General features: G+C 42.3%; 9 protein-coding genes across 20 annotated transcripts; 3 read left to right on the top strand and 6 right to left on the bottom strand.

Annotated features, from left to right (window-relative positions):
• Positions 1-21,028: 21,028 nt before the first annotated feature.
• On the bottom strand, positions 21,029-21,973 carry LOC100517176 (olfactory receptor 52K1-like). The gene has a single exon (XM_003129581.3). The coding sequence runs from the start codon at positions 21,971-21,973 to the stop codon at positions 21,029-21,031; it is 945 nt and encodes a 314-aa protein (XP_003129629.2).
• Positions 21,974-35,493: 13,520 nt separating this feature from the next.
• LOC100518442 (olfactory receptor 52P1-like) lies at positions 35,494-36,441 on the top strand. The gene has a single exon (XM_003129586.3). It carries the CDS (start codon positions 35,494-35,496, stop codon positions 36,439-36,441), a length of 948 nt encoding a protein of 315 aa, XP_003129634.3.
• Positions 36,442-49,250: 12,809 nt separating this feature from the next.
• On the bottom strand, positions 49,251-74,591 carry LOC100518622 (olfactory receptor 51G2-like). Of its 5 annotated transcripts, none has more exons than XM_084975080.1 (3): positions 60,003-60,366; positions 59,427-59,558; positions 49,251-51,502 (listed from the first exon to the last, which is right to left on the bottom strand). In XM_084975080.1, the coding sequence occupies exons 2-3, from the start codon at positions 59,427-59,429 to the stop codon at positions 50,522-50,524; spliced, it is 984 nt and encodes a 327-aa protein (XP_084831206.1). In that variant the 5' UTR covers positions 59,430-59,558; positions 60,003-60,366; the 3' UTR covers positions 49,251-50,521. The 5 variants fall into 5 exon arrangements, 4 of the variants coding, with proteins under 4 accessions (XP_084831206.1, XP_084831205.1, XP_084831204.1 ...); XM_084975079.1 differs by lacking the exon at positions 60,003-60,366 and adding an exon at positions 59,796-59,944; XM_084975078.1 differs by lacking the exon at positions 60,003-60,366 and adding an exon at positions 59,796-59,944 and having other exon boundaries at positions 59,427-59,633.
• TRIM21 (tripartite motif containing 21) lies at positions 68,533-76,893 on the top strand. Of its 8 annotated transcripts, none has more exons than XM_084974124.1 (7): positions 68,533-68,970; positions 69,586-70,039; positions 70,543-70,638; positions 71,758-71,988; positions 74,381-74,403; positions 75,239-75,339; positions 75,603-76,893. In XM_084974124.1, the coding sequence occupies exons 2-7, from the start codon at positions 69,632-69,634 to the stop codon at positions 76,151-76,153; spliced, it is 1,410 nt and encodes a 469-aa protein (XP_084830250.1). In that variant the 5' UTR covers positions 68,533-68,970; positions 69,586-69,631; the 3' UTR covers positions 76,154-76,893.
• A 2,686-nt stretch (positions 76,894-79,579) lies between these two features.
• LOC100518798 (olfactory receptor 52B4-like) lies at positions 79,580-95,376 on the bottom strand. The gene is made up of 2 exons (XM_084975100.1): positions 95,257-95,376; positions 79,580-80,771 (listed from the first exon to the last, which is right to left on the bottom strand). The coding sequence occupies exon 2, from the start codon at positions 80,655-80,657 to the stop codon at positions 79,707-79,709; it is 951 nt and encodes a 316-aa protein (XP_084831226.1). The 5' UTR covers positions 80,658-80,771; positions 95,257-95,376; the 3' UTR covers positions 79,580-79,706.
• On the bottom strand, positions 88,092-95,376 carry LOC146399689 (olfactory receptor 52B4-like). The gene is made up of 2 exons (XM_084975110.1): positions 95,257-95,376; positions 88,092-91,608 (listed from the first exon to the last, which is right to left on the bottom strand). Exon 2 carries the CDS (start codon positions 91,567-91,569, stop codon positions 90,625-90,627), a length of 945 nt encoding a protein of 314 aa, XP_084831236.1. The 5' UTR covers positions 91,570-91,608; positions 95,257-95,376; the 3' UTR covers positions 88,092-90,624.
• Positions 95,377-111,665: 16,289 nt separating this feature from the next.
• Positions 111,666-112,610, bottom strand: LOC100517357 (olfactory receptor 52B4-like). The gene has a single exon (XM_003129582.3). The coding sequence runs from the start codon at positions 112,608-112,610 to the stop codon at positions 111,666-111,668; it is 945 nt and encodes a 314-aa protein (XP_003129630.3).
• Positions 112,611-120,968: 8,358 nt separating this feature from the next.
• Positions 120,969-121,922, top strand: LOC110255388 (olfactory receptor 52B4-like). Its single transcript, XM_084978230.1, has one exon. It carries the CDS (start codon positions 120,978-120,980, stop codon positions 121,920-121,922), a length of 945 nt encoding a protein of 314 aa, XP_084834356.1. The 5' UTR covers positions 120,969-120,977.
• Positions 121,923-136,020: 14,098 nt separating this feature from the next.
• On the bottom strand, positions 136,021-140,577 carry LOC100517545 (olfactory receptor 52B4-like). The gene has a single exon (XM_084978318.1). The coding sequence runs from the start codon at positions 137,226-137,228 to the stop codon at positions 136,284-136,286; it is 945 nt and encodes a 314-aa protein (XP_084834444.1). The 5' UTR covers positions 137,229-140,577; the 3' UTR covers positions 136,021-136,283.
• Positions 140,578-144,179: the final 3,602 nt, after the last annotated feature.

The following is a 144,179-nucleotide window of genomic DNA, read 5'->3' on the forward strand; positions in this document are numbered from 1 at the left end:
GCTGAGGAGGGTCCCTCCAATAAAGCCAATCACTCACTCACTCCCCAGACCTGTCCCAAGGTTCTATTCAGATCTAGGGCTTACTAATTGAAGAGGTGGTGCTGGGATCCCTAAGTGGAAGAACTATCTGAAACCATGTATATTATATGCCATGATGATTTCCCTAAGACCATCCTTAAAGGTAACTCTGGCAATTTTATACTGAAATGGGAATACCAAGACATTGAAAATGATCAGAGTTTAAGTCAACATTGAAACCCAAATATCAAAAGCCTAGTCACTGTCCCTCTGTGAGAGCTGGGGTTCCACCCTAGGTGGCAGAGTTCGGTCAGTAAATGGAGGCTGGAGAAGGTCAGTTCTCAGTGACTTAATGCATAATTAGATTTACTATCCTTGGACCTAGGGTCAATTCACCTATGACAAAGGAGGCAAGAACATACAATGGAGAAAAGACAGTCTCTTCAACAAGCGGTGCCAGGAAAACTGGACAGCCACATGTAAAAGAATGAAATTAGAACACTCCCTAATGCCATACACAAAAATAAACCCCAAATGGATTAAAGACCTAAATATAAGACTGGATACTATAAAACTCTTGAAGGAAAACATAGGCTGAACACTTCTGACATAAACTGCAGCAGTATCTTCTTAGATCCACCTCCTAGAGTAATGACTATAAAAACAAAAATAAACAAATGGGACCTAATTAAACTTAAAAGTTTCTGCACTTCAAAGGAAACCCTAAACAAAACAAAAAGACAACCCAAAGAATGAGAGAAAACATTTGCAAATGAAGCAACTGACAAGGGATTAATCTCCAAAATATATAAACACCTCCTACAGGTCAATATCAAAAAAAAAAAAAACCCTCCAAAAATGGGCAAAGGATCTAAATAGACATTTCTCTGAAGACATAGAGGTGACCAAAAAACACATGAAAAAATACCCAACATCACTAATTATTAGAGAAATGTAAATCAAAACTGCCATGAGGTATCATCTTATACCAGCCAGAAAGGCCATCAAAAAATCTACAAACAATAAATGCTGGAGAGGGTGTGGCGAAAAGGGAACCCTCCTACACTGTTGGTGGGAATGTACATTGGTATAACCACTGTGGAAAACAGTGTAAAGTGTTCTCAAAAAACTAAAATTAGAACTACCAAACAATCCAGCAATCCCACTCCTGAGCATCTGTCCAGAGAAAATCACAATTTGAAAAGATACATGCACCCCAAGGTTCACTATTTACCATAGCTAAGACATGGAAACAATCTAAATGTCCATTAACAGAGGAATGGATGAAGAAGATGTGATACATACATGTGATATAATATTATTCAGCCATAAAAAAGAATGAAATAATGCCATTTACGGCAACATGGATGGACAAAAAAACTATCATACTAAGTGAAGTTAGACAATGAAATACAAACATCTTATGATATCAACTGTATGCGGAATCTAAAAAAACAAAGGATACAAATGAAGTTACAAAGGATGCAAAACAGAAACAGACTCAGACTTTGAAAACCTTATGGTTGCCAAAGGGGACAGGTGAGGGGGTGGGAGGGATGGACCAGGGGTTTGGGATGGGCGTACGCACAGGGAAGTATATGGAATGACCGGCCAGTGGGGACCTGCTGTAGAGCACAGGGAACTCTACCCAGTATTCTCTGATGATCTATGTGGGAAAAGAGTCTGAGGGAGAATGGATATGTGCATATGTATGACGGAGTCACTTTGTTGTACAGCAGAAATGATCACAGCCTTATAAATTAACTATGTATCAATATAACTTTTAAAAATACTTTAAAAAAGAATTACTATACTTGGTAACTGAAGTAATGGCCACGTGTTGTACCCAACCTATGAGGTAAGAAATCAAAGAATGGGGGAGGCTAAATAACCTCTCACACTTCTCTCCACCAAGACAGTAAGACATTTTCCCCAGGTGCATGGTAGAGAATTTGGCAAATGCATGGTTTTCCACTTAGTTATAAAAGAAGGTCAGAAAGAGTCTCCATTAACAGGGGATGGGCAACAGTTCTCACACACAGTATGCCTCTGGGGCATGTTAACCCTTTCCCTATGCCATCATACAGGCATGCCACAGACCACCAAAATGATACATAAACGCCATCATGTTTACTGGGAAAAATGAGCCAGAGATGTTTAGGACAACAGAAGCCTTAGGAAGACATATGCTCCAGAGGGTAGGAGACAACTCCTAAGAATATTCAGGGACCTAGAGCTTCTGGGACTTTTAGGTCCAACGGTAAAGAAACACAACCAAAGGTAAAGATCTTCATCTCACATCTTCTACCGGAAAGAACGCACGAGGCCACCCTGGGTTCCGAGGAGCACACATTCCTCCCTTAGGAATCCTGCTTTGGTCAAAATCCCAAAAGACGTGGGAGGAGTAAGCCTAGAGCAGAAAAAGACCGCATCAGATCCAGACTCTGGTTCAAGCATCACCGCCCCTGAGGCCTTTTAACCTGGCAACAGCAGCAGCAAAGGAGACTACGTTTGGCCCCAGCCCCATGTAGATGTCCACTGATGGAGGTTGATGAAGCTACTGCTGCCTCTAAATGCCTGTCAGCAACAGAGATCAATGCCGAAACCCAGGTGCAACAGGATCACTCTTCAAGGAGGCCACAGGGTGGCATGTCAAGCATTCTGACCTCTTTCATCCCAAGAACGATGCGGTGTGCACTGCCCATGAGACACGCTTATTCTGGGTGTGGATTTGCCTTTCTTGCCCCAGGGCCTTGGCCAGCACTTCTCTTTGAGGGATTCCTGAATGACACAGAACTGAAAGACTAGACATTCTTCTGAGAAGGAGATGCAGGATGCAGCTCATGACCATGGGGTCCATGACGGTATTATATTACCTCACCAACCAGAAGCAGCTGGCTCACAGAATGCAGAGCCATCGTCTGAGAAAACAGCTACAAAGCAGTTCAAAGGCGACACTTCCCAGATGTGGAGTGCTGTCTTTGCACGCAGTCCATGAACAGAACTAGACCCCTGAACGGTGCTAACTCCCCAACAGGAAGAATATGGGGGTCCAGGAATGAAGGAGTAGAAGCAGGAATGTTCCATGTGTCATTTTCAATGATCCGCAAGGGGATTTTTGCTTCCAATTTCTGCAAATCTTCGTCCTCTAGGATTGGAAATCCTAGTCCTCAAAGGGGATCCACTCTTGCCCAAGAGCCCAGTGAGGGTCCCATTGAACCACAAGTTACGGCTATCGCCAGGCTCCTCTGGACCTCTGTGCCCACAAACAAACAAGAAGAGGAGTTAACCATAGTGACAGAGTAACGGACTCCGAATCGAAAAGACAGGGCTTCTCTTATACACGGACACAGGGAAGAATTTGTAAATATGTGCAGGAGTGAGGTCATCCACTTGGGCATTTGGGGGCCCCCTTCCTTCATTATAACCATGAGTGTGTATGTGCAACAATCTTGAAATGAAGAGTATGACTGTGAAGATTTCAGCTCCCTCCAGAATGAAGGTGTGGGTCACTCCACAGACAAGCAAGATCCCTGGTGCTGAGAGATGAGGGTGAAGCTAATTCCAAGTAGAAGGAGAAGATGAGTAACAAGCTGTGGCTCTGAGATCAATTTCACAGATTGGGGCTGTAGAGTTTTTCTACTAGCCTTCTTGCATTAATTTTGCCATTAGCAAGATAAGCCCATGCCAGCTATGAAGGAGCTACTCCTAAAATCTGTTTGCAGGAGACCTGTGCAATACAAGAATGGATTGTGGTGGCCATAAGAAATACGCTTCTCAGATTTGACCGCAGGGAGCATCTATGATCAAGAGCTTCAGTCCTTGTGCTTTGTTGTTTACAGCATTGCCGAGGCTCTACTGATGGGGTAGAACACAGCACTAATAAGGCAGGTCTATTCTTGTGGAGAGACTGGATTCCTCATGGGTTCCTTTGGCTCAAGGGCTACCTACAACCTTGCCAAAGCATTCTTAGAAATACACTGACATCTAAAATCTTCCTTCTGTCCTATCCCTCTCAGATCAGATCTGCACTGTGATTTCACAGCTCTTCCACCTCAGGATCCCTCTTTATCTTCCTTCTTGAGCACTTCCCTCTGCATACCTCTGATAAATCTGATTTCATGCTGGCCCCTGTTCCTCAGAAAGCCCATTCTTTTTTCTTTTTTAAAAAACTTTTACTAAAGTATAAATGGCTTATATTTCTGCTGCACAGCAAAGTGACACAGTCATACATATATATTTTTTTTCACACTATCTTCCATCATGTTCTAACCCAAGAGCTTGGACATAGTTCCCTGTGCTCTACAGTAGGACCCGACTGCTTATCCATTCTAAGTGTAACTAATGCAATAACGGTAACTCCCATTAAAAAATCTTCATCTCGTGTGCAAAGTCAGTCCTTTGGGGAAAGCTAATACCTCATGACACAAATCTGATGGAGAAAATGTTCACCTACTGAGATATGGGGAAGTCATTCTGGCTTAAACATGGTTTAGCTTGAACTCTGTGTGGACTAAACAGCAATATTCATGGCACAGTAAACACACAGCACATCTGCTTTAACGATTAAGGTATAAGAATGTCCATTTCAAAGATAAGGATACGTAATTCCCTATGGTGTCCATGTTAACATGCCATCAAAGACAAGGTTCCCTTCCCAGACACCAGGGTCCTGCTGTCTAAATTTGTCTCTTGAAACTTTGATGGAAAACATGCCTGTATGTTTATGTTCCTTGTTCTGATAAGGTCTAAGATAACTATGCTTAACCATGCATCAACTGAGCAATTTCTCAGAGTTCTCTGAGAGGCTGTCTCCTGGGCTACAGTCCTCAGTTTGCCTCAAAAAAACCTTTGCTATCATAGGTTATTTATTAATTATTTCTATCAACAGGACCCTATGAGACCGCTTTTCAAAGACGGCTCTCAGACCTTTGAGAATGAAAGCCGTGTGACTGTCACAACCTTCAACATGCAGCTTAGCAGTGCTTTCTTTTCCTTACCCTGGAACAGAATATGAGGGAAGTTCTAGCACAGATAAATCTCAAAGACTTGTCCTTGAGCAACTGAGTTCAAGGTGCAGCTACCTTGAAGCTAACAGCCATTTTCACAATTCATGATGCCTTGTGGGGAGGGAGACACAGCTCCAAGAAGAGCTGAGGCTGCTCTAGACCAGCAGATTGAGGAAACTGGGTTACGACAATGACAGCTTTCCCTGAAGTAGCTTGTGTTTGATGACAACTTAAGTGTTTGGTTACCACTTTTTTGTTGGGTTTTCGTTTGCTTGAATTACCACTTTTTTTGTTGTTGTTGGGGTTTTGTTTGTTTGTTTGAATTACCACTTTTTTAAGCTTTCATTCTCAAGTGCCCTGCCTCCCTCCTAACTGTTGTACTCAGAACACTCGGGAAGAGGATATAAGGGACACATCACCAACTGCTGGCTCTTGCGAGGACAAAACTTGTGAACAGTTCTGGGTTTTTAAGAGTAAGCAACTAAAATACTCGGGGAGGTGCCTCAGCATCTCACTCACTCTGAAGTTTTAGTTGTGTGGACTACCACTCTGAATTGTTCGGACCTTCTTCCTACATGGAGGTCCCTTTCTGCCTCTGCTCCCTGAGGTTGCTCTCTACTGAGCCCACTCTTGGAGAGTGTTCATTACTTATTTAACAGCTATTACCTAAAGGGACCTTCTTAGCCCCAAACTACAGCTTTGCTATCAGAACATTCATAGCTTATAGCTAATGGTCTTTGCCCATTTTGGTTCACAACTAACCTCAGGCAATAGCATCCCCAGCCTCCTTCCACTCTTAGGACAAATTACCCAGGGACGTTTCTTTCCAGGCTAGGAGTCAAATCAGAGCTGTTGCTGCTGACCTACACCACAGCCACAGCAACGCCAGACCCTTAACCCACTGAGTGAGACCGGGGATCGAACCTGAGACCTTATGGATACTAGTCGGCTTCGTTACCACTGAGCCACGACAGGAACTCTCCCAAGGACATTCCTACCATTAAATCTGCTTCTCCCTAGTGGACATAGGCTCTTTCTCTTGTTTTAAGGGAGGATGGCTTTAGCTCAAAGTATTCATGGGTGCACTTTTAATAGCAAAGTCCTAGAAATCCAAACGAGCATCAGTAAGAACATGCACGCACTTAAATATATATTCACACAACGAAATGTCGGAGAGGTCAAGGTGAACTTCAGCAACACACAGAGGAAAGCTTCAAATCAACTATGTGAAGGGATGACACAGAACAGTGGATCAAAGTAAAAAAATGACTAAGTTCCAATTCAGTACGTACACTATAGAAATAAAAACATGAGTTTTTGCTCTACAGTTAAGTCAGAGCTCAATTTATTTGAGCTTCTTAAAAACAGATTACGTCTTGGAGTTTTCGTTGTGGCTCAGTGGAAACGAACCCAGCTAGTATTCATAAGGGTGCGGGTTCAATCCCTAGCTTGGCTCAGTGGGTTAAGGATCCAGTGGTGCTACGAGCTCTGGTGTAAGTTGAGGACATGGCTCCGATATGGCGTTGCTGTGGCTGTAGTGTTGGCTGGCAGCTGTAGCTCTATTTGGACCCCTAGTCTGCAAACTCCCATGTGTCATGGGTGTGGCTCTAAAACAAACAAACAAACAAACAAAAAACAAAACAAAAAAACCAACAGATTAAGTCTTGAAAAGTGTATCAACTTGGAAGTACCAAGTCTCTTTCTATAGGCATCTCATCCCCACTGCTCTCCCTGGCTTCCTAAGCCATCTAAAATTAAATTACACTAGTCTATCTCCAAGTTTCCGTGGCAAGAGAGTAGGAGTCTAGCTTCAGCCAATGCTTGGCTTCAAACTGCAAACCTACCTCCCATTAAGATGTGGGAGATTTTTCCTTTGAGGTCAATAAATACATCTGTGGGAGTCACACAGTAAGAAGATTGTGTAAAGACTTACACCCTCTAGTGTCTAAGCTCTGATGTTTCCCCAAATAAGACTAAAATAGAGCCACCCTCTCTGGTTTATGATCTGATGCACTTTTTTGGGGGGTGATCTCTAGGTACCTGTTTTTCTGTAAAAGGCTCTGTGTTAAATAGGAAATTGCTGACAAATGCACAGAGAAGGAAGAGCATCTCTTGCACTTGGCCTTCACACTTACACATGCTCTGAGCACGATGCAGACGAGGGGCTGAATTCCACTCAGTGTCATTTTCTATCAGGTGCTCGATACTCAGGAGAAACAGAATCATGATAAAAAATATTGGAGATGCCTAACTTGGTGAGGTTTTGGGCTTAGATAAAGATGTTTGGGGTTAGAAATTACTTTGTGACATTTCATCTCCATGCTTCCAAAGAAATCTGCTGACTCTTAAAAAGGATCACAGTCCAGCTGTCACCTATTTTAAAGTTACAGACCTTAAGTGATCACGTCCCACAAGTTCAAGTCTAGAAAATTAGGTATCTAGTGATCATGCTGCTACAGCAGGTGGGTAGTTAGGTTTGAGCAGAGAAGGGGGGCCATGGGACCAGATGGCAGGAAACCACACATCATGTCAACAGCAAGGTCCATGGACAAAGAAAAGCGAGAACCTCTAGGCTGACAGGAAACCACACATTTTGGGGAGATAAGTGCCTGGAGGCAGATGAAGAAAGGAGGAAAAGGGTTCAAATCTCCAACATTAACCTGTAACCTGTTGCTCATTATGCCCTTATTATAATAAAATTAGCCTTGGAGATAAGAAGTTCCCATCCTGCACCAAGGTCTTGACACTTCTAAACAAAGGACAAAAATCCCTCCTCCCTTTGGGAAGGTGGAGCTGGAATGATAATCAGGGAGTGAGACCCCCAAACCCTTCCCTCCCATGAATATTCTGCCCTTTCAATTGTGTGCCCCTCGCAACCCACCTGCCAAAGAAACACAGGGCAGCTGCTCGTCTCTCTGCCCGCCTCTCTATAGAGAAGTATTTCTCAAATAAATCCTTACTTCACTTTCTCAATTTCCGTCTTGTTTCCGCATTTCTTCTGTAATGAGAGAGACAAAAACTTTCCATGGGATAAATCCTTCAAGTCATGTTAAACACTTATCAGGTAAAGATTGTCAGGTGAAAACTGACAAAATTTTTAATTCCTACAGAAGCGTAAGTGCTGTAAGTGCTTTCAAAAAAAAAAAAAATAGAATTGATCGTAAGTACATCAATGGAACTATGTGACACCCAGGGTTACCACTGTTCCAGCTGTTTCTTTCGAAGTCTAAACACTGAGCTTTCAGCCAAGTGATCTATGCTTTTACATTTTGAAATCAAATTAGGTTTACTAATAAGTAGACAGCCTTTCTTAATAACTGAGGTTAGAAATTGAGCCAGACTAAAGACAGGAGTTCTTAGAACACAGGTCGTGAGGAAAAGGCAGGAATCAGGAATTCTGATCAAGGACTCAGCAGAAGACTTTGTGGCTTCATTTTCTTCTTAGGTACACATGACAGTATGTGTGCAGGAGAGTAGGTGGAATTTCATTAGCAAGTGGGTAGCAGAGGTTAAGGGGGCGAGAAATAAATCTCAGGAATCTAAAACACTGTACTGGGGCCTAGCTTTGGAGGGAGAATGATAATTAGAATGTCTGTTCCTCTTGGGACAAAATCTCATCTCCATGAAAAAGGGGCCATCCATTTCCCAAGCTCTTCTTCATGAAGACCTTGAGCTGGAGCAGACCCGAAGCCATGCCACACGGGAGACTAGGGATGGAGTGGTTCCATGATGCATAGGACCAAGTATCTTCCAGTCTAAGATGCCCATTGTAAACATAGTATCTAAATTTGGCAACAAGTTTATGTGTGTTCTTTTCCTTAAGAAGAAAGTATCTTTAGGGGATATAGGCTTCAGAACTGGTCTTTAAGCTACCTGCTTATTGCTTCTCCCCAAGAGAAGGGGCCACAGATAAATGGTTTGATGAAAAATGAATGGGAACATCCCAGTGTTAATAAATCCTTGGGCTGGTGGAGAAGCTTCCGACTGAGAACACCAGTTCCTGAAGACTCTCCTAAGCTTTAGGCTGAGAAGTAACATATTGGCTGCCCTATCAGTACACAAAGGATGTCAGACTTATCATAATTGCAGCTACCCCCAGCTGGTGAGCCCTGAGGAAACTCAGGAAGGAAACAAAGAATGCTTGCTGTCTAACAGCTACCAGACGGCAGCCCCTCCCCACGGAGCGCACCGTGAGGAAGCTCATGATGTGAAAACAGGATACCGGCCCCAGACAGCTGAGGTGCACATCAAAGGAATGGTTTCAGGGAGCCCAAACCATACATCTTTCCATACATAGGAAAGCACTCAGTTCCTTAGCTTGAGGTATCTCATTGTCTGTTCAGGGCTCTTTTATTTCCACTACCTGCCCTTGGTTGCTAAACTCCTCCATGTCCTAGCTGCCCCCTCGCCTCCTCAGAGAGGTTTTCTCAGCATTCCTTGAGCTGCTACCTCTGGGGCTTAAGCTCTCATTTTGTCCAAAATAAGATTTAACTCTCAACTTTTCAGTTGTGCATATATTTGTTCAGTCAGCAACACCATGTTACTGAAATATACAAGTCAGCACTGAGCACCCTGTAGCTTATGAAAAATGCACTTGGATTAGTTCAATGGGGAAAGCAATTCTGCCCTTGGATAGAAGCACAGTTAGACGTGGGCAAAGATGTTCATTTCCTTGCCATGCAAAGGACTTCAGTTATAGCCTGAAACATCCTTCATTCATGCCATTTCGGAAGGCAAGACCCAGCTTCCATACTTTCAGGGTCCATCTAGACAATGCTTTTTTCACTTAGACCCAGAAACAAGGTATGAGATGGAAAATCCCCCAGGAGATTAAGCCAAGTCCTCAACCTGAGGGTTTGGTGTTTTTCCACTAGCCCATGAGGCAGAGGCTTACGTCCCATTAAAAGACCTGCTCAAACTGGCTTAGGGTACCTGGGATAACAGGAAATCACTGGTAGGCATGCCTCAGTTTGCTGACCCTTCAGATAAGCTAAATACCTATAGACTAGCATTGAAGCAAATCCTTAAGGGATGCTCATCGATTGCCTGAGGAGACGAAGGGAGGGGGACTGACCTTCTGCTTCAGACGTCTCACCTTCTGTTTCTGTTACCAAGGGGACACGAATGAGGCTTCATGTCAGAGACTGAAAGGAGCACTGGGAGAAAGTCGGGTGGGGGATGGCTGGGTTCTGAGAGCGACAGAAATGGGGGCGTCCCCACTCTCCTCGCCTGAGTCTCTCCGTGGCCCTCCTGGCCTCAGTGCTCCTGAAACACCACCTGCCTGTGGCCATTCCCTTTTCTCTCTTCAGCTGATCTGAGGATGCAGGAGAGAAGGGGCAGGAGAGGTCAGGCAGGGAGGGGCCCTTTTATGGATAAGGAAGGAGGACCTTCCACAGGCCAAGGAGTCCACTACATCAGGAGTAAGGAATCTGGCAACCCCCACATGGAGGCCCCTTTGAGAAACTTTACAGAGCCCCACCACCACCCAAAACACCAAAGTCAAGGCCACTAGCTTGGTTAAATTTAGTGTTACTACTTGTCTTGACTCAAAGAATATCATGGAGATTTAGTATCCATTCCCAACCACATAAACAAGGATTGATCTATTTTCATTAGAATTGATTCTGGAAAAAAAAAAAAAATCAATTAGCCTTCAATGATTCCTGAAGTGACCTATGTAGAATTCTGAATAGGCTGAATTCAAGAGGCTTAAGAAGCTTCCAGGTTTCCCTTGGTCAGGTGTAGCAGACAACGAGGTGCCACCGAGACCTCCCTCCAGGGAAGCCCTTGCTGCCCCAGCTATTGTTCCCAAGCAGCCTGTCCTTGTTGGCCTTTCTAGTGATCGTCTCGGCCTCAGAAATCTCAAGGTCACACGTTTTATAAGGCAGTCCCAATGTTATGGTTAATGTGTCCTCAACTCGGAAGAAAGCTGAAAGGTCATTCTAGAAACAGAGCTCCTGTAATCAGCCAAGACTACCACTGGATCCATACCATAGTCTGCTTCTCCACCCACTTTTCACAGTATTCATTTTGAATTTGGTACATTTAGTAAAAGAGTCTCCATTCCTTCTTATGTTAATTCTCGGCCTTGTCTGAGCAGCCAAGCAGAGATTATCCTCTCACTTTCCAGCTAAGTTCCCTCACACCCAAGCAGCAGGACACTCACACTCTCTCAAAGCTGGCAGAAACAGAAAAACCGAGAGAAACAGACTCTGGCAGTAAAGACGAACTAAATTGATAACTCACGATCTCGCTCCACCTACTACTCAGTCAGGGTCAGTCCCCGCATTGCTTCAATCAGCAGCAAAGGCTGGGAAGCTGTGGAAGTCCCACTTATACAGAAGGGGAGAGAACCTAATTGGTCAGAGCCAGAGGCCAGACATGATTGGTCAGGCTGCAGCCAATGAGCTTCCTGAATTTATTAAACCCAATGCTGCAGCTGAGGACTGGTTCTTCCTTTTTTTTTTTTTTTTTTTTTTTTTTTAATTGGGAGAACTACGAGCATATCCACCAGTACATAGAGTATGATAACTCAGTCTCCAACAAGAAAAAAAAGTTGCAACTGTCCAAAATGGTCTAGAATCTTAAATTTTATAGTAAAGAAAATAAACACAATAAATACGGATATTACATCATTCCACATGAAAAAGGATAAGTAATTTTTCCCTAATTATTTTAGAAGAGGATACAAGTCATATCACTCACCTGGGTAAGGAAAAAACCTCTTCCTACAGGCCTTCCCCTCATCCTCCAGAAACATGTTTGGATCAAATAGGACTGTGGCCCTCAGTCACTCCATGGTCTCACACTGGCCCTCTAGACAGCTGCACTTGATATCAAAACCACTTTTCGGGTCTTAGAGTTGTTCTCATCAATACAACCTCACCCTCAGTTTGAGCTTAGGGAAGTTTCTGAAATCTCCAATGGGGATAGCTGGAATGCAATTACTAGTTCTACTCTGACATTTTAGTAGAAGAGCACAGCCACAAGATTCATGAGTTTATGAAGCTTCCCTCCAGCAGTTGCACCAGCAGCATCACCTGAGATGCATTAGAAATGAAAGTTCTTAATCTCCTGTATCAGAAACTCTTGGGATAGCCCTCAGCAACCTGTGGTTTAACAAGCCCTCCTGGTGATTCCAACGCCTGCCGAAGCTGGAGGACCACCGCCTTCTGCCAATTCAGTCAGAACCTCAGGCATTGTGTGGCTTTTCTAAATACCCCGTGTAGCTTTTGTAAAGTTCCCTGGGTGATTTCCATGTGCAGCTAAGGCGTTTGACCACTGCCTTCAATAGTCACAAATTCAGTTACCATCTCAGTGCAATCTGAAGGTGATACCAAATCATTAACTCTGGTCCAGACCTTCCTCACCACCCTCAGGCCAATATATCCAAGCTGACCTTCTGGAAAACTAATTGTATGTAAGACCAGGTGCTAAGCGCTTTACAATTTACCATTGTATTTAATCCCTGTGAGGTAGCTATTTCCATACCTCTTTTATATTGCAAAAACTGAGGCTTTTAGATATTAAATAACCTACCCCAAAATAAACATTTAATAAGTAGCCAAGCCCAGACTCAGGAACAAGACTTGCTTGTTGATTGCGACACTCTGTTACCACCTGCGCTACCTCCCAGGGGTTCAGCACTAAACAGCATCAGCTCAGAATAATGATTTTTTCCATTATAGCTGGCTTACAGTGTTCTGTCAATTTTCCACTGTTCAGCTTTGGAGCTTTCTGGAAATTATGGAGGAGCTAGGATTCACACAGAGTGTAGCAAATCCTGAAAGGAGGGTGTTATAGAACAGGAGCATAACTCTAGGTTCGGGGGACCAAGTTAAGGCATTTCTTTGACATGTCACGAAAAGCCCTTCTCCTCTAGGAAGGGCTTCACTTTCCCTGGCTACACAGCAAAGTTTTTAAACTACATTTATCCTAAGGTTACCTACTAGCACTGTTTTATTTTTTCAGATTATCTACTAAAAGGAGCGGGCAAGCAATTTCACAGCAGCTTTGCAGAAATGCTAGTTCAATGACTTATTAATAAATAAGTGGGTAACTCAAGTATCTCATATGGGAATTCCCATCATGGCTCAGCAGTTAATGAACCTGACTAGTATCCATAAGGATGTGGGTTCAATCCCTGGCCTCAATCGGTGGGTTAAGGATCAGCTTTGCCATGAGCTATTTATGGGGAAGGAGTTAATTGCTATGGAAAAACCTTTGTGGAAATCTGTCACGAGACATGTTTCTACACTATTTTCTTAGCCTCTTTGCTGAAAACTCCATCTTGTCCTGCTTTGCTTTATCCCATCTTCCTGCTTTACTTTACCCCACCTTCCTGCGTGAAAAAACTGAAAAACAGTCGCAGTGCTGCTAAGTGACTTAAGCTTAAGAACAAAGACCTAAAGGCATAAGCTATTCATAGGGTCAGCTGAATGAGGACATAATGCGTTGGTCTAGGCACATCGTTTGCAAAAGCATGATACATTCTCTAAGGAATAAAAGAAAGAGGGACCCCATGGCCAAGTGGTTTATGATCAGTTGTTAGCAGAATATGCATCAGCAAAGAGAACCAAGGTGCAAACAGGCATGCCGCGGAAGCACAGTGAGGATTCTCTGGAATGCTCTGCATAGATAACTCAAATCCTAATGATTGTTATGTGCCTAAAGGTCAGAGTAAAAGCTTAACCTTTTACCAGCTAAGGGGCTTTTAAAATAGTAAAAGAACTTATAAAATAGTAAACAAAACCTATATCCTCCACCCATAGCCCCTCCTCACTTGATCTCATCCTAAAGAGCACAGTAAAAGCAATGTGGTTTCTTGAGGCGGCGCTCTTGGTCCCTGAGACCTTGAGACCCCCGGTTCCCACCTTTACTTAAGATAAATGTCTCTGTGTCTTGTTTTATGTTAACTATTTTTCCTTAAGTTTCATAGCACCCGTTCTTCAGCCCCATCCTGCTGAGCTGGTCTCGGTAGAAATCCAAGTGGGGGCCTATTGTGCAAGAGGTTAAATATAGAAAGTTTCACAATTCATTTTATGGAAGTCACATCACCCTGAAATCAAATTAGAATGACAATACTATAGAAACAAACAAAATTATACACAATTCACTTTGAGAAAGCATACAAATATGTAGGAGAAAATGTCCCAATAAAATGTAGAAAGGAGAGACCCCAGACATGATGACTAAGCAAAGTCTAGCCAACTGCCCCAACCAGTCCTCCCCCATGCATCTGCTTCTGCATCTACTACCCTGCCTGACGTCACTCCGTCCAACTAGCCAAGCTTGGACCCGGAAGACGTAGCCTTGTGAAACCCTTCTTCTGGGCTCAGACTCTGGAGAGCGATCTCCTCTGAGCCCGCCGGCGTAATAAACCTGAGTTCTCCAACTCTCCAAGTGCTCGCTTGGTTTCTCGCCAGGTAAAAGAGCTGATCCACTGCAGCCACAAAGCTGCCGGAGCTGGTACGCTACAGCCACGGGGCTGTCACCAGAGCTGATACGCTGCAGCGCAGGGCTGCTGGGTATCTGCCGTAACAAATATCCCAAAAAATTAAAAATCAGCAAATCTAAACAAAAGGTGTGTTATGATAGTATATGAATAACCAAGAGATTCTAATTAATGCTATTCATTTTTCAAAGCATTACTGACAGGTCACAGGTTAGAGAAAAAAAGAGATCTCGTATGTGCTTATTATAAAGTTATTTTAAATCCATAATTTTTCCCGAGATACAGAAACTTAGAGGTTGGGCATCATCCAGAGAAGCAGGTTAGGCAGGCTCATAAGAAGAACTGCACTGGAGGCAGATGGCGGGTGTGTCCCAGACGCTAGGGACACTAGATTAACTCTGGATTTGGAAACTCAGAACTTGTTGCACCTGACCTTTTAGATTGGGAAATTAGGTCACCACTCAAGAAAAATCAAGAAAGCAACAAACACTAATTTTGTGAATCCTTAAAGGCAATGTTTACAGACATTGGGTCCTCTGGCTTCTTGAAGTAAATTCAATGTCAAAAATGCAACATGTTGGAGTTCCCCTTGTGGTTCAGCGAGTTAAGAACCCCACATAGAGTCTGTGAGGATGCAAATTCGGTCCCTCGCTTAGTGGGTTAAGGATCCGGCAGTTGCCTCAAGCTGCTGTGTAGTTCACAGATGCGACTGGGATCCTGTGGTGCTGTGGCCGGGCACAGGCCACCAGTTGCTGCTCCAATTTGACCCCTGGCCTGGGAACTTCCATGTGCTGCAGGTGTAGCCATTTGAAAAAAAAAAAAAAAGCAGCATTTTCATTCAAAGCTAGAAAGCAGAGTTAGTATCCACGGATCTTTTTACTTTTTAACTTTAAAAATTTTTATTAGGGCATAGTTTATTTACAGTGTTGTATTAGCCTCATGTTTGCAGCAAAGTGGATCCGTTTGGTGGATGTGTGTGTGTGTGTGTGTGTGTGTGTGTGTCTTCACTCTCCCCGCCTCCGTAAGTTAGGACAGAACATTGAGTAAACTTCCCTGCACTACGCAGTACTTCCTTGTTGTTACCTTTTTTTTTTTTTTTTTTTTTTTGCCATTTCTAGGGCTGCTCCAGTGGCATATGGAGGTTCCCAGGCTAGGGGTTGAAACAGAGCTGTAGCTGCCAGCCTACACCACAGCCACAGCAACGCAGGATACGAGCCGCATCTGCAACTTACACCACAGCTCATGGCAACGCCGGATCCTTAACCCACTGAGCGAGGCCAGGGATCGAACCCGCAACCTCATGGCTCCTAGTCAGATTCATTTCCCTGCACCAGGACGGGCACGCCTATTTCATATGGAATAGTGTGAGTATGTTAAATGCCATTTATCCTTCTCCCACCGTGGTTTCCCCCTTGGTAATTCTAAATTTAATTTTTATCTTTGAGTATGTTTCTGTTTTATAAATAAGTTCTTTTGTATCAGGCAGTTCCTGTTGCGGCACAGAGGAAACAAATCCGACTAGGAAACATGAAGTTGTGGGTTTGATCCCAGGCCTCGATCAGTGGGATAAAGGATCTGGCGTTGCCGTGAGCTGTGGTGTAGGTCGCAGACAAGACTGGGATCTGGTAGTGCTGTGGCTCTGGCGTAGGCTGGGGGCAACAGCTCTGATTAGACCCGTAGCCTGGGAACCTCCATATGCCTCAGGTGTGGCCCCAAAAAGACAAAAAAAAAAGTTCTTTTGTATCATTTTTATTAGATTCCACATATAAGTGATATCATATGATATTGTCTGTCTGGCTTACTTCACTTAACATGTAATTTCTATGTTCATCCGTGTTGCTGAAAATGGCACCATGTCATCATTTTTATGGCTGAGTAATATTCCATTCCATCTTCTTAATCCAGTCATCTGTTTATGGACATCCAGGTCATTTCCATATCTTGGCTATCATAAATAGTGCTACAGTGAATACTGGGATGCATGGATCTTTTTGAATTACACTTTTCCCCAGATATGTGCCCAGGAGTGGGCTTACTGGATCTTATCGTAGTTGTATATTTAATTTTCTAAGGAGCCTCCATACTGTTTTCCACAGTGTCTCTACCAATCTACATTCCCACCAATAGTGTAGGAGAGTTGCCTTTTCTCAACACCCTCTCCAGCATTTATTGCTTGTAGACTTTTCGATGATGGCCATTCTAACTGGTGTGAGGTCATATCTCATTGCATCTTTGATTTGTAGTTCTCTAAAAATGAGTGGTGTTGAGCATCTTTTCACATGTATTTTGACCTTCTGTCTTATCCTCTTTAAAGAAATTTCTATTTCTATATTCTACCCATTTTTTTTGATTGGGCTGTTTGTTTTGACATAAAGCTATGTAAGATTTTGTATATTTTGGAGATCGCTTTCTTGGTTGCTTTTTTTGCAAAGATTTTCTCCCATTCTGTGGGTTGTCTTTTCATTCTGTTTATGGCTTCCTTTGCTGTGCAGAACCTTTTAAGTTTAATTAGGTCTCATTTGTTTATTTTGGTTTTTATTTTCATTGGGAGGTGAATCAAAAAATGCTGCTGCAATTTATGTCAAAAAGCATTCCACCTATGTCTTCCCCAAGGAGCTTAACAGTATCCAGCCTTATGTTTAGGTCCTTGATCCATTGAGAGTTTATTTTTGTGTATATTAGAGAATGTTCTGATTTCATTTTTTTAAATGTAGCTGTCCAGTTTTCCCAACACCACTTATTAAAGAGACTGTCTTTTTTCTACCGTATATTCTTGCCTCCTTTGTCATAGATCAGTTGATCATAGGTGCATGGGTTTATCTCTGGGCTTTCTATCCTGTTGCACTGATTTATATTTCTGTGTTTTATACTATTTCAACCTGGGATCTGACCTTGACCTAAAGTAGCAAAAGTTGGTGTCAAAAGCAAATGCAAGCAAGAGGGAAAACTCAGCTTTGGGTTGAGGGAAAGCTCAAGAAGGAACAGAGGACATATGCTGAGTTAGACATGTTATGCTTGTAGGAAACAGGGATCCAGGCTGTGGCCAGGGAGGCTGCAGTCATACTGGGTAATTGGGTGACAATAGCTTAGAGTCCTAACACCCCAACAGGAGCCAGATAAAGTAATCAGAGTTTTAGGGAACAGAGACCCTCTCATTGTCCCTTGTCTCCAGCCTGATGTCATGGGAACAGGGATGAAAATCACGTGACATGGGGGTGACCGTGGCTCAGATAACTGTGCAGAAATAACACTTTGGCTCGATCCCATTTGCATCTTCCTGCCTTTTGCTTTGTGCCGTCAAATACTCATCTACATTCATCCACTTACTTAACTTTCCTAGTGCTCTTCATTCTCTCCTGCAACTCCGTTTCTATCTGGATCCTTTTCCTTCTGCCCAAAGAACTACTTTTAGTTTTGTTTTTAGTGCAGGCCTAACGTGACACACTCCATCAATTTTTGTTAGTAAGATTCATTCAATCATCTTCATTGTTGAAGGGTAATTTCACAAGTATAAAATTCTGGAGGAGTAGGTCTTATCTATTTCTTTTTTTTTCTCTCTCCTTTCTTTTTTAGAGCTGCACCTGCGGCATGTGTATGTTCCCAGGCTAGGGGCTGAATCAGAGCTGCAGCCACTGGCCTACACCACAGCTACAGCAATGCCAGATCCTTAACCAGCTGAGCCAGGCCAGGGATTGAATGCTCATCCTCATGGATACTAGTTGGATTCTTAACCCTCTGAGCCACAATGGGAACTCCTAATTCTCATCTATTTCAAGATACAATTCCATGGCATTCTGTCTCCCATTGATTATGCTGAAGTCAAATGTCAGTGTAATTGCTGATCCCTTCACACTAATATACCCTACCTACCCCTACCCAGGCAGCTCTTAAAACTGTCCCTAATTTTCTGCACTTTTGTAATGTGTCTAGTATGATTTTATTTATATTATCCTTCTTGTGGTGACCAGAGCTTCTTGATCACACAGGGCCCTGTATTATAAGGACCACTGTATAAACTTTAAGGTTCTACCTCTCTCTCAGAATAAAAACCAGAGTCTTAATTAAAGACATAACATACTGGACACATGTTTGTTAGAGTTTTCTCTGGCGTCTATGATGAGAATAGTAGAGAGGGTGGAGGGGAGAAATGAGGAAATGACTCGAGAGGTGCTACAGTATCCAGAGGAGAGAAATAATGTCTCACGACCAAGGTGGAGGCCTGTATGTGCTGAGAAGTGTTCGGATTTCTTTGCTCTCACACCCTATATCTTATCTCTTTACTTACAAATGGGTGAGAGAGAAATCGATTCATAGATAATAAGACCTCTGAGTAGCAGGAAGGAAGGAGCAATGGGATGGCTAAGCAGAACTAGGTCCCACACTCAAGCTCCATTCCTGCTGTGTCATAGATGAGAGGCAGCTCTCCAGCCTCCTTTAGGACGTTGGGAAGTCCTCGCAGGTGACTGCAAATATTGTCACTAGGCCCAGACTACTGCACCAGGCTTCTTTTCTGCAATCTCTCATTTCTTGTGTGATGGTGAAATTTTACATGCCTATAGCAGCTCATATTCTTGTTCATTCTTTGTGTGCCAAACTCAAATGTGTGAATACATAAAATAACTTTCCTTTGACTACTCTTGACTAATCTTGGTTGCTCTGGTGTTAGAGGTATTACCTGACTGTGGGAATACAATCCTGTTGCACTTATACTGGAAACTAAGCCATTCTCTGTCCACTGGTGATGTGTATAACCTACAGGCTGGTGACGTTTCTTGTATAAGGATGAGGATAAGCAGATCTCTGCTTTGGAAACAGCTTCTCTTAAGGCACGCGACAACACTATCTATGTGTTGTTAGTTTCCGATGTTATTCTTAAGCTTTCCACACATCCCAATTATGCTAAGAAAAACAAGCAAGAATCTTCTTCTTCTTTTTTTTTTTTTTTTTTTTTTGGTCTTTTTAGGGCTACACCCATGGCACATGGAAGTTCCCAGGCTAGGGGTTGAATCAGAGCTGTAGTCACTGGCCTACGCCACAGCCACAGCCATGCCAGATTCAAGCTGTGTCTGCAACCTACACCACAGCTTACAGAAATGCTGGATCTTCAACCCACTGAAGGAGGCCAGGGATCAAACCCGCATCCTCGTGGATATTAGTCAGGTTCATTAACCACTGAGCCATGACGGGGACTCCAAGCAAGAATTTTTAAACTAAAGGTAGGACATCATTTCCATGTCCTACCTGGGAACCCTGAGAGGGAACCATGAGAGCAGATACGGGAAATGAGCACAAGGCAGTTTCTACTCTCCAGCTACACTCTCCCCACCTTGACAACTTTCCACCATCTGACATGGGCTTAGAGGTCCTCCTTCAAAGCTTATAATATGAATGGACAGATATATAGAAATAGAGATAGAACCAGAGACAGATAGAAAGATATAATCCCTAAAGAGTAGTCACTGAGAAACAAAGAAGTCACAAGATCAAAGTATAAAATGTATATGTGAACAACTGTGTGTGAGGGCGGTGCGACCCCACAAATTCTGGTTGTCAGGATTAATCTTAAGAGAATTCTCTAGCATATAGATTTGTGTTGGATAGAGAAAAAGAGAAAAAACACAGGTCATATCCCCATCCCCCATCTGCTTTGCCCACCTCCTTATTCCACGATCCTGGGCCTTGTGATGGGAGTTCTGAGAGCACGACTATTCTACCTAACATTTCCTTCTCTCGGGACAGACACTTACATACAGCATCCCTGCCATAACGACCCATGAGTTCCCAACCTGGAGCCCAGACTCGGTACTCAGTAATATTTTGTGAACGGATTAGTAAACAAATGAGGAATTCACACTCTTGCTGAAAACAAAATACATCTCTGTGCAATGGAAGAGGTGCATGATACAGAGAGAAGTGTCAAAAACAAAAAACAAAAAACAAAAACAAAAACAAAAAAAAACTTGTCTTCATAAAAGTATTCAGTGGGAGGGATTGCCCATGAGGTTGAAGAAGTCAAAGAATGCATAAGCCAACTCAGTTGAAGAAAGAAATTTTAACAAGCAAAGCTCTCTGTGGTGGAACCTATACCCCTAGAAGATCATGAGCTCCCCAAACTGGTAATATTTAGGTGGAGACTGGGCACAAACTGTCAGACTAAAGGACATTCCTGCCTCAGATGAAATGTGGCGCCTCCCCAGGTCCTGAGTGGAGAGTTCACTAAATCCACTCCGTAGGTCAACTTGAAAGCATCCTTGTGGTTTTGGGTGATGCTGCCAAAAGGAGAACCTGTTACCTGTCATAGAAGAGTCGGTCTTTGAGGAGACAGCAAAGTCAGCAGTTTGAGGCCAGACACTCCCGAAAGTCACAGTCCCTTGTGTCCTGATCATACTGGTTACTCTGCATTTCAGAATACCAGTTAGTTTGTTCATTTTACCAGGAAGGACCTAAACAAGGAGACCCTGGCTGCCCTCTGCTTCCTATTAGATCCCCACCCCCCTCCAGCATCCAACCTGTATCCCTCTATTCCCACCTGCCCCTCACTGTCCATTTACACGTCCTTTCTTAGGAATAGTCCTAAGACTCGTTCACGAATCTGCTTGGTCCTGACACCATAGATGATGGGGTTGACCATGGGTGGGAAGAGCAGATAGAAATTGGCAAAGAGTATGTGGACGTGAGGGGCAGCCCGGCGAGCCACACGGTGCATGACCGAGGAGATGACCACAGGTGTGTAGAAGGCTAAAATGGCACCTATGTGGGACACACATGTCCCAAAGGCCTTGTAGCGAGCCTCCTGAGAGGCAAGCTTCAAAACTGCTCGAAGGATGAAGATATATGACAGGATAACAAAAAGCAGGTCCAACACCACTATAAACATGGCCACTGCAATGCCATAGATATTGTTGAAGCGAGTGTCCCCACAGGCCAGCCTGACCACGGCCATGTGCTCACAGTAGCAGTGGGCAATCACTGGGCCTCGGCAGTAGTGGAAGCGTCTGAGCAGACAGGGGAGCGGGGTCATCAGTGTCACAGCCCGTGTCACAGCGGCCAAGCCAATCTTGGTGATAAGGGGCCCAGTGAGGACTGTGGTGTAGTGCAGTGGCCTGCAGATGGCCACATAGCGGTCAAAGGCCATGGCCAGCAGCAGTGCCGACTCCATGATCGAGAAGGAGTGGAGAAAGAACATCTGGACCAGACAAGTATAGAAGTTGATCGCTCGATCCCTGAACCAGAATATGGCCAGCATTTTGGGCACTGTGGTGGAAGACAGGACCAGATCAATGGCTGCCAGCATGGCCAGGAAGAGGTACATGGGCTCGTGAAGGGTTGCATCAGCCTGAATGATGAAGAGGAGGCTGCAGTTGCCAAGCAGGGCCAGTGTGTAGGCTGAGCAGAAGGGAATAGAGATCCAGATATGTAGGTGCTCCAGGCCAGGGATCCCCATCAGCAAGAAGACTGCTGGATGAGTTGAGGTGATATTGGAGGCTGACATGGCCAACGGAGAGTCCCTTTCTCTTGTCTACCTCCACAGGTGCTTCCAGGGAATACCCAATGTCAGCAGAAGTAGTGTTCAAGTTCACACTCTGATCATTGACACGAGAGGATGAGACCTTGATCCTATTTCTGGACCTTAGAAGAAATTAGAAAATAATCCTAATATGCATTGCAGAACATTATATATCATCTCTGCCCTCAAGATGCTTATGAAACTCTTGGGTGATCAGGACATTCAATAGCAATAGAGCTGGAAGGCAGCCTTCATACAGGAACTGAGTGGATGAAGAGCTTTTGTGGCCTTTGCATGGCCAAGGACAGCTTTATAAAGGATACGCTTACCTGGTTAATTCAAATTTGACCCCAAATATTCACTGTCTTTCTTTTGCCTCCCACTCCTAACTATGAAAGGGGAGTCTCCTGAAATTTCAAGCTAGAGTATATAAAAAGTAATTAAGCCTGGAATCTTCCAATAATTCACTTCTGTCCAAGGATTATGGCTTTTCTCTAAGAGAGGTTCCATAGGTCCTCATTTGACACTCAGAAATCGCCCATAAAACCCCACCTCTAGCTAAGTTGAGAGTGTGAGAAGTCCTCTTGCTCTCCTTCGCCTAACTTTAACTTTCACCTCTACATACTTCTCTCCTCACCTGCTTTCCTTTCTAGCACTCATGACATTCGGAGGAAAACATGCTCCACTTTCGCCTTTTTGCAGGAATGACCTCTGAGTGGCTTGAAATTTCATACCGTTCCTTTTCCTTCTGGGATCCTTTACCTCCGTTTTTCCCATTTATCATCATTTACTTTGAAAATGCATAATCAGGAGTCCCCACTGAGGTGCAATGGGATTGGCAGCGTCTTGGAAGCCCAGGGACGCAGGTTCAATCCCTGGCCTGGCATAATGGGTTAAGGATCTGGCATTGCCATAGCTGCAGCATGGCTCAAATCTGATCCCTGGCCTGCAAACTCCACATGCTGTGGAGCAGCCAAAAAAAAAAAAAAAAATAAGCGCAATTATTTACTCCCCAAAATTTTGAACCATGTCCCTTCTCTTTTTTCTCAGTTCTACATCGAAAGTTCCTTCTGAGGATTAATTCAACACTAACACTTACCACCATGGATGAATGAACAAAGAAAACATGATATATCATGCACAATGAAATACTATTCTGCCATAAAAAAAGAAGAAAATCCTGCCATTTGTGACAACACAAAGAGATGCTGAGGGCACTGTGCTAAGTGAAACGAGTCAGACAGATAAAAAATATATTGTATGATCTCACTTATACATGGAACCTAAAAACTGAACTCATAAAAACAAAGATTGATGGTTGCAGAGGCAGGGGGTGGGAGAAGATGTCAAAAGGTACACATTTCCAGGTATAAGATAAATAGGTTCTGGGAACGTAAAGTACAGCATGGTGACTGTAGCTAACAATACCGTACTGGGTATTTGAAAGTTGCTAAGAGTAGATCTTAAAGTTCTCATCACCTGAAGAAAAATCGTAACTATGTGAGGAGATAGATGTTAACGAGTGGAAATCATTTTGCAATATATACGTGTATCAAATCATTGTGTTGTACACCTTAAACGAATACTGTATCATTGTCAATTATATCTCAGTAAAATAAAAAATTAATTTAAAAAAGCAGCTCAAATCCAAAACATTAAAAAGTGCTCAGGAAATATAAGCATTTTTCTGAATTGATAAAACTAAAGGTTAAATTACTCACTGACAATCACATGGCTGGTCAATGTCAAAGACTGAATTTGAACTTGGAGAATTCCAGCTTCCTGCCTTCAAATTCCGTGTCTTAAATCACTATACTCTTAGGCGTTCGCCTTGCTATTCCACAAACAGCTCAAATCCAGCCATGATGAAGTTAAATAAATAAAACGCTAATTTATTACCACAGTAAAGGGAAAAGCTTTAGAACCTAAAGACTTGGCCCCATGTAATGCCATCGGTGTGTCAGCAGGAACTGATGTTAATCACTGATATTTCTTAAGTTTTAACTTCCTCACCGATAAATAAGGGCAATAACTGTACGTCCCACTACCATCTTACTGAGTTTTACTGCGAGGAAAGATGAAATGACACAGGAGAATAGACCTTGAAAACTGCAAAGCTATCTGTCATTATTATTGCCATGCACGAGTGCTTTTGGTACCAGGACTGTGACGTCTTCGTCTCTTTGTTCACACACTCCACCGAATACAGTTGGGGCTCAATAAGGGCTTTTGAAATAAATGCATGAATGACTCCCTTCCCGGAGAAACATCCTTCTTTCTGCTGTTGGATACCGCCATCTGATCCAAACTGAGACTCTCTGGCTGTCTCTCCATTTCAAGCACCTCTGCGGATGCAAATTCTATGAAACCTCCCGTCAGTTTTGGTTAATGAGATCAGGATAAAAGTCCTCTTCTGATTAGAAACTCCTCGTCCAAGTCTAATGTGTATCTGCCTTGTCTCTAACACTCAGCAAAGGGATAGACAGCATGGAAGCCCCGTGCCAGCAGGGCTGTTTTTTATATTTACTGCCAACTATATCCATGACATGGATATAAGAACGTGCTAAATATCTCTTGAACGAATGAAAGAATATCCTTTGAAACATATTTTCACCCTCATCCTAAGTAAAAATGCTTCTCCAATTCCAAACAGGTCTCTTCTCCCTGAGTTCACATTTCCCTTCCACCCTGTGGGCTCCTGCTGACCATCACTGGCCTCCAGTTTCTATGTCCACACAACCTCCATCTCACAGCTCATTGACTCTGTTTAAAGTGCCCAATAATCCACCAATTGCCAAAATCTCCCTCTTTCCAAATTCAACAAAAGCGTACGTGTAGTTTCGTTCACAATGACACTCTCTTTTATGCGGTCTCCTCTCTCCCCAACGCCCTTGAACCCACTTGGCATGAGCACTGTGTCCACTCCTTACCTGTCCCCATCCTTGGTTTCCTGCCTCCACAGCCACGATGCCAGCAGCTGACAAAAGAAAGCCTGTGTCATTTATCTCTTTGTCTCCCCCCACGTGTACATGGCTCCACATGCAGAGACTCTCTGGTCACGGCTGTAAGTGCTTTAGTAGGCTGTACCTTTCACTCAGGGAACCTTAGAAAGATGTATCTAGAAAACTGAGTCCCCACATAATCATGGAGAACCAAGGAACAGATAAAGAACTAAGTTCCTTCTCATCTGACACCTGCCGACATTCTATCTGCAGGACTACACTGAAAAGGTCCAGCTAGCTGTTGCTGGAACCTTTAATAAGCAGGTCACCACTGACCTGTCCTGTCCATCTCCTTTGAGATGCCCCTTTCCCCCCCCCTAGACTATTATAGCAGCTGTGACTAAGATGGGGCCAGACTGTGAAGGAGGAGGAGGGGCAGGTGGCACCAGCAGGAGGAATGTGACTAGCCTGGCCGGGGTTCCTCAGCGAAGGTCTTCTGAGATGGTCCCTAACACACGATCCAGGAGCACTGGCCTGGAAGGCTGAAAAGAGTTTCTTCTCATAACAGGGATGGAAGGATCTGAGGCTGGAGGAGAGAAAGGATATGAGGAGGCATCGAGGTCTCCTGTTAGAGAGACTCTGACACGCAAGGACGAGAAGGATGGAAGACAGTACAGTCAGGAGGTTAGGAAAATGCCACAGGGGAGGGCAAGGCGTTTGGGCATGAGCGGTCCGTGAGAGGTGGACTCTGCCCCATGCGCCCCGGCCTTGGGTAGCCCCTTTAGTGATTACTGTTTTCTGTCTGATTTCTGCTGTTATCCTGGTTACTCTCGTTTTCTCTGCTGGTCCCAACTGCCACGGCCGCTTTCCTAGACCTGAGCCCCAGGCGCCCTGCTCTAGCCCTCTGGGCACCAGGTGATCCCAGCATCCGTGCCCCTCCCTGGTCTACTTGCCTCTCATCCCTTCTGCGCCACCTCCTCACTGTGCCCTGTGTATCCCTGGGCTGCCCCCACCAGCCCAGGCCTCACATGTCCCTGCCCCTCCGCACGAGGCTCAGTTCATTTTCTCCAGGGCTCAGGACAAAGTGATGCAGCTCTCCTCACTCGAAAGGGAAGGGCGGGGAAGAGGGGGTTAGGAAGAGGTCTGGCTGCCTCCTCCTAATCAGGTGCTCTTTCCACTAATGAAAAAGGAAGCAGCAGGCCCTGTCCCTGAGGCACATCCCCAAAGGGACCCGTGATGGGCCTGGTGTCTTCTCTGGGGTGACTCTGGGGAACGTCTCTGTCCCAGGCTCCCGTCTCCAGGGGTCCTGCCCTGGCCCCCCACACCTTTCTCTCGCATCCACCTGGTCTCCCTGGAGGCAGCATGTAGTCTGGTTTCCGTCACCACTGTGCCAGCTCCACCCTCACCTTCCCTCCCTGCAGTGCCTGCTAGAAACAGCCTCCTTGGAATATGCAAACAGCTGCCCGTTGCAGGTGCTTGCTTGCTTGCTTTTTTTTGGCCGCTCGCACATCATGCAGAAGTTCACAGGCCAGGAACTGAACCCTTACCACAGCCGTGACCAGAGCCACTAGCAGTAATGACACGGGATCCTTAACTGCTGAACCAGCAGGGAACTCCTGGGGGTGCTTGCTGACTGTGACTTCTAAACGTGGGGTTCAGGCATGACTAAGTCCAGGTTTTCTATTCCTTGCTTGTTTGATTTGGTTTGGCGTTTTTATTTTGTTGTGTATTATTGACAGAGCTCTGAGCCAATGTGGTGAGTGAGAAATTAGGTTGGAGTCCCAATTTGTGACTTTGATGAAGCATTTAACTTCTCTATTGTGTCCTTATCTGTTATGTGGAGACAATAACCCCAGACCTGCCCCACCTCTTAATTCGGGGAGGATCTGAGATCCCTGAGGAATAATTACCAATGTCGTTTTAATTAATTAATTGAACATTAATAACACCAAAGGTGATATGCTCCTCCTGTGACTGGTCTCAGGATCCCCTATTCTGCCATGGCCCTGAGAGGGGATTTTCGCAAGGGCAACCTCTGTCTTGTAACCCAAGCCAACTCTCCGGGAGACATCCATCCCATCAGCTCTACTGAGACTGCCCCCTGCTGGCTTCCCTGACTCTTCCCACAGAGACATCCAGACCCTGCATTAGATGTCCCAACGTTAGTCCTGCAGGGACAAGGACTCACCTATCTCTCCTGGAGTCTCCAGAACACTCCGGGTTGAGGTGGGCCTTCCCCACAGCGCCTGTGTGGTTAAAGTCTGAGTTAGGCTGAGGAGACATGGTCCTGGCTTGAGGTTCACACGCTGATGCTGGAAACAGTCTGGAAGATACCCAGGTTGAATTACAAAAAGATTGTGGTAACTCTACATTTAATTTTTAGAGAAACTGCCACGCTATTTTCCACAGCGGCACGACAGCGGCTGCACCATTTTGCATTCCCACCAACAGTGTGCGGGGTTCCAATTTCAACACCTCCTCATAACACTCATTACTGTTTTTCTTTTTCTTTCTTTCTTTTTTTTTTCTAAGGGCCTTGCCCATGGCACATGTAAGTTCCCAGGCTAGGGATCCAATCAGAGCTACAGTTGCTGGCCTGCACTACAGCCACAGCAACACGGGATCTGAGCCATGTCTGCAACCTACACCACAGCTCGCGGCAACGCCAGATCCTTAACCCACTGAGCAAGGCCAGGGATGGAACCCGAAACCTCATGGTTCCTTGTCAGATTCATTTCCGCTGCATCGCAACGGGAAATCCCTGTCGGTTTTTTGATAGCAGTCATCTTTTTTTTTTTTTTTTTTTGTCTTTTTGTCTTTTTAGGGCTGTACCCACAGCATATGGAGGTGCCCAGGCTAGGGGGTCACATCAGAGCTACAATGTAAAATGGTACCCCATTGTGCTTTGATTTGCTCGTCCCTAATAATTAGTGATGCTGAGCATCTTGCGTTTATTGGCCATTTGTATATCTTTGGAGAAATGTCTGTTTTGCCCATTTTGAACTGCATTGTTTGTTTTGCTGTAGGAGTTTTTTACATGTTCTAGATTTTTTTTTTTTTGGTCTTTTTTTGCTATTTCTTTGGGCCGCTCCCGCGGCATATGGAGGTTCCCAGGCAAGGGGTTGAATTGGAGCTGTAGCCGCCAGCCTACGCCGGAGCCACAGCAACGCAGGATCTGAGCCGTGTCTGCAACCTACACCACAGCTCACGGCAACGCCAGATCCTTAACCCATTGAGCAAGGGCAGGGACCAAACCCACAACCTCATGGTTCCTAGTCAGATTCGTTAACCACTGCGCCATGACGGGAACTCCTCATGTTCTAGATATTAATCTCTTATCAGATATCTGTGATGTTCAAATACTTTATCCCACACTCTTGAGTTACTTTTTCAATTTCTTAATAGTGTCCCTTGATGAACAAAAGTTTTTAATCTTCATGAAGCTCAATGTATCTGGTTTTCTTTTGTTGCCTCTACTTTGGATGTGGCAATGATTTCTTGGATATGACCCCCAGTGTTGTGAAACTTTTCATCTATGTTTTCTTCTGAGTTTTATAATTTTAGATCTTCTGTTTAGGTCTTTGGTCCATTTGAGTTAATTTTTGTATATGGTGTAAGATGAGAGTGAAGGTCCAAATTTGTTATTTTGCATGTGGATTTGTGGTTTTTCCAGCACAGTTTATTGAAACACCGGTAATCAATTCTTCCATCTTTATTGAGGTACAGTTGACAAGTGAAACTTGTGTGTATTTGCAGTCTACAACTTGATGTTTTGATAAACGTCCATATTTTGAAATAGTCACCACAATCAAGCTGGGTAATATCTATTACTATTTTCTTTTCTTTTTTTTCTTTTTCCTATGGTAAGACCACTGAAGATCTATCATCTTAGCAAATGTCAGGTATATGATGCAGTATTGCTAATTATCAATAGTCAATTCTTAAACCTCATCTCACTCAACTCTCTGGCAGCATTTGGCAGAGACAAATAGTCCCTACTTCCTAGTTTCCTAAATAACCCTCCCTGAAAGTTTTCTTCCTACCCCATTATGTCTTCTTCTAAGTATCTTTTTTTTTTTTTTTTTTGTCTTTTTGTCTTTTTAGGGCTGTACCCACAGCATATGGAGGTGCCCAGGCTAGGGGGTCACATCAGAGCTACAGCTGCCAGCCTACACCACAGCTACAGCAATGCCAGATCCAAGGTGCATCTGCGACCTACACCACAGCTCATGGCAATGCTGGATCCTTAACTCACTGAGTGAGGCCAGGGAGAAAGCCTGCATCCTCATGGATACTACTCAGATTCATTAACCACTGAGCCACAGCGGGAACTCCCTGAGTACGCTTCATTGTCTAGTTCTTCTCCTCCCAGCCTCTTATGTGGGAGTCTCTCCTCTTTATCTATACTCGTTTTTAGGTGCTTTACTCATTTCTCACGGCTCTATCTAGTCTTTGCTGGTTCCCAGATGTAGATCTTCAACTCAGATGTCTTTCCTGAACTTCAAATTAGACAGTAAAACTTGCTTACCTAATATATATTCTTTCCTAACACTTTTAATCATAGTTGATTTACAATGTTTACAATTTCTGCTGTAAAGCAAAGTGGCCCAGTCATATACACACACACACACATACATTCCTTTTCAAGTATCATCTTCCATCACGGTCCATCTCAAGAGATTGGATCTAATTTCTTGTGCTATAGAGCAGGATGTTTTTATCCATTCTAAATGTAGTAGTGTGCCCTAATATCTATTCTTGAATGTCTAATATATATATTTCTAAGCTCACATGTCCAAAACAAGACTCTGATTCTTTTCTTCCTCCACCATTGTAAACCTACTTTAATCTCAGTGTTTCCCCTTGCACTAAAGCCCTGGCATTCACCCAGCTGCTCAGGCTAGAACGCTCCACCCTAAAATTCATCATAATCTCATAACCCTACATTCATCAGCAAACCTATCTGCTGCATCCTCAAAGGTATTCCAAGTGTAATCACTTTTCATTGCCTCTACCACAGCTACCATCATTTTGCTCTTTGACTGTAACAACGTTACTTTTATGGCACTAATTTGTTTTATTCAACATACAGTTGAGCACCAACCATGGGACACGCAGTAAGGGATATAACAGTGATGAAAAGAAACCCGTCCATACACTCCTAGAGCTTACAATCTAGTTGAAGAAACACTGGTCGTGAAAAGCCATTCTGGTAGTATCTGGTAATCATTTCCCTCTATTTTTTATAAGACAGAATTTGTAAAACTAACTATGAATAAAGTACTAACATAGACAAGGTCTGCTTAGGTTTTTATTGTGTTCTTATAAAACACTTTTGGACAAATATTGACTGGGTTTCTGTTACTACAAGAATTTTGGAAGCTTATTCTCTCTCTAAAATATAGTGAAGCCCTAAGGCATGGCATCCAATCACAATTAACACAATTACAGCAAAGAAATCAAGCCACATTTGTTGCTTCTCACTCGATAAGACAAGTTTCTTTCTTTTTTCTTTTTTAGGGCCACATCCACGGCATATGGAAATTCCCAGGCTAGGGATCGAATCAGAGCTACAGCTACTTGCCTACACCACAGCCACAGCAATGTAGGATCCGAGCTCTGTCTGCAACCTACACCATGGCTTGTGGCAATGCCGGATCCTTAACCCACTGAGCAAGGACAGGGGTTGAACCCACATCCTCATGGATCCTAGTCAGGTTCCTTAACTGCTGAGCCGTGAAGGGAACTCCTAAGACAATTTTTTTTTATTTCAGTGACTCTTGGATTTGATGTGCATCAAAATCTCCTGGGAATGCGTTAAAAAGACAAATTCTGAGGCAAGACCCTGATACAACATAAGAATCTCTATAGATAGGGCACAGGAATCTATGTCTTTAGATTTTGAAACTATCACATACTTGGAAAAACAGTATAAGTACAGTGGAGAACATTTTTATTTCTGGTTGATTTCAGAATAAGTTGGTGACCAGATGCACCATCACCTCTGAATAATTCAGTGTGTATTTCCTATAAACGAAGACATTCACCTATAATCCTAATACAATAATCAAAATCAGAGCATCCCCAGCCCTGTTAAAAGTTTCTCCAAGTGGCTCGATGATGTCCTTGATGGCAGAGGATCCAGTTTGGAATCTCATGATCCACTGTGGGAATATCCAGTGCCAGGATATTTCAGTCTCCTTCAACCAAGACCAGTCCCTTAGTCTTTCCTTGAGTATCAAGATCTTGAGTCTTTTGAAGATTTTAAGATTATAGAACTAACTCCTTCTAAATGAACCTGTGTCTTTTTATGTCTCCCCCACCCCCTGTATATATTCATATATATATTTGAATTGTAACTTTTAGAAGTCTGCCTTCTCCAAACCAGGCTCTGATGTCCTTGAGAACAAGGGCACGATCCTTCAGCTCTCTGCCCTAACACCTAACACGGTGCTGTGCATATAATAAATGCTCCATCAGTGATCATTGAATTGGATAAAGTAATTTTTTAAAAAAACCCTCTTTTTTACTAAGTGTTTCGCATAAACCAGGCAAAATGGTATATGCACTGCATCTACCAGTTTATGTAATATTAGTTGCCTCCCCATTTTATAAAGAAATGACATTCAGAGAAGGGAAGTAGCTAGCCCCCAAGACACACTGAGAAGCAAATATGTGGGACAGATGGAAGGGACCAGGAGGAAAAGCAAAATTAGTAAACTATCCTAAAAGGTGTTCCTATGCTAAAAAGCCTTCAGGATTATCTGTGCTCAGGGGTCTTTCCGCTTCCCCCCCCATCCTACCCACGCTGAGTTTTCAGAGTAGATCTTCTCTGCCATCCTGTCCTTAAACCCTGTACCATCAAAGCTTAAATTTCCTAGCTTCAGCTTTCTGCCTCTTGCCAGCATCCCAGAGGTCATTTTAGTGCCTTCATCCCCAGGGAATTTTACTCTCTGTTAGGGCTCTAATAACAGGATAAATACTCTAGCTGTTTTACTCCCCACACGGTAAGCCCTGCAGGACCTGAGACTCCACTGTCTCTCCCACCCTAGACCTGGTAAGTCTGTGTTTTGAACCCTGCAATAGGCACACTATGAGCAGACCAAACACCTCACTGCCACTAAGACAATTTTCTCACAGAGTTGGTCTCCACTTCAGACAAAAAGGACTTATAAATGAATCACACATCTTGAGCATTGCTTCATGCTGTGTACTGCTATTGCTCTTCAGATAATTGCCCCCCCCCCCGCAATGATACCTTGTAGTGGTCTCTGGTGTAGGAACCACCTCTCTCCAGGTCGCAGAAGAGGAAGCAGGCTGAGAGAGGTTAGGCGACTTCACTGAGACCACCCAGGAGGTGAATTCTTGGTAGGGAGCGACCAGAGGCTCATGAGCACCTCCAGTGACAAAGAATTTGCTCTTTTCTTTATGAGATAGCCTTGCTCCTGGTACTTTTCATATTCGTATTTTTTTTTCCTTTTTTTTTTTTTTTTTTTAATGGCCACACCTGCAGCACATGGAAGTTCCCAGGCTAGGGGTCAAATCAGAGCTACAGCTGCTGGCCTACACCAGAGCCACAGCAAGGCGGGATCTGAGCTGTGTCTGCGACCCACACCACAGCTCACAGCAATGCTGGAATCTTAATCCACTGAGCGAAGCCAGGGATTGAACCCACGTCCTCATGGATACTAGTCAGGTTCACAACCTGCTGAGCCACAACAGGAAATCCCTATTGTTACATATTTTTACATAAAGACTTTCATGTACAAAATGCTAAGGTAATTCAGAACACAGAGGTGAGGGAGGGGCGTAAGGCAGAGTTATTCCGGGTGGGCCACCTCGAAAAGGCTGTTTCTCCTTGCCATCTCCAGAGATAGATGAATCAAAGAAAATAGCAGTAAATAGCAGAAGAGGGTTCGAAGGCAGAGAGAATAAAGCTGCAACAGTCCCTAGCCACTCACCTTTGCCATGGAGAGGGTTGTAGCCATGCCACCCCCTCCCAGCCCACAGCCTGGAGATCCCTGAGTCAGAGAGTAGTGGCAAGGGCTTCTTTGAAAGCCCTCCTGCCTTGCATCATTTCCCAGTGTCCTGCCGTCTTTGCATCTTGGGCATTTTGCATGAGATCTAACTCACATATTAGTGAGAAAGCCAGAAAGTGAGGATCCCAAAATCTTCACCTCACCTTGACCTCGTTACTGGAATCTGGGGACATTGTGCTTGACATAAAACATTCCAACTACATTTTCCTCATCTGTGCAAATGGGGCTGAGGCAAGGAGAGCTTTGTGGTCATTGTGCTGTGGAGCTATGAGGATAGAGGAAAATGTCTTTGACTGGTAGTTTAGAGGCTGAGGCAACTTGATTCGATCATTAAAAGACAGTGGAAAGAGAAAAGAAGGGAGAGGAAGAAGCCAAGTCTGTCCCAAGTATAATTAGATTATTTAGCTGTCAATTTTCTCCACACCAAAGAAAGGGCCTGAAGCGTGGACACTCCGAAAGCAAAGCTTTCCCCAGATGGATGAACCTGTGAGTTCTGAGTTCAGCCTTGCACGTGCATTTTGCAAGCCACATAAACAGACCCACACGATCACCTGCTCAGCCAAACACCCAGGGCGCTCATGCAGGGAGTGGATCTGTTTGACGTTATTTCACAAGGTCCCCTGCCGCAGATACTTCTCTGTCCCTGACACTTCAGCCACCACAAAAACTAAATCCCCTCTGGATATGCTTGGGTCCAAGCTAGATGGTGGAAACTCAGGGAGGGAGACAGCACAGAAGAGAAAGTATGAAGCGTGGGGAGGAAAGGAAGATGGGGCAGAAAGAGGCAGAGTGATTTGTTCAGTGTCCCAGGGACCACCAGTTGGCACTGGGATGGAAAATCTGGCACCCTGGCCCAGGGTTCCTTCCCCCAGATCATGTTAGACGACCCTACCTTTTCCCTTCCTGCCTCTTCCTTTCTGAGTTGGGACAACCGATGCACGGCATTGCGAGGGATGCTGCAGATGACACTTAGGGGCACAAAGGAGCCATCTCCAGAGGATTCGATTATCTCCGTCCCAACCAGCAACCAGAACACAATCACGTCCTATTATCTTAGAAACCAGCATGAGAAAGGTAGCTTTCTCTCCCTTGCTCCTTTCTACATGGTCCATGTCTATTTCTGATTCTTGTTTTCAACCTTCTAGCCTTTTCATCCTCATCTCCTCTCTCTCTGTCTCCTTCCTGAATGTTTAAATTTAATCTCCCTTCTTTCTCAAATTCGCCATTACCAGCTGGCTATTGGATAAGAGAAAAGCTAGAAGGCCCTTATAGGAGAAGGAAGATCAGGGGATCTAGAGAGTGTGAATAGGGGACAAAGACCTGGAGAGTGTGGGTAAGGGACAAAGACCTGGAGAGTGTGGGTAGGGGACAAAGACCTGGAGAGTTTGGATAGAAGACAAAGACCTGGAGAGTGTGGGTAGGGGACAAAGACCTGGAGAGTTTGGATAGAAGACAAAGACCTGGAGAGTGTGGGTAGGGGACAAAGATCTGGAGAGTGTGGGTAGGGGACAAAGACCTGGAGAGTGTGGGTAGGGGACAAAGAGATGGGTGGAGATGTGTAGAAGCCCAGGACTAGGCTTTGACCAAACTTGGCCTCTGTATTTGCTTCCTGTGAATGATTCTGCGTGTCCAATGATTAAAATTCACTTTTCATTCTCTCTTCTTCTCATGTGCCTTTGATTTTTCCGAGAGACTATGGTTTGAAAGCAAGTATATCTCTGTAACTGTACCAGATCGCACTGTGGCCAAACCAGCCTGACGCCTCCCACTGGCCAATTCTGCACAACTTCGCCTGCTTTCTAGCAGCATCCATGCAGGACACCCAGGGTACGTACCGGGTCCTCGTACTAATATCACTCAGGCAAGGTTGTGGCTGTAACAGTCTACAGGAAACAGCCCTGCAACATGTGCTTTGTTGTTCCTGGTCTGAACCCAGGTTTTGAGCCTCATCTGAGAGTAATCACAGGCTCAATGGTTTGAAAAACCCATCCCCCATCTCCCTGATTTCCCTTCTCTTCCCCTCGGTCCTGATCTTCCCATCCTGAAAAGTAACCTCATCTGATTCATTTGATCATGACATTACGCTGATACTGTCACTCGGGCAGATGATTCAGAAGAACTTAATGGTAGAAAACAGGCATGAGATGATTCACAGGCAGAAAGAAAAAGAAAGCGGTAGGAGTGTCTAGGCACTCATTTCACCATGGAGAGAGCTCTGCAGCCATGCCAGTCACCCTACACCCACCCCTGCCTAGACACGGTTGATCAGACCACAAGTGGAAGGGGCTCCTTTGAACCCTGATAATGAGACCCTCACCTCCTGCCTTGCGTCATTTCCCAGTGCTCTATGATCTTCTCACCCTGGATGCTTTTCGTGAGCTCTAACTCAACTGCTTCCTGCTGCCATGTCAGTTTGAGCCACAGCATAAGGATGCATCCCAACTGCTTCATCTCTCACAGTTACTGCCTAGAGTGCAGATCAAGGCAGTAAGCTCTTCTCTACCAACCCCACCTTGACCAAGCCATGCACTTCACAAACCACAGCCATCAGAACCCAACCTCCTTCCTGCTCATGGGAATTCCTGGCCTGGAGGCATCCCACTTTTGGATTGCCTTTCCCTTCTGCTCCATGTATGCCCTGGCAGTGCTCGGAAACACGGCAGTGCTGCTGGTGGTGCGTTCGGAGCCTGCCCTGCACCAGCCCATGTACCTGTTCCTGTGCATGCTATCTCTCATCGACCTGGTGCTCTGCACATCCACTGTGCCCAAAATCCTTGCCCTCTTTTGGGCTAATGCTGCTGAGATCGCCTTTGGGGCCTGTGCTGCCCAGATGTTCTTTATCCATGGCTTCTCAGCAGTAGAATCTGGAATCCTGCTGGCCATGGCCTTTGACCGCTACTTGGCCATCTGTCGGCCACTGCACTATGGGTCCCTGCTGCCCCCAGAGGCTGTGGGCAAGCTGGGGGCTGCTGCTGTGTTTCGTGGCTTAGGACTCATGACCCCACTCACCTGCTTACTGGCAAGACTGAGCTACTGTAGCCGGGTGGTGGCCCACTCCTACTGCGAGCACATGGCTGTGGTAAAGCTAGCTTGCGGGGGCACACAGCCGAACAACATCTACGGCATCACTGCTGCCACCCTGGTGGTGGGCACTGACTCCATCTGCATTGCTGTCTCCTACGCACTCATCCTCCGGGCTGTGTTAGGCTTGTCCTCCAAGGAGGCAAGGGCTAAGACCTTTGGCACGTGTGGCTCCCACCTGGGTGTCATCCTTCTCTTCTACACACCGGGGCTCTTCTCCTTCTACACCCAGCGCTTTGGCCATCACGTACCCCGTCACATCCACATCCTCTTGGCCGACCTCTACCTCGTCATGCCACCCATGCTCAACCCCATCATCTATGGCATGAAGACCAAGCAGATCCGGGATGGGGCTCTCCGACTGCTGAAGCGGGGCTTTGTTCATTCCTAAGTCTTCAGCCCCACCAACGGGCCCTCTCCTATTCTCCCCTTAGCCCTTGGGCAATGCTTAAGACACCGGTGGCTCCCAGCACAATGTGGAGACAGAAACCCATACTCAGTGGGTCTCCTGACTTTGATAAGGAGGCTTAGCACCAGTGGGAAGGGAGAAGAACCATCCAGGTGGCTCCCACTTGGGATGAGATATGGTTACAAAGCTCAGGGATCCTCTGTCCAATGGGAAACCTGGGTACCAAGCAGACAATGGCTTCTAGGGAATCCCACTCTGCTCTTGTGACCTGGCTCCTACTTTCTAGGACCTGATAAAATGAAAAAGATATGACTAGTGGTCTGACAAAGAGAAATAACCCTCATCCACAGTCAGGAGTTCCTTCTCTGGTAGGGTAGAGAGAAACCTCCCTCAGTGAGCTCGAAGTCCAATAGGAGAAACACACAGAGGATGAGAGAGACAGAGCAGTCAGCAACAGGCCAGAGGGACAACAACAACCACCAATAAGAATCATGGGCAAACTCTCTGCTGTACAGAGGATTAAACAACAATATTATTGCCAGTCAAGGAAGGTTCTCTGGAAGGTGAATGCTTTTATTTTTTTTCCCCTGAGCATGGACTGTAGGCCAAAAATTTTTTGCTAAAATCTAGAGGTATCAACTTAATTAGGTCAAACGTCCTTCTCTCATGATGACTGCTCACTGTTAGAGGAAACACAGGCATAAGGAGAGAGCAGCTTAACCAAATTAACTATATGATGATGGTACCCATAGGGACTAAGAGAGGGCACCTTGCTTGCTCAAGGAGGACGAAGTCCTAGGGTCCCCCTCATCTCTCCCCACCTCCGCGTGGACAGGAAAGGCCACTTCTTCAGAAGCCTTCCGCCATGCTGGGTATAAGGTGTGGGAACAAATTCTCAGGCTGGGTGACATCAAGTCTGAGCATCCTCAGTATTTCTGTCTGCTCCCTGTGATTGGCCCTATAGCACTGTCACTAAGCTTCATAGTTTAAGGAAGAGACCAGGCCTCTTGTTTGGAGAGACAACAGAAGAGGCAGTCCAATGGGCCCCCCTGAGCAGGTGTACAAACATGAAAGTGGTGGCTGCAACTGGAAGGCTCCTTAGGCTCCAGAGTTCTCGGGGGCTCTGTTCCACCTCCTTGCTCAGGATCAGCAGGCAGACTGATGGGTATCTGACTTCCTGGGCAAGCATATCAATAAGCTAGGAAAGAGCTTACACAGGAGAAAGCCTCTAGCAGGACTGGGATGAGCTACCCCACCAGAACTTCACCCAGCAGCAGCGATGGCTGCGGTGCACCGAGAAGATGTGCACAGTCCTGCTGTGGTCTCCTAACCATCTGATAAGAACGTGAAATTAACACACCCCCACTTTATGAAGCCGGGATGGAAGCTTAGGAAGGTAGTAACATGCCCAAGAAAGTCAGTAAATATCAAGCTAGAATTCAAACTCAGATCTTTCTAATTCTAAATTACATGTCTTTTACTCTTTGCCAGGTGAGTGCTTATCATCTAGGCCTCGTGGCCAAGAATCCAATGAGGTGTAATCTAGGAGTCAGGAGATAATTCTTTCCCTAAATCACTGATATTTCTGAGGACATGCCACATGCCAAACACTATTCTAGGGGCTTAGAGATGTTAACGGTGATTCAGGAAGAGGAAGCTCTGACAACTCAAATATGAGACCTGAGCAAACTCTCCCTTGCACTCTCAGGGACTCTCATCTCACTGTAATAAAATTCCTCCTTCATGCCAAAACTCAGCACACATGAAATTAGTAGTTTCAATTTGCTTACAGACAACCCAGGTTGCCAGACAGACTGGCCAGTAAATTCTAATCTCCAGAATATTTAATTCAAACTATGGGGTAAGTAAAAAAAAAAAAAATCAGGTATATTCAATTTGGGACTACATTGGATTTATTTCCCCCCAAACCACGCCTTTTTTAATGAGGCATGATTTACCTAAATGAAGTACATATAGTAAGTGTATAGTTTGATGATTTCTGACAAATGGATACATCAGTATAACCATCACCGTAATTAAGATACAGAATATCTTTATAGTCCCAGAAAGTTCCCTTAGGCACCTTCCTGGCTACACCCTTGCTCCAACACGGAGACGACTACTGTTTTATTTTGATTAACTTGGATCAAACTAATCACTCTAGAAGTCCATATAAGTGGAGTTATATATATTCTTGGTTGAACATGTTTTTGAGATTCATTTGTGGTGTTGTTAATTCCTTTTTATTGCTGATAAATATTCCATTGTATGACTATATCAAAGTTCAGCTGCTTGTTTTTGGACATCTGGGTGATATGCTAATTTGGGCTATTATGAATAAAGCTGCTATGACTATTTCTTCAGGTAAGAGGGGAAATTCTGGGTTAAAAGTAGGTATATGGAAGGGGCAAGATAGGGATATGGGATTAAGAGTACAAACGGCTATGTATGAAATGAATAAGCAACAAGGTGATTTTGTACAGGACAGGGAAATAGAGACATTATTTTGCAATAACTTTCCATGGAGTATAAACCTGTAAAAATATTGAATCACCATGTTGTACACCTGAGACAATTATACTATTGTAAATCAACAAGAAACAAAGGTACGTGCAGGTTTAATAAAACCTGCCAAATGACTTTCCAAAGTAACTGTCCCATGTCACACTCTCACCAGTGGTATGTGACAGCCCCTAGTGGTTCCACATCCTGGTTGACCTTTGACACTGTCACTCTTGTTTTTATTTTAGACAATACTTGTAAGGCAGAAAGTTGTGGTTTTAACTTGCATTCTTCTGATGCCTAATAATGTTGAGCAACTTTTTGTGTGTTTACTGTTGATGCCTATACCGTCTGTGAAATGTTTGTAAAAGTCTTTTGTCCATTTTCGTCAAATTTTTTGCTTTGTTATTGATTTGTATTAGCTGTTTATGTACTCTGAATGCAAGTCATTTGTCATATATCTAGTAAAAGTATTTTGTTCAATTTTATGTTTTGCCTTTTGATTTTCTTACAGGTCTCTTGATAAAAAGAAAGTTTTAATTATGGCAAAGTCAAAACAATCAATTTTGTGCATGGTTAGTGCTTTGTTTTATAGATTTAGCTTTAAATGGTCTATGTCTCAACACAAATAATAATTAGGTACAGCATGAAGTAGAAATCAAGATTTATTTTCTTACAAGTGGATATCCAACTGAACTATCTGTTGAAAAGACATTCTTTTCCAAATTGAATTCGCTTGGCAACTTTGTCAAAAATCCATCAGCTCTTTATGTGTGGATGAATTTCTGTATTTTACTTCATTAATCAAAAATTATATCAATACTATATTGTTTTATTAATGATAACTTTATCTTTTTTTTTTGTCTTTTTATGGCTACACCCAAGGCATATGGAATTTCCCAGGCTAGAGTCAAATCAGAGCTACAACTTCCAGCCTACACCACAGCCACAGCAATGCCAGATCAAAGCCACGTCTGCTACCTACACCACAGTTCACAGCAAAGCCAGATCCCCAACACACTGAGCAAGGTCAGGGATGGAACTTACATCCTCATGGATACTAGTTGGGCTCATCAACCACTGAGCCATGACGGGAACTGCTATTAATGATAACTTTATAATGAGTGTCAAAATGAATTAGTATGAGCCCTTCAACACTGTACTGCCACATTGACTCTGGTTGGTCTATGTACTCTGCATTCCTATATATATTTTAGAATCAATTTTCTAATTTCTATAAAAAATATTGCTAGGGTTTTTTTTGTTTGTTTTTTTTTTTTTGCTATTTCTTTGGGCCGCTTCCGCAGCATATGGAGGTTCCCAGGCTAGGGGTCCAATCGGAGCTGTAGCCACCGGCCCACGCCAGAGCCACAGCAACGCAGGATCCGAGCCGCGTCTGCAACCTACACCACAGCTCACGGCCATGCCGGATCCTTAACCCACTGAGCAAGGGCAGGGACCGAACCCGCAACCTCATGGTTCCTAGTCGGATTCCTTAACCACTGCGCCATGACGGGAACTCCTAGGGTTTTGATTATATGATCTTTATTTCTTTCTCTGATCTTGATGTACTGGCTAGGACCTCCAACGCAGTGGTCAATAGTATTAATAAGTCAAACATCTGTGCTTTGTTTCTGATGTTAGGAGGAAAGCTTTCAATCCTTCATCATTAACTATGGTATTGACTATAGGTTTATCATAGTAGCCTTTACCAGTTTTGAAGGGTTTTATCCAGATGGTGCTGAGTCTGCCCTATTCACTTTCTTTATAAAGTTGGTTAATCACATAATTTTTCTCCTTTATTCTGTTAATGGTGTATACTATATTGACTTATTTGTAAATGTGAAACTACTTTGCATTCCTGGAATAAACCCCACTTTGGTCATGTTGTATTATCCCATTTGATCATTTTCTATAGATTTGATTGCTATTAATACCTAATTTAATTCCACTGTGGTTAGAATCATACATTTTTAATTCAGTCTTTAAAAACGTACTCAGGCTCGCTGTATGGTCCTGACACTGTCTATTTTGGTAAATAGTCCATGTGCACTTCAAATTCATGTGTTTCTACAAGTTTGAGGTATGTTATGATTATCAGGCCAAGTTGGTAAGTGATGTTATTCAACTTTGTCTTCACAGAGTTTTTAAATCTGGCTCTTCTATCGATTACTGACAGAATGGTTAAAATCTCTAACTGTAGTTGTGGATTCGCCTGTTTTTCCTTTTACTTCTATCAATTTCTGCTTTGTATAATTTAAAGTTCTATTATTAAGGGCACATACATTTAGAATTTTTATATATTCCTGATGAATTGACACTTTTAACATTATAAAATGGTCCTTTTTATTCTGGGTAATGGTCTGCTTTTTAAGTCAATTTTGTCTAATGTTATTATAACTACAGTCAACTTTATTCTGGTTAAACTTGCATAGTACATCTTTTCATATTTAAGCCATCTGGCTTTATTTTTAGTTATTTGCAGACAGCAAAGAGTTGGGCCTTGCTTATGTGTCTAGTATGACAAATTTTGATAATCAGTTGGAGCATTTAGTTCACTTACATTTAATGTTATACTTGGGTTTAAGTCTAGCTTTTTATTTATTTTGTATTTGTCTCCTTTGTCTTTTATTCCTTTATTTCTCCTGTATTGCATTTTTGGGGTTAATTGAAATGCCATTCTAGCCCCTCTACTTGTCTTTAGCTATACTTTATATTTGTTTTGGAAGCTCTAGTGTTTATCCTATATAATCTTAATTCATTGCACTCTTCCTTGAATTAATGTTATACCACTTCATGTAAAATATAAGGGTATTCTAACAGTTCAGTTCCATTTACTCTCTGTCCTTTGTGCTATTTTTACATATATTTTACATAAAATATACACATATATTTATATGTATTTCATATACTTTATGAAGTTTATAAACTTCAAAAGTTTTATCTAAACTGGAGTTCCCATTGTGGCTCAGAGGGAATGAATCTGACTAGTATCCACGAGGACACAGGATGGATCCCTGGCTTTGTTCAGTGGGTTAAAGATTCAGCATTGCCATGAGCTGTGGTGTAGGTTGCAGAGGCAGCTCGGATCCCACATTGCTGTGGCTGTGGCATAGGCCAGTAGCTAGAGCTCTGATTCAACCCCTAGCCTGGAAACCTCCACATGCCTTGGGTGCTGCCAAAAAAAAAAAAAAAAAAGACAAAAAAAGTTTTAAACTATTTAAAATAATTTAATAAGAAAAATAGTCTATTATTTTATGCAGTGTTTACTTTTTACAGCACTCTTCTTCCTATATATCCAAATTTCCACACAGCATTTCTAATCCACATGAAGAGTTTCCTCTAGCATTCTTGTAGTATAGGTTTGTTGGAAAGAAGTTCTCTCAGCTTTTAACTGGAAATTCTTTATTTGATTTTTATTTTGGGGAATCCCCCTGACTAGTGTCCATGAAGATGCAGGTTGGACCACTAACCTTGCTCAGCAGGTTAAGGACCCAGTGTTACCACAAGCTGTGGCATAGGTCACAGATGTGGCTTGGATCTGGCATCACTGGGGCTGCGGTGTAGGCTGGCAGCTGCAGCTCCAATTTGACCCCTAGCCTGGGAACTTCCATATGCCACAGGTGGGGCCATAAAAATAAAATAAACTAATTAATTTTGATAGACTTTTGTAGGCTATAGAATTCTAGCTGGACAAGTTTATTTTTCCTTTTAGCACTTTAAATGTGCTGTTCCTTCAGTTTTTTATCTCATTTTTATGCAAGTCAGTATCATTTTTATCATTGTTCCCATATTTGTAGTGCATTTTTTTAAGGCTTCTGTTACTTTTTTTTTCTTCATCTTTGGTTCTCATCCATTTGATTTGATTGTGTCAATGTGAAATTTTCTTTGTATTTATTTTGCTTGGGGCTCACTGAATTTCCTGGGTCTATGGGTTAACTTCATAATTTTGTAAATTTGAAAAATATTTTCAATTAGTTCAGCAAGTGTTTTTCTGCCCCATTATCTTTCTACACCTCTGGGACTTCAATCACATATATGTCAGGCTGCTTGAGAAAGACTCACATGTTACTGTATCCATTTATTTGAACTCTCTTATCTCTCCACTTCTACTAACTGGTAAGTAAACTATTGGATAATTTATATTGACCTGTCTTCAGGTTCACTGCATTGTCCAGTCTGATGTTATTCCCAACCATGATATTTTTCCTTCATATCTTATATTTTCACATCTAGAATTTTCATTTGATCCTTTTATACAGTTTCTAAATTCCTCCTGAAATCCCCATATTATCACCCACTTATCCATCTTTTCCCATTAGTTATATTAAAATATTTGTCAGCTATTTATAAAATGTGGGTTATCAAAAGTCTCTTTCTGTTGACTTTTTCTCTTGATTATGCTTTTTTCTTATGCTTAGTAATTTTTCCACATATACTGGACATTGTAAATGGTGTATTGAAAAGTATCTAGATCCTGTTATGTTCAGGGTGTTTTTAGTTTTTGTCTAGGAGGCATAGTTAACTTATTAATAGGTCAATGATGTTGATCCTACGAAATTTAACTTCAGGCTTTGTTGAGACAAGGCTATCTCATTTTTAATCTTCTCCCAAGATCCCAGTTCTTAGTACGTGATGTACTTGACCTTGGCCTTTCTGTGGTTTTAACCAGAGACTGAGATGTTACCAAGTCCTCCCGACTTAGGGAAACTTAGGTGTTAAATTCTGTCTTCCCAATGTCAGGAAATTCTCAAAAACAGGGACACTACTCTAAATAAACACGCCGGTCAGTGACTCTTAGCTGCAAAGTCCATGACCTTGTTATACAGGAAGACCACATCGGGGTCCAGCATCACAGCGCTCTCTCCTTTCATTCTTGTTCAGCTGATCTGTCGTAACATGTACTGCTCTGTTGTCTCACCTTCTTCTCATGCCTAACAGTTTCCTTCAACTGAGGGTCATTTTTCTAGCCCTCCTTGGACCCTTTGTCCTTTCTGACACCCACTGTTTAAACATTCTACCAGCAGGCTTAGCAGTTCAAGACTTCCTCATCACACCACTTTTCTCTATTTTATAAAAATACAGAAAGAAGAGAAGAAACTGATTAAATAAAATGTTTTATGGGGAAGAGAGATGAGGATAATGGAACAGAGGGACATGGAGCTCACCTCGTCTCACTAATACATCAAAAATACATCTACATGTGGGAAAATTCTCACAGAACACCTACTGAACACTGGCAGAAGGTCTCATACAACAAAAGCTACAAGAAAGATCACCACATAATTGGACAGGATGAAAGAAAAAAAAGGAATGGGGATGGTGCCTGCATGCCCGGGAAGGAAGCTGTTAAAGAGGAAAGGTTCCCTCATCCTTGGAACTCCCTTCACTGGCTGAGAGATCATCTAGGCAAGAAAAGGAGTTTCAGAGGCTCAGAAAGGAGTATAGCAACTGGCTTGCAGCAGAAAGAACAGAGAGAGACCAGTACAAATGGTTGTGGCCACCTCACTGAACTGCCCAGCCTAAGATGCACATTTGCTGGTGCACAGGAGGGCTATGTGCTGAAACTCAGGCTTCAGCAGACAGACCCAGGGAAAGGGCTGGGTTTGGCTGCACAGTGACAACACGAAAAGGTAGAGTGTGGTCTGGGCTGCAACTAGGGGTGTGAGCAGGATGGAGCCCTTATCCACTATAGAAGCCGCATTGTTAACTTGCACCTAAAGAGACAGGCGTGGCCTCACAATAGCAGCCCTATTCTCCCCAACCTTACAGCAGGATGGCTCCACATATACTAGTGCTAGGAACTCACAAGCGCAAGCAAGTTACTCACACACAGAGGCAAGGCTGAAATCTGAGCTGATATCAGGGGCCATGTGACTTCAGAAGCACAGCTAAAATATGAGCCATGTCCCCATGGCTGTGCAACTTTGGCAGATTTACACTACTGTCACCTTTGTAAGCACTGCACCTGTGGGACATCCAGGACGATCACTGGTGCCCCTGAGGCTGAAGCAGGTCTGGCATTAGCAGCTGGAGGCTTTGTAGGCACATGCACGCAGAGGAGGGGCTGGGACCTGAGCTGACGCTATAGCTCCAAGATGTGTGACTACACAGGTGCCAGTGCCTTACTTCAGCAGATGTGCATGGTGCATATGCACTACTAATTTTGTGAGCACAGAGCCTAAGGGACATCCAGGCTGACTGACAGCATTCCCATGGCTGAAGTAGGGCTGAGAGCAGTGCCCAAAACAGTGTATATTGTGAGCACACAACACAGGTGCCAAGGGACCCTACCCAGCACACCTCCAGGTACACAGCTGCTACAGAGGAATACTCAGTGGAACCTCTATAAGCAGAAGTGCTGGAGTCCCTCTGACTTCATACCATAGTTCAGAAATGGATCTAGGGAGACTCCAGTCCAACAACTAGGGAGAAGACCCTGCCTCCAACAGGGCTGTGACAACCACAGAGCAAAGAGGAAGCACTACTCAACTCCAGAGCAGAGAGTTCCTATTGTGGCTCAGCAGAAAGGAATTGGACTAGTATCCATGAGGACGCAGGTTCAATCCCTGGCCTCACTCAGTGGGTTAAGGATCCAGCACTGCTGTGAGCTGTGGTGTAGGTCCCAAACACAGCTCAGATCCCTCATTGCTATGGTTGTAGTATAGACCAGCAGCTATAGCTCTGATTCAACCCCTAGCCTGGGAACTTCCATATGCTGTGGTTGTAGCCCTAAAAAAAAAAGTTGTAACTCTGTTCACAGCAATTACATGCCCATCAAGGCGATAAGAGCCAGCACACACTGAGATAGGTGTGGCAGGTATGCATACTACAAACAGCCCTCAAATGAAAAAGATTAGCCTAACTAAGGCTACACAGGGACAATCTCAAATTTAAAAAGCCCTTCAAGACTGCAGTAGATAAGTGCTTCTCCTAAATTCATGGAGTCAGTGAAATATAAGTAAAATAAAGAAACAGAGGAATCACTCCCAATTAAAACAACAAGAGAAATACCCTGAAAGAGCAATGAAATAGACCTCTCCAGCCTACTAGATCCTGAGTTGGAAAAGGAGATGATTAAAATACCGAAGGGACTTTAAAAGGCTATTGATAGAAATGTTGATCACTGTAAGAAGGAACTAGAAACTATAAAGGAAAGACAATTAATATGAGAAAACTCATTTGCCAAGATGAAATCCAAGCTAAATGCAATAAATAGGAAACTAAATAATGTGGAGAAGACTATGTTATCTGGAAGATAGAATGGAAATCACCCAATCAAAACAGTAAACAAAAGGCAAATGAAAAAAAATTAAAGCAATATATGAGATATATGGGATAATATAAAGGGAGCCAATCTATACATGATGGGGATCCTAGAAGAAGAAGAAAGAGAAAAGGGAATCAAAAATGTGTTTGATGGAGTTCCTGTTGTGGCTCAGTTGGTTAAGAACCCGACGTAGTGTTTGTGAGCATGAAGGTTCAATCTCTGAAGTCAAAGAGCATGTTTCCTCTAGCTCTGTTTGTTTTTGTTTTTTCTCAAGCCCTAAAAAGACCAAAAAAATGTATCTCAATATAATAAAAGCTATATATGGCAAAGCCATCCCTAAGATCATACTCAATGGTGAAAAGCTGAAAACATTCCCTCTAAAATCAAGAACAAGGTAAGTATTCCCACTCTTGCCATTTTTATCCAACATAATTTTAGAAGTCCTAGCCATAGCAATCATGGAATAAAAACAAATAAAATGGATTCAAGTTACTCCAAGACATTGATGAAAGAAATTGAACACAACATAAACAGATGGAAAGATATACCATATTCTTGGATTGGAAGAATCAATACTGTTTAAATGACCACATTACCCAATGCAATCTAGAGATTCAATGCAATCCATAGATTCAATGCAATCCATATCAAATTACCAATGGCATTTTCACAGAACTAGAAAAAAAATTAAATTTGTATGGAAACATAAAAGACACCAAATAGCCAACACAATCTTGAGAAAAAACAGAGCTAGAGGAAACATGTTCCCTGACTTCAGACTATACTACAAACCTACAGTGATCAAAACAGTGTGGTACTGACACACAAAAAAAGACACATGGATTAATGGAATAGGATAGAAAGCACAAAAATAAGCCCACACGCTTACGGGCAATTAATCTATGACAAAGGAGGCAAGAAATTCAATAGAGAAAAGACAGTCTCTTTAATAATTGATGCTGGGAAAACTGGACAGCTACATGTAAAAGAATGAAATTAGAAATTCTCTAATACCATATACAAAAATAAAATTATATGTACTACTCGGCCATAAAAAAGAACAAAATAATGCCATTTGCAGCAACATGGATGCAACTAGAGACTCTCATACCAAGTGAAGTAAGTCAGAAAGAGAAAGACAAATACCATATATCAGTTATATCTGGAATCTAATATACGGTACAAATGAACCTTTCCACAGAAAAGGAAATAATGGACTTGGAGAACAGATTCGTGGTTGCCAAGGGTGAAGGGGAGGGAGTGGGATGGACTGGGAATTTGGGGTTAATAGATGCAAACTACTGCAACTGGAGTGGATAAGCAATGAGATCCTGCTGCATAGCACAGGGATCTATATCTAGTCACTTGTGATGGAACATGATGGAGGATAATATGAGAAAAAGAATGTGTATATATATATGTGTGTGTGAGTGGGTTACTTTGCTGTACAGTAGAAATTGACAGAACACTGTAAACCAACTATAATGGAAAAAATAAAAATCATTATAAAAAATAAGTATTTTTTAATATTTAAATAAATAAATAAAATTATATGGATTAAAGACCTAAATGGAAAAGTGGATACTATAAAACTCTTGAGGAAAACATAGGCAGAACACTCTTCGACATGAATCACAGCAATATTTTTTTAGATCCATCACCTAGAGTAATGCAAACAAATGCAAAAATAAACAAATGGGACCTAATTAAACTTAAAAGTTTTTTCATAGCAAAGGAAACCGTAAACAAACTGAAAAGACAACATATAGAATGGGAGAAAATATTTGCAAACAATGAAATCAACAAGGGCTTAATTTCCAAAATACACAAACAGTTCATACAGCTCCATATGAAAAAACAAGCAACCCAATCAAAAAAAAAGGTCACAAGATCTAAATAGACATTTGTCCAATGAAGATATACAGATGGCCAATAGGCACATGGAAAGATTCTTAACATCACTAATTATTAGAGAAATGCAAATCAAAACCATGAGGTATCACCTCACACTGATCAGAATAGACATCATAAAAAATTCTATAAATAATAAATGCTGGAGAGGGTGTGGAAAAAAGGGAATCCTCCTACACGGTTGGTGCGAATGTAAATTGGTGCAGGCACTGTGGAAAACAGTGTGGTGATATCTTAAAAAATTAAAAACAGGGTTCCCACATGATCCAGAAATCCCACTCCTGGGCATATATCCAGAGGAAACTCTAATTCAAAAAGATACATGCATCTCATTGTACACGTCAGCACTATTTACAATAGCCAAGACTTGGAAGCAACCTAAATGGCCATCAACAACGGATAAAGAAGATGTGGTACATATAGGGATATATACATACACGCACACAATGGAATACTGCTTAGCCATAAAAAAGAACAGAAATAATGCCATTTGCAACAACATGGGCAGACCTAGAAACTATCATGCTAAGTTGGTAAGTCAGACAGAGAAAGGCAATTATCATGTGCTATCACTTATATGTGAAATCTAAAAATATAATACAAATGAATTTATATACAAAACAGAAATAGACTCCCAAACATAGAAAGCAAACTTACGGTTACCAAACGGGAAAGGGCGGTGGGGTGAGGATAAATTAGGATTTGGGGATTAACATATACACATCACTACATATAAGTAATAAGCAAAAAAGACCTTACTATACAATAGCACTGGGAACTATATTAAAAATCTTATAATGAACTATAATGGAAAAGAACTTGAAAAATTATATATATATGAATCACTTTGCTGTACACCTGAACCTAACCCAGCACTGTAAACCAACCAAACACATTTTAATTTTTAAAATAAAATAAATGCAAATGGCTAGCATGGACATTCATTGCTGTAAACCTACCCAACCTCTGGTGATATAAGCATTCAATCAGATTAATAGGGTTCACATCTCAAAAATATCAAGTAGGTGACACCAATAAAATTAAGGGATCTATTAAACCATCACCCTCATTTATGCCATAAACACATCCATCACCTCCAAAAGTTCCCTTTTGCTTTTTTATTTATTTTTATTTTTCTGTTCTGGTAAGAACACTTAAAATCTATCCTCTTGGAAAAATTTTAAGGTGCAATACAGAACTGTTAACTATGCTGTACAGTAGATCTATCTCCAAACTCATCAAGTTGTAGACATTAAATATGCACAGTTTTATACGTCAATCATACTTCAAAACAGTGGTATTTTTTAAAAAAATGAATTATAAAAAGAACTACCCCGAGGAAAGAAGGAAAAAAAAAAATAAAGACCCGAAAGATGGGAGTTGTTAATGCTGCAGGGATGCCTTTCACTGTCTCATGCATGGACATTGCCCACCCATCATTCAGTTACTAAGTAGTGACATCAGAATACATGTGAAAATTAATATTTACATCTTTTCAAATCATACTTGGTGGAATTGGCAGTCGTAGAGATACAGAGAATTAGTAAACCCTGAGAGAAATGCCTTCTTAAAAGACAAAATCATGGAATCTAGCACCAAATGTGGGCTTTTCCCTCCTGTGGGCGCTAATGCAGGCTTAGAAAGTGCGTATTATCATGATGCTAAATACTTAATCATAAGGAAATCTAAATAGTCCTTGAGCAGCTTTCAGGGGCCTGGCATTGCCAACATTTCTCTCTATGTCAAAGCAGAGACCCACGTTAAAAGAACCCAGAGAACAGCACCACTCTCTAAGATGTCAATACACGCTAGATGAACTTAGCATGTATGGTTTTATCCTACGTGATCCATTTCTTGGTATATGAGCTGGTTCATGTTCAATGTGGGAGAACAGGACCAATTTTAAGGTGACTATAGCTTTCTTAATAATATACCTAAGTATATAATACTACATAATATTCTTAGTGTACATAATATAATAGGAATATACTTCTTCCTTTGGCTTGAAAGGAAATGGGGACAAAAATCCAGTGGGGAAGAGGATAGAAGTGCCCGCCCAAAGAGCTAAGCACACACATCCTCTCAGCGAGCTTGGTGAAGTCCCCTAGGCAAGGAGGTGCTGCAGTACCTATGAGTCTGAAATAGCTCAGCTCTGATCGGAGCAATGAGAGGATCATCAAGATGACTCCTCTATATGCTTTTCAGTGGTCTCAGTCCCCCAAAACTGCAACTGCAGAAGCTGATGGCGCCCCCACAAAAGGCTCAAGAGTAAGAATGAACCATTCAGACACCCCAAAACTTTACTCTCCACCAGGATCCTCTCCCATCCCAAGATCCAGGCTGACCCACGGAGGTTGTGTGCCACTGTGTCCGGCTCTTCTATGCGACATCAACCCTCTTCTGCTGGAAGCGCCTCAGGAGGCCCTGACGGATCTGCTTAGACTTGATGCAGTAGACGATGGGGTTCATGAAGGGCGGAACCAAGAAGTGCAGGTTGGCCATGAGCACTGCCAGAGCCGGGTAGCTGTGCTTCTCCACTCGGTGCAACACAGACAGCCCCAGTTTGGGCAAGTAAAAGATGAGAACGATGCAAAGGTGTGAGACACAGGTGTTGAGTGCCTTTAGTCGTTCCCCAGGTGATGCGATGCTCAGCACAGTCCGCAGGATCAGGCCGTAGGACAGCAGGATGAGGGAGGAGTCAAAGCCCAGCGAGAGGAGGATGGAGACCAGGCCAACCAGGCTGTTGACCTGAGTGTCGGAGCAGGCCAGTCCCACAAGGTCGCAGTGCAGGCAGTAGCAGTGAGAGAGGACGCTGATCTGGGGAAAGAGCAGACGCCGCAGGAGGATGGGTCCTGGGAGATTGAGCAGCACCGCCCTCCCCAGGATGGCAGCCCCCACTTTGGCCATGGCAGAGTGGGTGAGAATCGAGGCATAGTGCAGAGGGTCCCGGATGGCAACAAAGCGATCAAAGGCCATGGCCAGGAGGACGCCAGATTCCACGTAGGTGAAGCCGTGGATGAAGAACATCTGTGCTGCGCAGAGATCAAAGGGCAGCTCCCGAGCACTCAGCCAGAAGAGCCGCACCATGGTGGGGAAGGTGGAGGCACAGAGGCCCAGGTCAGAGGCCGCCAGCATGGACAGCAGGATGTACATGGGTTCGTGGAGGGCTGGGTCTGTGCGGATCAGGAAGAGGACGAAACTGTTACCCAGGATGGAAACCACACAGAGGAGGTTGATGGGGAGGGAAACCCAATGATGAGCCGCTTCCAGGCCTGGAAAGCCGGTGAGGAGGAAGGTAGGATGGCCAGAAATGCTGCTGTTGCAGGAGAGCGTAGTGACTCCAGGAGAGCGTTGTCCATCCTGTAAGTGAGAGGCACTCATTCAACTGATCATCACTTACAAAGTCCCTACCGAGTACTAAGGACTGGACACGAAGAGCTGCCCCACAACACTTTCTCAGGCCACGAGAGAAACCCCATTCCTCCGAGGCGCTCCATTCCTCTCCATTCTCTAGATAATTTCATCTTCCCCGTGAATAAAGTGATAGTGAATAAATTTCATGAGCTCATCTCCGCTTACTGCTTCAGCCACTCAGCCTCTATCCTTGCTCTGGCCCAAACAGCCTCCGTTGTTACTTTAGCTATGTCCAAGACCTATCCCCAGAGTGTCTTCTCAGACTAAGTAATGAAGAAAGGAGAATTGTCTTCTGTTTAAATTTCATGTTTAGACTCCATTCTATTTATTCTTGGAGGCGGGTTTTCCACAGGCTGACCCGTCTATTAACAAATGCACCAGAAAGGACACACTCAAACAAAAGATGTATTTCCAAAACCATCCTCTGAAAAGGCTGCTTGTTTGTTCCTCTGGTGCTATGACAGAATCAACATTTTCTATATTTCTTTTCTGGAAAATCCTTTGGGGCCTGAAGATTCTTTCCCATGGGCTCAATGGTAGCAAATTTCTCTCTGGTGAAGGCGGATTGGCTTGGAGGATGTATCCAAGAGTTCACCAAAGCTACATCTGGTAAACACGATGGGAACTGAGATGAACTGCCTTTTTTAAAAAATTTTTTGTGCCACCCCACAGCGTATGGAGTTCCTGGGCCAGGGATCAGATCTGAGCCGCAGTTGTGACCTATGCCACATCTGTGGCCATGCTGGATCCTTTAACCCACTGTGCCAGGCCAAGGACCAAACTTGCATCCTGGTGCCGCAGAGACACTGCCGATCCTGTTGCACCACAGCGGGAACTCATGAATTCTCTTTGTTAAGCTCCTTCCTTCCAACCCCACCTCCACCTCACTGGCTGCTGAGACTTGCACGTTTTCTTTGGACCCTGGCTTGGAGACAGTCCAGTGGCCGTGAATTTAATTAGAAGACATTTTTCTCTTACGTGTCTTTTTTTAGGCTTCTTATCATAAAAGCAGTTATGATAGGACCAAGTGCTTTGAAGGTCTCCAGAGGTGGGGGGCTGAAGGGTGGAGCTGACAGGTCCTAAGGGACCCCACCTAAAGAGCCAGGCGGAGAAGCTTGAGCTTCCAGAACCCCAGGCTTCTCAACATTAAGCAGGGAGCCAGAGCATAGTGTGTAAGCTCGTCTATTCCCATCATTCACATAACACTTTTGGGCTACGCGGCCTCCCAAACCTCTTTCCTCCGCAGTAGGATGGCATCTCCCTTTGTCTATTGAGCATCTTCATGTTGGTTGCATTGTAGACCCAATGTCCTGAGGAACCTACAAACTGTAATTCCCCTTTCTCCCAGAGCGCACCCTCTAGGACCTGTTGGGCCTGCCTGCCTTTCCTGTTATCCGTGAAATCTCAAAACAAAACAAAACAAAACAAAAAACCTAGTATCTCTTCTCACTCTGTAATATACTCCCCAAATCAACTATCTGTGAACTATCTCTTCCTTTCAGATCCCATTGAAAATAATCCACCTGAAATCACATTATTTCCCCAGATATTATAACAGCCTCCTAACTACCCCACGTTGTTCAGTCGTTCTGTATTCTGGTTGGCCTTCCACGTTGCCTTTAGAATCATGATCAGAATGCTGAGGAAAAGACTAGCATGAACATTTAAGTGCGTGTGGGTCTGGGGAGGAAGCACAGCCATCAGACTTGTTTCGGGGAGGTGTCTCCTAACAGGACTTGTTTCATGATGCTCACTGGTCCCTGAAGTCACAGGATCAGATCGAAGCAAGATCTTTGTGGAGGGTCCAGAGCAGGAAGGACCTTGCTCATCCTTGCTCTGTCGCCTCCTAAGTCACCTCTCCCCTAAGCACTAAAAATGCTGCTCATATCTTTCTACGCACAAATATACCATATTCAATATCCTTAAAATGTGCTTTTAGTTGAAATATAAAATGTGCATAGAAACACCTACATCGCCTAAATGTAACACCTGAGAAACTGCCTCAAAGGGCACATACCCACGTACCAAGCCCCCAGGTCAAGAACCAGTACTGCCAGCCTCCCCATGAACCCATGACCCCTTCCAGCCCCTCCAACCTCTCGGTGACAACCACTGTCCTGAATTCTAACACCACAAATTAGTTTTTCCTGTAAGAATCATGAAGTATATACTCTTCCCATCTGCTTCCCTTTGTTTAAGCTTCTGTCTATTTGTTGAAGGATGGTTTGGTTTATGTTTTGTCTTTTTTTTTTTTTTTTTTTTTGTTGTTGTTGTTGTTGCTATTTCTTGGGCCGCTCCTGCGGCATATGGAGGTTCCCAGGCTAGGGGTCCAATCGGAGCTGTAGCCACCAGCCTACGCCAGAGGCACAGCAACGCGGGATCCGAGCCACGTCTGCAACCTACACCACAGCTCACGGCAACGCCGGATCGTTAACCCACTGAGCAAGGGCAGGGACCGAACCCGCAACCTCATGGTTCCTAGTCGGATTCGTTAACCACTGCGCCACGATGGGAACTCCTGGTTTATGTTTTGTAATTGCTGTCTTGCTCAACGGACTTTCCATCATGTGTCAAGCACTGTGTCAGGAAACGGCATATACAAAGGAACGCCCACGGAAGGCAGGAGACCCTAAAGGAACGTGCGTATTTGTTCCAATGTGAGCAGGTGTGATTCCACCAGTTTCCCATGATGATTCTCCGTAAGGACAGGAAGAGCACCTGTCATCATCTGTTACCCGACAGCTGCACACTGAGTATGGTGTTACCTCCCGTCGCCACAGTAAGGGGCTGAGTCTCAGGCAGAATACCGTGCTCCAGGCTGAACAATCCTGATCCCAGATCAGCCCTGATTCTCCAAGCCGTGCCCTAGCAGAAACCTTAGGACACGTCTCCCAAACTGCCAGGCAAGACTGGAAGGCCGGAAACCAAATCGGAGGCTTTTCCTCTGGATACAACTTAGTCCGTATACAGGAGCCCACCTGTGAGCAATGGTTTCACAGACTATCATCCCATACGGCATCAGATGGTTTGCACAAAGCTTCTGTCCACAGTGGAGTGAAAGGACAACCACCTGCCCACAGTCCCATCAGAGAAAGAGAACGTGCTCAAGCCCTTGGACAGCCCCTTTTTCTGAAGTCCCTGGAGATCCCTGCATTACTGCGCTGGAGTTAAATCCACTTTGCCTTATGCTTTTTTACCTTTTTTTTTTTTTTTTTTTCCCTTTTTGCCACGTCCCTTGCTTTCTGACACGTCTTCAGGGTCCTAAGTTTATTTTCTTACTCAGTAACAGTAAGAGTTACACCATAACACATTTGTCTTTTATGAATGCTTCCTACACATATGCTTACTAAATCCCCTAACCATGGGGGATATTTTTCATTTTCTGATGAAGAAATTCGGGCCAAGACGAGCAAAGTAACTTTCCCAAGGTCATGATGTTGGATGATGGATCCAGGATTTAAGTCCAGGCTGGGCAAAAGAAAAAGGCTATTTGCCTAATTGCTCCATATAAGAAAAGGCATCTTGGCACTTCGTGGTTATTAGATCCTTCGTCCTCAGGATAATTTCAAGGCCAGTTTTTCTGTCCCCCTCCCTCCAACCCCATCTCTCTTTAAAGCAGATGCAGAGGTTTGAGCCAGGAGTGAAGTCACCTGCTAAGAGAAGTGATCTTCAAATCAGTGCAGCCAGCTTCTTTGCTTCCATCACTCCCAGCTTTTCCAACCTTTCCACACAGGATGCAATCGCCAAGTTGCCTGCAGCAGCCCGCCCGCACCCAAGACCCAAGAATCCAGTAGTCAGTTTGTGATAGAAGACAAAGCTGTGTCTCCTCTCCCTGTTCTGCTGCAGGGGTAACAGGGGGTTCACCAAAACATTGCACACCTATCATGTAAAAAAACAAACAGGAGTTCCTGTCATGGCTCAGTGGAAACGAATCTGACCAGCATCCATGAGGATGCAGGTTCGATCCCTGGCCTTGCTCAGTGGGTTAAGGGTCTGGCGTTGCCGTGAGCTGTGGTGTAGGTCGCAGACGTGGCTTGGATCTGGCATTGCTGTGGCTGTGGTGTAGACCAGCGGCTACAGCTCTGATTTGAGCCCTAGCCTGGGACCCTCCATATGCTTCAGGTGTGGCCCTAAAAAGATTTTTTAAAAAAGTTTAGATTTAAATCTTGACTCATCCACTTTCTTCAGGATCTTAGGAAGTTGAGTGCCTCAGTTTTCCTATATACAAAATGGGAATGAAAGTTAACACCTGCCTCATATGGCAGTAAATACTTGATAAATACTCGTCATAATTTTTTAAAGTGCTTATGTGTTAGGCACTGTGCTAAGTGCTTTGCATGTAGTCTCAATTTAATATCTATTTTGATCTTAAGAGTCAAATATTATTTTCACAGATTTTAGTGATGAGAGTGCTCGGGAATGGACAGATGCCTACACCACAGCTCATGACAATGCCGTATCCTTAACCCACGGAGTGAGTCCAGGGATTGAACCCACATCATCATGGATACTAGTCAGGTTCATTACTGATGAGCCACAGCGGGAACTCCCAGAGACCATATTCTGAAGCCCTGGGTTATACTGCCTTTGTCAGCTGGCTATGATGGTTATTAATATTAGGAGAGCTGTAAACTGCCATCCCCAAAGTAGATGAAATACGACTACAGATTTATGAAATCTCCTCATTTACTGCCCCTAACTCCTCCCTGACTGCTCATATGCATCAATCCTTGAAGTTCCCAGTAGAAGAGTTCTAAGATTATAAAGGGCCCATGCACTTACTGACAACTTCTGTGTTGACCACTGTGTGAGTTTAATTATAGCTCACGGCTTAGAAAGAACTTCCTCCTGAGAGAGCAAAGGAGCAACGTAATAAAACCATATGTGCAAAAATAAACAGCGAGAGAAAGAAAGAGCAGGAGAGACAGAGAAAGAATTTGCAGAGCAAACCCTTTCAAGGGCAAGAGGAAAAAATTAAACTACCCTCTTTGCCCTTCTACCATCTTACTCATCAGGTTCCAAAAGACCATGAACAGTGCCAAGACTCTATTTCCTAAGCAGGGAAGTCTGCCCCTAAGTGGTTCGTGGCCAAACTATGAGCCACCAAAAAGAAGCGACCCAGTTGAGAGAGAGAGGGTTGGAGACCCTCTTCCTACAAGAAGGTTTCTATGGCAACAGATGCCCAAGGGGATGTAAGGCTTTAAGCCTCTGGATTTGCCAGCTGAGTCCTGGGGCCAAAAGGGAGGTTATGGACCATGAAGCTCTGGCACTGCAGCCCCAGCTTAACAAAGGCCATCGGGAGCTGGGGACCCACATTTTCGCCATGCTCAGGATGCTGTTGTGCTTTAGCCAAGCTGAGCACCAATACTGCTTTACTCAGGAAGACACCTAGCATGAACCTGTCTGGGGCAGGCACCTGTAACTGGACAGTCACAACCCTTCTGCAGTGTCTCCAGCTCCCCAGAAACAGCTCAGATCCCCTCTACCTCCTACAGCTTTCCAGCAGTTTGAACCTTTATTCTGTTCTAGGGATGTGTGGGGACATGTCCTTCCCCCACTGCATGCAAACCAAGAAATGCTCAGGAGCCACTGCTTTAACACAAGACTTAAATCCTGAAAACTAGCAACGAAACTGCAGTGAAATATGAGTTGAGGCATAAAGCTGGAGTTCCTTAAAAGGCTTTAGTTTGTTTATAGATTTGGGATTCATACAGGAAAAAAAATCGTGATTATTAGATAAATCTGATCCCATCAGTCTTTTGAAAATTCCTTCCTTAAGCTCTTTATTTTTTTATCATTTATTTATATTTTTTTTTCTACTGTACAGCATGGTGACCCAGTTACACCTACATGTGTACATTATTTTTCTCACATTACATGTTCCATCATAAGTGACTAGACAGAGTTCCCAGTGCTACACAGCAGGATCCCATTGCTAATCCATCCCAAAGGCAACATTCTGCATCTATTTACCCCAAACTCCCAGTCCCTCCCACTCCCTCCCCTTCCCCCTTGGCAACCACAAGTCTATCCTTCCTTAATCTCTTTAAATGTGTTTATGCGATAGATCCCCTTCAGATCCCACCTTCAAAGTGCTGCCTCATTTAAAAGCTGGCAACCAAATCTTTGATTAGATATTAACTAGGGAAGCCTGGCAATACATGAAGAGATGCCAGCGTCTGGAATGGATCAAGAATGTCTCTAAGTATTGAGTGATATTTAATTTTAAATAAGTAATAGAGCAGGTAGGTACTTAGGTAGGTAGATAGTATCAATCTGGCTTCAGACTTCTTTGTTATCAATCATGGGTACCTGTGAATATGCTGTAACCCAGCTTCTGTGCCTTTCCCTCCTGGATTAACACAGATAAATCTGCTAAGGAGCTGAGACATCTGCAAATGTGGTACCTTCCTTGAATGTCTGAAAAGCACCAGGAGTGGATGTTCCATTAAAATCATGCATCTCCTCATATTAGCTTTTCAGAGGTTGGGACAGGTGGCATCTTACAGGTATCTGCTCCAGGGTGGGCAGCATGAGCAGACATAGGTACCCTCTACCCAGATTGCCTGGGTTTAAATCCTGGCCTTATCCATGCCGATGGATAAGCAGTGAGGTCCCACTGTACAGCACAGGGAACTATGTCCAGGATCTTGGGGTAAAACATGATGGAAGATGGCTGAGACAAAGAATGTGTGTGTGTGTGTGTGTGTGTGTGTGTGTGTGTGTGTACGCACATATGACTGGGTCACTATGCCGTAAATCAACTATAGCTGTAAATCAACTATACTCTAACAAAAAATAAGATTTTTTTAAAAAATAAAGATATAAATCCTGGTCTTACTACTGATTAACTGTATAACACTGGACACATTTCTTAACCCTCCTATGTCCTAATGCTCTCACCTATAAAAGGGGAATTTCTCACACTGTTGTGCTAAGGTTAAATGAGCTCGTCAAGAAATAATCCCTTAATAAATGCTAACCCTGATCAGCTGTTACACAGCTGCCAGCCTTCTCAAGTTTGCTAAGGATGAGCTAGAAAGTCACCCCTCTACACCTGTTCAAACTACAGAGGACAGGCTGGCTAGGATTTGGTCCTGCAGATGGACCCCAGATCAAGGCTGAGCCTATCCTCTCTGAGTCTCTTTGCCCATAATCAGAAGCCCCGCAGTGATATGCAGGAAATCCATCAGTTTCAGCCTGTGCAAGGAGCAGCCCCTGCAGCTGGCATCCCCAGGAGCTTGTCCTGTGGCTTTGGCTGGCTGGTTGGGGCCTGGGAAGCAGCAGTGTTTCCTTTCATCATGGGATGACCATGTTTCTCAGTAAGGAACAGTCAAACTCAAAAAGGACATGGGAGTTCCCGTCGTGGTGCCACGGAAACAAATCCAATTAGGAACCATGAGGTTGCAGGTTCAATCCCTGGCCTCGCTCAGTGGGCTAGGATCCAGCATTGCGGTGAGCTGTGGTGTGTAGGTTGCAGATGTGGCTCGGATCTGGTGTTGCTGTGGTGTGGTGTAGGCCGACAGCAACAAACAGCTCCGATTAGACCCCTAGCCTGGGAATCTCCATATGCCACAGGTCCAGCCCTCAAAAGACAAAAAAGACCAAAAAAAAAAAAAAAAAGGACACGGATGTGATAAGAACTCATTACAGGTATGACCCAAGCTCATTATGTCATATAGAGGATCAGCAGAGGCCTTGAGGTAACTCTCAGGTTATGGAAAGACCTGGAGGGTAGTTGCCTGCCCTGAGCAGAGACCATTCAGTGCCGCCAAGAGGCCAAAACGCTGGTGTGGGGCAGCAGTGCGAGGCCTCCAGGCTCCGGGCCCTCCCCCAGGCCCGGCTTTGACACCCGGCTCCCCGCACTCACCATCACTCCAGAGCCTGCGTCTCCTCTCCACGGCACCTCTGTTTGTGAAAAGCATTGTTTGCTGTGTCGATAAAGACCAGGCCTTTATAATCCTCCCGGTGGAAGCAGAGAAATAACAGGTCTGCTGGGATTCTGGGTGCAAAACAGGAGATTTTCTTAATTGAACGTGTTGAGCCCCCTGAGTGCTGGGCCAGGCAGCGGCGGGACCTGAAAGGAAGCATCGAGCCCTACATCCTGATGGTTTTTGCTAAGGGGCACCAGAAAGAAACCAAAGTATGCCTCCTCCCAAAGAGCCCACCCCCAAGTAGCCAGGTGGTACCCAGAGGCGGGTGGGAACCAGGCTGGTTAGAGACTGGTACGCGGTCTGACCTTCTGGGGCTCCAGAGCCTGCAAGGAATCTCCATTTCTAGAGAGAAGGAGAAATCAGGCACGTAACCAAAAAGACATGCCTCAGTGCTTTAAATATTAGGAGCGCGTTGGAAAGGAGAAAAGTTTTCTGTATCTAACTTTAGGTCTGTGCCTAGGGAATGAAGGTGCTTGAAAATAAAGCTATAATGATGGAGCAATACATCTCACCTGTTAATACCCGCGGAGTGCTTTCATCAAGCGTGAGAGAGCAGAAAAGCTGCTCTCTATTCCTGGATCTGTTTCTCAGCACATGTGTGTAATGAGCAGATGGCTTTAACTCCTTGAGCTTTTGATGCTTCTCTTGTAAACCAGGAATAATGGTTATTTCGTGGGATCCGTACTGGTGCATCATCTGAGCTCCATACAGGCTCCCTTTCCTTCCAATAGGAAACTGAGAAGAGGCTTCAGGAATCTGCTTGGACTCCTCTGCACAGCCCATCCTCATGCCACACTTCCTCCACCCCTCTTAGAGTTTTGGGTCTTTTAAAATAAATAGTTTATCTCAGGATAAATTTAGATTTACAGAAAAGTTACAAAGTTAGCATAGAGAATGTCTACATATCCTTCACCCAGTTTCTGTAATGTTACGTAAACATGGTACATATACCAAACTAGAGAACTCATATGGGTACATTACTGTTAACTAAAGTTCAGATTTTATTTGGATTTCTCCCGTTTTCCCACCAGTGTCTGTTTTCTGCTCCAGAAGTCAATGCAGCTGCCACATTGCAATTCGTCTCATGTCTGCTTAGTCTCTTCTGGTCTGTGAGGGTCTCTCAGGCTTTCCTTGGCTTTCAGGACCTTGAGAGTCTTGAAAAATGTCAGTTATCTTGTAAAAGGTCAGAGGTTTTCATTCACTGGTTTCAGCTGTCCCTGCTTCCTTTCTCTCCACCATGGACAGAAGATCACGTAGAGGTGACAGGCTACAGGATGTTCTGACTCCTCTTTGGATAGTTTAGCTTAGTTCGTATACAATTTTGAAAGGTTGCTTTTCCTGTACAGTTATTACAAAATATTGGCGAAATTCCACATGTTGTACAGTACATCCTTGAGCCTGTCTTACACCCAATCATTTGTCCCTTCCACACCACCGCCCCCAAATTGCCTCCTCACCCACAAGGGGAATCACTCGTTTGTTCTCCAGATCCGTGAGACCTAACTCCTCTTTATTCCACTCCAGGTTCCCGAGTTTCCTGCAGATTAGAGAACAGCATATTTCCAGGTTCTCTCTGCCATTAAGAGATGCTGGGGTTTTCCAAACGGTCCTTCTGACCGCAAGCCAATCTCTGTCCTCCGTGAGCTGCACCCCAGTGCAAGCCTTCCCATACCTATCACACACCCTTTTACCATTCACTGAAATTTTATTTTTAAATGATTTTTATTCTTCCATTATAGGTGGTTTACAGCATTCTGTCAATTTTCTACTGTACAGCAAGGTGACCCAGTCACACATACATATATACATTCTTTTTCTCACATTATCCTCCATCATGCTCCATCATATATGACTAGATATAGTTCCCTGTGCTACACAGCAGAATCTCATTGCTTATCTATTCCAAAAGCAATAGTTTCCGTCTATTAACCCCAGACTCCCAGTCCATCCTACTCCCTCCCCCTCCCCATTGGCAACCACAAGTCTATTCTCCAAGTCCATAATTTCCTTTTCTGTGGAAAAGTTCATTTGTGCCATAGATTAGATTCCAGATATGTGATATCATATGGTATTTGTCTTTCTCTTTCTGACTTACTTCACTCAGGATGAGCATCTCTAATTCCATCCATGTTGCTGCAAATGCAATTATTTTGTTCTTTTTTATGGCTGAGTAGTATTCCATTGTGTATATATACCACACCTTCCTAATCCAATCGTCTGTCGATGCACATTTAGGTTGTTTCCACGTCTTGGCCATTGCGAATAGTGCTACCACGAACATACGGGTGTGTGTATCTTTTATAAGGAAAGTTTTGTCTGGATATATGCCCAAGAGTGGGATTGCTGGGTCATATGGTAGTTCTATATTTGAGATTTTAGATACTTTTCATGCTTCAGTTTCTAGATGTAAAGAGATCACTTTTGAACAGATTCTTAACTGTTTTGTTGAAATACTCACCTCTCTCTGATGAAATATTTTCTTTCGCTTTTCTCACACCTAATTTTAGGATGCTTTCTTTATCTTCAAAGTAATAAATACGGCTAATGCCAGGTCTTCTCTCAAGCCAGGGATGGAGGAGAAAATGGTAAATGGAAGTATACAGGAGACACTTCAGAGCAATTCTATCTGCTTATGAGAGACTGCCCCTTGTTCTACTCATTCTAAACGTGAGCTGTGGTGTAGGCTGCAGACGCTGCTCAGATCCCACGTTGCTGTGGCTATGGTGCAGGCTTTCAGCTTTGGCTCTAATTGGACCCCTAGCCTGGGACCTTCCATATGCCGCACATGCAGCCCTAAAAAGCAAAGCAAAGCAAATAAAATCCACACTATCCAATAGTCTTTGACGTGGTCACGAAATGGGGGTTCCTTTATTCATTATACTTTACCCAGAGATGAACTGAGCACAATCCTTTGCTCTGAAGCTTATGCTTCTAAAAGAGAGTAAAAGCATGGGTAAAACCTAAACTGGTACATTGCTCTCTGCTTTAGTGGACAAGGAGAAGGAGTTGAGACTCTAAGAGCAGGTTGGCCTTAAACATATTAAAACAAAAGGCCTGGATTGTAGTAGAGATCATTGTGCATAGAATCAAGCAGAATTTAATTAAACTCCTTAATTTCCAAGTAGGTACTCTGTTCTAGGTTCCTAGACGTTAAAGGCGTCAGGATCCACTTTATAAACTTGAGACGATAAGACTACCTGGAGAGGTATAGATGAGATGATATGTATAAAACACTAAACATTTGCATGTTTGCTCTCAATATAGCACTCCCCTCTCTTCACTGCAAGAGGTTAATTCCTGAATGCTGGATTTCCCAGGCTCCCTTGTGGTCTGGTTTCTACCTGGGTTTGGGGATTGCAAATATCAAAGGAAGATGGACCAGATCCTCTAGATGAGCCTGAGGAGGGATTAAATTATCGACCTTTATTCAGTAGGCAATGGGAGCAAGAAAAAAGAGAAGTGAGACAATCAGCATTGGGGGAAGGGAAGTGAGGCGAGGAAAAATGCAAAACAATGCAATGTAACGCATGATCACGCTGGACAATAGTTCCTCATGAGTTTCAAAAAGACACTCCTCAGCCAGCGGGGTTTGCTCGTCAGAGGACTTGCCAGGAGGAACCCGACCTGGAAGGAGTCCCTAGGAGAGGAAGGAGGGGAATTTATCTGTCCCACCCTATCTCTGCTGTCAGTGATCACCTCATGGAGAACTAACTTCCTACAATTTTTGCTTGTGTCATTTGCCTATAACAGCTTCTCAGAAATCTGGATCTCATGACCTGCAGTGTGAGGTCGCATTCAAATCCAAAACTGTGTGTACAGACTGATAACACTGCTAGGATGCCAAGAGATTAAGAGAGGTTCAAAAGAATCAGGTGAAGCAGCAGCTCCAATTCACCCCAGCCTTGGGAATATCCACAGGAGACAGGAAAGGCTGTAAAAAAAGAAGAAAGAAAAGAAAATTCTATATACATTAAAAAAGAGTTATGAATTTCTACAGAATGTCTGGGTCATAGGTGATAAATGCAGAAAATTCCATAGGTGTAATAGGATTCAATCATGCAGTGATTGTAAATCTATCCATTCATTTTTCTGATATGTTATTACAAACTTTTGACTAGATTTTCCTATGCTCTACAGTAGGTTTTCATTAATCATCTTTTTTATAAGTAGTGTGTATATGTTATTCCTACCCTCCTAAAATGAATAGAACATTGTAATTCAACTATACTCCAATAAAAAGCACTGTTGGTGGGAATGTAAGCTGGTACAACCACAATGGAGAACAGTATGGATGTACCTTAGAAAACTATACGTAGAGCTACCATATGACCCAACAGTCCCAGTCTTGGGCATATATCCAGGCAAAAATTTCCTTAAAAAAGACACATGCATCCACATATTCATTTCAGCACTATTCACAATAGCCAAGACATGGAAACAACCCAAATGTTCATTGACAGATGATTGGATTAGGAAGATGTGGTATATATACACAATGGAATACTACTCAGCCATAAAAAAGAACAAAATGATGCCATTTGCAGCAACATGGATGAACTAGAGATGCTCATCCTGAGTGAAGTAAGTCAGAAAGAGAAAGACAAATACCATATGATATCACATATCTGGAATCTAATCTATGGCACAAACGAACCTTTCCACAGAAAAGAAAATCATGGACTTGGAGAATAGGCTTGTGGTTGCCAATGGGGAGGCGGGGGGAATGGGATGGATGGGGAGCTTGGGGTTAATAGATGCAGATTATTGCCTTTGGAATGGATTAGCAATGAGATCCTGCTGTGTAGCACTGGGAACTATATCTAGTCATGTATGATGGAGAATAATGTGAGAAAAAAGAATGTATACATGTATGTGTAACTGGGTCACCAGGCTATACAGTAGGAAAAAAAATTGGGGAAATAACAATAAAAAATTTTTTAGTCAAAATTAAAAAATTAAATTTAATTTAAAAAAAGAATCTGAGGTGGTTCACAAGATTAGAACCAAGTACATATCACCCTGAAGGACAGTGGTGAAGGAAAATCTTCCCACTGGACAGAACTTGAAGCAGGGAGTTGTCCACTTTGCTTGAAAGACAAGGTGAACCGGGGAGTTCCCACTGTGGCTCAGTGGTAACAAACCCGACTTGTGGGGTAGGTGGGTTTGATCCCTGGCCTCACTCAGTGGGTTAAGGATCCAGTGTTGCTGTGAGCTGTGGTGTAGGCCAGCAGCTGCAGCTCCGATTCAACCCCTAGCCTGGGAACCCCCATATGCCATGGGTGCAGCTCTAAAAAGCAAAAAGAAATAAGAAAGATGAATTGATGTATGTGATATATGTATACCACCTCAACCATGTTTTACAGGTCGGTCTGTGGGTCCAGGGCTGAAAAACACTGAGAGATGAATAACAGAGTTATGGGTAGAAGCGTGCCCAGAACTTCTAGGAAAGGGTCCAGAGTGGAAATATTTTTGCCCATGTGCATACCCACTGGAAATATTTTTACCCATGTGCATACCCACTGGAGAATGCACTCGGTCATCAGATAAATAAGACCACCCGTTCTGTGGCTGTTGATCAGCCTCTGTCCCAGTCACCTGTTGCTTGTGTGGGTTTCTGTACAAGTGTCCTTATCAGGAGTGGTCAACAGACAAGCTTGAGGAGAAACCCATACTCAGGCAGAGCTTGTATCCCAGCTGCAATGGACACCTGCCCATAAAAGGCAGCTCTGAACCTGACTTTTCCTACTTCTAAGAGAATCTAGTGGCACGTGAATTACATTGAACCAAAAGTAATATATCCTCACAAAACTGGTACTCTTCCAGAGACAGATCCATTCTCCATCTGACATTGCTTCTGCCAGCACCATCATCTTCAGACCTCACCATCAGGGTCGCCAACAACATCACTTGACCGTCAAAGACTCTGGGAACGGGACTGCCCTTGGAAGGTAGTGGTCTTACACTGGGCATCATCAGCCATTAGAAGCTGGGAGGTACTGCTGAGGGCTCAGGTACGGCAGCAGTTTGTAAACACACACACACACACCCCCCCCCCCGCATGCAATGGGAAGGGTGTCCCATAAACTCTAGCACATGTCTAAAATCAACAACAAAATATATGATGGCAATTTTTTCATATCCATCATGAACACAGTCTTCGGAGAATCAAGAAGGGGAGGGAGAAACAGCCCCTGTTTATCATCAAACTAGTGACTCAATTACAAAACATTTTCTTTCCATCCCCTAACAGAGGCTCGGCCCCGTTTGAAGGGACTAGTTAAGAAAGGGAAACTTCTTCCACCAGAGTAAGAAAACCTGGCTCTAATAAACAGGAATTTGCCACTGTCCCCGGGCTCTCTGGGGCTTCTTAAACCCTGAAAAGGTAGAGGATGGGGTTTCTATACTAGCTGGAATGACTCATCCCTATTATCAAGGAGAATGTGACTTGCTAGCACATAATGGGGGCAAGGAAGACGGTGCCCAAAACCCACAACAGACATTGGAAAGATGCCTAATTAACAATGGCCAGTGCAATGAAGACAGGAACATTAAGAATACCGATCATTCAGGAATGAAGATTTGGGTCCCCTCACCAGGAAAAGAAGCCTGAAGGATTCAAGTACTGGCTGTGAATGAGGAGCATCGGGGATGAGGGAAAACTTTGGTTCCATAGCCACTCGAAAGGTGGAAAAAATGACAGCTATGCATATGTTATGCTAATTGATCTGTGTGCACATTATTGAGCAGGTACCGATGCAACCCTGGGTGTATATATGAACATCTTCATTTAACAGGTGCATAAATTGAAGCTCAGGGAGATGGCAGGTAACTGGAAAAGAGCAGAGTTAGCACCGAACCTACATCTGCCCGATCACGAGACCTACGCTCCTGTCTACCCCTCCCTACTCCACGCCTGTAGGAAACCACGGGGGGGCTGCAAGGGACAGGAAGCAGATCATTTTCTGAGTGACTGAAAATTTGCATATGTCCCCTCTATTTTTATTTTATTTATTTATTTTTTTTACTGTTTCCCACTTTGCTTTCTGGGATTATGTTCTTGGAATTAAATCTGAGTGTAGAGACACAGAGGTACAACTTGGACCTAAGACATCAACTTCTGGCCTTTCACTGAGCAAATTCTCTTAAAAACAGAATTGGAAATTTCAAAGAAGCATGGAGTGTCTTTAGGTCTCCCAAATCTATAGAAAATATTAAGTGAAGTTCAGTTGATGTTTGTTTTCATTTGTTTTTGCTTTTTAGGGCCACACCTACAGCATGCGGAGGTTCCCAGGCTAGGGGTTGAATCAGAGCTACACCTGCTGGCCTACACCACAGCCACAGCAATGCCAGATCCTTAATCCACTGAGCGAGGCTAGGGATCAAACCTGCCTCCTCATGGATGCTAGTCTGATTCATTAACCGCTGAGCCACGACGGGAACTCCCGATATTTATTTTATATGGGGACAAAAGAAATGAGTAGGAAGGAAGTGAGAGTTTTTCCAGCCTCACCATCTTCCTTCTCTACAGCACATGAGCACACCTATCAGCTGCGCCTACAGCCTCTGCTTGGACTCTCAGGCAGCCTGTTATCTCCCAGCTGTCCCCAACACAAGGGTCCTCCCTGGACTTTTAACTCTCAGGCACCATGGTTTACCGTGTCACTTAAAGTCACTTCACTCCCTTTACTCTCAGTGTCCTCTCCTGTGACAATAACTCAACTGCTAAGTCGCTGCGTGGCTTAAAGCAAACAACCTGACACAGCAGTATTAACCCTAACCCTAACCAGTAGGCGGAAGCCACCCACCCCAAGCATCCGTCGACAGATAACCGGATAATCAAAATGTATACTCAGACGCTGGAATATCATTCAGCCTTAGAAAGGAAGGCAGTCCTGTCACCGGCTCCAGTGGATCTCCGGAACCTTGAGGATCTCAGGTTATGTGAAATACACCAGTCACAAAGGGACAAATACGGTAGGATGCCACTTACGTAAGGCACCGAAAACGTCAAACTCACAGAGACAGAAAACAGAATGGTGGTTGCCAGGGGCTGAGGGGAGGGAGGAATGGGAAACTATTGTTTAATGGGGGCAGAGTTCACGTTTTGCAAGATCAAAGTTCTGTGTGTGGATAGTGTGACGGTCATACAATAATGTGAATGCATTTAATGCCACGCAACTAGACACTTACAAATGGCTAAGATGGTGAATGCTATGTGTATTTTGCTGCAAATTTTAAAACTGATAATAATAAACCTGAGAAAACCCCTAGCTCAGTGAGAAGTTTACAGTTGGTGCTCAATAAATGTCAGGTCCCTTCTTCCCACTCCCTGGTGTGATACCCACCTTGGAGAAATGCAGAAAAAAAATCCCTCTCTCCCCAATGTTAAATACCGCATCTCCTAAAAAGAATTTTTTCCTGAAGTAGGAGAGAGAAACTGGCCTTTTTTTTTTTTTTTTTTTTTTTTGCTTTTCAGGAACACACTTGTGGCATATGGAGGTTCCCAGGCTAGGGATCAAATAAGAGCTACAGTGGCCGGCCTTCAACCACAGCCACAGCCACACCAGATCCCAGCGGCGCCTGAAACCTACACCACCGCTCACCGAAAGGTCAGATCCTTAACGCACTGAGCGAGGCCAGGGATGGAACCCACATCCTCATGGATCCTAGTCGGGTTGGTTAACCACTGAGCCATGAAGGGAACTCCCTAGAGACGGTGGCCTTTGTGGGAGAGCTCCCCGGAGCTCCTTAGGTCCACCCCAAACTCCTTAAGAGCAGCTCTGGGTGGCACGGTACGGAGGCCGGGGCTAAGCACCCGAGTCAAAGAGAGCAGCCTCTCCACGGAGCAGTCACACTACTTGAGGCCACTAGACAGCGAGACATGGAAAGGAGCGCAAAGCAAGGACTGGATGCTGCGGAGCCTCTGAGCCATCCTAGCCCCGGGGCGCTGACACTGGCCGCAGCTCAGCGCGCCCGCCTCCCGCCTTCTGCCTCCGCCCCTTCCCTCCCCTTCCTTTCAGACTTGCGCTCGACGGGAAATGCGGGAAATCGAAAGTGAAACTTGGAGCCAGCTATTATCTGCGGAGTCCCTTGAAAAGGTGAGTGGATTCACGAACTCGGTTAGACCCGGGTACCCCAGGCCTCCCCGGGGGACCTCTCTCCGCTGCCCCGGATCTGAAGAGCCCCTTGCAGCCGAGCTCTCTGCAGCCCCAGAGCCCTCTTGGGCGCAGGGTTCCCTCGACCCTAACCCGGCGGTTTTCCCCGTGCTGCCGTCCGCCCGGGAGGAGGCTGGGCTGTGAACCGACTTCCAAGTCCTCCGGAGCCCAGGGCGGGGTAGGCCTGCCATCCCCGAGACGCCCATCCACAAAAGTCCCCTCTGGAAACGACAGGGGCAGGGTTGCTTAGGGTATTAGAAGTTTTGGGGTCTGTGCCCTGGAGGAAACAAAGACAGGTGCCTGCTTCAGGAAGCTGAGGGAACAGGTGGGGGAGTGCTCTTTAGACATGTGTGGGTGTGTGTGTGTGTCTGTGTGTGTGTACACACATAGGTATGTACACCTGCACATATGGATAAATATGTGCACGTGCAGATGTGTGTGTATATATATACTTATTTATATGTTCATATTGTGGGTGATAGATAGCTCCTTCCTGCCAAGTTTCAGGGATTAATGACGAGGAATGTGAAGTATGTGCCTCCTGGCACGGGGGAAGGGGCATGGTAAGTGGTCACTGCTATTAGGATTAGCTTCTCAGCAGAGCAAGAGGACCAGTGGCTGGAGATGGAAGATGGACGGGTAAGCCTGGGCGTGGAGGGTTTCAGCAGAGATAGACATGAAAGTGGAACTGTAAGCAGCCTGATCTCAGATTCCCAGCAATTTTTGCTATCTCTTTTGAGGACTCAGTTTCCCCTTCTGTCTGACTGGCTCATTGGACCAGACTCCGGAGGAGAAGCCCTTGTGACTCAGGTCGACGTCGTTGTTACCTTTGTTTTCAGCCCCTCCAGTTCACGCTCCCTCGAGGTCTCCTTTGAATTGTTCTGTTTTCCTCACACAGCTCTTCTCATCGCCTTCTTTCCTTTTCTCCCCTCCCCGCTAGGCCACCCCGAGATCTCCCCAGCGCTGCTTCATAGCCCGGCAGCACCATGGCCTCAGCACTGCCCTTGGCAAGGATGTGGGATGAGGTCACGTGCTCCATCTGCCTGGATCCCATGGTGGAGCCCGTGAGCATCGAATGTGGCCACAGCTTCTGCCAGGAATGCATCTCCGAGGTTGGGAAGGATGGGGGCAGCGTCTGTCCTGTGTGCCGGCAGCACTTCCTGCTCAGGAACCTCCGGCCCAATCGGCAGGTGGCCAACATGGTGGATAACCTCAAAGAGATGAGCCAGGGGGTCAAGGAAGGCCCGCAGTGGGAGCTGTGTGCGGTGCACGGAGAGAAGCTTCACCTGTTCTGTAAGGACGATGGGAAGGTCCTTTGCTGGGTGTGTTCCCAGTCCCAGAAACACCGGGACCACACCATGGTCCCCATTGAGGAGGCGGCTCAGGAGTACCAGGTGAGGCCTTAGCCCGGAGGCACCTGGGCACGAGCAGGCAGGAAGAAGGTGGGGCCCTGATAAGCACTTTGTTCTCCCGGGCTGGGGGTGGGACCGAGTCACCTGTGGAGTTGAGGGGTTGGGGACAGGAAGGGGATCCCCTGCCTTCTATGTCCTATTTAAGGGAAGACCCACCATCTTGGCACGATTTTCCCACTGCCCAGGAGCAGGGCGTCTGTTGTGGGAAAAGGCTGCAAGGCCCATGCTTCTGTGTGGCCTCCTGGTTAATTAGGAACGAATGTGTCCCCACCCCCACCACGCCAACAGGGTACCTCTATTTCCTAAGAAACATCAGGCTTTTTCCAGAGTCTTCCCATCACAGAATGCCCACCCCGGTCAGAGGCTCACCCTTCCTCCTCCCCGCCTCAGGCTTTTCTAAGGACCAGTAGGATCCTCTCGGACCTTGTGCGCCCCCACCCTACTTTTTGGTCTGACTGGGCATTACCCGCTGTCTTTCTCTGCAGGAGAAGCTCCAGGTGGCACTCGAGAAACTCAGAAATAAACAGGAGCAGGCTGAGAAGCTGGAAGCGGATATTGCAACGAAGAGAGCAGCCTGGAAGGCAAGGGGCATGTCCTGAAGGGCACTTTAGATCAGAAGCCTGGGGAGGGTCCAGGGTCCTGGCCTTGAGAGCTCTGTGCATAGCTATGCCCGTCAGAAGACTGGGAGTCCCCGTGTGTCAGTCTCCAAAAACCAGCCATGCCCTGGGTCTCTTGAGAGAAGGGAGCAGGAAAGCACGGTGCCCAAAAGGCGGGCACTCCAGTCAGACGCAAAGACAGGGGGTCTTGGGGAGAATGCGTGGGGACAAGACGGACCCCAAAGCTCCTATTCCTGGAGCCCGGTCTCAGGCGATGACAGCACAGGGCCCCGTGTCTGCAACCGAGGAGTCCCAGGAGGAATGCCCGATGGCTCGGCCTGTCGGGACATGACAAGGGCTCTGAGGACAGACTTAAGGAGCCATCAAGGCCTGAGGGAGGAAAACCAGCCTGACCAGGGGTTTCTTGACGGCGTGCTGTTCCTGGTGCAAGGTGTCGCGGGAGCTATGGCCTGTTCTGCTCCAGGGCTTGGGCAGCGGTGGGTCAGGAACTAGAGACAGTGGGAGGAGCTCATGGCCAAGAGATCCTGGACCCGGGAAGGGTGAGTCAGGCTGTGGCGGCAAGAGAGGTCATCTCGTGTCATCACGTCCCTCTCTGGTCACAGCAGGAGAGGGCAGGCAGAGACTAGCCCAGTTTCCCCCAGGGCTTGGGAGTGGACTAGTGAGCTTGTCTTTGCGAGGCTTTAGGGGTGGGGACGGGGTTGCTCCCTCTGCAACTCGCTGGGATAAGAGGACAAAGGGGCACATTTGGGCGGTGACCTGAAGAAGGTTGAGGAGTCCCTGGTACTGTCGGCTGATGTTGCCGTGGTTGTAGGGCAGCTCCGGTGCTCTCCCCACCAGCGCCACTCCCCCTCTTAGTCCAGGACGCTTCAGCGCCCCCCCCCCAACCTCCCCCTCTTAGTGGAAGAAGCTCCAGCCCCCCACTGACCTCCCCAGCAAAATTGCAGATGTGTGTTTATTCCCAGACACAGCCAGAGTGATGAGTCTACAAGGAAGGCAAGTAGATATGGATACCTCCATTCCCAAAGCTTAGGAGATTTTGATTGAAAAAACCAAAACACCTCTTTCTTTCCATTGACACCCAAGGGGAAGGTTGAGGCCCACAAACTGAGGATCCACGAAGAGTTTGTCCGGCAGAAAAACTTCCTGGCAGAAGAGGAGCAGAGGCAGCTGCAGAAGCTGGAGGAGGAGGAGCGGGAACAGCTGAAAGCCCTGGGGGCCACAGAAGCCAGGCTGGCCCAGCAGAGCCAGGCCCTGCAGGAGCTGATCGCAGAGCTGGAGCGGAGGAGTCGGGGCCCCATGCTGGAGCTGCTACAGGTGAGGCCTGAGGACAGCCCCCCCCCACCCCGAGAGTCAAGGAGAAGTTGAAAAAAGCCAGAGGGAGCGCCCCTTGTGGCTCAGTGGGTTAAGGATCAGACACACAGTGTCCGTGAGGGTGCAGGTTCGGGTTCACTTCCTGGCCTCACTTGGTGGATTAAGGATCCAGAGCTGCTGCGCGCTGCAGTGTAGGTTGCAGATGCAGCTCGGATCTGGTGTTGCCAGGGCTGTGGCCTAGGCCTCAGCAGCAGCTCAGATTTGACCCCTAGCCTGGGAACTTCCATAGGTAGCAGGGGCAGCCATAGAAAAAAAAAAAAAAAAAAAAAAAAAAAGCCAGAGCTCTTCGGGGCTACCTTCAGAGCACAGAGAAACTCAGTCCCTGGAATCTTCTTAAATGAAACAAACTGGAATTCAGACTATGAGTGGTTTGCATTCAGGACGCGGAAGGGTACAAATTTGGGAGGACATGTGCCATGCAGCAGTGAAAAGCAATGGGCATTGTAAGTGCCTGCTGTAGCACAGACCAGGTTCATGACCTTGAGAAGGTACCTTCATCTCTCTGAAGATCAAATTTCCCCCATTAATTAAGTGGAAATTATAATATTGTTTATGTTAGAGGACTTTTGTGGGAGTTAAATAAGAGAATCCAGTAAGGCTCTTAGAGGAATATTTGGCTATGGGAAGGTTTTTGCAAATGTAATATAACTAAAGACACTGAACAAAAAACTAAGAGACGGTGGCCCAGCCCTGCCACCAATTCTCTCCGAGACGCTAAGTCAAGTCATTCTCCTTTTCTAGACCTAATTTCTCCATCTGGAAACAAGGAGAGGGAGTCAGCTAAATACCAAGGGTTTCCCCGGGCTTTAGTCATACATGCATCATCTTTATGCTTTCTGCTCCTTCTGGGAACTCCCCTCATGACTTCAGCATGTTATTTTTTCTTTACTCTGTCTCACTCTTTTACCGGAATAAAGTTAGTTTAAAAGGAAATTTGTCCTAAGCAGTAGTAGTCAAGAAATCATGTGGTGACATGTTACTGATATTTTTCTAGTTTATTTCACAGCAGTAATATTAATAACCACAAATTCTTAAACAGCACATGTAACATGCCGGGCTTTCCATCCCCCATGCAAGGAGGCAGATGCTCCTATTAGCCTCATTTCATAGATGAGAAAACTAAGGGGCAGCAATACTAAGAAGCTCGTGAGAAACTGAGGCTGAACAGCCTGAGCAAGTTCACTTAGTAAGAGGTGGAGCTAAGATTACAGGAAGTCTGTAACTCTGACAAACTCACCGACGTATTCTACGTGAAATCACCTCCTATCCACCGATGATACGCTCGCCTCACTTTGGGAAACTAGGGACTAGTGGTCTCAGAAGTTCCTTCTTCTCTACCCTTCTCTGGTTCCTCTTTTCTCTGCACCTTTTCACCGTCTTTCCATCAGATGGGGTCATGAGGCCACTTCTGGTTTGTGCAAAAGGCTGACTGGATTGTCTTGACCTGGTGGCTCTGTCTTCCCAGCATCTCAGTATCTAAACCTTGCTTCTGCCCAGCATTGAGCAAAGCTTTGTTTTTTGTTTTTGTTTTTTGCTTTTTAGGGCCGCACCTGCTGCATATGGAGGTTCCCAGGCTAGGGGCCGAATCAGAGCTACAGCTGCCAGCCTACACCACAGTCACAGCAACGCCAGATCTGAGCCATACCTGCGACCTACACCACAGCTCATGGGCATGCCAGATTCCTGACCTATCCAGGATCGAACTCATGTTCTCACGGATACTAACCGGGTTTGTTTCTGCTGAGCCACAGCACAAACTCCTGAGCAGGGCTTTCTGAGGCACTTTTGTCCGAGCCTAGGAGCCTGCCAGTTCCCAGGTAACGGCCCCCACCCACCTGCAACAGAATATTCTCAGGCATATTGGTTTCACATGCACAATGGGGGCAGCATTAAGCAGCACAGAGCACCCTGAACAGCTCAAGGCCACAGTGGGAGCAGTTTCTATGTGTTCTGGGCATCCTCTCGTGGCCATTCTTTCTCAGGGGTCACCTTGGGACCTCAGCCAGGCTGGGCTGTTTGCCCCTTTCTGCGCTCCCCAACCCCCACCGAGAATCTGGTCTTTTTAATGTTAGTTTTTTCTGCATCCAACTTTGTAAATGGCCCTTCCTTCCCCTGCTGGAGGTCCCACCCACGCTGGGTTTCTGCTTCTCCCACAAGTGCCCACACACACCTTTGCTTCCAAGCTGGTCCAAGACGTCTTTCGGGCCTTGGCCGAGAGGAATGGGGCGGAGAAGTGTCCTGTGGTCCTCAGGTGGCATCGCATCACCCACAGGACTGACGTCTCTGTCATCATCCAGTGACTCCAGAGCTTACTCTCTGTCTCTTTTCTCCTCAGGAGGTGAAGAGTGTCCTGGAAAGGTAAGGAGAGGCTTTCTTTGTTGGAGGAGAAGGTGGCAGGAAACATAGTCACCTGTGGGAAAGGTTTTCAGGTTTAAAAATGTGCCCTTGAAGGCCCCTTTGTGGCTCAGCAGAAACGAACCCAACTAGCATCCATGAGGATGCAGGTTCGATCCCTGGCCTCGCTCAGGGGGTTAAGGATCTGGCATTGCCATGAGCTGTGGTGTAGGTCGCAGATTAAGCTTGGATCCTGCAAGACTGTGGCTGTGGCTGGATTGTAGGCCGGCAGCTGCAGCTCCAATTTGACTCCTGGCCTGAGAGCTTCCGTATGCCATGAGAGCAGCCCTAAAAAGACCAAAAAAAAAGCACTGAGGTTTTCCCCATCCTTCTCCCTGTTCTCAAAGACCCAGTTCTCGCTGAAATAGTTTCTGGTCTCAGAAGGCTGATTAATGGACATCTCCGTTGCCGAGGTGCCCAGTCCTTGGAGTGTAACATCTTCACCAAGTGAGGTTCTGACCAGCAGGGAAGCTGTGAGTCTGCGGCCCGCTGGGGCTGCTTTAAAAAGAACCTGACCAGTTTCAAACCTCCCAGAACGGGCCCTGGGTAAGACCCGCAGCATGAGGTCCCTCAGGGAAGTGATGCAGCCTGTATCAGATGCCTTGAACGTAAAAATGGAACAGGATGTGCTTGGGTGGAAACTGCATCCTACCTCCCTTCGCCCTCCACCCCGAGGGACCCCAGCAGCATGGGAGGAGTTTGCACATTTGCATTGAATTACCAGTCATCCGCAGAGGTGATAATAGGGAGAGGGTTCCTTAGGAGTTGCAGAGGGGGTCTCTAACTCTTTTTCCCCCAGGAGTGAGTCTTGGAACCTGAAGGAGCTGAACATCGGCTTCCCAGACCTGAGCATCTTGTGCTATGTGCCCGGGATTAAGAGGATGCTGAGGTCATATGCAGGTGAGGCCGGCACCAGCGGTGTGGGACTGGCCTGCCCAGGAGCAGAGGGGACGACAGGGATGCCCAGTGCCTCCCAGGGTCGGGGAGAGATGGCAGGTGGGAGTAGGCGGGGCGGGGGTGGAGACAGGGGAGGTGGTTCCCCCAAAGGTCAGGGCAAGGGGCGGAGTTGGCGGGGGGTCACTTCCTCCTCATCCCCCACCCGGGACTCAGGGTTACTGAATCCCCCCCGCTCTCCCAGCCTGACCACGGGCCTCTCTCTCCAGTGCACATCACTCTGGACCCACTGACGGCCAGTCCGTGGCTCGTCCTTTCAGAGAATCGGCGACAAGTGAGGCTTGGAGAGACCCGGCAGGAAGTGCCCGAAAACGAGGAGAGATTTGATACCTACCCCATGGTCCTGGGTGCCCAGCACTTCAACTCTGGGAAACATTACTGGGAGGTGGATGTGGCCGGCAAGGAGGCCTGGGACCTGGGTGTGTGTCGAGACTCCGTGAAGAGGAAGGGACATTTTTTGCTCAACCCCAGCAATGGCTTCTGGACCATCTGGCTGTGGAACAAACAAAAATATGAGGCTGGCACCTGCACCCAGACTCCCCTCTACCCTCAGGTGCCTCCGAGCCGCGTTGGGATCTTCCTGGACTACGATGCCAGCACCGTCTCCTTCTACAACATCAGTGACCACGGCTCCCTCATCTACAGCTTCTCAGAATGTGCCTTCGCTGGACCCGTTCGGCCCTTCTTCAATCCTGGTTTCAATGACGGTGGAAGAAATGCACCCCCCCTGACCCTCTGTCCACTGAGGACGGGCTGGTAGGGATCCAGAGACTGTCGGTGGCAGCGCTTCTCTGTTAGCCCCCCTCTCAGCCAAGAGCCCTGCCTCATTTGCCCCTGGACGCCCAACCACCGTTACCTCTGCAGAGGTGTCAGGATATCAGCAAGCAAACGCTGGCAGAGAGGTCACGGGGGGTCTGTGTCAAATGACCTTCAACACCCAGATTCCTGCCCTCCGTTGCTTCATGAGCCCCTCCATAAGCCAGCCACTCGTATCTGGCCCCAAACTCATCTGGATCAACTGAAGCATGTTCTCCTCTCCATCTCCGGGCCTCTGCTCAGATCTCTCCTGTAGATCTTGCAAAGGGCTTCCTAAATAAATTGGGCCTCCGTCTGCCCCACCACTCTTGTCTCGTACACCTCTGGGATTAGCTTTCCGACATGGTCACGTCTCATCACGGATGGCTCCACGCTGCTACGGAAAAAGAGCCATTAGCAGCCATCCTTTTAAAATAAAGGCTGAGGAGTTCCCGCTGTAGCACAATGGGATTGGCGGCGTCTTGGGAGCGCTGGGACACGCAGGTTGGACCCCCGGCCCCGCACAGTGGGTTAAGGATCCGGCGTTGCAGCACCTGCAGCTCAGGTCGCAACTGCGTCTCAGATATGATCCCTGGTCCAGGAACTCCATGTGCCGAGGGGCAGCCAAAAGAAGAAAAAGATAAATTAAAAGATAAAAATGAAGTTTAAAAATTACAGAAAATAAAATAAAGGCTGAATTACGCACGCCTTAGATCACCCTGTTAAATACCCAGCTTGCTGGCTCCCCTACTCCCCTCACTACCTCCCAGCCGTATCTTCTCCTAAAAATACCTAACTCTCTGAGGATCTGTTCTTCCAGTTTTCCCAGAGCACAGAGGGCCTCCCTGCTGGTCCCCACCCCACGCTCCGCTCAGGGGGTGCTGCGGGTGGGCAGATGCAGTGGCTCGTGTTTTACTCCCAGTAGAGGCTGATGGCAAGGGCCAAACTTCCGTTCACAATTACCACAATCAAGCTAATTAATTCATCACCCCACACGTACTGTTTTTGTGTGTATAATGAGCACATTTAAGATCAACTCTTAGCAAATTGCAAGTATACAATATCATATTTTAAACTATAGTCCCCACGCTCTACTTTAGATCTCCAAACTAAAAGTGTGTTTGGAGATGTAGTGTAGAGATAACATCTCCCTGTTTCCCCTACTTCCATGCCCACTCTCTATTTCTATGAGTTCCAATTTTTTGGATTCTACATATAAGAGAAATCCCAGAGTATTTGTTTTTCTGTGCCTGGCTCATTTCACTTAGGATAATGTAAGGTTTATTCATGTTGTCACAAAAGGCAGGACTTCCTTCTTGTATGATTGAAAATACTCCATTGTATATTTTTTTTTTCTGCCAGCTTTATTAAGATGTAACATTTTCTAAGTTTAAGGCATATAATGTAATGATTATATATATATATTACATATATATACTGCAAAAATGATTACCGCAATAAGATTAGTTAACTCTATCACCTCACATAGTTACATTTGTGCCAGTTTGTGGTGAAAACTTTTAATATCTCTTGGAAGTTCCCGTCGTGGTTCAGCAGAAACGAATCTGATGAGCATCCATGAGAACACAGGTTTGATCCCTGCCCTCGCTCAGTGGTGTAAGTTGCAGACACAGCTCAGATCTGGCGTTGCTGTGACTGTGGTGTAGGCTGGCAGCTGTAGCGCTGATTCGACCCCTAGCCTGGGAACTTCCACCTGCCTCAGGTATAGCCCTAAAAAGTAAAAAAAAAAAAAAAAAAATCTACTTTCTTAGTAACTTTCAAATACACAGTAAAGTATTAACTATAGTCGCCATGCTGTTTATTACCTTCTCATAACATATTCATCTTACAGCTGAAAGTTTGCACGCTGACCCCCCCCAACCCGTTGCCCCACCCCCTGCCCCTCACCTTTGACAACCACCAATCTCACTCTTTCTATGAGTCCGGTTTTTCAGATTCCATATATAAATGAGATCAGGTGTTTGTCTTTAACTTATCTCAGTGTAATATCTTCAAGGTTATGTTATCCGTGTTATCACAAATGGCAAGATTTCCTGATAGGTAGATGATAGACAGATATAGAATACATTTTACTTTTCCATTCATCTACCAATGGATATTTAGTTTGTTTCCATGTCTCGGCTATTGCAGATAATGCTGCAATGAACATGGGGGTGCAGATATGTATTTGAGATAACCGATTTCATTGTTTTCAAATATATAGCTAGAAGTGGAATTTCTGAATCATTTGGTAGCTCTATTTTTAATTTTTTGAGGAACCTCTATACTGTTTTCTCTAATGGCTCCACAAATTTACATTCCCACCCACGATACACCACTGTTCCCTTTTCTCCATATCTCACCAGAATTTGCTATCTTTTATCTTTTGATAATAGCCATTGTAACAAGTTTGAGATGTTATCTCATTGTGGTTTTGATTCACATTTCCTTGATAATTAGCGATGCTGAGAATTTTTCATGTTCCTATTCATCATTTGTATGTCTTTGAAAAATATCTATTTAGGTTCTTGGCCAATTTTTAAAATGAAATTGTTTGGGCTTTGTTTTTTGTGGGGTTTTTTGTTTTTTGTGTTTTTTTGCTATTGGGTTTTGTTGAGTTTCTTGGGTCTCATGTATTTGGACATTAACCCTTTATCAGGTATTTGAAAATTTTTTCTCCCATTCTATAGGTTGCCTTTTGTTGATTGTTTGCTTTGCTGTGCAGAAGCTTTTTAGTTTGATGTAGTTCCACTTCTTTATTTTGCTTTTATTGCCTATATTTTTGGTGCTGAGACCAATGTCAAGATGCCTTTCTCTATATTTTTCTCTGACTTTTACAGTTTCAGGTGTTACATTTAAGTATTTCACCCACTTGAGGTTAATTTTTGTGTATGACATAAGATAAGGGTCCAGTTTCAATCTTTGGAGTGTGATTATCCAGTTTTCCTAACATCTTTTACTAAGAGACTGTTCTTTCCTCACTGAGAATTCTTGGCACCCTTGGCAAAGATTAATTGACCTTATATGCATCATTTGAGTTAGTAGCATTTCGAACTCAAAAAACAGCTTGTAGTTATAAATATAAACATAGATGTTTCAACCTTATGTATTATTAAGTTAATATATATTTTGCCCAGGTGTTTTCATTTCAGTGTCCTAGCTAAGTGTGTTGTAGGAAATAATTCTCATTGTTTAATAAGATTTAGTTTGGTTTTGATATCCCTATTTTTCTGGAACGCTGTGCGTGTGATAAGAAGATTCTCCAAGGGAATAATTAACTTCCCCCCAAGGTCAAACACATCACTTTTGTCTCAGGACACAAATCTACTTCTGATCCAAAAGCTCATGCTCTTTTCTAAACACTTACCCTTTCTAAGGTAACATGCAATCTTTCTTTCAAAGCCATTGACAAATCACTTTGTTCACAGTCAGTACAACCCTTAATTCATAAGTCTCTACAAAGTAGACCAAAAAATGTGAGACCCTACATCAATAAACATATCACCTGTCTTACAAACTCAGCAGTGTTTCCCCTGTGAAGACAAAGTACTAACCACACACTCTCGAATCTGCCTGGTCTTGATCCCGTAAATGATGGGGTTTAGCATAGGAGGGGCTAACATGCAGACATTTGCGAGCAGAATGTGGGTATGGAGAGGCACATGATGCCCAAACCGCTGGGTAATTATGGTAAAAATGCCAGGCAAGTAGAACATGGAAATGACCCCCAGGTGGGAGCCACAGGTGCCCAGGGCCTTTTGCCGAGCTCCTTGGGAGGGGAGGCGGAAAACTGCACTGAGGATGCACATGTAAGAAACCAGGATGAGCAAGACATCCGTCACTACAGTGGAGAGAAGAACGCACAGGCCATACCAGACATTGACACGAATGTCAGCACAGGCAAATTTGGCAACAGCCATATGCTCACAGTATACATGTGGTAGCACATTGCTGCGGCAGAAAGGCAGTCTCTTCACCAGGAACACATCGGGAAGTATCACAGAAAAGCTCCTCAGGACCACGGCCAGGCCAATCCTTATGATTACTGCATGGCTGAGCACCGTGGTATAGCGCAGGGGGTCACGGATGGCCACGTACCGGTCAAATGCCATGGCCAACAGAATCCCCGATTCGGCGATGAAGGTGGCATGGATGAAGAAGATTTGGGTGACACAGCCATCAAGGGAAATCTCTCCAGCATGGAACCAGAATATGGCCAGGGCTTTGGGCACAGTGGTGGTGGACAGGATGAGGTCAGCCAGAGCCAGCATGCAGAGGAAGAAGTACATGGGTTCATGGAGGCTGCGTTCAGTGATGATGAGGAAGACAAGGAGGCAATTCCCAAGGACGGCCACAAGGTAGGAAATAAAGAAGGGGAGAGAGATCCATGAGTGCTGGTCTTCCAGGCCAGGGATCCCCAACAGAATGAAGAGTGAGTGGCTGGTACCAGTGTGGTTGGGAGTTGCCATGCCCAAGGTGAGTCATTTGGATGCTGGAGGATAGGATATCGCAGTCACCTCTTCTCTCGTCCCCAAAAGGTGGATGGGGTTGGAGTCGGGGAAGCAGGAACAGATCATTTCTCGCTGGATGAGAAATGGGAAGGGTCTGGGTCAGGAATCAGGAAACAGGTAAAAACTCCTTGCCATTCTCTTCACTAGCTACATGATCTCAGTAAAATGACTCCCCTGCTCTGGGCCTCTCTTTTATCACCTTAAAACTAAAGTTGGGGAGAAGTTGGATTAGATATCTGAAAGAGTTGTTCCAGCCCTAGAATGTCATAGACCTTAGCATCAGGTGGCTATAAACAGTTAAGCACTGTGAATAACGTTGCAGTTTCCGCCTTGACCATCAGGATGTGATGTGCACCTCAAAAGGAAAATGGTAACTGCGTTAACTATCAATTTAACAAGCCTCAGGAGCACCAACCATGGCTCCTGGAGGACCTACTTGGGGCAGACAGACAATTAAACTATCTATACAGTGTGCGGGGTGTGGAAGGAGAGTGAAACACAGGGAGCGTGGGAAACATGGAGCGCTTCCACAGGTTCAGAAAAGGTTTTCTAAAGGTACCCCCCTGAGTTGACTCTTGAAAAATAGGTAAGAGTTTTGCCAAGTCAAGTCATGTGAAGATGGATGCACATGACCAAAATCACTGAGATGAAAGGACATGGAGTTTGGAGGAAAATTATAACGATTCAGGGTTTCCATAGCATAGAGGATGTGGTATGAAGTGGTAGGAAATGATATCAGGCAGTGAAGTAGGGGCCAGATCACTGAGGGCGCTGGGTACCGGTCTAAAGAGTTTAGAATTTATGTTGAAGCAGTAAAAGCCACTCAAGGGTTTGTGGTGAGAGAATGGCATGGGGCTGTGAGCGTTTTAGGGTGCTCTCTCCAGGGCAGTACCATGTAAGAAGCATGGGGGAGGGAGGTGGGAGAACAGAAACAAGAGACCAGTGAGCAGCAGCTCTGTGCTAGGGGCTCCATGTGCATTGTCTCAACCACATGCGAGATATCTGTAGTCATTTCCCCCAGCTGACTGATGGGGAGCAACCAGAGCGCGTCATCCCCCGTCCAAGACCACCTGGCTAGTGCATGGTGGAGCTGGAGTTTAGCTACCGCACCATCCTTGGAATCACATCATGTCACCTTGCACCACGTTGGTCCCCTTCATCAGCAACTGTGAGGCGCTGACTCCTGGCCAAGGAGAAAAACAATCATAACCTCCCTCACTCTGCCACCAACGAATTGATAGTTGATACGTCTTTCCCCTCTTGTTGCCATTCAAGCCTTAGCCCTCCATCTGTGCCCTGGACTCCGGCCTTCTCTTCAAGTACCTCTCCCCGTTAATCCATCACCCTGGTAAGTTCACACCCTCCCTCTCTGCTGGCTTCTTCTCCTTAATGTGTCTATCCCCCCATTTACCTCGGTTTTACAAAAGGAGGGATGTGCCTTCTCTTTGCCCATTCTCTTACCACCCTCCTCATCTTTACCCAGTGCCACCTGACTATTAACCCTGGAACACCGCTAAAGCCTCCTTTTCTAAAGTAACCGCTCATGTCATGGCTGCTGAATCTTAAATTACATTTCATTTGGTATTAGGAATCTCCAATTTCTATTATTAATACGTCTTTATTTGATGATATCACCCACTACATACCTCCTGCGTGTTTGATATATTTACGGTTTTTAATCATTGCATGAAACCCCCGAAACTGAAGGTCTCACTGGTTCGTGCATGAAGAAACTGACTGTCAGATAAGTCACTGCCCAAAGTCAAAACTGATATTTGAATCCAAGATTATCAGGGTCCGAGGTTCCATGAGCTTTAGAAACGCCCACTTTGTTTTGTTGATTACCTAACCACCCTTCTTTGGCTTCCTCTCCACTCCCTTCTATTTCTCTTATTTCTGCCAGAATGCCAAAGACACGTAAGACAATGTAATATAGGCAAAATCACACGGGCTGTAGACCTGAGTTCAATTCCAGCTCCGCCTGCTGCAAATCCACATACATTCAAACACACCCAAACCGCCATTCGTGTCACACACATTCACTGATACGGGCACAACTCGCATATTCGCTCACACAAATTTTGATGAAGATTTACACGCTAACGCACGTTCCCTATTCACACATACAGCCCTTCTCTATGAACACGCACACACACATACTTTGAAATTTTCCTTCCTGTGTATACCCATCCTCATGCACACAAGGCATTCCCTAGCCAACCTCACGCTCACGGAGATGAGCTGGGACCTCTAAGTGATCAGCTTGCCTGTCTCCACTCAGCGTGCTGACTCTCCTCTCATGAAACCCGTTTTCTCAGGAAGTGGAGCTTCCAGAGGTGATGCAGCTCTTCGCCCTGCCTCCAGCCTGAAGGTCCTCTTACCTTTGCCAGGAGAAAGAACTCTCACTGGGAATGCAGTTTCCAAGACAAGCCCCTTGCTTCACCAGTTCCACCCTGGAATTGCCCAAACATGAGCCAGAGATATAAACTATCCATGCTGGGTGGCCCTTGATACCAGCCGTCATCGAACTGCCGCCTATGGGCCAAATGCCTGCCCAGCACCTGCTTTTGTAAATCAAATTTTATTGGAACACAACCATGGCCAGTTGTCACGTATTGTCCATGACTGCTTTTACAGGAAAGACTGCATGGTTGCAACAGAGACCATGTGCAAGACTTAAAATATGTGCTCTCGCCCTTTACAAAACAAACAAACAAACAAACAAACAAAAAACCGCAAACATTGTTTGCAATCCCTGCTCGAGAATAATCTTATCGTAAGACTTATGACTTACAAAACCCAGAGAAAGAAGGGCAACTTTCCCAGGGTCACAGAGGAAGTGAGCTAAGATTTCTTGCCTCTCATTCCACTATTTCCAGCATGCCACAAAACTTCTGCAGAAAAATCTGGCATGTCCCCACTGCCTCTGCTCTCAGAGGATCGGAGAATTCCAAACACAGCCTCTACTGGGGAACCAAATGATGAAAGCCATCCAGCATCATTTCTCCCATCTTTCATCGATAAACTCAGCATTTCCCTCATCATTTATTCCCACACTCAGTTATTCTGCCCCCACCCCCTCCCCACTCCATTTCCTGCGCATGGGCAGAAGGACCCACAGAAGCACCAGGCTACCCTGGTCGCACCAACCTACATCTCTCCTCACTCCAAACCGTCTGTCACAGCCATCGGGAACCACAGACTGGAGCCGTGCCCCTGCCTGGATGGCAGGCTCTTCCCACAACCTGCAGACTGTGTGCAGTGGCCAGACGACCAAGCCAGAGGAAGAACGGCAAGGCAAATTAATATTTCTCTGAGCCTCTTTGGGGACCATGGGCTTTGCCATGTGACTTTCTTCTCCCCTGGGATGTCCTCTACTTCCACTGACCTAACTGGAAAGCCCTTAACCCTTTCTCATCTGAGGGCCGGAAGCCTCCTGTGAAAACTATGCCGGAGAGGTTATGTGCGCTTAGGAGAGAAAAGGGGGCAGGAGAGAGACGTTTTAGAATGAGCAGTCGGCAAAGGATGAGAATGCAGTTAGGTCTTGATCAAGTCCCCAGAACTTATTCAAGTGCATCCTCTGCAACCCTGACGACCAGAAGGCACAGAAATTTAGGAGCAGGGATACTACAGACTCTCTTTGACCTTCATTTATTCATTCACCACCCATTCAAGCCAACACGTATGAGAAGCTACCTATATTAATGGCACCATAATAAAATATTGAAAAAAATCAAATCCACTTAAAATTTATTTATATTGTTTTGTATGTAGAACTGATGCTTTGATTCTTTCATGAAGGGATATTCTTTATTTTTTTAATTTTTAAAAATTTTTTCTTTTGCTTTTTTAAGGCCACACCCATGGCATATGAAGGTTCCCAGGCTAAGGGTCCAATCAGAGCTGTAGCCGCCGGCCTGCACCACAGCTACAGCAAGGTCAGATCTGAGTCACGTCTGCGACCTACACCACAGCTCACAGCAATGCTGGAGCCTTAACCCACTAAGCGAGGCCAGGGATCAAACCTGCTACCTCATAGATCCTAGTCAGATTTGTTTCTGCTGCGCCACGACGGGAATGCCTCTTTTTATTTTTTTATTTAAATAGAATTGATGTGCAATACTATATAAGTTTTAGGTGTACAATATAGTAATTCACATTTTTAAAAGGTTATACTCCACTTATAGTTATTTTAAGATATTGCTATATTCCCTTTGTTGTGCGATAGATCCTTGTGGCTTATACCTGGTAATTTGTGCCTCTTAATGCCCTACACTGCCTCTCTTTTTCCTGTTCCCACTGGATACCACCAGTTTGTTCTCTAGATCTGTGAGCCTGTTTCTTTTTTTTATATTCACTAATTTGTTGTACTTTTTAGATTCCCCCTATAAGTGATAGCATACAGTATTTGTCTTTCTCTGTCTGACTTATTTAACTTGGCGTAACACCCTCAGAGTCCATCCATGTTGTTGCAAATGAAAAGTTTTCATTCTTTTTACAGCTGAGTAGTATTCCATTGCAAATATGTACCACATCTTCTTGATCCATTCATCTGTTTATGGACACTTAAGTTGTTTCTATATCTTGGCAATTGTAAATAATGCTGCTGGGAAAAATACATGGGGCGCATGTATTTTTTGAACTAGTGATTTTGTTTTTTTCAGCTGTATATCCAGGAGAGGATTTCTGGGTGATATGGTAGCTCTATTTTTAGTATTTTGAGAAACCTCCATACTTTTTTCCACAGTGGTTGCACTAATTTATACATTCCCACCAGTGATTCTCTTTTTTCAAGGGATTTTCAATGGGTTATTTTCATTGATAACTCTAAGTTTTTTCTCTTCTCTGTTTACGGATTTGTGTGTGTGTGTGTGTGTGTGTGTCTTTTTCAAAGACAAATACTGTGTGTCTTTTTCATGGCATATGGAAGTTCTCAGGCTCGGGGTCAAATCAGAGCTGCAGCTGCCAGCCTACTCCGCAGCCACAGCCACACCAGATCTGAGCCACATCCATAACCTACACTCATGGTGTTGGTCATGGCAACACCAGATCCTTTAACCCACTGAGCAAGGCCAGGAATCAAACCCACATCCTCACGGACATGAGTCAGATTCTTAACCTGCTGAGTCACAACAGGAACTCCTATTTATGGATTTTTCTACTGTTGAGATCATATTATCCTCATGCCATGCTCTTTAATTTCATAATATAAAAATTTTCAATGACCACAAATGTTCTGTCAACCTTTATTTTCTACTCCTTTATTACAGGTGCATTTATCTCCAGTAGGACACAGTGCCACACACACAGTTAGTACAGGCAAACCTCAGAGATGTTACAGGTTCAGATCCAGGCTGCCACGATAATATCGATGTCACAATAAAGTGAGTTATACAACTTTTTTGTTTCCCCATGTATATAGAAGTTATATTTACACTATACTGTAGTCTACTAAGTGTGCAAGAGCAAAATATCTTTAAAAATAATGTACACACCTTAATTTAAGAACATGTTATGGCTAAAAAATGTTAACCACCCTCTGAGCCTTCAATGAGTCCTAATCTTTTTGATGGTAGGCAGTCTTGCTTCTTCGTTGATGGATGGCTGCTGACTGCTCAGGATGGTGGCTGCTGAAGGTCGGGGGCGGGGGCAGCCGTGAAAATTTCTTAAAAAAACAAACAAACATGAAGTTTGCCACACTGGTTGACTCTTCTTCTCATGAATGATTTCTCTGTATCCTGCAATGCCGTTTAATAGCACTTGACTCACAGTAGAACTTTTTTCAAAATTGAAGTCAATCATCCCCAACCCTGCCATGGCTTTATCAGCTAAGTTTAGGTAATATTCTAAATCCTTTGTTGTCATTTCAGTAATCGCCACAGCATCTTCACCAGGAGGTAATTCCTTCTCCAGAAACCACTTTCTTTGCTCGTCTACAAGGAGCAACTCCTCATCTGTTAAATTTGGAGCATGAGATCGCAGCAACTCACTCACATCTCCAGGCTTCACTTCTAATTCTGATTCTCTTGCCATTTCCCCCACATCTGGAGTTACTTCCTTCACTGAAGTCTCGAACCCCTCAAAGTATCCACGAAGATTGGAATCGACGTCTTCCAAAGTCCTGATAATATTGATACTTTAACCTCTTCTCATAAATCATGAACATTTTTTTTTCCCCTCTTTTGTCTTTTTTAAGGCAGCACCCGCAGCATATGGAGGTTCCCAGGCTAGGTGTCAAATTGGAGCTGTAGCCACCAGCCTTTGCCAGAGCCACAGCAACACCCGATCCGAGCCGCGTCTGCAACCTACGCCACAGCTCATGGCAACACCAGATCCTTAACCCACTGAGCAAGGCCAGGGATGGAACCCACCACCTCATGGTTCCTAGTCAGATTCATTTCCACTACGCCACCACGGGAACTTCTAGAACTTTTTAAAAAAGTATCTAAACATCATCAGAAATATAACTAGACTATATTCATTAGTTAAAATTCAAAAGTTATCAGATGTTATAGAAACAAACAAAGCCCAGTTTTATGTGATTTAAAGGACATCACTCTATACTATCTAGGCATAAAATGGCTGGAAGTAAAGGATATAAGCGCTGGGAACTATGTCTGGCCACTTGTGATGGAGCCTGAGAATGTGAGGAAAAAGAATGTACACATGTATGTGTGAGTGGGTCACCCTGCTGTGCAGTAGAGAATTGGCAGACGCTGTAAATCAGCTATAATGGAAAAAATAAAAATCATTACAAAATATAAAAAAATAAAGTGGTGTAGTAAGAAAGCACTAACAATAGAAAACATATGCAGCTCTATTTATATTCAACTCAACAGTATAGTTATTTCAAAACTGTCATTTTTAGAAGATCAGAACAAAAATTACAAGAATGACAAGACACCGGAAGATAATGTCTGTGAGAAAATAACTCTTCCCAATAATTGTTGACTATTTTTAATTACTATTTATATAGATGGTTAGAGCAGTGCAAATAAGATTCGTCTTCCTATTCCTTACCTCATATGGTATATTAGGAATTTTCCACCACTCTTATTGCGTGACAAACGTAGTATATACATATAATGTTATATACATACATATAACATTTAAAAAGTTGATTACGTCACATGTACAGAAAGATGTAATCATGCGAAAACTGAAAAACATACTAAAATTTAACAAGTATGCCTGTTTTCTGATTATTGGTCACTGAGTTTTGTTTCTTTTATTTTGCTTAGTTTTATTTATTTACATATGTGCTTAAAAATTAAATATGAAAGTACATACCATAAAAAACTAGAAGAAAAATCTAAGCATAATAATAAAATCTTAGATTGAAGAAAATAGTCTAAGATGACAATGAAACTCACAAAGGAAAAGGATGATCGATTTTTTTTTTTTTTTTTTTTTTTTGTCTTTTGCCATTTGTTGGGCCGCTCCTGCGGCATATGGAGGTTCCCAGGCTAGGGGTCAAATTGGAGCTGTTGACACCAGCCTATGCCAGAGCCACAGCAACACGGGATCCGAGCCGCGTCTGCGACCTACACCACAGCTCACGGCAACGCCGGATCCTTAACCCACTGAGCAAGGGCAGGGACCGAACCTGCAACCCCATGGTTCCTAGTCGGATTCGTTAACCACTGCGCCACGATGGGAACTCCAGGATGATGGATTTTTAAACATTTTATTTATTTATCTTTTTACGTGAAACAATAGCCAACCACACCAATCAAAGAAAATTGAAGCAATTAAAATTTAAACAACCTGAGAAAATACTTTAAATAAATATTAATACCTTGGGGAAGTTATAGCTCTGAGCTTCAAACTATATGTCTGCAAAATAGAGGAAGAGAAACAATAACAAGCCTGATGTGATGATTAAATAAGGTGTAAAATGAGCTTTGCACAGAGTCAATAAATTGTTGTTACTATTAATCCACAAAGAAATGCAATATGCAATAATCACAATATAAACTTTTCAATGTGTCTATTAACTAAATAAATTCAAATTAAAGGAAAATGAAAAATTATTTTATCTTATCACATGGCAAATTTTAAAAAATAGGACTACTTGGGAGTGTCCATTATGGTGCAGCAGAAATGAATCTGACTGGTATCCATGAGGATGTGGGTTTGATCCCTGGCTTCACTCAGTGGGTCGGGGATCCAGAGTTGTCACGAGCTGTGGTATAGGTCACAGACATGGCTTGGATCCCAAGTTGCTGTGGCTGTGCCATAAGCCAGTAGCTATGGCTCAGATTTGACCCCTAACCCAGGAACTTCCATATGCCACAGGTGTAGCCCTAGAAAGCAAAAAAATAAATAAATAAATAAAATAAAAAATAAAAAAAATAAAAAAAATAGGACTACTTACTAAATGCTAATAAGTGCGCAATAAACTTTGGCACTTACATGTATTTCTGACAAGAGTGAAAATTTATAATAAGTTCTCTAGATGCAATGCCAGATGAGCCTAACACATTCATGGTTCTGACCTAGCAATTTTGCTTAAGGCTAAAGTCATGCAAAGCTTAATTCACACATATTAGACAAATCTTATGTATGAAAGTGTCTCTAGCACAGTGTTTTTGCTGTTTGTTTTTGGCCATGCCAGCAGCATGCAGATATTCCCCGACCAGGGAGCAAACCCCAGCCACAGCAGTGACAACACCGAATCTTTAACCTGCTGCACCACCAGGGAACTCCTCTAGCACAGTGTTTATATTGCAAATGATTTTTTAAAAAATAAACATTTTTTAAAAAGGATGAACACTGTCTCAACTAGTGTAAAAAATGACTTTAAAGCATGCTTTTTTAAAATAAGGAAAAAATATACAATATAGCTATTAAAATATTATAGATATCTGATGTTTTATCATGTAAAAATAGCTATGACATGGGTCTATGTGATAACATTGGGTTACAAAATCATGGATAAGTTGGGAATATGTATGTATAGTTACAGTTGTTACAGTTAGAATTATATAGAAAAGCTGGATGATTATACACGAAAATGATAACAGTAAATTTCTCTGGGTGGCAGAATCATGTGCAATTTTAACTTTGATCTTATTACTTTTCTATAAAATATTTACATAAAAGTAAGTAAATGTTTTCAAAAGAAGTATCAACAATATGGTATCATCTTGTAAAGAAAATAGTGCCTCCACTTGAGATGAGGTAGTTGTAAAGACCTCACAGTGCAGGTGGCACCAAGCCGAGCCTTGAAAGACAGAAGAGCCTTCATTAAAAGGTCAAGGGAAGGAAGGTCAGTGCAGACAGAAGGATCATTTCGGGAAAAGGTACCAAGACACTTAAAAACGCGACTGAACATGGAGAAATTAGAGATACACAGTTCCTTGAGACTGAAGTGTAGATTGCATGAAAGTGATGCGGAAATTGCTGCTGGAAGAAAGTCTGCATTTATTCTGTACCCTTTTGAGGGGAATGATCTTTGAGAAAAAACTCCCCAAAAGTCACAAGTTAGGAGTAGGGTACCACTTAATACTCATCATACTTGGAAAAAGCATTAAAGGAATGAAGGTCTTGAGGTGTGGTGAGATGTCTTGGGGCTTAACGTAGCTCAAGACAGAACACCTAGTATTTATCTAAGTGTGACTTAATATTACATTCGACTGTTCTCAAAGTTGAATTGAATATTACTGAGTTAGACACAACTACCAGAGAGCAACCTGTTCACTCTGCAAAGAATAAGCTATGACTATCTCTATGGACCCACAGGCACTGCTTTCAGATGGATTAGAGAGGCAAGTCTCATAGGCTCAGGTAGAGTCCCAGAGCTCATAACTAAATGAGCCATTTTCCCTAGTGACTCAGTTCCAGTTCTCTTGTGCACTGCCACCAAAGCACATCTCATGGAGGATCAAAATTTCTAAGAAACCAGTCCCTGCCATCCCCCTAATCATTTCTGCTTTTTAAACAACATGTAAACTACTTGGTCTCGTATCTGTTTCGTCTTGACCCCATAAATGATGGGATTCAGCATAGGTGGAGCAAGCATGCTGACGTTGGCCAGCAGGATATGGACGTGTAGTGGGATGTGGCGTCCAAAGCGCTGAGTGAGGACCGAGAAGATCCCAGGCCCATAAAAAAGGATGATGACGCAGACGTGGGAGACACACGTGTTGAGAGTTTTGTGGCGGGCTTCTTGGGAAGGGATGTGGAAGACAGCACGGAGAATCAGACCATAGGAAGCAAAAATGAGGATAATATCCAGGATCACGGTTGACATCAAGACAAAAAATCCGTACCAGATGTTCACTCGAATGTCATCACAGGCGAACTTGGCCAAGCCGATGTGTTCACAGAATGTATGTGGGAGGACGTTACTTCTGCAAAAAGTCAGCCTCTTCAGAAGAAATATCATGGGGAAGATCGTGCAATGTGCTCTCAAGAAAACAGCCACACCAATTTTCCCTATCAGAGAGTGGGTGAGTATCATAGTGTACCTCAGCGGGTAACATATTGCAACATAGCGGTCAAATGCCATAACCAGCAAGACGCCGGACTCAGAAATAAAGGAAGAGTGCTGGAAGTAGAGCTGGGCAATGCAGCCATTAAGGGAGATTTCCCTGCTCTTGCACCAGAAAATGGCCAATGCCTTGGGTTCTGTGGTTGTGGCAAAGACCATGTCCACGGCAGCCAGCATACAGAGGAAGAGATACATCGGTTCACGGAGACTGCTCTTGATGAGGATGATGGCGATGAGCAGACCATTTCCAAGGAGGGCAGAGACGTAGGAGATGAAGAAGGGGATGGAAATCCACGTGTGCAGGTCTTCTCGGCCTGGAATGCCCAGCAGGTAGAAGGCCACGTGGCTAGCACCAGTGTGGTTGAAGCTAGACATCCCTGAGGCAGGCTAGCGTGGGCTTACCTTTAACTTCCCCTAATAGACACAGAGAAATATGGGTTATGTAAATGTTTGCCTTGGGCTGTCTGATAAAATATATCAGACTAAATGTCAGCATTTACCACTATTTCCTCTTCATAGCCTGCTAAATGTCAGTAAAATAACAAAGACATCATAAGCATAAACAAACAGAAGAAAAGGTGAGAGCAGAAAAGCGGCAACATTTTTTTTTTTTTTGGCCATGCCCAAAGCATATAGAAGTTCCTGGGCCAGCGATCAAATCCAAGCCACAGCTGCTACACATGCCACATCTATAGCAACTCAGATCCTTAACCCACTGAACCAGGCCAGGGATCAAACCTGCACCTCAGCAGCACCCAGCGCCACAGAAGAGACAATGCCCGATCTTTAGCCTGCTGCACCCCAGTGGGAACTCCTTGAAGTGGCAACATTTTGAAAGCAGATAGATGACTACTGACTAAGCAGATGGGATAAAACTAATAATTTCTAGATGAAAACAAGAATCAAGACAGTTTTCACTGCAGAATCCAGTCTCAATAACTAGAGGTTATCAGGTAATTTGCTAAGCAGGGATAAGAATGGATTTTTTGAAAGCGTTATTGATTGAAAATCTGTATAAAGAAGAGTGAGGCTCCTAGATCCTCCTTCCCAACCTGTTTATCCAGGCACCACTTTCCTCACCCAACAGGATTACTGGAGCTTTAGTCTCTAGTGAAGTTAAGCTGGAGAGTCTGGGCAGAGCTGGGGCAGGGATATGGGGCTAAAAGCAGGGATAAAATGAAAGGTTACCTCCTGCACAAGCTGAAGCCCCAGTGAACTTCTCCCATTTATTACATCTAGTAGGGCTAGATTACACAACCCTAGATGCGGATCTTTCAATTCACTTCAATATAAGACCAAGGCACTAAAAAGTGATTAGAAGTCCCATGTGTAGGCATGGGATTTGTTCAGGGAGAAACTTCCTGTCAGATTACTCCAATCCAGAATTTTAAACCAAAATACGTAAACAATTTGTAAGAGCAGAAAAAGTTATTTAATATCTTCAAAGATTTACCTCCCATTAACTTTGCACAGAAAGCTACTGGAAGACAAGAATCAATCAATCAATCAATCAATAAGGGAATGAACCAAAAACGGAGAAACATGGGCTCCAACAAAGGAGTTAAGACAAAGTGATACAGGGCAGGAGAGGGTATGGGCTGTGAAGGAGGAAGGGAATTCCTTGAAGAATGGTGAAGTTTGACAGCAGAGGAAAGTCCTGGAGCATCATGAGTCTAGACTGGATCAGGGGACCGAGGACACCTAAAGGTCAGTTTCAAAGGAAAAGTTGTTTTACATGCTGTTTACGTTTCCAGCAGAAGAAAAGGCACGTGAAAACAAAGCCAGTAATCAAGACAATCATTTACTCCAAGGAAGAAAACGAGTGTGCACAGGAAATGTGATCAGGTGTCACCACACGTGTCCACGTAAATATGCATCGTAAAAATGATGGTGTACCTCCATCAATAAAGTCTGCATGGGTCTGAAGGTACGTGTGTGCCTTTGAGGTGGGGGACTTCCTGATGAAGGAAAGCGAAATACTCATCTTCCATATAAGAAAGTCAGTGGATGATGTGTAGAAATGATGTAAGATATAAATCAAGAAATAATGACATAAGCATGCTGTCTATCTAAATGGAGGTAAATACTAAAAAAACCCCAAAACGGCCAAGTATTAAAGTGGTTGTTTCTGAGGAGCAAGAATTAGAAGTGGCATGGGGCAGGGAATCTATTTTTAATGTAAGCCTTATAAGAATTTTGATGGTTTTAACACATATATATACACACACATACATATATATGTATATATACATATACACATTTTTTATATATATATATATAAAATATTCACTCTTAGGTGGAGAGGTTAGGGGGAAAAGAAGCAAAGTCCTTTCGATTCTAGAAGGAATACAAGACATTTAGTGGCCAGAGGGCTCGTGGGTCCCCTGAAGCAGCCAGCACCATTATGAGTAAAAGGCGCAATGCTGACCCTCTTCCTTCCTCTCTCTGTCCGTGTGTTGAACTTGACATCCCCACCGCCATTATCAGGAGGAGAACTTGGTGCAGCGCTCGGGAAGTGACAAGTTTACAGGGATCCATGATGCCCGGAGGTACCCAGATAAACAACAGCCAGCATCTCCACATTAATCCGTCTGACTCAGAACTCAGCACAGAGTGAGTACATGTACACACACCTGTCTCCTGCCCTGGGTTCTATTTTCCTCAGCTCTACAGTTTATTTCTGGAGTAGGAAAATCCACTCCTAATTGTATGCCTGTTCATTACTACTCTCTAAGTAATGGTAAAACTGTACTGAAAATAATCCATAGGAAAGAAGTGCCAGGGGAGGCTCATGAGAAGAAGGTGCCTGCTGAGGACAACGACCACTAGGTCAATCTGCGGCCACACAACCACTTTGAATACATATACTTCCCTGAGGAAAGGCATCCCCCTGGAGAAGATGGAAGAAATAAAACTAGGTAGGATAGTGCCATTGAGGTTTGATGGCCAACTGTTCATACAATGTTGATGAAAAACTAGCAGGAAAGAGGAAGGACTATGAAGCAAAATAAGAGCCAGCAGAGGGCTAGCTTACAGATGATTACATTCCTTGGATACTTTTAGGAGAGGGCAAAGAAGATTTTTCTACTGTGAAGCATAAAACAGAGGCTAAGGGACTCAAAAATTGGGGTCTGGTCTGTAGGTGAAGTCGTGTGATAGAGTGGTTGATAGTCTAGCCAAGGGTCACTCTATGGTCATTTCTCAAATGCTTCATGAAGACTTCAGCATCCTTGACGCAGATACCTTCAGCATTCTGGACAATTCACCTCCATCTCCCTGTCTTATGCTGCTGAGAGAACTACTTACCCAGTTCACTTCTTATGATCTGCCTTATATGTCAGGAACCTGTTTTCAGATACATTGTCGTATAAATCACTCCTTTCCCTCTGTATTCACAAGGAGTCTAATCATCAGAAGACACATCTGATTACCTGTCAAGGCCCCTCCAATTAATTGTGAATTTTATGAATTTTATGTGAATTTCTTTGTGTACCTCCACAGCGAGCCACAGTATAAGCCCTCAAAATATTTCATGAAAACAACCAAATGGCAAATATTGGATGCGTGCAATGCAGGATCGGGGCAAGGAAATTATGAATAAGCCTCTTTGAATGCTTTAGATATTTGCATCAGTCAGGACCAGTGCCAATAGTGAACCTCAGCACATCCTCCTCCTACCTTCCAGGCAACACGTCCCACTCTACTCGGACAGCCCTTATTTGTGAGTCTAGTATAATTCTGGTAAACCAGCTCACTATATATATATAAATAAACCCCAATTTGAAACATTTTTCAGTTTCCATGATGTATGTTCTCCTACCATGATCAGTTTTATTTAGCAAAAAAAAAAAAAAACCTCACTCAATATTGACTTTAAAAGAAATGCACATGATTGATTTTGCTGGCCAGTGAATGTCACTCCAGCATGTAACTGCTCCAGTTTCTCAGTCTACTTCACTCTAGACAATATTCCTAATATTTTTAACCACCTACCTAAGATTCAATACATTTAAGTGTTCTCCAACCTTAAATTACACCCCCCAGCAACAAAGCATTACTCACCTGCTTGAAATGGAGTGCTCATGAGATAGAAGAGACATCGTCACAATAGGAATCTCAGAGTGGTGGCCACCAAGAGCTGAGATTTTATGTATTTGCTTGAAGATCTCAAGGGCAGCAATTACCCCAGGGAGCCCAGACTTAGAGATGTCTTTTGAGAGGGCGCACCCACAGCATATGGAAATTCCCAGGCTAGGGGTAAAATTGGAGCTGCAGCTGTCAGCCTCAAAATGGATTAAAGATCAAAATATAAGACCACATACTATAAAACTCTTAGAGGAAAACAAGGCTGAACACACTCTGACATAAACCATGGCAATATCTTCTCAGATCCACCTCCTAGAGTAATGAACATCAAACCAAAAATAAACAAATGAGACCTAATTAAACTTAAAAGTTTTCACACATCAAAGGAAACCATAAACAAAACAAAAAGATGACCCACAGAATGGGACAAAATATTTGTGAATGAAGCGACTGGCAAGGGATTAATCTCCAAAATATACAAACACCTCCTGTAGCTCAATATCAAAAAAACAAACAACCCATCAAAAAAATGAGCAGACATTTCTAAACAGACATTTCTCCAAAGAAGACATACGGATGACCAAAAAACATGTCAAAAGATGCTCAACATCATTAATATTAGAGAAATGCAAATAAAAATGATGATGAGGTACCACCTTACACCAGCCAGAATAGCCATCATCAAAAAGTCTACAAATAATAAAAGCTGGAGAGGGTATGGAGAAAAGGGAACCCTCTTACACTGTTGAATGTAAATTGGTGAAATCACTATGGAAAACAGTATGGAGATTCCTCAAAAAACTAATGATCCATCAATCCCACTCCTGGGCATCAACCTAGAGAAAACCATAATTCAAAAAGATACATGTACCCCAGTGTTCACTGCAGCACTATATATAATAGCCATGTTATGGAAGCCAATCTAAATGTCCATCAACAGAGGGATGAATAAAGATGTGGTACATTGGAACAGTGGAATATTATACAATGGAACATTACTCAGCCATAAAAAGAATGAAATAATGGCATTTGCAGCAACATGGATTGACCTAGAAATTACCATGCTAAGTGAAGTTAGACGGTGATAGACAAACATCATATAATATCACTTACATGTGAATCTTAAAAAAGGATACAAATGAACTTACTTGCAGAACAGAAACAGACTCACAGACTTTGAAAAGCTTACAGTTACCAAAGGGGACAGGTGGTGGGGGAGGGCTGGACTAGGGCTTTGGGATTGGCACATGCACACTGAGGCATATGGAAAGGTTGGTCAATGGGGACCTTCTGTATAGCACGGAGAATGCTACCCAATATTCTGTGATAATCTATGTGGGGAAAGAATCTGAAAGAGGATAGATAGATGCATAACTGAGCCACTTTGTTGTACAGCAGAAACCATCACAACATTGTAAATCAATTATACTTCAATAACACTTTTTTCAAAAAAGAGTAGAGTCCTAGAAACACTATTGCACATTTTATAGATTTTTTTAATGAATCCTAAGAAATTGCGCTCAGAAAGGATACATAGTCTATCTCTTTGCACAATAATGGTGTTGAGTATTTTCATTTTTAGAAACTTTAGCCCTTCAAAAGGATAAAATAATATTGCATTTCAATTCTACTTATTTTTTATTGCAATTGAGGCTAAACATTAGATAGTTATATTTTATCTTATGAAGTAATGATAACTCCATTTGTTGAGTTCTCATGTTACAGCTCCCATGCTAACTGTTTTATGTACATTACTTCACAGTATCTCCACGTTGGCTCCATAAAATAAATATGAAAGATAAGGAATGGAAAGAAAAAAGATGAGGAATGGAAACCTGCTCAGGAAAGTTGTGGGGGAAGGACAAATGCTTTTTTCTATCTATCAAGTCTGTGCTCTTAATCTAGGCAATTCTGGCTGTTCCTGCTCTTGCTTATTTAACTCTGGAAAACTCTTATGTTGCCCTGTCTCTTGTCATTATTTTTAAATTCATAAATAATGATATATGTTTTCATGCTCATACTTAAGTATTTATTTAGTATGTTTGTCCTTTATATTAATATTTTTATAAACTGATACAAATATTAATAGCTATATGTGTGTATTTAAAATTTTTCCATTGGTTAAGAAAACGTCAATTTTGATTTTCTGACCTCTGAATTAGGATTATCTTATTAACATTACAGAGCTCTTATGAAGATTCAGTGTGTTACACTATATGTAAAGTACTCAGTATGGCATCAGGCATATAGTGCCACATATATTTGCTATTACGCCTCTTACTATTAATAATTTTCATTTGTCTTAAGATATCTTTATTTCACATTCAACAACTTTTTTTTTTGTCTTTTTGCCATTTCTAGGGCCACTCCATCGGCATATGGAGGTTCCCAGGCTAGGGGTCGAATCGGAGCTGTAGCCACCAGCCTACGCCAGAACCACAGCAACGCGGGATCCGAGCCGCGTCTGCAACCTACACCACAGCTCACGGCAACGCCGGATCGTTAACCCACTGAGCAAGGGCAGGGACCGAACCCGCAACCTCATGGTTCCTAGTCGAATTCGTTAACCACTGCGCCACGAAGGGAACTCCACGTTCAACAACTTTTAACTCTACTTTTAAGTAATTATAGATTCACAAGAAGTTGCAAAACAAGTACTGTACAGGAAGGTCCTCTTGACCCTTCAACCAGCTTTCCCCTATAGCAACACCTTACATGATTCTACTCCAACACCAAAACCATAAAGTTGACACTGGTACAAACCACAGAACTTACGAGATTTCACAGGCACCACTTGTACATATGTTTGCACCTTTGTGTATAGTTATCTAATTATATGACATTATAGATTCATGAAACCATCATCACAGTTAAGATGCAGAACTGTTCCACTGCCATTTAATGATATCCTCTTGCAGACTCACCAGTGTGCCTCTCTTTCCATACCTAGTCCTCGACCACCTCCATCTCGTCAAGTTCATTATTTCATGAAGGTTGTATCAATGAGATGGTCTAGCACATAACTTCTAGAGACTAGGTTTATTTCACTCAGCATAATTCCCTTATGATCCATCAAATTGTTGTATCAATAGTTTTTTATTGCTGTCAACAACATGAATCTGTATACATGTACATAGTATTTTTAAACATGCATATGTTAAGGAACATTTGGGTGTTTTCCAGTTTGGGCCACTATGGATAAATTTGCTATGAACATCCATGCACAGGTTCTTCAATTCTAAGTTTTCATTCCCCTGGGATAAATGCTCAAGTATCCAGTTCTGGGTTACAGCATAAATTTACATTTAATTTTGTAAGAAACCACCAGACTGCTTTCCTGAGTGGCTCTACCATTTTACATTCCCACCAGCAATGCCAAAGCGATCAATTTCTCTGTGTCCCCACCAACATTTGGTGTCATTATTACTTATTTCAGTCATTCTAATTGGTGTTGGTCATTGTGGTCTTAATTTGCTAATGATGTTATACATTTCCCATGTGCTTGTCATCTGATAGTGGTCTTCAGTGAAATGTCAGCTCATGGATTTTGCCTTTTCTCTAATTGGATTCTTTGGGGGTTTTGACAGTTAACTTTGGGGCTTTCTTTATCTATCATAAACACAAGTGCTTTTTTAGATCTGTGGTTGGCAAATTTTCCCAGTCAGTAGTTTGCCTTTTAATCATCTGAAGAGAGACATTTCATGGTGGAAACGGTTGCAGGTGTTGGGAATGGCGCTGTGGGAAGGAAACTGGTAGTCTCTTACCATTTGCTGCCAGGGAAAAGTATCTTAAGGATTCCCATTTTCACATGGCCAATAAGACTCTTAGGCACCTAGACAAAAGCTGTATTTCAGCAAGATACAGCTTTCATAAACTCTGTTCCTCAAATAGAGTACATTATTTACCCAATCTCTCCTGTCTTTGCCATGCCATCATACTCTGTGCCTTGACAGTATTCTGAGTACTCTTTCTTTCCTTTGATTTGGTGCTGAGCCTATATTCATACTTCAAGGCCAGGTCAATCTTCCCTTCCTTTCTGAAACCTGTTATATACCACCCAATAAAATGTAAACCAATGTAAACATGCTCATTAACTCTTTATTTGAAATTAGCATTTATTTACATTTTGGTATATCCAAAAAATAACACGAATTGGTATATAAATACAGGATTGATAGCAATATAATAAAGCAAGCAGAGACAAAATTTAACAGAAGAATCTAGATGGTTGACATATGGTTGATAATTGTAAAATTCTTTCAAATTTTCTTTATATTTTAAAATATGTTCAATAAAATGTTATAAAAATATGTTTATTTATTTGAATAAATCATGGTCACTCATTTAAAAATAGCCAAAACAGATTAATGGAAATAAAATGATGCAAAAGTCACCAAATTCTTGGTGTTCTGTGATAATCATTACTGGGAGAGAGGATTGAGATGGCAGAATAGAAGGACTGGAGCTCAACTTCTCTCATAAACACAACAAAATTACAACCAAATGCTGAACAACCTTCAACTAAATGGACTGGAAACTTTCAAAAAGATATCCTACTCCAAAAGACAAAGAGAAGGCCATATCAAGAGGTAGGAGGAGCAATTACATGATATAAGCATCCCCATACCTCCCAGGTGGGAACCCACAGAATGGAAAGTAACTGTATCACAGAGACTCACCCACAGGAGTGAGAGTTCTGAGCCCCACATCAAATCCCCACGCCTGGGGATCTGGGACTGGGAGAAAGAGCCCCTGGAACATCTGGCATTGAAGGCCAGTGGGGCTTGTGTGCAGGAGCTCAATGGGACTGGGGGAAACAGAGACCCCATTCTTAAAAGGTGCACACAGGCTTTCATGTGCACAGGTTCCCAGGGCAAAGCAGAGCCTCCATAGGAATCTGGGTTGGGCCTGACTGCAGTTCTTGGAGGATCTTCTGGGAAACAGGGGGTGACTGTGGCTCATTGTTGGGGGAGGTCTTTGGAGGCAAAGCTCTCGGGAATATTCATCACAGTACATTTCTCTGGAGGTGGCCATTTTGGGAAAATCTGGCCCCACTCATCAGTGCTGAGAAGCCCCAGGCCAAACAATAATCCAGGTGGGAACACAGACCCACCCATCAGTGAACAGGCTGCCTAAAGAACCCCAGATGCACGGGTGCCTCTAATCTCACCCAGGGACAAAGCCCCACCCACCAGAAGGATAAGGATCAGCCCCACCTACCAGTGGGCATGCACCAGGCCCTCCCATCAGGAAGCCTACAGCAAACCCCTGTACCAACTTCAGCCACAAGGGGGGCAGATACCAGAAATAAGAGAGGCTACAACTCTACTGTCTGCAAAAAAGGACACCACACCAAAAACCTATTAAAATGAAAAGACAGAGAACTATAAATCAGAAAAGGGAGAAAGAAAAAAACCCAGAAAAACAGCTAAGTGATCAGGAGATTATCAGCCTCCAGGAAAAAGACTTTAGATTGATGATGCTGAAGATGATGATGCAAGATATTGGAAATAAACTGGAGGCAAAGGTGGGTAATTTACAGCAAACACTGAGCAAAGAAATATAAGATTTAATACTTAAGCAAGCAGAGATGAAAATACAGTAACTGAAACAAAATTCATTAGAAGACCAACAGCAGAATACAGGAGGCATAAGAACAAATAAGCGAGGTGCAAGACAGAATAGTGGAAATTGCTGATGCAGAAGAGAAAAGAGAAAAAAGATTGAAAAGAAATGAAGAGTTTCAGAGAACTCTGGGGCAACATTAAATGCACCAAAATCTGTATTATAGGGGTGCCAGAAGGAGAAGAGATAGAGAAAGGGACAGAAAAAATATTCCAAGAAATAATAGCCCAAAACTTCCCTAACATGGGAAAGGGACCACTCACTCAAATCCAGGAAGTGCAAAAAGTACCATATAAAATAAACCCAAGGAGGAACACCCAAGGCACATATTAATCAAACTGACCAAAATTCAAGACAAAGAGAAAATATTGAAAGCAGTTAGGGAAAAGAAACAAATAACATACAAGGTAATTTTAGTAATATAGTAATCAGCAGATTTTTTCAGTAGAAACTCTGTAGGTCAGAAGGGAATGGCATGATATACTTAACATGATGAAAGGAAGAAATATCCAATCAATATTACTGTACCCAGCAAGGCTCCCATTCAGATTTGAAGGAGAAATCAAAAGCTTCACAGATAAGCAAAAGCTAAGAGAATTCAGCAACACTAAACCAGCATTACAACAAATACTAAAGGAGCTTCTCTAGGCAGAAAAGAAAAGACATCAATAGGAAACAAAAATACCACAAATGACAAGGCACACCAGTAAAAGCATATATACAGTAAAGATATGAAATCATCACGCACAATTAATGCTACCCAAATCAGAAATTGTGAGAAGAGGAGAGTACAAATTCAGGACACTGGCAATTAAGAGACCAACAATTTTAAAAAATCTGGTAAATATATAGACTCCTATATCAAAATTTCAGGGCAACTGCAAACCAAAAATCTACAACTGATACACAAACAAACAAGAAAAATAAACTCAAATACAACACTAAAGATAGTCATCAAACCACAAGAGGAAAGAACAAGAGAAGAAGGGAAGAAAAAAAAAGCAACAAAAGCAAATCCAAAACCGTTAATAAAATGGCAATAAGAACATACATATCAATGATTACCTTAAATATTAATGGACTATATGCCCCAACCAAAAGACATAGACTGGATGAAGGGATACAAAAAACAAGACCCATATCTATGCTGTCTTCAAGAGACCCACTTTACTTCTAGGGACACATACAAATTGAAAGTGGAGGGAATGGAAGAAAATACTCCATGCAAATGGGAACCAAAAGAAAGCTGGAGTAGCAATACTCATATCAGACAAAACAGACCTTAAAATGAAGAATATTTTAAGAGACAAGGAAGGTCACTACCTAATGATCAAAGGATCAATCCAAGAAGAAGATATAACAATTTTAAATATCTATGCCCCCAACATAGGTTCACCACAATATATAAGTCAACTGATAACAACCTTAAAAGGAGAAATCGACAATAACACAATAATAGTGGGGGACGTTAACACCCCACTAACAGCAATGGACAGATCATACAGACAGAAAATCAATAAGGAAACACAGGCCCTGAATGATGCATTAAACCAGATGGACTTAATAGACATTTATAGGGCATTCTATCCAAATGCAACAGAATACACATTCTTCTCAAGTCTACATGGAACATTCTCTAAGATTGATCACATCCTGGGCTACAAATCCAACCTCAGTAACTTTAAGAAAATTGAAATCATATCAAGCATCTTTTCCAACCACAATGCTATATGACTGGAAATCAACAACAAGAAAAAAACTGCAAAAAACACAAACACGTGGAGACTCAACAACATGCTACTAAACAACCAATGGATCACTGAAGAAATCAAAGAGGAAATTAAAAAATACCTAGAAGCAAATGACAACAAAGATACGACACTCCAAAACCTATGGGATGCAGCAAAACCAGGTCTAAGAGGGAAGTTTATAGCAATATAACCCTACCTCGGGAAACAATAAAAAGTTCAAATAACAACTTAACTTTACATCTAAAGCAGCTCGAGAGAGAAGAACAGACAAGACCTAAAGTTAGTATAAGGAATGAAATCATAAACATCAGAGCAAAAATCAATGAAATAGAAATGAAGAAATCCATAGAAAAGATCAATGAAACAAAAAGCTGGTTCTTTGAAAAGATCAACAAAATTGATAAACCCTTGGCCAGACTTATCAAGAAAAAAAGAGAGAGGACTCAAATCAATAAAATTAGAAATGAAAAAGAAGTAACAACGGGTATCACAAAAATATAAAGGATCATAAGAGACTACTATATGCAACTATATGCCAATAAAACAGAAAACCTAGAAGAAATGGAAAAATTCTTAGAAAAATACAATCTTCCAAGACTAAACCTGGATGAAATAGAAAAGATGAATGGACCCATCACAAGAACTGAAATTGAAACTGTGATTAAAAAACTTCCAACAAACAAAGGTCCAGGACCAGATGGCTTCACAGGCAAATTCTATCAAACATTTGGAGAAGAGCTAACACCTATCCTTCTGAAACTCTTCCCAAAAATTGCAGAGGAAGGGACACTCCCAAACTCATTCTATGAGGCCACCATCACCCTGATACCAAAACCAGACAAAGATACCACACAAAAAAAGAGAAAAGTACAGGCCAATTTCACTGATGAACATCGATGCAAAAAATCCTCAGGAAAATACTAGCAAACCAAATCCAAGAATACCTTAAAAGGATTGTACATCATGGTCAATGGGATTTATCCCAGGGATGCAAGGATTCTTCAATATCCACAAATCAATCAGTGTGATGCACAACATTAACAAACTGAAGAATAAAAACAATGTGATCCTCTCAACAGATGCAGAAAAAGCCTTTGACAAAATCCAACACCATTTCTGATAAAAACCCTTCAGAAATGTGGGCATAGAGGGAACCTACCTCAACATAATAAAGGCCATATATGACAAACCCACAACTAACATCATTCTCAATGGTGAAAAGCTGAAAGAATTCCCGCTGAGATCAGGAACAAGACAAGGATGTCCACTCTTGCCACTACTATTCAACATCGTTTTGGGAGTCCTAGCCATGGCAATCAGAGAAGTAAAAGAAATAAAAGGAATCCAGATTGGAAAGGAAGATGAAAACTATCAGTGTTTGCTGGTGACATGATACTACACCTAGAGAATCCTAAAGACTCTACCAGAAAACTATTAGAGCTCATCAATCAATTTGGCAAAGTCACAGGATGCAAAATTAATACACAGAAATCAACTGCATTTACATACTAACAATGAAAGATCAGAAAGAGAAATTAGGAAAGCAATCCCATTTACCATTGCATCCAAAAGAATAAAATACTTAGGAATAAATCTACCTAAAGAGACAAAAGACCTGTACTCTGAAAACTATAAGATGCTGATGAAAGAAATCAAAGAGGACACAAATAGATGGAAAGACATACCATGCTCTAGGATTGGAAGAGTCAATGTTATCAAAATGACCATACTACCCAAGGCAATCTACAGATTCAATGCAATCCCTATCAAAATAACAAAGACATTTTTCACAAGACTAGAACAAATATTTTATTCATTTATTTATTTATTTTATTTATTTTCTTTTGTCTTTTGAAGGCTGCACCTGCAGCATATGGAGGTTCCCAGGCTAGGGGTTGAATCGGAGCTGTAGCCACCAGCCTATGCCAGAGCCACAGCAATGCCAGATCCAAGCCGCATCTGTAAACTACACCACAGCTCATGACAACACTGGATCCTTAATCCACTGAGTGTTGCCTGGGATCAAACCCACAACCTCATGGTTCCTAGTCAGATTTGTTTCCACTGTGCCGCAATGGGAACTCCAAACACAATATTTTAAAGTTTGTTTGGAAGCAAAAAAGACCCAGAATAGCCAAAGACATCCTGAAAAAGAAAAATGCAGCTGGAGGAATCAGGCTCCCTGACTTCCGATATACTACAAAGATACAGTCATCAAAACTGTGTGGTACTGGCATTAAGACAGACATATAGATCAGTGGAACAGGACAGAAAGCCCAGAATTCAACCCACATACCTACAGTCAACTCATCTATGACAAAGGAGGCAAAAATATACAATGGAGAAAAGACAGCTCCTTAAATAAGTGGTGCTGGGAAAACTGCACAGCCACATGGAAAAGAATGAAATTAGAACACTCCCTAACACCATACACAAAAATAAACTCAAAATGGATATCATATCTAGATATAAGACCAGATACTATAAAACTCTTGAAAACACAGGCCAAACACTCTGTGACATAAAAGACAGCAACACCTTCTCAAATCCACATCCTAGAGTAATGACAGTAAAATCAAAAATAAACAAATGGGACCTAATTAAACTTAAAAGTTTCTGCACAGCAAAGGAAACCCTAAAAAAAAAATGAAAGGCAACCCACAGAATTGGAGAAAATCTTTGCAAATGAATCAACTGACAAGGGATTAATCTCCAAAATTTATTTATGAACTTCTGAAGCTCAATACCAAAACAAAACAAAACAAAAAACAGCCCCATCAAAAAATGGGCAGAAGATTTAAACAGACAGTTCTCCAATGAAGACATACAGATGGCCAAAAAAAAACATGAAAAGATGTCCAGCATCTCTAATTATTAGGGAAATGCAAATCAAACCCACTATGAGGTACCACCTTACACAGGTCAGAATGGCCATCATCAAAAAGTCTACAAACAGGAGTTCCCATCGTGGCGCAGTGGTTAACGAATCCGACTAGGAACCATGAGGTTGTGGGTTCGGTCCCTGCCCTTGCTCAGTGGGTTAACGATCCGGCGTTGCCGTGGCTGTGGTGTAGATTGCAGACGCGGCTCGGATCCTACATTGCTGTGGCTCTGGCGTAGGCTGCCGGCCACAGCTCCGATTCGACCCCTAGCCTGGGAACCTCCATAAGCCGCGGGAACGGCCCAAGAAATAGCAAAAAGACAAAAAAAAAAAAAAAAAAAAAAAAGTCTACAAACAATAAGTGCTGGAGAAAAAGTGACCCTGTTACCCTGTTGGTGGGATTGTAAATTGGTGCAACCACTGTGGAAAACAATCTGGAGATTCCTCAGAGAACTAAAAACAGAACTACCATTTGATCTAGCATTCCTACTCCTGGGCATCTATCTATCCAGAGAAAACCATAACTCTAAAAGGCACATGTACTCCAATCTTCACTGCAGCACTATATACAATAGCAAAGACATGGAAACAACCTAACTGTACATCAACAGAGGAGTGGATAAAGAAAAAGTGGTAATATACATAATGGAATATTACTTAGCCATTAAAAGGAAAGAAATCATGGCATTTTTAGCAACATGGATGGACCTATAAATTATCATGCTAAGTGAAGTCAGTCAGACAGTGAGACACCACCATCAAATGCTCTCACTTACATGTGGAATCTGAAAAAAGAAGGACACAATGAACTTCTTTGCAGAACAGATACAGACTCACAGACTTTGAAAAATTTACAGTTTCCAAATGAGACAGGTTGGGGGGGGCTACATTGGGGGTGTGGGATGAAAATGCTATAAAATTTGGTTCTGATGATTGTTGTACAACTATGCATGTAATAAAATTCATTGAGCAATGAAAAAGATAATCATTACTAAAACCACTTAAATGTACGTTATTAGTGTGTGTGTATGAACATTGGCATGTCTATGTGTGCATGTGAACAAAAGACATTTTATGTGTGTCTGTGTGAATATGTGTGTATGTCATTCCCCCAGTACTTATTATAGCTACTAACATTACTAACATAGGGAGTACTAAATTTAGAAAATAATTTTTCATTTTAAAGAGCAAGTGTATGGAGTTCCCATCGTGGTGTAGTGGTTAACGAATCCAATTAGGAGCCACGAGGTGGCGGGTTCCATCCCTGGCCTTGCTCAGAGGGTTAAGGATCTGGCGTTGCTGTGAGCTGAGGTGTAGGTTGCAGACCCGGCTCGGATCCCACATTGCTGTGGCTCTGGTGCAGGCTGGGGGCTACCGCTCCAATTAGACACCTAGCCTGGGAACCTCCATATGCCACGAGAGCGGCCCAAGAAATGGCAAAAAGACAAAAAAAAAAAAAAAAAAAAAAAAAAGAGCAAGTGTATGAAATTCTCATTATAGGCTATTGGGAAAATAGTTAAATACATAAACAAGTTTCTTTTGTGACTTATGCTTATCTTATAATATATACATACTATCAGATAATATATGTATCATATTCATATATGATATGAATTATCATATTATATATATCATATAATTTCACCTTCTCTCCTACTTCAAAGTAATCAAGTGATGTGCAAAATCTTCTATTGTTTTCACAGAGATTTTTAACAAATGTTTTCTTATATTTGAAATGTATTTTAATTAATTTGTACTAGCTACAGATTATAACAATTTTAGTTTTTCATAAAGTAACTAATCATTCATATTTAACATATAGTATATTTCACAGTTTTCAGTTTTCAAAATAACATTCTTTGCAAATAGTTCCTCATTTCGTCTGTCTTTAATTTTAGTTACATAGGAGAACTAAACTTTATGTAGCCAAACACACAAGCCCACACAAAGTTGTTCTGGAGTTCCTGCTATGGCACACTGGGTCAAGGATGCAGCCCTGCCACAGCTGTGTTGCAGGTTGCATCTGCTGCTTGGATTTGATCCCTGGCCCAGGAAATTCCATATGCCATGGGTGTGGCCGAAAAAGAAAAAGAAAAAAAGAATTTGTTCTTATTCTAAAATAATTTCCATTAATTACTTCTTTTTCATTCAATTTACTTTAGACTTTACGTTCTTATATTTATTATTTCAACAATATCTTTTTTTAGTGAAACCTAATAAACATAATTACCAATAATTATATTCATAAAACATAACTATTAACTCTTAGAAAATATTTTTCCATTTAACTGTATTTTTATGCATTAGTATATTGTGTCATGATTTGTATGTCATATTTTTATTTAATGTTGCATACTAAGCATTTCCTGTCACACAAAATATACTTAATATGTATATTAATTTATTACCTAATATATTTTCATGTCAACAATATATTTTAAAACCTATATCTTAGTTCACCTGTAGACTCTTGGTGAATGTTTATCTTCAAATGATTGCCAGTATCAATAAAGTCATCATAAATGTAATTATGCATAAACTTTAGCTGGGCTCTAGGTGGTTTTTTAAATATGGAATAGGTTCTTGAAAAGTGCATGAACATCTGACATGCTTCTGGCCAGGTGGAATATGTACAAAATGTTAAGAAAATACTTATTATAAATACTAGGGTCGTTTATGTTTTTCAACTATACTGAAAATAATTAAATGAAAATTTCTTAAATTAAGATGTCATTATGAGCTAAACTGTAGTTTAACAAATTTTATCTAGCAGAAATTTCTATATAAGTTTTTATTTCCACAAAAATAATGACCTTCTTCCAACAGTGAAAAGTACACAATCTAAATACACTTAGCAATGCTTAACTGTCCAAAAAATTCAAGGATAAAATTCTGAGTGAGGCAGGAGGTTAGAGGTTAACGACAGTGTCCTAGCCCAACCAGTCTATAACCCTCAGGGACAAGCCTGTTGTCCAATAAATTCAGGGTTTGAAAAGGAATGTAGATGTGTGTGTGAGAGAGAGAGAGACTGCGTATAGAGCACAAATTGGCACAAAACTGTAAATCAATATACTTTAATAAAAAAATAAAAATTTTTAATTCAGGATTTGTTTGTTTTGTTTGTGTGTTTGTTTTGATCCACTGCAAGGAAGGAGACTGGAAGAACAGTAGGGTATCTCACTAAACAAATGAAAATACAGTTATTACAGGATTTAGGATACAGATTGGTTTTAGGAAAATTACAAATAAATCAGTGTTTTGGCGAGCTCCAAGTAAAGCAAGGGTATCTATAACTTATTTATTTTGTCTTTTTAGGGCCATACCTGCTGCATATAGAGATTCCCAGGCTAGGGTGTCTAATCGAAGCTGTAGCCACCAGCCTATGCCATATCTGAGCCGCACCTGCAACCTACACCACAGCTCACGGCAACACTGGATCCTTAGCCCACTGAGAGAGGCCAGGATCCAACCTGCAACCCCATGGCTCCTAATTGGATTCATTTCCACTGCACCACGACGGGAACTCCGCAAAGGTATTGATAAAGGGATGGACAGAAGTTCTTAAATTTTGTTTTAGACACAACTGCCTGAGCTGAGAATGGGTGGCTAAGCTGTCCTGGTTGGCATCTGGTGGAGGTACTTTTGATTTGAAAAATCTGTAATTCCCTACTTAGACATATGTAATTAAAACTGGATGAAGTCTTCACTAAGATGAGAACATTTGGCTGATACTTATCTGATAAATAGCTAAGTTATAGAAAAATAGGCATTTTTTAGATAGAGCATTTTAGGCACTAGAAAAAGAAAGTTCAAAGAGCCTACACGTAAAATGATACTGGAGAGTTCAAAGAGAGAAAGTCAGGGCTGTAGCAATGCAGCTGTGAAGGAGAGGCAGGAGATAAAGCAGATGAGATAAATAGGAGTCCAATATGGTAGGTCCAAATACGCAGAGTTTAAGATTTGAAGATTTGATTTATATGCTTCTCTTTCCTGGGTGATTCTTGGAAAATCTTTGGGGAGGTATAGGAGGAAATCAATGCCATGGAAGCAGAGGAGAGGGTTCAAGAACAGAACTTTGAGCCATTTCCAAATGCTATTTACAGGTTGAAAAAATAAGGTGAGAAAAATGACCACTGACAAACACACAAATTGCACCATTTACTGCCCATATCATAAAGGCTCTGTGATATAAAGTACAGGGTAGGAGTTCACCTCATGGATCTGTGGGTGATATACCTGACTAGTATCCATGAGGATGCAGATTTGATCCCTGGCCCTGCTCAGTGGGTTAGGTATCAGGCACTGCAGTGAGCATGGTCTAGGTTGCAGACACAGCTCAGATCTGGCATTGTTGTGGCTGTGGTGTAGGCCTCAGCTGCAGCTCTGATTTGATCTCTAGCTTGGGAACTCCCATATTCTGCAGGTGCAGCCCTAAGAAGAAAAAACTATGGGGTAATATGCCACTATGTTCTCTTCAGGAGAAGCAATGAAATCGTTGATGGAAACTGTAGGTAGTTAACAAATATTGCAGAAAGGACCACATTCATCCTGACAGGATTAGTGGAGTGAAAAAAGTCTGGAAATTCCTGATATTCCTAAAAATTATGATTGTTTGTGCTTCGGGGGGAACGTGTAGCTGTAAGAAGCATTCTATACAAGGTAATTAAGACACTAATTAATGCTCTGTCTTGTTGGTATGATGGAAATAATGTATCACAAGAGAAAAATAGAATGCTGAGTCAAAATTTATTAGGTTCAGAAGTATAATCTTTAAAAACCCTAAGGTAAGTTAGTCCCTTTATTTTGTGTATATTCTTGATTCCAGTAAGACTCAAAAGAAAGTATCTTATTTTGCATTTTGTGTGTGTATGTGTGTGTAACATGTGTTATGTATATGTATATATGCTAATTTAAATTGGAGAATCCTTAAAATCCAAAATTAAATGAATCTCAAAATGGGGTGATGAAAAAAATCTGTGACTACTTTTTGTATTCAGACGAAAATGGTAGAAATAATACATCCTAGTAGCCCAAAGGCATACATATTTATTATCTTTAGTCTAAATGTTATTAGTTTCTTACTTTTATGTTGTCAATATGATCACTAATCAGTTGCTGAAATTTTTGTTTTGGGTGTGACATAGTAGGACATGGCATTTAAATGTTTCCATCATGGAAACTAGAAGACAAATAAATTTCAAAAATTATATATTATGCCATCAAAGAACTAGAACAGTAAAAAAAGATTAGACGAATAAAACTTCAGGAGACAGGCAAGCCATTCAGAAGCAAACTGTCAATTGCCAAGCACTCTTTCCCCTAGCAACTATTTGCTAATTCTGGGTGTAGGCTAAGGATCAGTCTTGGCCCAGGAAGAAGGCTTCTCCTGGAGGAAAGTGAAGCCAGCAGAGCTTTTAGAGGCTACATAGGACTGCAATAAAAATTTCAAAACTTGGAGACCTCAAATGCATAGCTCTTTTTTCCTATGGGACAGGTGCTGAATACTGTGGCTGCACTAAATGCTGGTGTCTAAACCAGGAGATCTAAAAGGCCATATGAAATCCGTTGCATTCCTATGATTCCTAAGTCAGAAAACCTTACCAGCAGGAGTGGGTGTAACTAACTGTATTCTAACCTCTCATTTTCTGTCATTTTTTGCTTTTGAGGCTACAAAACATGAAATCTGAAAAGCTAAGTTAAAAGATCTCTAGAAGGAAAAAGTGAGTCTTCCACAGTTATTTTTAAGATTGAGGAGAAAAAGGTCTTCCAGGATCTTAGTTTAAATCGCTGGTTAGTTCTGTCCTAGAAATAAGAGCATAAAAGACAAAGACAGAATGTGACTAAACTGCTGAAACCTGGTCTTATCACGGGGTAGAGTGATCAGCTGCTCACCTTATCTGAACCACAGAAGACAGAAAAACACTTGTGATGGAAGATAATATTATTTGTAGCCTCTAATAGATTTTTTTATTAGCATAGTAGTCTAAAACTAAGAAATGCTTGATGTAAAAAGAAGAAAAACTTTATGATCAGTGATCAAGAAAAGAAAAGCAGACTGATGCTAAAGCTTACCTCAAGCCCAGGGAGAATTTTTGAGAAAAGCACAACGTTAATTTCCATCAGCACCTTCATGTCTGCCTTGTAAAGAACACGTGAACCACCTGGTCCCTGATCTGTTTGGTCCTGATCCCATAAATGATGGGGTTCAGCATAGGTGGGGCCAGAATATAGACATTGGCCAGCAGAACATGAACGTGGGGTGAGATGTGACGTCCAAACCGCTGAGTGAGGACTGAGAAGATGCCAGGTGCGTAGAAGAGAATGATGACACACACGTGGGAGCCACATGTGTTGAGAGCTTTGTGGCGAGCATCTCGGGAAGGGGTGTGGAAGACAGCACGGAGAATCAGCACATAAGACATAAAAATGAGCACAACATCTACAACCAGAGTTGACATTAGGACGAAAAACCCATACCAGATATTCACACGTATGTCATCACAGGAAACACGAGCCAAGACAATGTGCTTACAAGCAGTGTTAGAAAGGATGTTACTTTTGCAGAAGGTCAGTCTCTTCAGAAGAAATATTATGGGGAATATTGTACCAAAACTTCTCAGAAAGACAGTCACTCCAGTTTTCCCTACCAGTGCATGTGTAAGGACAGTGGTGTATCTCAGAGGGTAGCATATGGCAACGTAGCGGTCAAACGCCATTACCAGCAAGATGCCTGACTCATAGATGAAGGTGGAAGAGAGGAAAAACACCTGTGTGATGCAGCGATCCAGGGAGATGTCCCCAGCACGGAACCAGAAGATGGCCAGGGCCTGAGGGACTGTGCAGGTGGACAGGACCAGGTCGGCCCCGGCCAGCATGCACAGGAACAGGAACATGGGTTCATGCAGGCTGCGCCTCGTGAGGATGAGGAAGATGAGCAGACTGTTCCCAAGCAGGGCGGTGACGTAGGAAAGGAAGAAGGGGATGGAAATCCACAGGTGCTGGTCCTCAAGGCCGGGGATGCCCAGCAAGTAGAAGACGGTGTGGCTGACCCCAGTGCGGTTAAAGGCAGTCATGTCCACTAGGACTCCACCGTCTATGTGCAGAGATAGGGGGGGAAAATGCAGATTATATTTGAAGATTTTCTTTGGTATCATCAGCACTTTGGCACCTTCCTGATCCCATTCAGTTCAGAAGATGCCATGGCTATGTTATACAGAAAGATGAAGAAGTTTATTCTCGAAATGAGATCTTAATCACAAAAACAATATAGATACTTATGTAACCAAGAAAACTAAATTATTAAGTTAATATCTCAGGTGTGCAAAATAAAACTAATATAGTAAAAAAAAAGGAGGAAGCAATTATTTCTCTATCTGTGAAGATTTTGAAGTACATAGCTGAAGTACCTCTTGAAGATAGTATAATATTCCAATAGGAAGGTAGAATGGCAAAGAGAGTTTTTCTTATGAGAGGCACAGAATAGAGCTAAGGAGCTCAAGAAATAAAGTCTGGTTCAAAGGTAACCTTCCATGTACTAGAGGAGTTGGTTGCCTAATCCAGCATCACTCTGAGAAACCTCTCCAATGCCTCACGCAGGTTTTCACAGTCTTGATCCAGATGCCTTTAGCATCCCGCTTTGTTCTGCTAAGAGAACTTTCTCTATTCAGGGAGCTTCTCACCATCTGCCTGACACGTCTTTCCCTCAGTTTGTTTTTCTCCTGCTTTCACAGGGAGTCTAGTATCAGAGTACCTATCTCATAGACAGGAGCATATCTGATTATCTGGCAACAGATGGTGAACTTTCTGTGGTTTGTGTGATATCCTTTGTGCATTTCAGAACCTAGCACGCTGAGGCATAGTGTAAGACTTCAAAACCTCTAGCAATTTAATGCAATAACAAATAACAAATGTTGCATGGGTGGGATGATTAGATCAGGGCAGGAAGTCATGAATAAGCCCCTGAATAAATACCTGGGATGTTTACAGGAATCAGGATCTGGGGCCAATCCATGGACTCAGGTCCCTCAAACCCAGTGTTCCCACACTCTCCCTCCATTACAGCACTTTCTGTTCTGGAACATTCTATAATTGTGACGCAGGCCCAGTGGTGTACTGCTAAACTGGCTCATCCAAAAAATAAGTTGGAGCTCCTGCTGTGGCACAGCAGGTTAAGGATCTGCCTGCAGCAGCTCAGGTCACTGTGGAGGCACAGGGTTTGATCCACAGCCCAGCACAGTAGGTTAAGGATCTGGTGTTGCTGTAGCTGTGGTGTTGGTCACAGCTGTGGCTCAGATTTGATCCCTCACATGGGAACTTCCATATGCCCTGGGTGGGGCAAAAATAAATAAATAAGGATAAATAAAATAAAATGAAGTAAAGTAATATAAAAGGCCTATTACATAGTGTTTGCCAATTTCTATGATGTATATACTGCTCTGTTCTCTCCAATTGGGTCTATTTCATACCAGAGAAAGGTCCTAATATTTTCAGCCTAGGTTAGGACCCATAACAACTATTCAGGAGCACGTTTTCCCCTGAAATTTCTCCCCACAGCAATGCAATTTCACTCACCTTCTTCATATGGCGTTCTCACGAGCTACACACCACAGGACTTTCAGAGCGATGGGAACCAAGGGTCTGAGATATTATGCATTTGCCTGAAGGCCTCAGGGACAACATTACCCCAGGGAGTGTACACATAGAGCCGTCCTTTCAACAACTGTCCATTTGGGTCACATCATTACGGCTCTCCAACCCTGTTCATACCACCCTGCGCCCACAGCGTCATTCCTGGACAGGTGGGCCCATGTGGTTTTCCCAATTAATAAACAGTATTACTACACAAATATTCCCGTTTCCCTTTTAATGGGCATTATCAAATATTGATTCTATTTTTACTCAGCACGTCATTTGAAATTAACATATAAATTATTTTTAAACTGAGTATAATAAATATATTCCTTCAAAGTTTAGACAAACTTGAAATTCGATGTATGCCATATGTTTAAAGACATTTAAGCTTTAGAGTTTATAATAATGATGTTTTAAATATTTACATAAGAATATTTTAATATCTTATTTAAATCTACCTGTGTGAGCCAAGGTCAACTGTAAAAACATTCTGTATCATCTTTTTCTTTTGCTACTAAGTTACCTATGTTCAATTTTCTTATTCGGTAAAGTTCCTCTTGATAAAATTATCTCCTCCTTTTTACAGTATGTTCATATATTTTAATTTGTATTTAGCTAATCAAAGTAAATAGTAAATATTTGTAAAGGAAAAACAGTTTACATTTATGAAGGATTTTTATGTTTGTATAGGGTAATAAAACTGCAGAATTCTAGTCAAAATGATTTAAGAAGCTGATTCAGAAGAACTCTCCTCCCACTTAAATTAGAGAGGAGCTTGATAAAAATTATTTTGTTGTTGTTTTTGACGAGTTCTCCTTTCATTATAAAAAAAATGTCCACTCATTGATGGAAGCTGATGGTTAATGTAACCTACTAGTCAAATCGCCTAGGTCACAAGACCCAGATATCTGGTCAAACAATGGTCTGGATGCTGCTGTTAAGATATTTTTCAGATGCAATTAACATTTTTTTAATTTATTTTTTATCATTATTTCCCCCATACACAATTAACATTGACTTTGGGCAAAACACATTACTCTCCACAATGTGGGTGAGTCTCATGGAGCCAGCTGAAGATCTTAAGAAAAAGCAGACTAAAGTCCTGGCTATAGTGAATAGTGCTAGTATGAACACACGGTGCATATACCTTTTTGAGTTTTGGAGTTCCCACTGCCACACAGTGAGATTGGGAGCACCAAGACGCAGGTTTAATCTCCAGGTAGACACACTGGGTTAAAAAGGACCCAGCATTGCTGCTGCAGCAGCTTAGGTCCCAACTGTCACTCAGAGCTGACCTCTGGCCCAGGAACTCCATATGCTGTAGGGAGGCTAAAAAAGAAAAAGAGAGAGAGAGAAGAAATTCCCCCAAATATGTTTTGCTTATTCTTTCTGTGAGTTGGTAATAAATCTTTCACTACCCTCATGTCACAGAAAGATTCTCCTTGTTTTCTTCTAAAGGCTTTATGGTTTATATCTTTATGTTTAGATCTATGGTCATTCTTGAATTAATTTTTAGGAACAGTGTAATTTAAGAATAGAAATCTATTTGTTTCCATAGAGATATGCAGTTTTACTAGAACCATTTTTTAATTTGACTCTTCATTATTAATTGGATTGTTTTGTCAGAGGTATTGAAAAACCAAATGTCCCTATAATTGAGTTTCCAGTTCTTGGATCTATGTTCTATTCTATTCCATTTATGTTTTGTCTGTTTTTTATGTTAGTACCACACTACTGAAGCTTTATAGTAAATATTTATTTCTGGTAGAGTAGCTTCTTTAACATTGTTCTTCTTTTCCAAATGGCTTTAGCTATTCAAGTTCTTTTGCCTTTCGATAACAAAGTTTAGAATCAATTTATAAATCTGCTTCTAAAAATGCTGCTAGGAATATAATTGCAGTTGCATTGAATCTATAAATTCAATTCTGGATATACCTGGAATCAATAATATTGAGTCTTCCAATCCACTGACATGAAGTATCTCATCTTTTATATAGGTCTGCTTTGATTTTTCTCAGCGATGTTTTGTAGTTTTCTGTATGAAGACCCTGAACTTGTTAAACTGGTTCGTAGATATTTAATGGAGGCACTGATTCTGTAGTAAATGATATACTTCTTAATTTAATTTTATGGTTACTTGATACTCATATAGAAGAATACAATTTATTTATGTATTTTAAACCACATTCTATGACATGGCTGAATTCAAGTATTAGTTTTGATAGTTTTCTCATATTAAAAAATAAAACTCATTACTTTGGTTTCTAGAATATGAAAACTTCATTTTAAATTTGCCAAATTGTCTTTGGGAGTATTCCTTCTTCTTCAACCTTTTGAAAAAGTTTAAGGAGGATGGGTACCGGATCCTCTTTGTATGTTTGATAGAATTTGCCTGTGAAGCCCATCTGGTCCTGGACTTTAATTTGTAGGGAGTGATTTTATGACATCTTCAATTTCATTTCTAGTGACCACTTGGTCTGTTTCTCCTTGATTCAGTTTTGGCAGGCAGTAAGATTCTAGAAAATTGTCCATTTCTTACAGATTGTCAAATTTGTTGGCACATAGTTGTTCATAGTATTCTCTTATGGTTTTTTGTATTTCTGCAGAATCTGTTGTGATTTCCCCTTTTTCATTTATAATTTTGTTTATTTGGGTTCTTTCTCTCCTCTTTTTAGTGAGTCTGGCCAGGGGTTTGTCAATTTTTTTTTACCTTTTGGAAGAACCAGCTCGTACTTTTATTAATTTTCTCTATTGTTTTTTGAATCTCTATTTTATTGATTTCTTCTTTGATCTTTAGAATTTCCTTCCTTCTGCTGACTTTAGGTCTTTTGTGTTCTTCTTTTTCTAATTCATTTAGGTGGAGGGTTAAAGTCAATTTGGGATATTTCTTCTTTTTTGAGGAAGGCAAAGACATTCTATGATGCCACCATGACCCTCACTCCAAAACCAGACAAAGATAACACCAAAAAAGGAAACTATCAGCCAATATCGTTGATGAATATAGATGGAAAAATTCTCAACAAAATCTTAACCAACCAAATCCAATAACATATCAAAAAAAATTATACACCGTGACCAGGTGGGGTTCATCCCAGGTTCACAAGGATGGTTCAACATACGCAAATCAATCAATGCCATACACCGTATTAACAAAAGAAAAGTCAAAAATCATATGATCATCTCAAGAGACGCAGAAAAAGCATTTGACAAAGTTCAACATCCATTCATGATCAAGACCCTCACCAAAATGGGTATAGAGGGAACATTCCTGAACATAATCAAAGCCATTTATGATAAACTCACAGCAAATATAATACTCAATGGAGAAAAACTGAAAGCCTTCTCATGCAAATCTGGAACAAGACAGGGATGCCCACTCTCACCACTGCTCTTCAACATAGTTTTGGAAGTCCTAGCCACAGCAATTAGACAAACCAAAGAAATAAATGGCATCCATATAGGAAGAGAAGAAATCAAACTGTCACTGTATGCAGATGACATGATACTATACCTAGAAAACCCTAAGGACTCAACCCCAAAACTCCTTGAACTGATTCATAAATTCAGCAAAGTAGCAGGATATAAGATTAACATTCAGAAGTCAGTTGCATTTCTGTATACCAGCAATGAAATATTAGAAAAGGAATACAAAAATACAATACTTTTTAAAATTTCACCTCACAAAATCAAATACCTTGGAATAAACCTGACCAAAGAGGTAAAGGACCTCTATGCCGAGAACTATAAAATTTTAATCAAAAAATCAAAGATGACATAAAGAAATGGAAAGATATTCCATGTTCCTGGATTGGAAAAATCAGTATTGTAAAAATGGCCATACCACCCAAAGCAATCTACAGATTCAATGCAATCCCTATCAAATTACCCATGACATTTTTCACAGAACTAGAACAAACAATCCAAACATTTATATGGAACCACAAAAGACCCAGAATCGCCAAAGCAATCCTGAGAAACAAAAACCAAGCAGGAGACATAACTCTCCCAGACTTCAAGAAATACTACAAAGCCACAGTCATCAAAACAGTGTGGTACTGGTATCAAAACAGACAGACAGACCAATGGAACAGAATAGAGAATCCGGAAATAAACCCTGACACCTATGGTCAATTAATCTTTGACAAGGGAGGCAAGAACATCAAATGGGAAAAAGAAAGTCTATTCAGCAAGCATTGCTGGGAAACCTGGACAGCTGCATGCAAAGCAATGAAACTAGAACACACCCTCACACCATGCACAAAAATAAACTCCAAATGGCTGAAAGACTTAAATATACGACAGGACACCATCCAACTCCTAGAAGAAAACATAGGCAAAACACTCTCTGACATCAACATCATGAATATTTTCTCAGGTCAGTCTCCCAAAGCAATAGAAATGAGAGCAAAAATAAACCCGTGGGACCTCATCAAACTGAAAAGCTTTTGCACAGCAAAGGAAACCAAAAAAAAAAAAAAAAAAAAAAAAAGAAAAAAGAAAAAAGAAAAGGACAACTTACAGAATGGGAGAAAACAGTTTCAAATGATGCAACGGACAAGGGCTTAATCTCTAGAATACATAAGCAACTTATACAACTCAACAGCAAAAAAACCAATCAACCAATGGAAAAATGGGCAAAAGACCTGAATAGACATTTCTCCAAAGAAGATATACAGATGGCCAGCAAACACACGAAAAAATGCTCAACAATGCTGATTATTAGAGAAATGCAAATCAAAATTACTATGAGATACCACCTCACACCAGTCAGAATGGCCATCATTAATAAATCCACAAATAACAAGTGCTGGAGGGGCTGTGGAGAAAAGGGAACCCTCCTGCACTGCTGGTGGGAATGTCAACTGGTACAGCCACTATGGAGAACAGTTTGGAGATACCTTAGAAATCTATCCATAGAACTTCCATATGACCCCACAATCCCACTCTTGGGCATCTATCCGGACAAAACTCTATTTAAAAGAGACACATGCACCTGCATGTTCATTGCAGCACTATTCACAATAGCCAAGACATGGAAATAACCCAAATGTCCATCGACAGATGATTGGATTAGGAAGATGTGGTATATATACACAATGGAATACTCCTCAGCCATAAAAAGAATGACATAATGCCATTTGCAGCAACATGGATGGAACTAGAGAATCTCATCCTGAGTGAAATGAGTCAGAAAGACAAAGACAAATACCATATGATATCACTTATAACTGGAATCTAATATCCAGCACAAATGAACATCTCCACAAAAAAGAAAATCATGGACTTGGAGAATAAACTTGTAGCTGCCCGACGGGAGAGGGAGGGAGTGGGAGGGATCAGGAGCTTGGGGTTATCAGATACAACTTAGAATAGATTTACAAGGAGATTCTGCTGAGTAGCATTGAGAACTACGTCTAGATACTCATATTGCAACAGAACAAAGAGTGAAAAAAATGTATACATGTAAGAGTAACTTGATCCCCATGCTGTACATCAGGAAAAAAAAAATAAAAAAATAAATTTGCCAAAATTTAAAATAAATAAATTTATCAAAATTACAAAGAAAACGCTTTAGGAATAAATATTTTTATAGTGTCTCAGGAGTTCCCTTGTGGCACAATGGGTTAAGGATCTGGCACTGTCATTGCAGCAGCTTGGGTCTATGCTCTGGTGCAGGTTTGAACTCTGGCCTGGGAACTTCCACATGCCCTGAGCACAGACCAAAAAAAAAAAAAAATTCTTCTAAGTGTCTCAATGTCTGATAGTCATTTTATTTCTGCTGTTTAAGACAAGATTAATAGTTACTAATTCTCATTAAAATGGAAAGAGGAATGTTTAGTGTAATGATGTAAACTATTTATTGGAAATAAGATATGTGCACACCCTGTCTGGGGATGGCATTGTGGAGGAGCGGTTGGTGTTGACAGACACAGAGAAGCATAACTTGACCCACGTGTAGCCACAGAGGGGGCACACTGGGAATGCAGCTCTAAATCTGGGTTCCCTGGGGTAGCAGCTTGCCCTGGAGTCTTCAGGCAAAAACGCATAAAATTCTCTGCTTCCTGACACCCAATACCTAGAGTCCTCCTTGATGCATCCACTTCTAGGCTTTGAAGACTGCAGGTGAAGCAGGTAAGTTATTTATCGTTGCGGTGTAAACTTGTGGGGGGTAGGGAAGGAGAGGGCTCCATCCAGACTAGAGGACTGAGGGACCTAAAGTAGACATTTGAAAATATTAAGACTTACTTTTGTCTAGCATTAAGGAAGCAGAGGGACATCTGATGCTCTCAATTTAAAAACTCCTAGTGCTTGACTTGGAAAGCATCCAAGCTCCTTAACTTGTAATCACAGCCAAAACACTTCTATCTTTTTACCTTTGCATAATAGATGTAATCACACAACCACAGGATTGAAAACTGTAAAAAATCCATTACATATTTGTATGACAACAGTCTATCCTTAAAGTCTCAAATGACTTCATCTCATTCACCACCTAATTTACCTCCATCCAATGACATCCTACAGCCAAATAGACTGAATTACTCATTTCCATCAGGTTCCTACAATAGGGTTTTTTTTTTTTTTGGTACCATTAATATATTTCCTTAACATATTATATTGGGTAGCTATTTAAGTGTCCATCTTCTCTGTAAGATTGTTACTTCATTTTTTAAAAAAGAGATAATATCTTATTCATTTTTTCATGTTATATTGTTCCCGGCTCAATATATGGAAAAGAATCAGGTAAGCTTGGAATATTTCAACTGTGTCTGTAAACAGGAAGTCAGGTCAAGGTCCTATGTCTAGGTATGCTTTCCTTTAACCGCACTGGGGTCAGCCACACCGTCTTCTACTTGCTGGGCATCCCCGGCCTTGAGGACCAGCACCTGTGGATTTCCATCCCCTTCTTCATTTCCTACGTCATCGCGCTGCTTGGGAACAGCCTGCTCATCTTCATCATCCTCACGAGGCGCAGCCTGCATGAACCCATGTTCCTGTTCCTGTGCATGCTGGCCGGGGCCGACCTGGTCCTGTCCACCTGCACAGTCCCTCAGGCCCTGGCCATCTTCTGGTTCCGTGCTGGGGAGATCTCCCTGGATCGCTGCATTACCCAAGTATTCTTCCTCTCTTCCACCTTCATCTATGAGTCAGGCATCCTGCTGGTGATGGCGTTTGACCGCTATGTTGCCATATGCGACCCTCTGAGATACACCACTATTCTGACACCCCCGCTGATTAGGAAGATTGGAGTAACTATCTTTCTGAGAAGTTATTGTACAGTTTTTCCTGTAATATTTCTTATGAAAAGACTGACTTTTTGTAAAAATTACATCCTCCCTAACACTGCTTGTAAGCACATTGTCCTGGCGAAAATTTCCTGTAACGATATCCGACTGAACATTTGGTATGGCTTTTTTGTCCTAATGTCAACTTTGGTCTTAGATGTTGTGCTAATTTTTGTTTCATATATGCTGATTCTCCGTGCCGTCTTCCACATGCCATCCCGAGATGCTCGTCACAAAGCGCTCAGCACGTGTGGCTCCCACGTCTGCATCATCATCCTCTTTTACGGACCCGGGATCTTCTCAGTCCTCACGCAGCGGTTTGGACACCACATCCCACTCCATATTCACGTTCTGCTGGCCAATGTCTATATTCTCATTCCACCTATGTTAAATCCCATCATTTATGGGGTTAAGACCAAGCAGATTTGGGACCTGCTGGTTCATTTGCTCTTTCCAAGGCAAAAATGACTATAATAATTGAAATTAGCCTTGTACTTTCCTCAGGAATTCTCGCCATGCTTGAGGTTAGCTTTTGTATCAAGATACAGAGAGGTGCAATGGAAATACTAGTTAAATAACTCCATGTCTTGTTATCTTGGAGCAATTGTGTCAGGAACGTGTATGTAGATATTTCTTCCAAAGCCTTTAATAAGTCATTAGAAATCAGTGTCTTTGGGATCTGAGTTCATTTTCTCATTCATAGAATTCAGAACTAGATTAGTTCACCTCCCACTGCTAGACTAGAGGTTAGTGTGTAATGACCAGGAGGCAGTGGCTTTTCCTGGATAATTTGTAAACTATTCTTTACTGGGTTATTCTAGGCTTCAAATGGCTGCATTTGTTTTATTCTTTCATTCAGACATTTTTCCAGCCATTTGCCCCTATGTTATATCTATCTTCGTAATTTTTTTAGACAATTACAAAATTCATCTATATCTTAAAATTCATATATAGTCACCACTGACATAACATTAGCATAAATTCATGAGCATATTTATAAATATATTTTTATTCTCTTAAAACATGAAACAGCAAAAGTTTATTAATGCTTGTTTTATTTATATTATCAATTGTTTGGAAGAAAATATTCAACATGAGACCAAATGCAGTACAAACACGTAAGAGTCTACTAAGCAAGTATCAAATAAAAAACACACTGATATATGCAGAGGTGTGGACAAGACGGCCAAGTTGGAAGACCTTGAGCTCACCTACTCTGAGGAGCACACCAAAATTACAACTCTTTACAGAACAACTATCAATGAGAATGACCTGAAGACTAGCAGAAAACATTCTTCACAACTAAAAAGGAAGAACCACAACAAGATCAGTAGGAGGGGCAGAAACATAATATAGTCAAGACCCACACCCCCAGGTAGTTGGCCCCAACCACCAACTGGTTAGAACCATTCCAGGGAACACCCAGGCCAAGCAGCCAGCCATATAAGGGTCACAGCATTGCCTACCAGTGGACTGGCACAAGCCCTGGTTTCCCAAGAACCCCCCAAGCAGCAACCCCAGGAACCAGCCCTACCCACTGCCAGGGTGGCACCAACACAGCATATCATTTGGACCCTGTAGCCAGCTGTGCAAGGACTCTGCCCACCCACCAACAGGCACAACCAGCCCCAGGACTCCCTTTGTGCCAGGACCAGGAAGACAACTGCCTTTGCACAAACGCAGTTTGGCAGTCAACCAGGCCACGTGCCAGCCCGCCTATGAATGCACCCACAGCATTTGGCCTCACCATTAGAGAAGGACCCAGGCAGCCCACATGCCTGTGTCCAGAAGACCAGATGGGAGTATGCTGCTGTGCCCCACAAGACACCTCCTACATAACAATACTTCGCCAAGATCGAAACACATAGCCGACCTACCTAATACATAGAAATGAAAACAGAAAATTAGAATGAGGTGACAGAAGAATAGGTTCCAAACAAAAACAAAATAAAACCCCCAAAGGAGAATTAAGCCAAAGGGATATAAGCAATTTACCCAACAAAGAGCTCAAGGTCATGATCGTAAAGATGCTCCCAACAGTGGAAGAGGGTTCTCTTTTCTCCACACACTTCCCAATATTTATTCCTTGTAGACTTTTTGATAACAGCCAGTTTGACTCGTGTGAGGTGACACATCATTGTAGTTTTGACCTGCATTTCTCTAAATGTCCATCGACAGAGATAAAGAAGATGTGGTACATATATACAATGGAATATTATCCTGTCATAAAAAAGAAATAATGCCATTTGCAGCAACATGGATGGACCTAGAGATTATCATACTGAGTGAAGTAAGTCAGACAGAGACAAATAAATATCATATGATATCACATATGTGGAATCTAATAAAAAAAATATAAAATGTTTTTGTTTAAAAAAACAGAAACAAACTCACAGTTTTCAAAACCAATCTTACGGTTACCATAGGTGAAACTGTTGCAGGGAGGGAAGAATTGGGAGGGTAGGAATAACATATACACACTATTGTATAAAATAGATGATTAATGAGAACCTACTATAAAGCACAGGCAAACCTACTCAATAGTTTGTAATAACTTACATGGAAAAAAAGAATGGATATATGTACATGTAAGATTAATTCACTTTGCTGTACACTTGAAACTAATACAATGTTATGAAGCAACTATACCCCAATAAATTAAATTTTATTTTTATTTCTTGCTTTTTAGGGCCACACCTGCAGCATATGGAGGTTCCCAGGCTAGTGGCTGAATGAGAGCTACAGCTGCCGGCCTACAGCACAGTCACTACAACACCAGGTCTTAGCTGAATCTCTGACCTATGCTGCAGCTTGCAGCAACTCCAGATTCTTAACCCACTGACTGAGACCACATCCTCAAGGATCCTAGCTGGGTTCATTAACCACTGAGCTATGACTGGAACTCTCAATAAAATTAAATTAAAAAAAAACTCTACTTAAAAGAGACACATGCACCAGCATGTTCATTGCAGCCCTATTTACAATAGCCAGGACATGGAAACAATCCAAATGTCCATCGACAGATGATTGGATTCGGAAGAGGTGGTATATATACACAATGGAATACTACTCAGCCATAAAAAAGAATGACATAATGCCATTTGCAGCAACATGGATGGAACTAGAGAATCTCATACTGAGTGAAATGAGTCAGAAAAACAAAGACAAATACCATATGATATCACTTATAACTGGAATCTAATATCCAGCACAAATGAACATCTCCACAAAAAAGAAAATCATGGACTTGGAAAACAGACTTGTGGCTGCCTGATGGGAGAGGGAGGGAGTGGGAGGGATCGGGAGCTTGGGCTTATCAGACACAACTTAGATTTATAAGGAGATCCTGCTGAGTAGCATTGAGAACTATGTCTAGATACTCATACTGCAACAGAACAAAGGGTGGGGGAAAAAATGTATACATGTAAGGATAACTTGATCCCCTTGCTGTACAGTGGGAAAAAATTAAAAAAATAAAACAGTGGATTAGATGATACAGAAGAACAGATCAGCAAGCCTGTTGCCAGAGAAGAAGCAGGGGCAAAATAAATGAGGGGGATTAAGAGGTGGAAACCTCCAGTTATAAAATAAATAAGCCACAGTGGTTTACCATGCAACAAAAGTAAGATGGTCAATAATAATGCAATAATGGCATGGAGACAAGTTACTAGATATATCAGGATGATCATTTCGTAATATATGCAAATGTCAAATCAATATGTATTGAACCTGAAACTAACATAATATTGTACCTCGGCAATATTTCAATTTAAAAAAAAAAAAGAAGAGACTTGAAAGTTTTCTGTTGCTCCTCTGAATATAATGTACCTTTCACATCTAACTTCTTTTAAGATTATTTTTTGTCTTTTTGTTTATTTAGAACAATTATTATATGCCTGTGGTTTGCTCTGTATGCATCTTCTTGGGATTTTTCTGAGTTTAATAAATGTGGAAAATTATAACTTTCATTATTTTTTAAGTCTCTTAGCAATTATCTTCTTGAATATTATTTCCACCCCAATTTCTCTCTTCTCTGGTGGAGACCACAGTTATTCTTCTCTATATTTCAAATGTGTCTATTATGTGTCTTCTACTTACTTTTTTTTTGGCCATCCTCTTTGTCCCCCTCTCACTTCAGGGTCTGTCATTTGTATTACTCTATCTTCTGGTTCACTGATCCTTTCTTCTCTTTTTTAAAATCTGTTGTGTATGCCCACCCATCGAATGGTTATTTCCAGGTAATTATTATTTCAATTTTGTAATAACATTTGAATTGTTTCAATACCCTAATTTTCTAGAATTTCACTATACTTTCAATATCTTGACTATATTTTGCTCATTTTTAACAAAATTCCATAAATCTTCCCTGATAATTCCAATAACTGGATCATTTGATGGTATTCTATTTTTTGTTTTTACTCAACCATTGATCATAAAGTCTTGCCTCTCTTCATGTCAAGTAATTTTATTTAATAATCTATATTGTAATAAAAGACTATGGTTGCAGTTGTTCTAAGAGACATGTTCTCCTATCTTCTGCTAAATAGATAAGGTGAGCAGCTGGTGGTTTCAATCCAATAAGGACTTGAGCTGAAAGAAGAAATGATGCAGCTTTTCACTGAGAACCTAGAAGGCCTTTGCATCTCCAGTCAAAAAAATGCATAACATTCTGTTATTTTCTCCAGGGCTCTTTTAAGGTAACTTTTTAGACTCTAGCAGGTGCAACTCAAATTTGGAAAATGATATAAAAAGAGATTAGCTACACAATTTAGGCATGTATGCTTCACTCTAGTTCATCTTTCTTTCCTCAAAAATCACAAGAATGCAAGAGATTTTATGCTGCTTTTTAGATGTTTTTGCTTGTTTCCCAAAATCTAGTGCAGCTCCAGAATTCAATAAATATCTCACACACCAAAAAAAGCAAAGAATTTAAAGCCCCCAAAGTTTAGAATGTGTTACTCTAACCCTGTAAGGCCACTAAAAACTTTGGTAGTGTCTGTTTTCCCATAGCAGTGGCCCTCTTCCTCAGCCAACATCAATCCTGGGCTCTGGCCAAAGTCAACAAATACTGCATTTGGAAAAAAAAAAGTCTTGAGATTGTCCACTGTTGAATAGTTTTTCTCTGTCTTTGTTGCTTTCCCAGCTCTCTGATGTCTTAATATAGGATTTTCTTTCAAGAAACTAGGTAATGCCTGAATTGAAAATATGAAAATAACAAATAAGTACCATTTGTTCTGAACTGAACTAATATTACTACATTTGGGGGCAATAGTAAATATTTCTATCTTTCACTGGGAGACACAAAAGAAAAGATCACCAATCTTTTTTCAGCTTACTTATCTTACTTCAATTCACTTAATCTTCAAATTAGCCTGCATTAGCAATTACAAAATGCAAAATGAGATACATTCTTTAGTGTCTCACTGAATCGAGAACATACACAAAATAAGGAGCCCATTTCCCTTAGTATTTTCAGATAAAATTTCTACTCCTTCATAAATTTTGACCCAATATTGTATTTCATTTACATTATATCCACAAGAGAGAATCATTAGTTAATGATTATCAGGTATAGTTTGGATCTCACAGTTACATATTTTTTCGAAAACATTAAAACCCATGGTTTATAGAATATCAGAAATTTCCAAAACCTTTTCACTCCACCAATCCTGGCAGAAAAAAATCTAATCATTTCTGTGGTTATTTGTTAACAACCACCAGTTTTATTGTGTCTCCTAAAGAGGGTGTCATGGTCCATTGCTCTATACTTTATATCACGGAGTTTTATTATATGGGCACACTGGTACCCTTTGTGTGATCAAGTTGTCAATAATCATTTTTCTGTCCTCATTTGATCTACCCTTAAACAGTATTTGAAAAATAGCTGAGAGTCTCTCTTTAAACACTTATATCTTCCTAACAGTTTTTCAAACATCAACCAGGGGGGGAAAATCTGTGAATAAAATTCTTCAGTTCTTAACCTTTTACTATGAGGACTGACATTATTGGACTCCTATTCATCTTACCAACTTTATCTCCTACCTCTCCCACAAATACCTGCTGCACATCTGACCTTCTGATTTTCTCACTCTGCAATCTGATTATAGCCATAGACCCTTGGCACTTTTTTCCTGCATTCAAAATGCTCTCAGTTTGTAATTCCATGACTTACTATTTAACAAATAATTCTCGGAGGAAACTTCCTCTTCTCAGTGAGAATTTCTCTGACAACCCAATATTAATTGCCTATGCTCAAACAGGGCATTAAAGATTTCTTAAACCCACAGAATGGGAGAAAATCTTTTCAAATGAAACAACCAACAAGAGATTAATCTCCAAAATATACAAACATTTCACACAGCTTTATAACAAAGAAACTAAATACCCAATCAAAAAATGACAAAAAGACAACTTACAGAATGGGAGAAAATAGTTTCAAACGATGCAACAGACAAGGGCTTAATCTCTAGAATATACAAGCAACTTATACAACTCAACAGCAAAAAAGCCAACCACTCAATAGAAAAATGGGCAAAAGACCTGAATAGACCATTCTCCAAGGAAGATATACAGATGGCCAACAAGTGCATGAAAAAATGCTCAACATCCCTGATTATTAGAGAAATGAAAATCAAAACTACCATGAGATACCACCTCACACCAGTCAGAATGGCCATCAAATAACGAGTGCTGGAGGAAGTGTGAAGAAAAGGGAACCCTCCTGCACTGTTGGTGGGAATGTAAGCTGGTAGAGCCACTATGGAGAACAGTGTGGAAGAACCTTAGAAATCCATATGTAGAACTACCATATGACCCTGCAATTCCACTCTTGGGCATCTATCCGGACAAATCTCTACCTAAAAGAGACACATGCACCCGCATGTTCATTGCAGCACTATTCACAATAGCCAACACATGGAAATAACCCAAATGTCCATCAACAGATGATTGGATTCGGAAGAGGTGGTATATATACACAATGGAATACTCCTCAGCCATAAAAAGAATGACATAATGCCATTTGCAGCAACATGGATGGAACTAGAGACTCTCATACTGAGTGAAATAAGTCAGAAAGAGAAAGACAAATACCATATGATATCACTTATAACTGGAATCTAATATACAGCACAAATGAATGTTTCCACAGAAAAGAAAATCATAGACTTGTAGAACAGACTTGCAGCTGCCCAGGGGAGGGAGGGAGTGGGAGGGATTGGGAGCTTGGGGTTAATGGATGCAAACTATTGCTCTTGGAATGGATTTACAAGGAGATCCTGCTATGTAGCATTGAGAACTATGTTTAGATACCTACATTGCAATACAACAATAGGAAAAAAGTATGTTTACGTGTATGTGTAAGTTGGTCCCCATGCTGTACAGTGGAAATAAATAAATAATGATCAGAAGATCTAAACAGACATTTCTCCAAAGAAGACAGATGGCCAAAAAACACATGAAAAGATGTTCAACATCACTAATTATTAGAGAAATGCAAATCAAAGCTACAATGAGGTACCACCATCAAAGAGAGAATGGCCATCATCAAAAACTCGACAAACAATAAACACTGGAGGTGGTGTGGAGAAAAGGGAACCCTCCTATACTGTTGATGGGAATGTAAATTTGTACAACCTCTATGGAGAAGAACTGTATGGAGGGTCCTCATAAAACTCAATATAGAACTACCATATGATTCAGCAATCCTACTTTTGGCATTATATACAGATAAAATCATAATTTGAAAAGATACATGCACTTCAATTTTCATTGCAGCACTATTTACAATAGTCAATGCATGGAAGAAACTTGAATGTCCATTGATAGAAAGGAGGATAAAGAAGATGTGGTGCATATATATAATGAAATATTACTCAGCCATAAAAAAAGAATTAAATAATGCTATTTGCAGCAACATGGATGGGCCTAGAGATTATCATATTAAGTGAAGTAAGTCAGACAGAAAAAGATAAATACCATATGATAACACTTGTATGTGGAATCTAATAAAAATTATACAAAAGAACTAATTTATAAAATATAAGCAAACTCGCAGATCTCAAAATCAAACTTACAGTTATCAGAGGGGAAACTGTGGTGGAGAGGGATAAACTGGGAGGATGGGATTAATACATACACACTACTATATATAAAATGGATAACTAATAAGGACCTCCTGTTTGTACAGGGAGGCCTACTCAGTGTTCTCTAATAACTATTTATATGGGAAAAAAAGAACGGATGTATGTATAACTGACTCGCTTTGCTGTAAACCTGAAGTCAGTACAAACTGTAAACCAACTATACCCCCAACAAAATCATTAAAAACCAATTAAATTTTTAAAAATATTTTAAACCAAAATTCATAAAGGAATTTCATCCAAATCCAACTGGGACATCTCAGCCACTCATCCTTATCTCAGGCAAATGGGCTCTAAATCAAAATCCCAGACCATTAGGAAATAATTATATTAGCAAGTCCAAACTCATACTACTCACTGAACAACAGGCCAATAAATTGAGATGATTTGCTGTTAGGGAAGGAATAACAACTTTATTCAGAAAGCCAGCAGACCAAAAAGATGGTGGACTAGTGCTCCAAAGAAGCATTTTACCCAAGTTATAATCTGGGCTTCTTTTATGCTAAAAGGGGAGAGAATACGATTTTGGTGCCAGTCCCCAGAGGGGTGTGAAAATCCTTTGTCCTTGCAGCTGTCCACACAGGTCTGATCACTATGTTCCCATAAAGCTCCAATGAGATGAATGTTTTCTCTTATACAACTTTTTATCTCTATGTGAATGAAAAGTCTTATGGCTTTAACACTTGGGAGGCAGAGCCTTGAGAAAGGGTCACTTTGTGTAGTTCAGACTATAGGCAACATTCTTTAACCAGCTGATCAGGCAAAGGTGCAGAGCCAACATGACTAAGCACAGGCAACCGAGCACAAACCTTAGCACCAAAGAAAGAGATCCAGTTCTTCTCTGTTACATGATGGTGATGCCTTTATACACAGCCCTGCTTTGCTTTAAGCCTGTTCAAATGCTGACTGATTTATATTTTGCCTAAAACCAATTCATAGATTAGTTGTTCATAAACCATTTCTAAATCCTGTTGCTGTTTCTTTTATTTGTTTGGTCAGACACCTCATTGTTCCTCTTGTGTGCAGTTTCTCTCACCGAAATAGGGAGAAGAAAACTTTAATTTGTTAGACTGTAGGTTTATTTCCGTGGGTCTTGAACTGATCAGGCTAGGACAGTGTCATTAATCCCCAATCTCTAACCCTAGTCATGCTTCTACGCATGTTTGTTTTTGATGGACAAGCATTGCCATGGGCACTCTGATCATGTCCTTCAAGACACAGGAGAATAAAAATCATTATTTTGGCTGAAATAAACTTTAGGAAAAAAACTCTGATAAAAATTTGCATTAAATTTTAATTCACAGTAATGTCAATTTAACAAAATTTTATTTTTTGCAGCATAGTTAAAAACACAAATGATCCTAGTATTTATTATGTGTATTTTCTTAATACTTTGTACATATTCTACCTGGACAGGAATAAGTTACATATAAATTTTTTTATTTTCAAGAATCTCTCTTATATGAACAAAAATACTCTTAAGACTGGTTTTTAACCCAGATATTATTTAGAAGTATGTTGCTGAATCTCTAAGTATTCAGATATTTTCAAGCTCTTTCTGTTAATGATTTCTCACTTGAGAATATACTTCATAAGATTAATATTTTTAAAATGTATTAAGATATGTTTTATGGCCCAGAATGTGGTCTAGCCTGGTGAATGTTTAGTGTGAACTTGAAAGTGATCTTTGATCTGCTCTGAAAAAAAATTATTCCACAAGTGTCTACTAGATCAGGTTGGTTCATAGTTTTGTAGTGTCAACTGTATCTTTATGGATTTTTTGCCTGCCTGGTCTATCAATTACTGAAGGAAGAGTGATAATGTCTCCAACTATAATAGTAGGTTGTCTCTTTCTCCACACAGTTCTATTTGGTTTTGGCTCACAAATTTTGACCTTCTGTTGTTAGGGGTATGTATGATTCAATTGCTGTGTCTTCTGGAGAATCAATCCCTGCACCAGTATACAGCACAACTCTCTACCCCAGATAATTTTCCTCGATCTGAGGTATGCTTTGTCTCAAATTAATATAGCTACTTCAGATTTCTTTTGGTTAGTGTTAATAAGGTTGGTCTTCTTATATTATTTTATTTTTAACGCATCTGACTTTATAGTTTACTTAGGTTTTTATAGACAACAGAGTTGGAGTTTTATTTATTGTTGTAAAAAAAAATAAACATGTGACATGAGATCTACCTACTTAAAATTTTAAATACACAGTTTAGTTTTATTAACTATAAGCACAATGTTGGTCAGCAGATTTCATTAACTTTTTCATCTTGTGTGACTGAAACGATATGCCTCCTAAACAGCAATTTTGCATTTGCTGGTGATCGCCGTTCTACTTCCTGCTTCTATGAGTCTGATGACTTTAGACACTTCAAATAAGTGTAATCACGCAGTATTAGTCCTCCCATGACTGGCCAATTCCACTTAACATGGTGCCCTTGATGTTCATTCATGTATCTGCAAATAGTGGGGCTTCCTTCTTCCTCGTGGATGGATAACGTTCCGTGTGTGTGTGTGAGATATCTTCTGTATCCATTCACTGGTACATGGATGTTTAGGTCATTGCCATATATGGCTATTGTGGATAATGCTGCAATGAACACGCCAGGACAGATATCTCTTCAAGATCCTGATTTCAATTACTCTGACTCTACATTCAGAAGCAGGTTTGCTGGATCATGTAGTCATTCTATTTTTTAATTTTTTAGGAACTTCCATACTGTTTTCCATGGTGGCTGAACCAATATGCATGTCCACCAACAGTGCATGATATCTCCATTTTTTCCATATCCTCACCAACACTTGCTCGCTCTTTTCTCTTTTACGGAATATCCATTTAAACAGGGTGACACTATTAGTGATTGTGGTGCTGTGTTCCATTCCCTGATGATTAGTGATGATAAGCATCATTCTATGTACCTCCTGACCATTTGTATGTCTTCTTTGGGAAAATGTCTATTCAGTTCTTCTGCCCTTTTAAGTAGGTGGCTTGGATTTTTTTGCTATTAAGTTGTGAGTTCCCTATATATTTTGGATATTAACCCCTTATAAGATAGATCTTCTGCAAGTCTTATCTCTCATTCCATACTTTGCTTTTTCATTCTGTTGTTTCTTTTGCTTGCAGAGCATTTGAGTTTGATATAGTCCTACTTAATGATTTTTTTTGCTTCTGTCATTTGTGTTTTTGGTGCTATGCATTAAACATTATTGCCAAAGAGCTCATGTAGTGGGTTAAGAATCCAACTGAAGTAGCTCAGGTCACTGTGGCACCATGGGTTCGATCCCAGCCCAGTGTAGTGGGTTAAGGATCCAGCATTGCTGCAGCTGTGGTGTATATTGCAGCTGTGGCTTGGATTCAATCCCTGGACCAGGAACTTTCATGTGCCATGGGTGTGGATGAAAAAATATTATTGCTAATATCAACATCAAGGAGTTTTTTCCCTGTTTTATTTTAGTTTTATGGTTTGGGGTCTGAAGCCTTTAATCCATTTTGAGGTGAGGGGTTTGAGTATAGTAAGATAGGGGTCCAATTTCATTTTTCTGTTTGTGATGACCCCATTTTCCCAATACCACTTATTAAAGAGACTATCTTTTCCCCATTGAGTATTCTTGACTCCCTTGTCAAATATTAGTGGACTATACAGGTTAAAGTTTATTTCTAGGCTCACTTCTGCTCCATTGATGATTATGTGTGGCTCTTTTTATGCCAATACCCTACTGTTCTGATCACTATAGCTTGGTAATATTGTTTTAAATAATTGTAGATTTATAGGTGGTTGTAAAAAAAAAAGTATAAAGGGTGGTTCCTCAGACAATTCACTAAATTTTACCCAATAGTAACATCTTTCATATCTATAGAGCAATATCTAAACCAAAAAAAATGACATTGGTAAAATCCATAAATCTTCTTTAGATATCAACAATTTTACATGCACTTATTTCAGGGGAGTGGTTCTATGCAATTTTATCATATGTGCAGGCTTGTGTTGGCACTACCACAATTAACAGAAGGCGTCCACTGCCACAAAGCTTCCTCACACTATCCTTTCATAGCTTTACCCACCTCTCTGCCTATTCTTAATTCTTGGAAACTACTAGCCTATCCTCTATCTCTACAATTCTGTTATCTCAAGAGTGTTATATAAATAAGCTCATACAGTGTAAAAGCAAAATTGTTTTTAAAAAGTAAAGGTAAAATAAGCACATTTAAAGACAAGCCAAAGTAAATAAGTATCATAATAAAAAACCAAATATATAGAACACTTACTCTATGCAAGATAAGTCTTTTACATTTGTTAATCTATTTGATCCTCACAAAAAAACTCAATAATATTGATTAAGCCTATTTATAAAAACACCAAGATAAAAAGCCAAAAATACTGGACAAATATGTTTTTTATTGATAGATAAAAAATGATAACAGTAGAAAAGAATAACATAGTGCTTTTAAGAGCTAAATGGACAAAAACAAGAAGAGCCATTAGCCTATAGGAAATGTAGTAACCAAAACCAAACAATGGGAAACTACAACTGAAATGATTTTATCCTTGTGCACAATAGGCTTATCTTGGAAATATTGCAGATAACTCCAGGCCACCGTGATAAAACAAATACACAATAAAACAAGTAACACAAACTTTTTGGCTTCCTAGTATATATAAAAGTTATTTTACAATATACTGCAGTGTACTAAGTGTGCAATGGCATTATGTCTAAATAAATGTACATGGCTCAATTTAAAAATACTTCATTGATAAAAATTGCCAACAATTTTCTGACCATCCAGGTTTGCCACAAACCTTTAAGGTTTAAATACCGCAATATGTGTGAAACGCAGGAAAGTGAAGTGCATTGAACAAGGTACACCTGTACCTATGTCACAGAGATACAACATGCTATAACCACCTGACAGATAAGTGTGAAACATGTTTACTTCAAAAGATGAGATATGACTGTATCATAAAAGCTTAATCACAATAGCAATCAAAAGATACAAATAAAAAATTACAGTGTGCTTTCATTTCTGGCCTTAAAACTGAAAGAGATTTTTAATGATGAAAATACCCATTCCTTTTGCCAATACATTAAGATATATTTTTCATATACCTTTGACATGAGAGAAAAACACACTTCATTCCTGAGTGCAGTTTTACAGAATTCATGAAAATTTTGCAGTTCACATTCTGGACTATATCATTAAGAAAAAAGTTGAAAAATATGAACGGACTTTATGTAAAAGATTATAGTAGGCCAATTTATAGCAGTTACATTAGGAAAACTCAAACATCCAATAGCAATGAAAATATTACTATAGAATATTATGTAAACATTAAAAACTACCATTATAAGATTTTTAATAATACATATATGCTTATTTTATGATTTAGTGAAAAACCAAGATTTCAAGACTTTACATAATTTGATCTCAATTATTTTAATATATTAGCATGGAAAAAAGAAAATTGAGCTTGAACCTGTAAATAGACAACCATAAAGATGTGGAAGAAGAGCTTAAAAGAAGCAGCCTTGGGAGTTCCCATTGTGTCTCAGTGAATTAAGAACTAGTATCCATGAGGATTCAGGTTGGATCTCTGGCCTCACTCAGTGGGTTAAGAAGCCAGCATTGCTGCAAGTTACTGCAAGCTGCAGCTCAGATCTGGTGTTGCTGTAGCTGTGGTGTAGGCTGTCAGCTGCAGCTCCAATTTGACCGCTAGCCTGGGAAATTCCATATGCTGCAGGTGTGGTCCTAAAAAGAAACAAAGCAACTGTGATGAACTAAATGATGGTAAAACTAGGCATTGAAGATGCAGAAATACATCATGTAGATTATAATATTAAACATGAACAAGGTCAGCAATATGTTGATGGTAAGGAAAGTAGATTCCAAATCCTTATATGTACCATGATCAATACCTGGAGAATATAACATGACCTGGGAAATGTGAGGAGTTAATGCCCTAGGGTGTCTGAAGTTCAGGTTGCTTGCAAGGGGATATGGGAAGTGGTGCTGTAAAGAAAGCCAGGAAATAGCACAGCTCCTGCCCTGCTGAGGAGACCATTGAACAACAGGGCCTGACATAGAGACTGGGGGAGTTTCCAATCTCAGGATTCTCCCAGCATACACCAGCCCAGCAGAAACCACCTCAGCCTTAAGTGTTAACCTGTAGCATAAGAATCACACAATCCATGTTCATTACCCCATAAGAGACATACAAGATGATAGGATACAAATTACAATAGAGATAACTGCAAAGCCGAGGAAACACTGATTCTAAGAATGTCATTTACCTAGAACAAAGGACATAAAGGAACAGAGACTCACATGCGATTTTCCAGATATCAAATGATGTCTCAGAGAATAAGAAACTCAACTAGAGAATAGTTGAGCAAATTCCCAGGCCACAAAATGGTTCTTACTGACAGATTTTCAATTCCCACTAGTGTTTAAAAGAACACATACATGACTTCAGGAAAAGAATCCAACTGGCATAGGTTCTTTGCAGATGGTCAAAAATAATAAAGATTTTGAGAGTGTTTTGCCAATGGAAGATGTAACTCATGACAATTCAATGATAAAGCCTGCCTCCAAATAAAATTTGTAGCACTATTTCTAAGCGCTTCAGCTGACACCTGCCACCATTGATAGCTAGACATGCTGAAAACTCTGTCCCTATTCCAAAGCTATTTCTGCTTCAGGAAAAATAGGTGAGCCACCTGCTCTCGAATTGCCTTGGTCTTGATCCCATAAATGATGGGATTCAGCATCGGGGGAGCCAGCACGCAGACATTGGCCAGCAAGATGTGGATATGAGCTGGGATGTGGCGTCCAAACCTCTGAGTCAGGGTGGTGAAGATGGCAGGCCCATAAAAGAGGATGATGATGCAGACATGGGAGCCACACGTGTTGAGAGCTTTGTGACGAGCATCCTGGGAAGGCATGTGGAAGACAGCACGGAGAATCAGCATGTAGGACACAAAAATTAACAGGACATCTAAGACCACCGTTGACACTATGACAAAGAGGCCATACCAAATGTTCACTCGAATGTCATTACACGCATATTTGGCCAAGCCAATGTGTTCACAATAGGTATGTGGAATGACATTATTTCGGCAGAATGTCAGCCTTTTCAAAAGAAATATGATGGGGAAAATAGTACAATAACTTCTCAGAAAGATGGTAACACCGATCTTCCCAATCAGCGTGTGTGTCAGAATAGTGGTGTATCTCAGAGGGTAGCATATGGCAATGTAGCGGTCAAATGCCATCACCAGCAGGATGCCTGACTCAGACATGAAGATGCAGTGTGTGATGAAGAACTGAGCGATGCAGCGATTGAGGGAGATCTCCCCAGCACGGAACCAGAAGATGGCCAGGGCCTGAGGGACTGTGCAGGTGGACAGCACCACGTCGGCCCCGGCCAGCATGCACAGGAACAGGAACATGGGTTCATGGAGGCTGCGCCTCGTGAGGATGATGAAGATGAGCAGGCTGTTCCCAAGCAGGGCGGTGACGTAGGAAATGAAGAAGGGGATGGAAATCCACAGGTGCTGGTCCTCAAGGCCAGGGATGCCCAGCAAGTAGAAGATGGTGTGGCTGACCCCAGTGCGGTTAAAGGAAAGCATACCTGGGGGCACCACCAGAGACGTCACCTCATGGTCACTGGCTGAGATGAAAACACAGATTTTCTGGGGATGCTCTTTGTGAAGTCACCAGCAGCCTTTAGCCCATCTCACACTCTCCACCTTCCTTGACCATGCAAAGAAGAAGACACCTACAGTGGTGAATAAGATATGTTCTCTGCCCTCAATGAGGGACACTCTAATTAAAAGGTACGTGGTTTCAACTAACCAAACTAAAACACACTGGTGTACATTTCCTCTGACAAATCGATGGTTATCAATATATAAAGGAAAAAAGGAGGAGAAGGGAGTGATGTCTCTTTCTTTTTTTGGCCAAAGACCAAGCCACTGACCTCAGGGGTGTTTGCCCCTTTGGTCTCCTGATAGAGCGACTTTGGGCCAATACCTGTTCATCCCAGAAATCTCCTTCCAAAGGACTCCATACCATCTTCGCACATCTGCCCAAGAAGGCCTGGAGGGCTCCTCTTTCCCTCTCTGCTTTGGGAGCCCCATCAAGATCTCAAGGCTGCTCTCCTATCTCCCAAGACACACCTGCAATTTCTAGGTGAATGTCTCTCCTTTCTCATGTCCAAGTGAATTACTAAGGCACCTGTAATTGTAAGGATGGTGTCCCTTTATTTACTAACCTGCAGTAACATCAGACAGACCAGGTATGCACCTGCCTTCCCAGACCTCACCCACCACATCTGCTCAAACCAGAGATCTGGGCCTCCGGTCATGACCATTCTTTGTGTACTTACATCAAGACCTTCCAAGAGTCTGTCCCTTCTGGCCTGTCTGGGACATAGCACCTGCACAGTCCTGACCCTCGTCTTGGAACCACCTCCATTGGCAGGTGTTTAAGGCCCTCACCAGCCTTAGACTGAGCCTCCAGGGACAGACATTGCACTGGAGATGAAGTCAGCCTGTTGTGTGGCAGGATGGGGGCATTGCATCCTCTCTCATTAGAGTCCTTGAGGGAAGCACTTACACCAGGGCTCCAGGGACAGACGTTGGTTGCAGAAAATCCTTGCCCAGTGGATTTCAAGTGAAATGAAAACAGAAGCAACAGGAAGAAGGTGAACATATATCCAAGAATCAACATCAAGACACATTGGACTTGGGAAGGAAGAGACAAGAAATAAAATAATTGCAAATGAATCTACAGACACACTTATATTGTTAGATTGTTACCTCTTGGACTGGAAAGAAGTTATCTCATTTTGGATTGTTTTTATCTTGTTATCGTAAACATACAAACACACACACACAAACACAGAAAACAAAACAAGTGGCCTAATGAATTGCAAGGCAAAGATCACCCAGGTCAAGAAATGCAAATGGACCCTGCCTATTTTCCAGCTGCCCCAACTGAGCAGCTGATTCTAGACACATGGGTCTGCTCCCGGGCCCCTCAATTTACCTGCAGCTACCGGCTCCTCCTGGGGCCTGCAGTGCTCCGGATGCGCTCCCCTTCCCAAGACCAGAACCGCTGGCCCAGATGCGCCCGATAGTTCTTCCTCTCTCCCTACCCCGGGTGGGGGACTCATGCCCCTCAGCCTGGCAGCAAAGCGCTGCACACCCATACTTAAAATCCACAGAGAACACCGCTCTCCTGAAGTTCAATTTGCTGCCACCACAGAGAAGCACATGGAAACTCTCTTCTGCTATCTTCTTCATGCAAGCGCAGGCCCCGCACAGAGTTTCCTGGACCAAAGCCCAGTTGACAGGGCATCTGTCTCGCCCACAGACTCCCATTCGGGGCTCTTCTAGCCCTCGGTCCCTATGGGAGATGGCACTAAGATGGCAGAATAGAAGGACTGGAGCTCAGCTTCTCTCCTAAAAACAACAAAATTCACAACTAAAGGCTGAGCAATCTTCACCCAAATGGACCAGAAACCTTAAAAAAGATATCCTACTCCAGAAGAAAAAGAGGAGGACACATCAAGAGGTAAGATGGGCGATTTCATGATATAAACAACCCCATACCTCCTGGGTGGGAAACCCCACAGACTGGAAACTAAGTGGCTCACAGAGACTCACCTACAGGAGTGAGAATTCTGAGCCCCACATCAAAGTCCCATGTGTGGGGGTCTGGCAATGGGAGAAAGAGCCCCTGGAGCATCTGGCATTGAAGGCTAGTGGGGCTTGTGTGCAGGAGCTCCACAGGACTGGGGGAAATGGAGACCCCATTCTTAAAAGGTGCACGCAGACTTTCATGGGAACTGGGTCCCAGAGCAAAGCAAAGTCCCCATAGGAATCTGGGTCAAACCTGACCGCAGTTCTTGGAGGGCCTCCTGGGAAAACGGGTGAAGGTAGCTTGTGTGGGAAGGATATTGGAGGCAAAGCTCTCAGGAATATTCAGCAGCCTGTCTTTCTCTGGAGGTGGCCATTTTGGGAAAATCTGGCCCCACCCATCAGTCAGCTGCTGAGAAGCCCCAGGGCAAACAACAACCCAGGTGGGATCACAGCCCCACCCCTCAGTAAATAGGCTACCTAAATACCCCTCAGGCACATAGATGCCTCTAATCCCATCCAGAGACTAAGCCCCAACCACCAGAGGGATTAGAATCAGCTCCACCTACCAGGGGGCAGGCATCAGCCCCTCCCATCAGGAAGCCTACAGCAAGCTCCCATACTGACTTCAGTCTTAAGGAGGGCAGACACTAGAAGTAAGAGAGGCTACAACTCTATTATCTGTAAGAAGTTCACCACACCAAAAACCTATAAAAATGAAAAGACAGAGAACTATAACTCAGATAAGGGAGAAAGGAAAAACCCCAGAATATCAGCTAAGAGATGAGGAGATTCTCAGCCTCCAGGAAAAAAACTTTAGACTGTTGATGCTGAAGAAGATGCAAGACACTGGAAATAAACTGGAGGCAAAGATGGATAACTTACAGGAAACACTGAGCAAAGAGATACAAGATATAAAACTTAAACAAGAAGAGATGCAAAATACAATCACTGAAATAAAAAATTCACTAGAAGCAGTGAACAGCAGAATACATGAGGCAGAAGAACGAATAAGTGAGGTGGAGGACAGGTAAGTGGAAATTACAGGTGCGGAACAGAAAAGAGACAAAAGATTGAAAACAAATGAAGAGAGTCTCAATGAACTCTGGGACTATGTTGAACATACCAACATCCGTATTATAGGGGTGCCAGAAGGAGAAGAGAGAGACAAGGGGACAGAAAAAATATTCCAAGAAATAATAGCCAAAAACGTCCCTCACATGGGAAAGGAACCACTCACTCAAATCCAGGAAGCAGAACAAGTACCATATAAAATAAACCCAAGGAGGAATACACCAAGACACATATTAATCAAACTGAACAAAATTAAAGACAAAGAGAAAATCTTAAAAGCAGCTAGGGAAAAGAAATAAATGACACACAAGGGAATCCCAATAAGGTTACTGGCAGATTTTTCAGCAGAAACTCTGCAGGCTAGAAGGAAGTGGCATGATGAAAGGAAAAAAACCTCCAACCAAGATTACTTTACCCAGCAAGGCTCTCATTCAGATTTGAAGGAGAAAGCAAAGGCTTCACAGATAAGCAAAAGCTGAGAGAATTCAGCAACACTAAGCCAGCCTTACAACAAATACTAAAGGAACTTCTCTAGGCAGAAAAGAAAAGGCCACAACAGGAAACAAAAGTTCCACAAATGATAAGGCTCAACAGTAAAGGTATATATACTTTAAAGATACAAAATCATCCATGCACAATTATACCACCAAAATCAGAAATCATGAGAAGAGGTGGGTACAAATGCAGGACACTGGAGGTGAACTTACAATTAAGAGAACAACTTAAAACAATCTCATATACCTATAGACTCTTATGTCAAAACTTCATAATAACTGCAAACCAAAATCTACAACTGATACACAAACGAAGAAAAGTCAACTCAAATACAACACTAAAGATAGTCATCAAGCCAGAAGAGGAGAGAACAGGAGAAGGAGGGAAGAAAAAAAAGCAACAAAAACAAATCCAAAGCAATTAATAAAAATGGCAACAAGAACATACATATCAATAATTACCTTAAATGTTAATGGACTAAATGCCCCAACCAAAAGGCATAGACTGGATGAATGCATATAAAAACAAGACCCATATATACTCTGTCTTCAAGAGACCCACTTCACTTCTAGGGACACATACAAATTGGAAGTGAGAGGATGGAAGAAAATACTCCACACAAACGGAAATCAAAAGAAAGCTGGAGTAGCAATACTCATATCAGACAAAACAGACCTTAAAATGAAGAATATTTTAAGAGACAAGGAAGGTCACTACCTAATGATCAAAGGATCAATCCAAGAAGAAGATATAACAATTTTAAACATCTATGCACCCAACATAGGTTCACCACAATATATAAGGCAACTGATAACAACCTTAGAAGGACAAATCGACAATTACACAATAATAGTGGGGGACCTTGACACCACACTCTCAGAAATGGACACATCATACAGACAGAAAGTCAATAAGGATACACAGGTCCTGAATGATGCATTAAACCAGATGGACTTAATAGACACTTATAGGGCATTCCATCCAAATGCAACAGAATACACATTCTTCTCAAGTCCACATGGAACATTCTCTAAGATTGATCACATCCTGGGCTACAAATCCAACCTCAGTAACTTTAAGAAAATTGAAATCATATCAAGCATCTTTTCTGACCACAATGCTATATGACTGGAAATCAACAACAAGAAAAAAAACTGCAAAAAACACAAACACGTGGAGACTCAACAACATGCTGCTAAACAACCAATGGATCACTGAAGAAATCAAGGAAGAAATTTAAAAATGCCTAGAAGCAAATGACAATAAAGATAGACACTCCAACCCCTATGGGATGCAGCAAAAGCCCTTTAAGAGGAAAGTTTATAGCAATACAACCCACCTCAGGAAACAAGAAAAACCTCAAATAAGCAACCTAACTCTACCTCTAAAGCAGCTCGAGAGAGAAGAACAGACAAGACATAAAGTTAGTAGAAGGAAAGAAATCATAAACATCAGAGCAGAAATCAATGAAATAGAAATGAAGAAAACCATAGAAAAGATCAATGAAACAAAAAGCTGGTTCTTTGAAAAGATCAACAAAACTGATAAACCCTTGGCCAGACTTATCAAGAAAAAAAGAGAGAGGACTCAAATCAATAAAATTAGAAATGAAAAAGGAGAAGTAACAATGGACATCACAGAAATACAAAGGATCACAAGAGACTACTATATGCATCTATATGCCAATAAAATGGAAAATCTAGAAGAAATGGAAAAATACTTAGAAAGGTACAATCTTCCAAGACTAAACCTGGATGAAATAGAAAAGATGAATGGACCCATCACAAGAACTGAAATTGAAACTGTGATTAAAAAATTCCAGCAAACAAAGGTCCAGGACCAGAGGGCTTCACAGGCAAATTCTATCAAACATTTAGAGAAGAGCTAACATCTCTCCTTCTGAAACTATTTCAAAAAATTGCAGAGGAAGGGATACTCCCAAACTCATCCTATGAGGCCACCATCACCCTGATACCAAAACCAGACAAAGATACCACAAAAAAAAGAAAACTACAGGCCAATAGCACTGATGAACATCGATGCAAAAATCCTCAACAAAATACTAGCAAACCAAATCCAAGAATACCTTAAAAGGATTGTACATCATGATCAAGTGGGATTTATCCCAGGGATGCAAGGGTTCTTCAATATCCACAAATCCATCAGTGTGATGCACAACATTAACAAACTGAAGAATAAAAACCATATGATCCTCTCAATAGACACAGAAAAAGCCTTTGACAAAATCCAACACCCATTTCTGATAAAAACCCTTCAGAAAGAGGGCATAACGGGAACCTACCTCAACATGATAAACGCCATATATGACAAACCCACAGCGAACATCATTCTCAATGGTGAAAAGCTGAAAGAATTCCCGCTGAGATCAGGAACAAGACAAGGATGTCCACTCTTGCCACTACTATTCAACATCGTTTTGGAAGTCCTAGCCATGGCAATCAGAGAAGTCAAAGAAATAAAAGGAGTCCAAATTGGAAAGGAAGAAGTACAACCATCACTGTCTGCAAATGACATGATACTACACCTAGAGAATCTTTCTAAAGACTCTACCACAAAACTGTTGGAGCTCATCCATGAATTTGGCAAGGTCACAGCATACAAAATTAATACACAGAAATCGATGGCATGTCTATACACTAACAATGAAAGACCAGAAAGAGAAATTAGGGAAGCAATTCCATTTACCATCGCATCCAAAAGAATAAAAAACCTAGGAGTAAACCTACCTAAAGAGACTAAAGACCTGCACTCTGAAAACTCTAAGACACTGATGAAAGAAATCAAAGAGGACACAAATAGATGGAAAGATATACCATGCTCTTGGATTGGAAGAATCACTGTCATCAAAATGACTATACTACCCAAGGCAATCTACAGATTCAATGCAATCCCTATCAAATTACCAAGGACATGTTTCACAGAACTCAAACACAATATGCTAAAGCTTGTTTGGAAGCACAAAAGACCCAGAATTGCCAAAGACATCCTCAAGAAGAAAAATGCAGCTGGAGGAATCAGGCTCCCTGGCTTCAGACTATACTACAAAGTGACACTCATCAAAACCATATGGTACTGGCACAAAGACAGACATATAGATCAGTGGAACAGGATAGAAAGCCCAGAATTCAACCCACACACCTACAGTCAACTCATCTATGACAAAGGAGGCAAGAATAGACAATGGAGAAAAGACAGCCCCTTCAATAAGTGGTGCTGGGAAAACTGCACAGCCACATGGAAAAGAAGGAAATTAGAACACTCCCTAACACCATACACAAAAATAAACTCAAAATGGATTAAGGACCTAGATATAAGACCAGATACTATAAAACTCTTAAAGGAAAACAT

This window comes from Sus scrofa, chromosome 9 (genome assembly GCF_054392235.1).
Source record: "Sus scrofa isolate SSC_HxYL_T2T_F1_AM1 chromosome 9, Sscrofa_HxYL_maternal_Yorkshire_Landrace_v2.0, whole genome shotgun sequence".
Taxonomy (NCBI): Eukaryota; Metazoa; Chordata; class Mammalia; order Artiodactyla; family Suidae; genus Sus; species Sus scrofa.

What these genes read in the sequence shown, in the direction of transcription:
- LOC100518622 (XM_013989499.3), bottom strand. Translation starts at nt 74,449, where the DNA reads ATGTTTCCTGCCACCTTCTCCTCCAACAAAGAAAGCCTCTCCTTACCT. An exon ending in GGACCAGCTTGGAAGCAAAG is followed by an intron (nt 51,503 to 74,215) that starts GTGTGTGTGGGC and finishes TCTCACTTACAG; the next exon opens with GATGGACAACGCTCTCCTGG.
- TRIM21 (XM_084974124.1), top strand. Translation starts at nt 69,632, where the DNA reads ATGGCCTCAGCACTGCCCTTGGCAAGGATGTGGGATGAGGTCACGTGC. An exon ending in AGGCGGCTCAGGAGTACCAG is followed by an intron (nt 70,040 to 70,542) that starts GTGAGGCCTTAG and finishes CTTTCTCTGCAG; the next exon opens with GAGAAGCTCCAGGTGGCACT. An exon ending in CCATGCTGGAGCTGCTACAG is followed by an intron (nt 71,989 to 74,380) that starts GTGAGGCCTGAG and finishes TTTTCTCCTCAG; the next exon opens with GAGGTGAAGAGTGTCCTGGA.
- LOC100518442 (XM_003129586.3), top strand. Translation starts at nt 35,494, where the DNA reads ATGCACTTCACAAACCACAGCCATCAGAACCCAACCTCCTTCCTGCTC.
- LOC100518798 (XM_084975100.1), bottom strand. Translation starts at nt 80,657, where the DNA reads ATGGCAACTCCCAACCACACTGGTACCAGCCACTCACTCTTCATTCTG.
- LOC146399689 (XM_084975110.1), bottom strand. Translation starts at nt 91,569, where the DNA reads ATGTCTAGCTTCAACCACACTGGTGCTAGCCACGTGGCCTTCTACCTG.
- LOC100517545 (XM_084978318.1), bottom strand. Translation starts at nt 137,228, where the DNA reads ATGCTTTCCTTTAACCGCACTGGGGTCAGCCACACCATCTTCTACTTG.
- LOC110255388 (XM_084978230.1), top strand. Translation starts at nt 120,978, where the DNA reads ATGCTTTCCTTTAACCGCACTGGGGTCAGCCACACCGTCTTCTACTTG.
- LOC100517176 (XM_003129581.3), bottom strand. Translation starts at nt 21,973, where the DNA reads ATGTCAGCCTCCAATATCACCTCAACTCATCCAGCAGTCTTCTTGCTG.
- LOC100517357 (XM_003129582.3), bottom strand. Translation starts at nt 112,610, where the DNA reads ATGACTGCCTTTAACCGCACTGGGGTCAGCCACACCGTCTTCTACTTG.